Genomic DNA, 130,470 nt, shown 5'->3' on the forward strand with positions numbered 1-130,470 from the left:
TTAGGACTTGTTTTCACCCAGGCAAGCACTGAAATAACTAATGTGGCTTGAACTCACCCCGGCGTTCTTTCAGCGCAAACCTGGGCACAGATGGCTTTGTTTCATATTACAAGTGGTTTAAATGTAATTGAATGAAATCACTCTTAATCTGAAGCAAAAGTGTCCACATGCCCTAGTGGAACCCTCTGGTCATTCTGTGTGACCAATTCCCCCTCTGTGCTGATTCACAGAGAACAGGAGTTGTGATGGCCCCTACCCACAGAGCCTTGGCAGCTCATGCATTGAGTTCAGTCACTGGCGTGTCGGCCCAAATGGCCGTCATCACATTGCACCAGAATGGCTAGGGGTGGGAATTAAACCCAATTTCATTGGTTCAGTGCCAGTTTGTGGGTGGCCCTGTGGTGATGGGTGCCTAAGACATACCTAAGCATCTGTTGGATACCATGCTGTGAACAAGATGTGGTGTGTGGCTGCTCTGTTCAAGTTGGAGCCTTGCCATTCAAGGTTGGCTGCAGGTTTCAAAGATGTTCGGGGCAGGCAATGAAGTGATAGAAAGCTTGGCTTGCAAGCCCTATCTGCACAGCCGTGGGTAGTAGGAGAGAATAGAAGCATCGGTTATCCCATTAGTTAGAACAGGAAGCCCATGGAGCCAGAAGGACAAGTCAGCAGCATATCCAGCAGGGGGAGGGAGCTGAGGGCTGGTTAGAACGCAGCCTCCAGGGTACTGAACCACGGGCCAGGAGCTGTAAGTGTTCTACAGAAAGCTGATGCACGGGTCTGATGGGGAATCTTCACTCTGGCATTTCCTAAGTTGAGCACTTGACTTGCAACCTTAATGTTCTCTTAACATAGCGTGTCTGAGGGTGGGGCTTAATATGGAGGTAGATCCACAAAGCGACTTTGGTGCCTCACTGCCTCTTTAGGAGCCTACATCCAACATCTAGTTCCAATGACATTTTCAAAGCCACCTCTCAGGCATTGCCTAGCCCTCTGCTGGCAGGCATGTGCACAGCTGCCTGGCCCCCAGGGAATGAGCTGCTCAGCCCTAGTGCAAGCTGCAGGGCCAGCGGACATGAAGGGGGATTCTCAAACGAGGTGTTCCCTCGCCTGTCTCCCGGCAGGGATCGGGCCCCATAAAAGACATGCATGTGTGGCGTGTTGGAGCTATCGCACTTGGCAGAGCTAATTAAATAGTTAGTGGAGCGGTGAGCAGGGCCGTGAACCTAACTGTCCCACAGCCCCTGTGACCACTGGGCTAGCCTTGCTCTTTCTCCCGATGAACATTGAATTTGTTTAGACAAACTGGAACAGCTCCAGCAGGAGACGCCCTTACCCATGTGCCCAGGTGGTCACCATGCTCACCTGGGGGGTGGGACCTGGCTTCAAGTCCTTGCTCCCAATCCAGTAGAGCAGGGATTGGAATCTGGGTCTCTCATCCCAGATGACTTTCCCAACCACTGGCCTATTGGGTATAATGGGGTCTCATTCTCTCTCTCTCTTTTTTTTTTTTTTTGGCTGGTTAGCTCTAATCCCAGGAGAGGGTTCGTGGCCAAGAAGCCTGAGTAGAGAGAGCACGTCCCTTCTGCCCGCCAGTTAGGTGCCCAAGGCCCAGATCAGTGGGACTTAGACACCTAAACACCTTTGTGAATCTGGGTCCTAAGCCCTACCCCTTTTCTCTGCATTTCACGCCTGCCCAGCCCCAGCAGCCCCTGAGAATGCCTTTCCCTGCCTCAGTCTCTCTATGCGTAGGGGGATCCTGGGTGGCTAACTCAGGGGTGCGAATTCCACTAGGCAGCAGGGTACTTAGGCATTAGGCATTGTAATGCCCATGCCCTATGTGGATCTAGCCTGTAATGCATGTACACTTCTGCGCACACACTACACTAGTGTAAGGTGTATAATATACCTTTAATGCATAGCATGCTTGTGCGTGCAGGCGGATCTATAGTGCACATGACAGAAGGCTCAAACACAGGCAATGGCAGAGCCCTGGCAATCCGAGAGCCATGATGTGATGCCAGAGCAGCATCAAGGCTGCGCTTTATGGCTCATGCTAGAGCAGAAGAGGGGTGGGGACAGGACGGTCCCAGGAAATGCCTGTCAGGGAGATGGGGAGAGAGGGACAGACAGCAGATGCCTGCACTTATGCTAGAGAAGAAGGGAGGCGTCTTGAAGTAAGACCGGAATGAGACAGACACAAAAAGGAGTGCAGGGGCCTTCATTGGAATTCAGGCTTCTCTTTATCTTGTCACCTGCTGCCATGCTATCTCAGCCTCAGCTGAATGCCCCCCTAGAAGAAGCCCCCCCAATTAAGTGAGCACAAATTGGAGTGTGGGATTGGCCAGTCCCCTTCATTATGCCTGCCATCATTTATCTTCCGAGGCTGACACAGCCTTTGTCTCTCTCCTTCCCCTCTCTCTTTCCGTCTCCCTTTCTCTGTTTCCATTTTCCCAAGAAGCCTTTAATGAAATCTGCCCTTAATTAAATCCACATTTATTTGCATAATTACCAGGAAATTGAAATTAGCCTGTGGACGTGGCTGGAATACATTTAGGCTTTATCAATCATTCCCATTATGCAGGGCAGAGGGGTATGATGTGGGGGCTGAGTCATGGCAGACACACTCCGCTGGTTCGGGGTAGGGTAGCTGTGTATGGAGGTGCCCTGGGACCCCCGACAACTCTGCCAGTCCCCCTCAATCCTGGCCCACAGCCCCCCTGCTATCCCAGTGTTGGGCTCCCCATACTGCTCTGCCGATACCAATCAGTCCCAACCTGCAGCCCCCCTGCTCCTCCAGCCCTGGATTCCCCCCCAGCTCTGCCTGCGCCCCTCACTCCTGATTTACATCCTCCCTGTGGTCCTGGGCTTCCCACAGCGCTCTGCCGGTGCCCCTCACTCCCAATGTGCAGCCCCTTTGTGGTCTTTTATGTTGGCACTTGTCCTAGCCTTGTGGTGGTGTGTGCTCCTGCTTTCTATTAACCTCCAGTGTAGCCCAAGGCACTTGGCAGTGCTCGAGCGCTCAGCAGAACTGGTTCTTCCGAGGGCGGTGGGGGGGTTGAATGGGTTGGAGTGACTGGCGGTCTGCTGGCAGAGGCTGTTTGCGTTGGATCACTGGTTCTGGGATAGCTATTAGCTCAGACCTCTCCCACCCTCCAGCAAGGACCAATAGTCTCCACGGGGACAAATACTTTGAAAAGCCACAAGAATCCCATGAGTCCCCCCGATTCCTGAGATAATAGGGCCCAAACAGTGCTTCCAACAGTGCAAACGCCATCTGCCTGGAGGAGCACTGGAGTAATCAGGGTAGCTGTACAGGGCTTTGAGGGCTAGGCCCTGAATCCAGACCTCAAAGCCACAGCTCTACTCCCCAAATTGGGCAGAAGTAGCCAGAGAAAGGAGCTGCAAGGACCCAGGTGGGAGGTGTGTGCCCCCCAAGCCTGCTTTAGTTGGGGTTGGTCCTGCTTTGAGCAGGGGGTTGGACTAGATGACCTCCTGAGGTCCCTTCCAACCCTGATATTCTATGATTCCACAAGACCAGCCCCACGCCAGCCTGGTTCCCTGTCCCCAGCTATGGTTACTCCATTTACCTAAAGCCGGGTAGCACCCCCCACTGATAGCAGGCCTAGGGGGCTGCTCATGTTACCAGAAGGATAACTGAGCTCGTATGCTGTGTGCTTCATGCTATTGCCTCCTGAATGTGAAGTCTTTTATTGCTGCTGAAGGTTGTTGAGTACTGCCTGCTCAGACAGAGACGCCATCTCTGCAGTGAGGAATCGAGTCTTGGAGCTATTGCCAGGACTCCAGGATCCTACTCCTGCTTCTTTGCCCCTGGCTTTTCTTTGGGTGACGCACTTCCCTGCTCTCTGCCTCAGTTTCCCTCTCTGTAATGATCCTGTCCCAGAGTCCTGGCATGTGAGTAAGGGTTAATTCATCAATGGTAATAAGGATCTGAGAGACCCAGGATGAAAGGCATGCTAGGCGCTCCAAGCAGTCGTCATTCACTGTGCCCGTTATTTATTAATGAATTGCAGGATGTGCTTTCAAACCAGCCCCTCAGCTTTGCAGACAGCATCCCCTAAGCTTCAGCCACATCTGTCCCCTTCTTCCAGTGTGCTGCATGTCACAGCTTGGGAACCCACCTGCCCCAGGACGTGAGCCAGGTGCCTCTGCCGCTGTGGTTCTGGCCTGTTCTGACTTGCACAGAGAAGGAACTCGCCTCTGTCGCTATGTACTTGAATCAAACAGGAAGTGACGAATGGCAAATGAGCCTGACAAGCTGTTGGGTGACGCCTTCCCCGTGGTTTGGGTGATTCCTCCCATGGGACAATCCTGACACCAGGGTCTCGGGTGGTAATGGGAAACCACCCGGGTACCCAGCAGTCTCTGGGTTTGCTGGCATGAATGTGTGGCAGCAACTTATACTGCCATTGCTACGTTGTCCCAGATGCAATATAAACTACTGGCTGCAAGGCCTTCCTACCCCACTGCCTTCTGCCTCCACCCCTCACTGCTCCTTTCTGTCATGGGCCAGAGTTACCAGTGCCGGGGGCTGATGATGGTCTGAACCTTTCACTGCTGGGTCGCTGGTTCAGATCCCAGCTCAGGGTGGGAATGGCTGACAGCAGCTCCCTCTAGGGGCTATGTGAGATGGGCTGCTGGACTCAGTCTAGCTTGACGACGGTCCAGGTGTCCGTGCCCTTCTGAATCCCCACTGCAACTGGTTGGCCGAGTCAGCAGGGAGGCCAGGGGTTCCATGGGGCCAAAGCTAAAGCCCAGCAGGGATGCCACTGTCTGCCCTGTACCTGCTCTGGGAATACAGAGCTAGATGCGAGGGGGAGCAGCAGGAAGAGATGAGCCCAGATTCTAGAAGGTATTTAGGTGCCTAACTCCCTGACTACCTGGCAGGGTCTGGGCCACAGTCCCCTCGTGGGGGAGGAAGGATGGTCTTGTGCTGGGACGGGACTGGGAATCGGGAGATGTAGTTTCACTTCCCAGTCCCTGGATGACCTTGGGCGAGTCACAGCATCTCTCTGGGCCTCCAGAGACAATACTAATGGGGATAACCAACCTGCCTGGGTGTGTTTAGACTGTAAGGGCCATCTCTCAGCCTGTGTTCACGCAGCACCTGGAGCAGTGAGCTCAGGGGAGGCCTCTAGGCACAGCTGTAATATAAATGACGATGATTCCAGTAGAGAGGAAACATTCTCGTTCATAGAAAAACTCTTCCTTCAATTTGACCCTTTAAAATGGTCCATTCCGATATGGCAGGGAAGGGGCCATTTGCCCATGTGTCCAATACATACACATATGCACCCCCGTGCCCTCAGAATGCACCCACTCCCCACGGAACCCGCCCGACCCAGGAAAAACTCAAAACACTTATTGGGATGGATTGTTGGTGTGTTTTCCCCTTGGCTTTATTTTATAGCAATTGTCCTCAATATAGAATTAAACAACACATTTAAAAACCTCCTGCTCACAAGTCAAAGAACTCCAAAGAATTTACAGCCACGTGTTCTCTTTTGATTATTTGTTTGTTTTCCCTTTTCCAGGAGGGGGCGGGAGAAATCCAACAACAGCGCCATGTCTGCTCATTTTCATTCGGTGACTGCCCCCCTCCAGCGCACAGTGCAAGCACGGAGTCTATACACCTAACCCGTTCACAAGGCTAAGTCAAAACACAACCAACGGGATGCAGTGATGCTTCATGGGGAGATCAACAAAAACAGCTGATGGAGGAGATGCCCACGCTGCTGTACAGCTCAGATTCAGTTGGGGAAAACGGGATGTCCAGCCTGTCACATCTACTCTCACCATCTCCTGATCCATACATCTGTATCTGTCAGTCTTGCTCAGTAAGTTGTGTCCATTTAACACACGCAAGGGCCTTATCCAGCTCCCATGGAAGCCAATGGCCAAACACCAGTTGGCTTCAAAAGGAGCAAGGTCACTGTCCTACCTGCTCTGAGTTTCCTGGTGTGGTTGCTGGCATGCTGAATGTCTGGAGGGGTTTGAGGGGTTCCGTGCATGGATTTCTTTCGCAGGTTCAGATCAAATAATGTCATGAACCTTTGTCCAAAATTTCTCAACTTTCCAAGGCTTGCTGTCCAAGTGAAGGGCTGAACCACCCCCCACCAAAGAAGTATCATGGCATCCATATAGTCTAGGATGACCAGATGTCCCAATTTTATAGGGATAGTCCCAATATTCAGGGCTTTGTCTTATAGAGGCACCTATTACCCCCCATCCCCGTCCCAATTGGACACCCTAACATAGTCTCAACCAGATGGAATGGGGTTCTCACCAGGGGCAGCCTGCTTGTGGGAGATTCCCAGCCTGGTTTCTGCTCCAAAGATGGTTCAGCTCGGAGAACATCCAAGCTCTTAGGAGCACTGATGCCCAGGGACAGTGGGTGGAACTATCCCACTGACTGGGAGAAGAGTAAGAGACACCTTCTTCATCTTGGTGTTGCCTAAACAAGCAAAGGCCTCTGGATTATTGTCACCTCACCAATCAGAGCACTGCAATAAGGGCTGCAGCAGGGGTTAGGGAAGGGAGTGATTGGTCCTCTGCTTGGCCACCTTTACAGCAGGTGGGATAATGGGTGCTGACTTGGAGAAACCCATATATGGGGAGGGATGGACTGTCCTGCCGGAAGCTGCCTTCTCCCTACAAACCCTTCCCCCACACTGAAATGACGCGGGCTCTCAATCCTCATGCTCTAGGACAACAGCTTGGGTCAGGAAGAATTTCCCCCGGTGCGATAGGACTGCGCAGCTAGGTGCATTATGGAAGAGGGGACTGACACCTTGCTTCAAAGCATCTGGAACTTTAGCAGCCAGGATGCAGGGCTAGATGGGCCATTGAGCTGCTCTGGTGTGAGACCAGGCCAATTACTGGCTGCCAGCCTCATGTACTGGACTCAGTCTGCAAGGGAGCCAAAGGATAAACTCTTCTTGGGATATTTTGGGCTGGACTGGGAATCTGACCAGAAAGACTGTTCCAGGGACACCTCTAGCTGGATGGTCAGACACTGGCCAGTCTGGATAAGCGGCTGGTCATTTGCCAGTCATGGGAGACCTTCTCTAACTCAAGTGGGGTCTGTGCAGTGGAGCTGAGGAATTGGATTCTAGTCCAGGGTCTGCATGGGCAGGTGTGTAATATATGTAGTAACAGTGTCTGTTCTCTGCAGCACATGCATTCATTCCACTCTCCTCTGAGTGATGCCACAACGAGACTCAGGGAGGTTGTCAGAAGAGCTGGTTGGAAAATTCAACTTTTTTGGCTGACATTTCAACTTTCACTGAAAAAAACCCCAGGGCAAAATGTTTGCTAAATAAATTAAAATCACAGCCCTTTTTTGGACCAAGAGTCAAAAGACAAGCTCCAGCCCTTCCAGAAAGCAGCCAATACACTCGGCGCTTTTTGTGCTGGCGAAGACCCAGCCCCCTCCCTTCAAATAGGACAGCCCTGGGGGAAACATCACTGCATTGTTACAACAGAGAATCACTTTTTTTTCTTTCTTTTTTTTTAAAAAGACCTTCACATCCATTGAGTTTTTGCTTTTTTTTTTTTTTAATATATCCATTTTGTTGTGGTTTTTTTTGTCATTTTTAATTTTTGTTTTTTCTTTTTAACAGTGACAGGAACTGAGGTAACACCTGTGACACTATAACCTCTCCTACAGGAAGAATATCCACAACCCGACAGCCAAAGGAATTACCACCCCCCTCGACAACCTAATAACAACAATGCAACGGGAAAAATATCACACACACACACACCCTGAAAATCAACAAACCAACCAGAAAAATAAAAAAAGTTCTATGTGGTGTTCTTATTCCTTATCTACATTATTGCACGAAAGATCAAGGACATTGAGGGACCTAAGGCAAAAAGGAGAAATTGCGACTCTATTATCTAAATCTGTGCAATGCTACCTCTAAAAAATACTCGAGCCCTGGTCTTCTCCAGAGCACAGGGTGACACCTAAACAGGAGGGCAAACGGATTGCGTTCACCCAAAACGTGGACTGCTGAGAAGGAGGGGGCGACGCTGGGTGTTGTAATGTTGGGGATGGGGGGAGAGGCCCAATAGATGGGATTGGTAACGCCAAGGAAGGTCAGGAGATTCAGGGGTCAGCAGGCTGCTAGTCTGAAGGGTAGGAGAAGCCTCTCAGATGCTGTCCCTTCCTCACCATGGATAGGTAGTCGTTTGGGTGGATCAGTCCTGCCAAGGGATGGAGCAATGGGCTATCAGACATGGTGCCCCTTGGATACTGTACCCAGAGGTTCTAGAGAGTCACCACTGGTGCTCTGGCAATGGTGGGGAAGGAGGCCAGGGCTAGGTGTGTGCTATGGTCGGCAATGGTTATACAGAAGACACACCTTCGCTTTCTGCTGAAGTCCAGTGGCACTGGCTGTCGGGTGCCCCCTGAGTGTTGGGTGCGGGGCTCAAACTGTGCCCGCCCGCCTGGTGTCTGTTTGTAAACTGCTGTTGCTGCTTAATAGCGTGATAGCCCTTTTTGCAGTAGTGAGTGAGTTGGGCCGTGCCCAGAGGCCGGGGCTGGGGGGCAGGAGCTGCTGGCCAGTGCGACACCTCCACTCAGCCAGTCCAACTCCCCTCCCCTGAAATGGCCCCTGCTACGGCCCCTGGGGAGCGCAGCCAGCCCTGGGGAGTCTGGAACAGGGTGGGGTGGGGGTGCAGAAGGGTGGACAGCACAGCTCTGTGTCACTAAAGCACCAACAGTGCCCAGCCCTCAGCAAGCCAGGTGGCAGGACTGACCATGTCTGTGCCCACACTGCAAGCCACTGGCAAGGGGGCCGAGCCAGATGCTCGACAGGGATCTGTCTTTGCTGTAGGGCTAACCCAAGCGCCTACTCGCGTCACCCTCCCTTCCCATCCCCACACAAGCCTGATAGTGCTTTACACTTGCGCTAGCTGGCCTGGGCTATAAGCTAAAACCCGGGTGCTGATTATGCTTGGACTGGTAACCTGCCCACTTTGCAGTGAGGACGCCAGCTAAACCACTCATGTTCTGCTAGTCCTTTGATGACCTTCCCACAATCCCCTCCCCCCCATGTGCCCAGAAGGGCAGACAGGTTCCCCATAATTCACTGGGAACGCATCATAGACAGTGGCTCAGCTCGCTGCAGTGCAAAGCACCCTGGGATGGGCCACCCCAGAAGTCCTAGCAACACACACAGCGAGCGCAGCACCAGATGCAGCTGCATCTGGCTTTGCACAGTGGCTGTTCACATCGGGCTAGAATCTGGGCACTGAGAACACCCCACCTGTTGCCAGTGTTAGCTCTGCAGGGAAGATCTGCTCTGAGGTGCAGGTGGGGTAGGCGCATGGCAGATCATGGGGACAAGTGAAGCCCCCCTGTGGGATGGCAGGGATCTGTAGTCCCTGATCTCAGGAGGAAGTCCCTTTGGTGCATGCCCTTGATTGGGAAAGAGCCCATACCCCTTGCTCTTACAGTACCCTGGGTACCCTCTGCTCGGGGCCAGAGCTGGGAGGCAGCAGAAGCGAGTCTGGAGGAGGCAGCTGAGCCAACCCTGTGGGCACCTCCTGGCAGAAGCCAGAGCCCCAGACACCCCCTCAGGGCCTCGGTCCCATTTGTGCATGGCCTAGGGCTCTGCAATGAACTGCTCCCCCACCTCACCACCCCCAATGCCCACAGGACTCTCTCTGGCTCTGAAGCACCCATACATGTTAATTCGATCCCCCGCCACAGCCCTGGGCTGGGCGTTCAGCCCCCTTGCTCCAGAGCCAGCCGGGGGGGAGGGGGGGTAGGGAAGGGTTAGTTACTGATTGGACCTGCTAAGGCCCTTCCCCAACTTGCCCATGGAGAAGGCAACTCCAGCCTCCAGGTCTGATTCAACAGGAGACCAGAGAAGTGCTTATATCCAAAACACCAGCCCATCTCTCTCTCACACACACACACCCTCCCATCTCTCTCACACACACTCCCACCTCACACACACACACACGCCCATCTCTCTCTCTCTCACACACACACACACACACACACACACACACACACACACACACACACACACACACACACACACACACTCCGATCTCTTTCTTGCTCACACACACCCTCCGATCTCTTTCTCGCTCCTGTTGCTCGCTTAAACACACACTCCCACCTCTCTCTCACACACACACCCTCCCGTCTCTCGCTTACACACATACTCCCATACACCCCTCCCACCTCCCACCCCCAGATCTCTCTCTCAATCTCTCTCACACACACACATACATATCCCAGCTCACACACCCCTTCACCCTCCCATCTTTCTCACTCACACGCACACACCCTCCCGTCTATCTTACACACACACACACCTCTCCCATCACACACACACTACATGCACACACCCCACATACATATCCCAGCTCACACACACCCCCAACACACCCACACCACCTCCTATTACCAGGGCCGACTCCAGCGTTTTTGCCGCCCCAAGCGATCGGCAGCACTTCGGCGGCAGCTCTACCACCGCCGCTTCATCCTTCAGCGGCAATTCGGTAGCAGGTCCTTCCCTCCAAGAGTGACTGAGGGACCCACCGCCGAATTGCCGCCGAAGAGCCGGACGGGCCGCCCCTTTCCGTTGGCCGCCACAAGCACCTGCTTGCTGCGCTGGTGCCTGGAGCCGGCCTTGCCCATTACATGCACAAACACAAATACATCTCCCAGCTCTCACCCCCCCCCCCCGCCCCTTCCGTGCACCCTCCCGTCTCGGTGCGGCCCTGCTTGTCACGGGTCAGTCTCCCGGTACGCTCTGGCAGTGCAGTCGCCATGGGCCCGCCTGTGGCACCCTGCCACTACCACAGGGCTGGGGACTTCCCACCACCCTTTGGCCACACCGGGGTTTGCAAACCTTGCCTGCCAGTGACCGAGCTGGGACCAGCTGAGTCAGCAGATGCCAGTCAGCCTCCTGCTCCTGTCACAACACAGCCCAGTAATGCAGGTGTGTGTGGGGGGGTTGATACCACAGCTAGCGAACAGCTGAGCACAGCTGGGAGATGAAGTCCAGCTGCCATCACTGGGCTATAAACAGGCTTTGGGGGGTGGGGTGCTAGCGGGCTCCAGCATGCCAGGGAAACACAGCCGCCTGCCCCACTCAGCCCGTGGCTGTGGAAGGCTCACATTAAGAGGCGACCACGTCAGGGGGTGTGTGGGGGGGTCATTTCCACCTGCCTGTTCCCAAGCCACTGAAGCTACTGCCCTAGAGGTGTCTGTGCCTCCATCAAACAGCCTTGCCATGGGCATCTGTTGGCAGTGAGTGGGCTCCCAGCAGAGCCCTGGCTAGGGGAGAGCTAGCTGCACAGGGTGTGACAGTGGCTGAACAGGGCTCACCGTGGCACTGGTGGGTCACAGAGGGTTAGGGCTGGGAGCTGGCCGGCAGCTTGGGTTGGCCTGGGTCTAAGTGGATGCATTCTAGAGGCCAGGGCAGCTCAGCGGCAAAGCCCATCTCCCCAGGGGTCCATGGTGCAGCAGCGCCTGGCATACCAAGGACATTGCCTCCCTGCAGCCCCACCCAGCCCTTCACGCCACTCTTAGTGCAGTATGGCTGCAGTGCATGGTGAGTCATCCGGAGCACCCTGGACACAGGGCTCTCGCCTGCCCTGACAGCGCCACCGCCTTCCGTCTCTTCTCTCTAGCACCCCCTGCTGCCTCCAGCTTGTCATGGAAACTGGCCAGACTTTGGGGGCAGTTAATAGCTTTCCCTTCTGGCCACCACTTGGGGGGTTGGCTCCAACGCATTCATCTAAGGGGTGGGTGCTGTGCCAACCCCCATGCCAATGCCTACTGGTTTGCCTTGGGCAACCCCACCAGCTGGCTCTGTTTCGGGCTGGCCTCACCTGTCCCCTGCGCCTTCCACTGGTGTGCACCTCCTCCCCAGGGCAGACGCAAGCAAGAGCCATCCAGCCCAGGAAGCAGGTGCCAGGCCAAGCCCATCAGGGGTATCTGTGAGCACCCCTTCCCAGGCCCCTGCCTGCCATCCAAGCCCCAGCCCCATATGGCCTAGCACTGCATGCTGATGAGAGCCTAACCAATGCATCCACCAGAAACCCCACGGAGCAGGGGATCCGGAGCCTGACGGCGGCTCTCCTGCTGCCCATGTCCCTCCAGTTAAGACCAAATGGGTTAGGTCTCTGCTCCTCACAAGGCATCATGTGCTATGCCCCCTTGCTCCCCATATGGGTCCCAGTGCCCAGCTGGCCCACTGGAGTCAGGGACAGGGAGAGGCTGTTCCTTGGGAAGGGTGATGGTGACAACAGCCGGGCCCAGTCGGCTTGACACACACTGACACATGGAACACACTGACATTTGCTACATTTAGCGCTTGCTTCCCCCACTGGTACAGAGAGAAGTGCCCTCAGGATCCCTCAGCAAGGAGGGGAGCAGCAGGAGCTGGGGCTGCCCGAGTCCCCACCCCTGGGGGACGTGCCCTGGACATGGCTGGGCTCAGGCTGTCAGAGAACTGGCCCTGAGGAAACCCTCTTTACAGACAGGCCAGTGGCTCAACCAGGCTTACTGGCTTTCGCTTTATCTCCTGCTCCCCATCACAGACCGTCCTCCAAGCAGGATGGCAGTGGGGGATGGGGCAAAAGGGGCAAACCATAGCCTGCTTGGTATTAAACAGGCTGGTGCACGCTGCCCCCCCAATCTCTCCAAAGGCCTCCTCCATGGACTGGGCTCATGAGCCTTCCACCCAAACCCCAGGAGTCCGCGCCGCCAGCGCCCCCTCCAGGGAAATCACAGGAGAGTCACTGGGCCTGAGCACGGACACAAACAGCCAACAAAAGAGTGACAGCGGGCAATGCTGGAGGGCAATGCTGCTGCAGTGCCCGCTGGGATGGTGCTGGCCCCATGCTCTCTCACAGGGATCCTGTAGCAAGATCCTGAGCCCCAGCGCCCACCCTGCCCCAGGGAACAATGCACCAGTTTGCATATCAAGCCTTGACAGTGATAGGGGCCCCCGATGACCCTCAGAGCCCCACACCTGCTGCCCGCAAGATGGCCATCTTTGTTGCTTATTAACTACAAACCACCCATCACTGGCAGCCCCACCCCATCCTACCCCCCACCCCACCCCCACACACCCAATGGCTGTGACATTCCTGCTGAGCCCCTGCTGCCCGCAAGATGGCCACCCATCCGTGTGTCCAAGACTCGGTGCCGATTCCCTCCCTCCTGTGGCTTCCTGCTCTCATCCCTGTGAAAGTCCCTGCCCACCCCCAACAATGGGAAGAGCCTCAGTGCTCCTCCCAGGCCGCACTGACAAAGCAGGGGCACAGTGCAGAGTGCCAGGGGAAGCAGCCTCCAACCCAATCATGGAAGACGTGACGGGGAGGGGCCGCCATGACACACATGGTCCTTCCCAGCCACCAAGCCGGGGCCTTTCTGCCTGGCTGTGTCTGCACTCTGGCCTTTCCTCCAGGGTTTAGCTGTACGTCGCATCCTCAGTATCAGTGAGTACTAGCAGTGTGAGTATTTTTTGCTTCGGGAGACATGGCTCCTGGTCCCTTTTCACACAAAAAGGAATCCCCATCCCCCCTTGACCCCCATTCACCAGTGGGGCGGGGAGGCGGGGGTGCTGACATCATCGTTGCAGGCTGTAGGGAGCAGAGCGGTGTCGCGAGGACCAGCTGTCCCCTCATTCCCACTGAGCCCACATCAGACACAAATCTCTATTGCTGTGGCCAGGACCATCTGCCCTTTGCCTTTGTCCTGCCGCCCGTCCGTCCGGCTAGCTCCCCCGGGGGAGGGCAGGCCTGGCTCGGAGGCAGAGAGCCGGGGGCCACTGCCTTCCGTCAGGATGGTTCTCTTGAGCGGGGTGGGGGTGCAGGAGCTGGGCGTCTCATGGCGGTGGGGGCCGGCGGAGAGCTTATCTCCGGCATGCTTGCGGGAGCGGTAGGAGGGCCGGCGGCGCACCTCTGACATCAGGTCATACTTGATGAAGTAGAAGACCTCCTTGACAGGGCAGCGCTTCTCGGGGTCCAGGGCCAGGAGACGCTGGAACATGCGCAGGGCGTTGTCTGTGAAGCGCCGCCACTGGGATGGCAGGCCTGCCAGGCGCCCCTTCTGCCACCGCACAAACTCCTCAAAGAAGGTGTCCGAGGCAGAGGCTGCCTCCCAGGGGAAGTTGCCGGTCAGGACGCAGAAGATGAGCACCCCGAAGGCCCACACGTCGATGCTGGTGTCCACGGCGAAGCCTTCGGCCCGGCCGGCCTGGCACACCTCGGGCGCCGTGTAGGGTATGGTGCCGCTGATGCGCTTCACCCGGCAGCTCACCTTGCGGGTCATGCCGAAGTCGGCCAGCTTCACCCGGCGGCAGTCACGGTCAAAGAGCAGTACGTTCTCCGGCTTGATGTCCCGGTGCACCAAGTTCTTGCTATGCATGTAGTCCAGGGCCAGGCCCAGCTGCTGCACACAGCGCTTCACCATGTCCTCGGGGAGGCCCACCTATAAGGGTAGACACAGCATATTAGCACCGGGCATGGGGATGAGGGGCAGGGGGTCACACGTGGAGTCAGACAGGCAGGCACTGGGGGTTAAGCCACAGAACAACAGAAGCGAATGGATTAACAGCAGGTTGGCTCTCCTGGGGACTGTCCCTGACTGCCAGGCCGCTCACAAGGTGTATGGGGCCCATCACAGACATGTCCTGTTGGCACATTTCAGGTCACACAAAGACTCTCCCCTTAGGAGCTTGAATTAAGGAGGTCCTACTATAATTCCTTTATCAGTGCTTAAGCTCCTCCTTCCCCAGGCCTCCATGTGCCCTCACACAGATGGAAGTGTGTCACTCCGAAATGGCACATGCCCCATGCTCCTGGTCACTGCGGAGATCACTGCCCGCTCCGAGCTCTGTCCCAGACCTGGCCGCACTATGTATCTCTTCTCTGGTCAGTATCTGGTAACAAGCTGCCCAGACCTGGCCGCACCATGCTCCGTGACATGGAGCCGTGGCTCTCCTCTGAGGGCACATCCCCCATCCACTGTCACCCTCCAATCCCAGGTAAGGTCCCCTGCTCCCAGTGCTGGACCCATAAGTCAACTGGCAGCAGGATCTCAGTTGAGGACCTTCTCCCTGAGAGAGGCCAAGTCTGGAGATCCACCTCAGCCTCTCCTCCTCCTGGGTCTCTCTCTAGGGCCTGTTAATCCCCAACAGACCACGACACCCTGGGAGGGGGCATAGGTGCCGACTCCGTGGGTGCTCCAAGGCTGGAGCACCCATGGAAAAAAATTAGTGGGTGCTCAGCACCCACTGGCAGCCAGCTCCCCTCTGCAGCGCCTCCCACCTGCCTGCTGCCCCGCCGATCAGCACCTCCCCCACCCTCCCAGCTCCTCCTGCCTGCCTCAATCAGCTGTTTCACAGAATCGCGTGGTACAGGAGGCGCTGGGAGGGAGGGAGTGGAGTAGGGATGGGGCACGCTGGAGGGAGAGGGTGGAACTGGGTGGGAAGAGGCGGGGAAGGGGCGGGGAAGGGGCAGGGTGGCGGTGTAGGCTTGGGGGAAGGGTTGGGGTGGGAGCAGGATCTGGGGTGGAGCGGGGGGTTGAGCATCCTCCGCGCCCGGAAGAAGCTGGCTGAGAAGAGTGAGGGAGCTAAAGGGGCTGGTTAAGGAGGCGAGATGAAGGGTGCTTGGCCGAGGCGGTGTGAAAGGGAGGAGAGGAGGTCGTGGTGTCCATGTGGGAGCAGGGAGAGGAATTGCTTAAGGTGCTCTGGGGTTGGGCAGGGTAAGAGGAAGGAGACTGACAAAAGGGAAGTCTAGGCTGAGCTTCAGGAGAAATATCTAAGGCAGAGAGGTCCAGAGGGACATACAATAAGCTCCCACAGGAAGTGGTGGCAGCTCCATTTAGCACGGGCCAAGGTCCTGGAGAACAACCCAACACTGGCCCCTGGGTGGGAAGGGGATGGACTAGGTGACCTAAAAGGCCTTCTCCACCTCTAGCGTCTCTGATGGCAGCGTTGCCTCGGGTCCCTATCCATGTGCAACACAGAAACTGGGTGGAAATTTGGAAACCGTCATCATCCTGAAATGGCAGCCAACAAACTGTCTCCCTCCCTCCCACACACCAAGAGTTTGAGGGGGCAATCGGGCGGCTGGGTGAGAACTGCCAGCCACTTGGGCAGGGCTGTGGAGTTCAGCAGGGGTGGGGATACAGTTCCCCTTCTTCTCCAGGGGGCAAGGTCCTTATCCCTCACCACCACCTTGGAGACCAGAGCAGGCCTGGTGGAACCAGTCCAGAACCCATCCCACAGTGGAGATCTTAGCCAGAGCTCAGGCTAGTCTGAATCCCTGGGCCAATGGCAGACACCAACGCCAGCCTCCCAAAGATCAAACTGGTGAGGGGCACACAGGGGCTAGAATTTCCTGGGTCACAAAGGAGAGGGCATTTCAAGGACTCACCCCCCACACACACACACTTGTCTCTTGTACACCCTGTCTCTTGTCTTTGCTACAGCACCCGCTCAAGCTGTATAATCACATTTTCCTTTATTCGCTTTACATTACGATTTCATTACACTTCCAATTCAATTATGTCTAATTATATTTGGGGAGATCTCTTTCTCCTCTTTGGTCATCCTTTCTCCTTGGTTCTCTCTCAGTTCTGTCTGCTTATTCCTCCCCTCCCTCCTCGCCTTGTTCATTCAGTGCAGAGAGGGGAAATGTTTTATGATCAGAGCAAGCAGTACTATGTGTGCCGTTGGACTAGCTCGCCCCAGGAGATGGCTATGAACCCCTGGTCACTGTTGAACCCCCCCTGCTTTCGTAAGGATAATGAATCATAGTCATTAATTTCTTATTTTCATCTAGCATCTTTCAGGATCCCAAAGCACTTTGCAAATGGTGGAGACAAGAATCACTTAAATGCGGCCCCCTCTGGGGTGGGACATGCCAGCAGTTTAACAGCGCACAGCATCACTAGGCAAAGGTTTAGGACAGGAAGTGATGCATAATGCACCCAGTTGCAACTGCATGGCAAGCATAAGCAGGAAGGTTGTAGTGACCCCAGTTAGCATTTAACAGCCCTGCTCTTGTGAAAATTGCTACAGGCTCATTAACAGGACACAATTGGCCAAGGGCTCAGCTTTGTCTCATCTAAGGCATGCTGCCCCAAGGGGTGAGGTCTGATTGCAGAGTCGGGGGAAGAGCGCCACCTACTGAACACCCTGTATATGCAGGAGCCACTAACACCCGTGATGCTCCCAAGTCAGAGCTCTCCACTCACTCTCACCTTGCCCAGGTGTAAAGGAACCCACAAGGTGCTAGCAAGAGGAGAGCCAGACCCAGGCGCTCTCATACGGGAATGTCAGGGCTTTCCTGTGGAGGTATTGCACTCAGGCACCTGCCAGGCCTGAGCCTGGTATGCTGACTCCAGTCAGCACCCTTGCTTAGCACACGAGATCACAGCTGGAGGACAGAGTCTGCCTTTAGGTCTCTCAGTAGCAGAGGTGGGACGGGGGTCAATGGGGAAGAAGGTCTTCTCATGTAGGAAAGGGGTCTATTGTGCAGGGGAGCTGGGGCAGCCCCAGTTGAGGGCCATGGGTGTTAAAGCTCAGACTCTGGGGGGCAGGAGAGAGGCAGTCCAGGGAAGCTTCCTAGCCGGTACCTGTGGCGGGATGATGTCAAAGAGGTCCCCACCAGGCGCGTACTCCTGAGCGAAGACGTAGCAATCCTCAGTCTCAAAGACCACGTCAAAGACCTTGATGATGAAGGGGCTGGAGGAGAGCGTGTTGGTGATGCTGAACTCCCGCAAGAAGTTCTTCAGCTTCGTCTTGCTCTTGTTCACGAACTTCAACGCCATTTTGGTGCCTACACAGGAAAAGGCTCAGGAGAAGGCTCAGCAACATAGGACTCCTCCCAGACCAGTGGGGAGGTTGCGGCGGACACAACGCTCCCCCGAGAGCTCCCAAAGTCATGGCCCCCGGCTCAGGCACCACCCATCCTAGCAGTGCGGTCCCAGCAGGTGCTGCTCTCCGTACCAACCCAGCTCTACATGGCTCGTCAGGGCCTGGCCCACACCCACTAGACCTCTGGAGAGGCCTGTGCAGAAGACATTGGCCTTTGAGCACAAGGACTGAGATTTTCCTGTCCCTTGACCATTTTCAAGATTTAAAAAAATATTCCCATCCCAAATCAGAACAAAGACTTGAAATTTCAAAAAAATGTGCAAACTGAAAATCTGGAAAAAAAACTGATTCAGGTCAGTGGAATCGTTTCATTTCCATTTTCTCAATTTTTGTTTAACTCTCAGCTCAAATTTCTAAACAAAAAGTCATTTTGAACCAGAAAAGTGGAATTTTTCATGTCGAATTTTAAACTCTTTTTTTCAAAAACGTTTTGAGTGGAGAAGTTCATCGACGACACCCCTTTCCCAGGAAATGTATCCGTTGGGATGAAAAACATTTCATTGACAAATTCCTGACCAGCTCTGCTGGGGCCAGTAGCTAGGCAGGAACACTAACAGGAGCACCTGGCATCCTCTCCAAAGGGCTTTGCACCCCCAGAACTACAGAACAGTCTCAAAGCAGCAAGCCTGATCCATTGGGAGCTGTACAGAAGGGACCGCCACAGCCTCAGCACACCATGGAGACCTCCACGCCTATCCTGTCAGCTCACCGGGGGCAGAGGACTGTGGGCGTGCCAGAGAATAGCCCATGGAATGGCACACAGAGTGGATCCCTGTGGCCACAGGCCCTGGTAAGAGGCAAGCAACAGGCCATGCCTGCTACTCTCCCAGTAGCTGGATGCCCCCGGCTGTGGGTTGGGGAGTGCACCCGTCATGCCAGTGCAATTTCTGCTAGCAAAACCCTTTGACTTAGACTGGAGATGTGGCGATAATAAGCCGAGACCCAGCCTGCTTCAGGGGTCCCTGTCTGAGCAACTCCTGACTCCTCCATGAGCTGAACCCAAGCCAGGGTACAGGAGCCTGACACTTCCTGCAGCTGGCGTGGCTGGAAATACCCCGAGGTGAGCCACTCCCAGTGGGCATCAGTCAGCCTGCAGCAGACAGGCACCAAGCCAAACAAGAGGGACAAGAATCTTAGTGCTCCCCGACCTGCTAACAGGTCTGGGCTGAACCTCAGATGGCTGCTCAGTTCCTCCACTCCAGCTGTCTCTCCCCTCCCCACCCAGCTGCTCCCAGCCTGTGGCTCGCTGAGCTGCCAACAAGCCCTGCCTGCCCAAATGCCTAGGCCTGGCCGCTAGGAGCTGAGCTGGCCTCACCTGTGCTTTTGTGGGACACCAGGTCCACCTTGCCGTAGGTGCCCTTGCCAAGCTCGCGGATGAGGTCATAGTGCTTGTTGATGTCGGTGCCGGAGAGGGTGCGGATAGCCAGCGACTGCATGTCCTCGGTGATCAGGGGCACCCCGCAGCAGGCCAGCTTGCGCGACGGCTCCTGCTCGATCGAGCCAGCACTCATTGTCGCACTGCAAGGCAGAGATGTGGTCAGGGGCATTGCCATATGCTGCCACGCCCGGGGGCCTGCCACGCACACTGCCTGGCCCCCAGCCAAGCACTCGCTGTCATGTGTGGCGCTGGGCGGAGGGGAGCCTTGCCCACGGAGCCTCATGAACCACTAGGGGAGTCCTTTGGGGTCTGGGGAGGGCTGCCCCTGCAGGGGCAGAGACCCACTGTGCTGGATAATTCCCCACCCATGTTGTACAGAAACAGGCCCTCCTGTCATCAGTCTAAATTCCCACCCACTCCCTCCGTGGCAGTACTGGTCTTTGCCATCACTCTCACCCCTCTAATCCCTTTGCTGGCTCCCCCTTCTCCATCGCCAGCTCCAGAGCTTCAGAGCTCTGCCCTCCCTGCTCATCTGCCCAGGTGCCATCTCGTCAGCTCCGTCCATGGTGCCCCATTGCCCTCTTCGTCTGCGACCCCCGTGGCCGTGCTTCCTTCCAGGCCACCCCCTATACATGGAGCGCCCCCTGCACCAAGGCTGGCCAGTTTCTCTAAATGTCCCCAATGGCCCCCTTCCTCCCACAAGGCCTGCCGTGGCTGTAGCCAATATCCAATGCACTTGTCATGAGTCAACCGCTCACCTCCACAGAGGGAAAGGTCAAGCACTGGGAGAGGAGTCAGGATTCCAGGACTGATACAGGGCATTCCTGGTGGGTGGGGGGCACAGGAGGGGCTGAAGTGTGTAATATGATGTGTATTGTGGTAGTGCCCAGGACCCTGTTGTGCTAGGTGCTGTACATTATTTATTAGGGGTATTACAGAAGCACCGAGGAGCCCCAGTCATAGATCAGGCTCCATTGTACTAGGTGCTTTATGTTATTTATTAGGGGTGTGACGGCAGCACCGAGGAGCCCTGGTCTCATTGTGCTGGGTGCTTTACATTATTTATTAGGGGTATTACGGTAGCACCAAGGAGCCCTGGCCCCATTGTGTAGGTGCTGTACAAACACAGAACAAAACAGTGGTCTCTGCTCCCAAACAGCTCAGTGTGTTTGACTTTATAGAGCTCCCAACCCCTTGTAAGTGAGCGGCCATGTCCCAGGATCACTCGGCCTGTGTGTTACACCCCTTTCCCTCTCCTCTCAGCTTTTCAGTCTGTCAGCTCCTCCCTGGCTGTGTTTGGAAGTGTGGACTTACGTTGCAAGTGCCCTGTGACAGGGCTTTCTCCTGGGGTCTGCAAGGTGTGGTATCACTCTGCACACATGTCCCCCTCCCTGGGGCTGGCTGTGAGCCACGCCATAGACAGTGAGGAACTCAGAGGGTCAGGGAGAGCTTATTAGCAGAGGGGAGAGCAGGATCCCAACAAGTGGCAATGTCTCAGCTGGCTGGGGACTTCCATAGCATCACCCACAATGCTCTACTGTCACCCTCATTGTGCTGAGGTGGGACAGAGCAGGGAGGAAGAGGTGGCTGCTTACCAAACAGTGAATGTTGGGATACCACAATGAGGCTGTCTGGAAAGGCATTGGTGTAAGCACTAGAGGAGCATCTTTACTAAGGGTAGCCTACAGAGAGCAGCTGTCTGAGCAGGTCTGATTCCATCTAGCAGGGGGCAGAGGTGCATGCCCACACCCATGCTCTTGTCCAGCAGGATGGATGCTCTTGTGGCTAAGGTCTGGCACTGGGTCTCAGGAGATTGCAGTTCAATTCCCTGCTCTGCCATGGGCTCCCTGTGTGACCTTGGGCAGCTCCTTTGACCCCTCTGTGTCTCGGTTCTCCACCCAAACAAGGTACAGCTGTAAGGCAAGGAGCAGCCTACACCAGAGGGTTTCAGAGCCTGGGTTTTCAGGCCTGTGCAGTGGCACTAGAAAGAACTGTGTAGCTGTACGGGCTCAGGCTTTGACCCCCTGATCCAGGGGAAAGCTCGCTGGAGTGGGGCTGAAGGGGCCAGAGCTGTGTTCCTCACTGCCACGGACTGGCTGCGTGACCTCGAGCACATCTCCTCACCTCACTTCCCCAGCTGTCGAAGGGGGAATTGTACCTCCTGAGCACTAGGAGATCTGTGTGTGGAAGAAGAGCTAAGTATCTTTCTAGCATTTGCTATACAATCTCTGCTGGGGCAAAGGGGGTGGAGGGGAAGATGCCCGGCGTTGGGGAGGAGGGCAGGCTAGCGAGGTGGATTTCTAAGGGGCCCACATACCAGAGGTTCTAGGCACCAGGAGAAAGTTACAGCTCTGCTGCTTGTCATTTGGGTTAGCTGTCGTTGCCAATTCTTTAGCCTTCCCATAACACCGCATTACCCTCACCCTGGCAGAGAGGATCCAGATGCCAGCAGCACACAGCAAAAAACAAGATGCTGTTACTTATCCCCGCAAAATTGGCGGCATTTCTGTTCTGAAAGCAAGTCAGGGCACGGAGGCCCAAGCTGCCCCCCCCCCCCTCCCAGTCACAGACAATTTCTGAGGGGGGCTGGTTTAGGCAGGATTCGGGCAGATGCAGTTGGGGCTGGCCAGGATCTGAAATCCAGGAGATCCTGTGTTATAAACGGGGAGCCTTTGCGCAGCAGCAAATGCACGATGAAGGCCAGCTGGTGCGTGGAGTTTTAAAGAGCAAAACCCCCCTGCTATGCCAACGGGTTTTCATTCACAGAAAGATAGGACCTGATTATGTAGAGAGCTGCCTCCAACACAATCCTAATCCCTTCCCCTAGGATAGCTGGTACCGCCTATGATCTCATAGCACCGGACAAAGAGAGACTAATTAAGCCTCACATCACCCCTCCGAAGCAGGATGGGATCTTTTATCCCCATTCGGCACATGGTGAAACCGAGGCACAGAGCGGTGATGTTAACTGCCTGGATTCACACAGCAAGGGTGAGGCAGAGAACCAGATTGTCCAGCTTCCAGGCCTGTGCTCACACCACTAGGCCATCCTGCCTCACAGCATTAAATACTCAATCACCTACAATGATTCTCTCACCAGCTTGAGTGTAGCAAGGATTAGTGTTGATGTGCTGCAGACTTTGGATGCTATGGTGTGCTTCCTATAAAGGAAAATAGTCTGTGCCCCCTCCCCTGGACCTTCCCCCTCCACACATACTGTGCTGCTGCTGCTACAGGAGAAATCATAGAATCATAGAATATCAGGGTTGGAAGGGACCTCAGGAGGTCATCTAGTCCAACCCCCTGCTCAAAGCAGGACCAATTCCCAACTAAATCATCCCAGCCAGGGCTTTGTCAAGCCGGGCCTTAAAAATCTCCAATCAGCCACTGCAGGGCCAGCTGTGTAGCTCATGGCCCATCTGTGTACAATGTGACAAAACTGCTTTCTCAGTTTGCTGGCTGGCTTAGGGATTTGGTAATGGGCTGTAGAATTTTTCACTACTGGGTTACTGGTTCAAATCCAGCCCAGATCTGTGCTTATCCCGTGAAATGGTTGAGGAGGGGTCTCCGCCACTTCCTCCCATATCACAAAAACACCACTGATTGCCCCCTTCTTGGTGGTCTCCAAAGGTTAAATGAGGACTGAAGAGGGAGCTACTGCCTGGCCCGAGCAGCAGGTACAGGGGTGGTTTGCAGAGAGGGTTGTACAGCTGCTGAGGATAATCCAAGCATTTCATGCTCCAGGACTGTCCTGTGGCTGGGTGCCCATCGACTGCACAGAATTCACTCTGGAAATCGCTTTAGTTAACAGCATTTGGGCAGAAGAAACCAACGCTGCAGTAAAACAAGCCCAGAGACAGCTTCCTGAGCGGGGTGACATGGCTCCTGCTACGAGGTAAGAAGCAACAAGCCCAGCATACACAAACTGACCAGAGCCCATTGCTACCCTCCACCAAGGAAACCTGGGCAAGGGAAGATCGTGAAATGAAAACACAGAGATGCCCCCGCCTCAAGTCATGTTCTGACACGCTGCAGCTAATGTCCTCCCCGGCCGGTGTGCAAGAGAGGTGTGTGACTGCCAAGGAGTGCACGGGTGTGTACAAATGCAAGAGCGGGGGAGGGGAGTATGAGAGGGATGTGTTTAAGTGCATGAGAAGTGTGTGTTGCAGAATGCCCGAGCGGGGTGAGCAAGAGAGGGGTGCACCGTGTGTGAGATCTTCCTGGTATGCCTTCCCCCCCTCCCTGGGACAGAGGCAGGGTGCACCTTGGTTTGAGTTGTGTGCTATTGCTCTTCCCCTTGAGCTGCTCTCTTCTTGGGCAGGTCCAGAAGCGCTGTAGACGATTGAGTCTCTGCTCATCTTCTCCCACAACATTTGCCTCTGAAGGGCCCTGAAGGGAGTGTAAGTCCCACTGGGGCTGTACCAAGCTCCCAAATGCTGGGTACTCAGGGGTAAAGTGCCCCAGATGCTCAGCTTCTGGCTGCAGAGGCACCTGGCCTTTCCCCCATGCACTGGCCCTGCTCATTCTGCATTTCCCAAACCGGCTGTGGAGGTTCTCGTTGGGGAGTGCAAAGGGGAGCCCTTGAGAGCACTGGATAGCCAGAGCCCCCAAGGCAAGGCTGAAAGGCCATTTTCCAAAATGCCACTGATCTTGGAGACCTCCATTTTTGGGAGCGCCTGACTTGGGACACCAGGGGCTGGTTCCCGTCGGTGCTGAGCTCCTGGCAGTTCTCATCGGAGTCAAGGGGAGAGGCAGGAGGTGCTCAGCCCCTGGGAAATCAGGCCTCAAGCTACCACAAGTCAGGTGACCAAGCTCAGTGGCCACTTTGGCCTAAGTGGCTGGGCTGCCTGTGATTGCTGTAGTACCGTATGGCCCCTGCCATTCTACAGCTCTGTGGAGCGGGATGGGGCTAGGAAGTGGCCAAGTCCAATTGGCAAACATGGGGCCAGTTCACCCCCAGGGGATGACATCAGCGGGAAGTACTGGTATTCCGCAGGAAGGGAATCAAGCCTTGGGAACCACCACTGTGCTGGGGTGTTTGCCAGGCTGTTTCTTGCTCTTCCCAGGCTCTGATGCTGCTTTGAGGTGGTGGGGGGGATTGTCTGGGGCACAGAGGGGCATGGGCGGAGCAGAAATTCAGGCTGGATGCTGAGATTAGACTGTCAGCTCTTTGGGGCAGGGACCCGCTGGTTGTTCTGTGTTTGTGCAGCACCCGGCACAACGGGGTCTTGGGCCATGTTGGGGGCTCCTACGTGCCACTGTAATACACCTAATAAATGTACAGCGCCCAGCGCCAGGAGAGCCTGGTCCATGACTAGGGCTCCTAGGTGCAACTACAAAACACATACTAAATAATAAACATGGTGGGATCACTTGGGGTTGTTTATTGATGTTGGACCCCTCAGGTTGGACTCTCCTGCACTTTGCCAGCCTGGCATGAGCACCCTTCTGGGACATCAGCATTCTGGAACTGTCCCCCACAGGCCCTAGGTGCAGGTGAGGCAGACACACTGATCTCCAATGGGCAAACACAGACCATTCCACCTCGGCAGCCACTTGGCCACTGTTGCCTAGTACCAAAACCACTGCCCAGAAGCCTCAAAGGGGCAGGGGATGTTAACTGAGTTGGAATGAAGTGTCCATGCTGTCTCATTCCGTAACAACCGAGTGAGATTCCATCGCCAGGCACCGACATGCCCTGTGCAGCTCTGCGATGACTTTCAGCTCTGCCCTCACCACTGCTGAGAGCTCTGGATGCTGGAGTACATCACTGTGGCCAGGTGCCTCTCCCCTGAATGCTCTTTGTGGCAGGGGCTGTCTCTTCATTATACAGACTGGGCAGAATTCAATTGTATTTTTTTACCCTTTCCACAGATGACAGGCATGCGAATTTTTAAGCATTTAAAATGTTTTTAATCAATTTAAATTTTCACAGTCATGGGAAATTGGGGGGGGGGGGGGGTGTCAGACAATAATTATTTAATGATAGGAGATGTTGAGATTCAAAAAGTTAAAGCTTTATGATGATTAAAACACATTGTCAACATCACATATCAAAATAAATATCCTTCAATCAAACTTTAATAAGTTCTCAAGCCATGTTTTTCTTACTGTGCCTCTCTGTACATTTCAATTATTATCCATGGCAATATTTTTAGTCGGTTTGGGTGTGTATGGTGTGTACGGTGAAATGGACATTTACCGATAAAAATCCAATCCTCCCAAGCCTAATGATGTGTGTACAGTGCCAAGCCCAATGGGTGTCAATCTATAACCAAGGCCTCTAGGCATTACCAGAACACAGGTGACCACAATTATAATCCACCCCAGCACATCTGTCTCCAGCCAAACCTCCAGCTTCGGCAGCCCAGCTGAACTAGACAGCACTTTTACTGGGACAGAAGGGAAGTTTTTAGGGAAGTAAAAACTAATAAGAGCTGTGTAATCATGGGGGACTTTAACTTCCCAGATATAGATTGGGGAACAAATGCTAGTAACAATAATAGGGCTCAGATGTTCCTAGACGTGCTGGCAGATGAATTCCTTCATCAAGTAGTAACTGAACCGACGAGGGGGGATGCCATTTTAGATTTGGTGCTGGTGAGTAGTGAGGACCTCGTTGAGGAAATGGTTGTAGGGGACAACCTTGGCTCGAGTGACCATGAGCTAATTCAGTTTAAACTAAATGGAAGGATTAACAGAATTAAAACTGTGACTAAGGTTTACGATTTCAAAAAGGCCAACTTTAATAAATTAAGGCAACTACTTAGGGAAGTGGATTGGGCTAACATACTTAGGGATCTAAAGGCAGATGGCGCCTGGGATTATTTCAAGTTGAAGTTGCACGAGCTGTCCGAGGCCTGTATCCCGAGAAAGGGAAAACGGTTAGTAGGCAGGAAATTTAGACCTAGCTGGATGAGCAAGCGTCTCAAAGAGGCGATTAAGAAAAAACAGAAAGCGTACAAAGAATGGAAGAGGGGAGGGATCAGCAAGGAAACCTACCTTATTGAGGTCAGAGCATGTAGAGATGCAGTGAGAAAGGCCAAAAGCCATGTAGAGTTGGACCTTGCGAGGGGAATTAAAACCAATAGTAAGAGGTTTTATAGCCATATAAATAGGAAAAAAACAAAGAAAGAGGAAGTGGGACCGCTGAAGAATGTAGATGGAGTGGAGATTAAGGATAATCTAGGCATGGCACAATATCTAAATGAATATTTTGCATCGGTCTTTAATAAGGCTAATGAAGGGCTTAGGAATAGAGGGAGCAGGACAAAGGGGAATAAAGGAGGGGGGGTTGACATTACCATATCGGAGGTGGAAGCCAAACTTGAACAGCTAAATGGGACTAAATCGGGCTGACCGGATGATCTTCATCCGAGAATATTGAAGGAACTGGCGCCAGAAATTGCAAGCCCCTTAGCGATAATTTTTAATGAATCTGTAAACTCGGGGGTGGTACCATTGGACTGGAGGATAGCTAATGTGGTTCCTATTTTCAAGAAAGGGAAAAAAAGTGACCTGGGTAACTACAGGCCTGTTAGTTTAACATCTGTAGTATGCAAGGTCTTGGAAAAAATTTTGAAGGAGAAAGTAGTTAAGGACCTTGAGGTGAATGGCAATTGGGACAAATTACAACATGGGTTTACGAAAGGGAGATCGTGCCAAACCAACCTGATCTCCTTCTTTGAGAAAGTAACAGACTTTCTAGATAAAGGAAATGCGGTGGATCTAATATACCTCGATTTTAGTAAAGCGTTTGATACGGTACCGCATGAGGAATTATTGGTTAAATTGGAAAAGATGGGGATCGATATGAAAATCCAGAGGTGGATAAAGAACTGGTTAAAGGGGAGACTGCAGCGGGTAGTACTGAAAGGTGAACTGTCAGGTTGGAGGGAGGTCACCAGTGGGGTTCCTCAAGGTTCGGTTTTGGGTCCGATTTTATTTTATCTATTTATTACTGACCTCGGAACCGAATGTAGGAGTGGGCTGATAAAGTTTGCGGATGACACAAAGTTGGGAGGTATTGCCAATTCGGAGAAGGATCGGGATATCCTGCAGGGAGACTTGGATGACCTTGTAAATTGGAGTAATAGTAATAGGATGAAATTTAATAGTGAGAAGTGTAAGGTGATGCATTTAGGGATGACTAACAAGAATTTTAGTTATAAGCTGGGGACGCATCGGTTGGAAGTAACGGAGGAGGAGAAGGACCTCGGAGTCCTGGTTGACCGCAGGATGACTATGAGTCGGCAATGTGACGTGGCTGTGAAAAAAGCTAATGCGATCTTGGGATGCATTAGGCGAGGTATTTCTAGTAGGGACAAGGAGGTGCTGCTTCCGTTATACAAGGCGCTGGTGAGACCTCATTTGGAGTACTGTGTGCAGTTCTGGTCTCCTATGTTTAAAAAGGATGAACTCAAACTGGAACGGGTACAGAGAAGGGCCACTAGGATGATCCGAGGAATGGAAAACCTTTCCTATGAAAGGAGACTCGAGGAGCTCGGTTTGTTTAGCCTAACCAAAAGAAGGCTGAGGGGAGATATGATTGCTCTCTTTAAATATATCAGAGGGATAAATACCAGGGAGGGAGAGGAATTATTTCAGCTCAGTACCAATGTGGACACGAGAACAAATGGATATAAATTGGCCGTGGGGAAGTTTAGGCTTGAAATTAGACAAAGGTTTCTAACCGTCAGAGGGGTGAAATTTTGGAACAGCCTTCCGAGGGAAACGGTGGGGGCAAAAGACCTCTCTGGCTTCAAGATTAGGCTAGATAAGTTTATGGAGGGAATGGTTTGATGGGATAACGTGATGTTAGTCAATTAGGCAATAACGTGCCATCGCTGGTAAAATGAGGGTCCGGCTGGAGAATCTTGCCTGTATGCTCGGGGTTCTACTGATCGCCATATTTGGGGTCGGGAAGGAATTTTCCTCCAGGGTAGATTGGCAGAGGCCCTGGAGGTTTTTCGCCTTCCTCCGCAGCATGGGGCAGGGGTCGCAAGCTGGAGGATTCTCTGCGACTTGAAGTCTTTAAATCATGATCTGGAGACTTCAACAGCTGAGTTAAGGGAAAGTGGGTGGGTCAGCTTTTGTGGCCTGCATCATGCGGGAGGTCAGACTAGATGACCATAATGGTCCCTTCTGACCTTAAAGTCTAAAGTCTATGAGGGTGTGGAGAGAGGAGCTTACGCCTCTCACTACCCCCCCCCCTTTTCCCCACCCCATAGTGAGCTTCCATGTTATCTCACGGGGACTGTTATCCCGCTGTGGTTGTGCTGTCTGATGACTAGTTACCATTGCTACTCATTCACACAACAGACAGGTGAACTCCAGGACTTAATTACTGATCATGATGGGGTGTGTACCCCGCACAGACCCGGAAGGGGTTAATGAGGCCTGGGAGGCCAATGATGTTATGTGGCTGCACATGGAGGGGGAGCCAGGTTTAACTGATCTTGATGCCCAACTGGGAAGGAGCAGGCTGGTTAGTAAAAAGCCAGGAAGCTGAGAGCAGAAGGGGGCTGCAAGGAGAGAAGCTGCAGTCACTGTCTGGGAACTGACAGCTGGTGAGGAGGAAACCTGGGAGGAGAATAAGCCCTGGAAGCCTAGCCTTGAAAGAAGGGCCAACCCAGAGAAGCTATGGGGAAGAAAGCCTGTGAGAGGCTGAGTACAAAGAAGCCCAGGTAAACAGCATCTAGGAGTGGGACTGTGCAGACCTTGGCTGCCAGTTGCAGGGTGCCTGGGCTGGACACCAGTGTAAAGGTAGGGCTTGGGTTCCCCTACCACCCATTGGGAAAGTGGCATGAGCCCAGAGTCTGGGGCCAGAGCCCTGACTTAAGGTCTAGAAATTATTTGTGGGACTTTTATTTGTTGAACTTTGTTACCCCAAAAGGAGCAGACATAAATCTTGTGACCTGGCTGGAGGGCCAAGTTGGTGGAGGAGAGACCACCACAGAAATGAAGCAACAGCAGGGGGCGCCACACGGGGATACAGCCGCTATGCCATGCCTGGCCACAAGGAGTGCTAAGAGTGACCACCTTACACTTGTTCATACATAATACATGTATTTTTAGAATCCAGGTACATTGATTACATAGAGTTTACACTGGAATTACTCTGTCATGTAGCAGCCGCCTTCCAGTTACAGGAACTGGTGAGAATTCAAGGTACACAAAGCACAACAACCACAGAACTTCAGTGATTGCTGTATAACTGTTGCATAACTTCACTGTGTTGACAGTGTAGCTATAGTTTGACTGCACAGTGATTGCAGCAGAACTACAGGTAACTACATTGTCATTGCAGCATAAATACCACACCACTACATTGTGACTGTAGTGCAACTACAGCATAATTACAGTCACTATATTATATCACCGACTGTGATGGGACAGCAGGACATAGGCACCCAGCAGCCCCACATGCATACTGCAGGGCGACCTCAAGAAATGATGCCAAATACAAAAGGGAATTAAGTCCCATCCTTCCTCCTGGCCACTTGGATCTAACTGGCATGGTCCCAGCCATACAACCGGGCAATAGGAGGCCAGCCTTGGGATGTAAAAGATACGAAAGCCCGTGAGGCATCCATGCAGCAAGAGGATCTCATGCACAGCTGGGGCAGGGAAGACTTTCTAAGCACCACTTTGAAGGTCATGCAGTTGTAATTTGCCTTGAGACCAAGCTGACATCTACATGAAACCACACTGGATGGATCCATCCAACATGGCTAGCCCAAAATCTCCTACCAATGCTGACTTGCTCTTAAAGCAAACCTGAGATGGATTGCTGGGGACTGTTTCTTCATTGGTGTTTCCAAAGTCCTGCTCTGAGTCCATATCAGGGCAGTAGAGACCCCAGAAAGGCAGGACAGCCACACAGCCCTGATGGACAGCTATTAACAAATAAATGGATGGGCTTGGTCTACACACAGTTTTTGCACTGCTTTCACCATATTGGTTTAGAAACAAATACAGCTCGAGTAGTACCAATCCCATGTGTGGATGCACTTATATTGGTATCAAGGTGCTTATAGCGGATTCCCATATGGGAAGGGGAATAAGTTATATTGATAAATGGCAGCTTCATACTGGTACAACTGCAGCTATACTTGGAATTGTAACCGGTATAATTATAGCTGTAACAAAAATCACAACCCTAACACACAATTAGACTGGTGCAAAACCTGTGTGCAGGGCAGGTGAGAGAAACCAGGGCAGTGCCAGAGTACTGCAGAAAAGCAGATGCTGTAGCAATCTTCAGAACAAAAAGAAGAGCGGTCCTGACTATAACTGGCCCCTACATCTCACCTGGCTTTCAAGTAAAATAATGAAACAAAAATAGTAAAGCATCCAAGGCCTCCCTCCCTATCGACCTGCACCATGTGTAGTCCCCAAGTGGGTGTACAATGCTACCCAACTCTGAACAGTACTGCTTCACATCCACTTTGGATTCTGCATGGCTGTAAATGGTCTCACTCGTGCAATGGCCAATCAGACCCCAAAGGCAGGATAGAAACACAAAAATCAACTAGCACCGGGTGTTTGCAAAGAACAGATCTGCCCGGATAAAGCTGACGGCTTTTCTTTTGCAAAAGATTTCCAAAATCACTGGGCAAGAGGAGAGCAGTTGCTGTTATACAGTTAGATGTGAATACAGTGGCTCACGACATCTCTCAACATTAATTCCAATTAGCTGGCATATAAACAGTGTCTTGTAGATGGAAAATGGTCTGCAGGGCCCTAGGCCAAGGGTTACGTTATCACAGCAGCAAAGAGCCAAGGGTAACAAATAGCAAAACCACAGATGGCGGGGAGGTGCCTGCTGCCATGCCCCAGGGATAAACCACATGTGATGGGGTGGACAAAGCCCACACTGGGCAAGAAGGAGTTAACAAGAGCCTGTGGACAGTCAGTCCTGGGAGGGCGGGGGGGAGGGAGAAGAGCAGATACCGGTTCTCACTCAGCGAGAGAAGCCGAGCTAAAGCGGGAAGCTACGGGTGCGCGTCTACGCTGCAACAGAACACCCATAGCTGGCCCAGGAGAGCTGATTTGGGTTTGTGGGGCTATAAAATTGCAGTGTAGACACACAGGCTGGAGGGAAGGCAGCTGGCCCTGGGTTCTCTGTGCTGGTGGAGGGGCCTGCAGGAAGACTCCAGCTGGGTCAGGGACGGGCCTGCCAGGGGAGCAGAGAAAACTCTCCTGCAGCTGGGCGGTGGAAAGTGCTCTGAAGCTCTGCAGTGAGCCTGAGGAGAAAAAGAGCTGCCAATACACCCCAAGCCTGTGCAAAAGGTGGAGGCAGGAAGTGGTCCTGGGAGGCAGTGGGGGTCTGCGCAGATAGGCCTTGGCTGCTTATTAGAGGATCCCTGGACTGGATGCCAGAGGAAAGAAAAGGCCATTGAGGGGGGTGGTGAGGCACCAGGGTAAGGACCCTTGCACCCCCCTGATACCAGGGGCAAGGATGACGGAGTCTGGAGTTGGGCTGATATCCCAAGGGGAGGTCGATGGTCTATTGTTTGTTGGACTCTTGGTTTACTCCAGAAGGCATGGGGCTGTATGTGACCTGCCCAGAGGGCCGAGCCACAAGAAGAAATGACCCACCAGGCTGTGGGGACTGTCTTGCAATGCCCAGCCACAAGGGGGCACTCTGGCAGCAAGCCACATTCTGACACCACACAGTAATCTACATATCTAAGGCACTTCCATGGCACTCACTATATCTGAGCTCTTCCCAGTCCTTAATGTATTTACCCTCACAACACTTCTGTGAGGCAAGACTATTGTCCCCATTGTACAGAGGGGGGGGAAACTGAGGCATGGAGCTGCTAAGTGACTTGCCCAAGGTCACAGAGAAAGCCTTGAGCAATTCAGGGAATTGAACCTAGGTCTTCAGAGTCATTTTAGGCTTCTACCCTTACCACTGGCCTAGCCTTCCTCTCTAGGGATGAGCTGCAGCTGATACTGAACTAGGAGGTGCTGTGACCATAAGTGAGGGCTGATAAATACAGAGGGACCCAGAGAGGTTACTGACATGGGCCCGATCCTGCAATCAATCCATTCTGACACAAGGGTCTGTCCACGTGGATCCCATCCTGGGATCAGGGCCATGGGCAGGCAATCCCACTTGTAAAAATGCAGCTAATATCCTAAAATTGTGCAAAGTCCAGGATCCTGGATGGGAGGGAGGAAGCCGGGATCAGTAAAAGAGAATTAGGGGCAATACCAGAGAGCAATTTAGGTATGAGTGTTATGGCAAAAGGAGTGGCCAATCAGTGCAATTTTAGGGTTGCACTCCCAGGACGAGTAGATAGCTGTCCATCTCAATGGGACCTGGCACAACCTCACCTGAAATCCTGGGTTTGGTTCTGGGTTATCAGAAAGACATCGATAAACTGATGAACAACAATACAAACCATCCGGGTTCTAGAGGGACTGACATGAGGAAAGCTGATGAGATTGCATGGCTAAGCAGGGGGACAAACAGAGGGTGCAAACATCAAGAAGGGGAGAGTAGAGCAAAGGGGTATAGGGAGGAGTAGTGGGACATTTAGGCTGAAGATCAAGAATCTGTCCCAACTGAGATCTATGAAGCTTTGCAAGGGGACGGGTGGAGACCCCATGGCTTGGCCCAGGTCAAACTAGACTGGGTGAAACATTAGCAATTATACCATGTAGGGGAAAATCCTGCATTGGCAGGAGAGGCTCTGCTCTAATAGGATGTTTCCATCTCTGCAGGAATCACCGCCCTGGCACAGACCAATGGTCCATCTGTGCCCAGCTTGTCTTCAACAGAAGCCAATGCCAGACCGTTCAGAGGAAGACACTAAACACTCATAATGCACGTAAGTGTGCAATGCTCCACCCCGGGGGAATACTTCCGCCTGATCCCATCTGGTGATCAGCTCATGCCCGAAGACATGGTTGAGAGCCCTTGTCAGGTGCATTCTATCCAGGGTAACCACAGAGCCTGGCTCTTTTTCTGAAAGATCTGCTCTAGGAATTATTTGGAGACAGTTCTCTGGCCTGTGTTACCCAGGTCAGATTAGAAGATCACAGTGGTCCCTTCTGGCCTTGGAATCTATGAATCCAAAATGCTCTCCTTTACTACTAGAGATAGGGCTGCAGCTAGCTTCCTCAGAATGAAACTGAGCTTCGTGAAATGTCCCATGCTCCATCCCATCCCAGGGTAGGATTTTTCTGGGACATCACATTCATACAGAGCTGTTTTCACACCACTACAGAGCCTAATTTCACATTCTCTAAATCTTTGTTTTTCAAGAAAAATACAAAAGCTCAGCCAAGCACACCCTGCAACATATGAGCCCTTAGTGTTAGCCCAGCAGTGGTTCTAAGAGCTATCCTGTAGCAGGGAGTTCCAAAAGTTAGGTCTAATGCTAATAATGGGCTTATCAGAGCCAGAGCTTTAGAACTGAAGGTTGCTGGACGGTGATCCAGAAGGACTTTAGTCACTTTTTAAAATCCCAAACTAACCATCCTGCCAACAGCTAACCCAGGCCCTCTTTGAGACACTGCAGCATAAGTGGAATCCATGGCAGCGAGAGACACCAGGACTGGGTGCAATAAAGCCTCCCTTCATCCGCAGGACAACTGGCTCTTACTGCCCCAGCCACATGGTGGAAACAGCAGTGGTCGCATGGCAAAGGAGAGAGGGAGCGCCACCTAGTAGTTACAGCAGGAGACTGGGAGCCAGGAGACCTGGGTTCTGCTCCCACCTCTGCTGCTGGTCAGCTGGGTGACCTTGGGCAAGTCACTTAATTCTCTGGACTTCAGTTTACCCATTTGTGTGATGGGGATAATTGACACTGACCTATCTCCAGAGGAGAGGGCCTGGAAGCAGTCAGCTGGGGCCCATGAGAGGGATGAAAGGTCAAGGCTAAGGAGGGAGAAGGGGGTTGAATTCATAATGTCCCACTGGGATTTAGTGGGGGGATTCCAGGAGAGTTCTGGGAGTCCGGGTGAGCTGATGGAGGCTCTGGAGAGACCTACTGCCAGGCTCAGGGGGGCAGAAGCCTAGGGAGGAAGCAAGGGATGGGTCTGAATATGGGCAGACCTTTCCTGCTTGCTTTGGGGTCCCTGGGCTGGAATCCAGAGGAGAGAAAGGTCCTGGGCTCCGCCACCAGTCACTAAGGAAGGGGCTGGGAGATCCCCCGCAAAGGACAGGGATGACGATGACCGAACTTTGGGAGAAGGGTGTGAGGACCACGAGGCCCAGAGACAGGGCCAGAAAACCTGACGTAAGGACATTGGGCTTATTGTTGGGTTGGACTCTGTTACCCCAGCCAGAAGGGGCAGGGTTTAAACTCCACCTGGCTGGAGGGCCAAGCTGCAAGAAGAGGAGGAGCACAGCAGGCCCCGAGCACCCGTCAGCAGGGGGACCTAGAGAAGATGAAGCTGGTATGCCATGCCCAGCCACAAGGAGACGCTATAGTGGTGAGTCCAGTTATCTACACGAATGTTATCACCGTTATTTATAGCTTGGGCTGTGACTGAGGTCGGGGCCCCCTCGTGCAAGGTGCTGTAGAGACGCAGAGTGAGCCAGCCCCTGCCCAGAGCTGGCCATCGAAACAGACAAGACAAAGGGAGCATCCCTGTTCTACCAACAGAACACGGAGCCTGAGAGTAAATGAGGGACTGAGCCCCGCTCCCCAGCAAGTCTCCCATCGCTAAGGGCAACAAAGCCTGCCAAGGGAGAGGGGCCAGCAGGAAAGGGTTAACCTGCTAGCTGCTGGCAAGCAGTTCCCCAAGTCACTGTCTTTCAGCAAGGCAGCATAGGGCTCCTTAAGTCCCTCTGTCTCAGCTCACCCAGTGCTGAGCAGGCCTGGGGGCTGCAGTGATGGCAGAAGCCCTGCAGAGTTGTGCTATAGGCGCTGACTCCGTGGGTGCTCTGGACCTGGAGCACCCACTGGCAGCCAAGCTCCCCCCTCCTCGCTTCCTTCTCCCCCCCTCCCCGAGCACGCTGCGTCCCCACTCCCCCCCTCCCTCCTAGCGCTTCCCCCTTCCCCCCACCCCCTGCCAAACGCAGTGCTTAGGACTTTCTGGGAGGGAGGGGGAGGAGCGGGGATGCGGCGCACTCAGGGGAGGAGACCGGGAAGAGGCAGGGCAGGGGCGGGGACTTGGGGGAAGGGGTGGAATGGGGTGGGGCGAGGGCGGTGCAGGGAAGGGAAGAGGCACAGTTGGGGAGGTCAAGCACCCACCGGGCAGAGGGGAAGTCGGAGCCTATGAGTCGCTCCCTTTGGCGATTCAGTGGGAAGGGGAATCTGCCCCACAGGACAATGGAGAGCAAGATAGCTGACCTAGCTGGTGGGGGGGAACAAAGGGCTTCAGTCTCCTACCCTGTCCCCCCTCCCCTTGTGTGTGTGTGGGGGGGGGGGGGGAAGAGAATCTCACACAACAAACCCATTGTGTGTTGCTGGGGCCCCAAGCAGCCTGGCCATGCCTCATTGACTGCTTGTATGCCAGGATGCCTGCTGGGCTGCGCTCCCCTCTGAGGGCTGGTGGCTGCCGGAGCTGGCAGGGTTAATAGCTCCACTTGTCTCAGCAGCTGCCAGCGCCTTGTCACTACATATTAAAGCCTGGTGCTGGTGTGAGAGGGAAAGCGCTTCCCTTAGGAACTGGGCCTTTTCGCTGCAGCCCCAGCCTGCTCATCTGGAGCATATTTAGTTATGCAGTATGTGGGTCTTGTCCAGAATGCTCTGCCTGGCATGGCAGCCCACCTGCACCTGGGGCCATGAAACAGACAGGGCTGGGGGGCAGAGGGGGCTTGGGGAGTCACAGGCTCTCAGCAAGTCCTGTCACTCGTTTCCACCAGCCCCAGCAATGGAACCTTTCCTGGGCCTTGGGGAGCTCATGTCCCTCCTCATCTCCATAGGCAAGGGCTGCATTGTTCTGCCTCTTCATTTCTCGCCTGCACCAAGTCTAGATTCTTGTACATCATAGTAACTGGACTCTTCTCAATCTTCAATGGATTTATCCTCACACATCCCTGGGAGGCAGGGCAGTCATCCCCATTGTACAGCTGGGAAACTGAGGCACATAGCGGCTAAGTGACTTGCCCAAGGTCATATAGGAAGTCTGTGTCAGAGCAGAGAACTGAACCCAGGTCTCCTAAGGGCCCTGGACCAGTCTCTCACTCCCTCATAGCTGACCTTGTGCTATTCTGCACACCCAGTGTCAGCGACAGCACAGTGAGAACTCAGGGCCTCCTGCCGCAAAAGCGGAAGGCAAATCTCCCTTAGCTGTTAGTGCATGCGTGGCAAAGCCACATTGCTAAGCTGATTCCACCCAGGAAAGGGCAGCAGTGCACACATACACTGGGCAATCTATTGCAATAACAATATGGCATTTAGTCCATCTCCCCATCCCCCGACCCAGGACCAGTGCAACCCCCTCGCCCCAAGCCGGGACAGTCTCCCATCACTGCCAGCTCAGGCTGGGGTCTGGCTGTCAAGCTGGGCTCCCTTCTTAGCCGGCTATAGGGATGCTACAGTCTGAGAGGCTGCTGCCATGCATGGACTCCAACTAGTCACTCTGCAGGGCCCCGAGCGGGTCCCACTCAGGCTGGGCCCTAGGAATGGTCCAGATGACCGTGCCCATAACCACTTTGCCTGCAGAGACAGGGGGTCCCTTCTAGTGGTTAAATCCTGGGCAGGGCATTGAGCAGTCAGAGTTCTAATCCCAGCTCTGCCTCATTTGCCTCACCTAGCAAACCAGGCCAGGTTCTGACAGAAACCTGCCTGCTTTGCTGCTGTGGAGCCTGGGAGTCCAGCCTCCAGGGCCATGGCCCCAGGACAGCCAGTTGGGTGGGCTGAAGGGGAGCTAGGAACTGGCTCCCGGCGGAAGCACGGGGAGTACTTTGAGATCCTGAGACGCAGGTGAAGTGCTGTGTTTTATTGAGCGGGGGCATGTCAGATGAAGAAGTGGTGCTGGTGTCACCCACTGGTCAGCGTGTGTTACGGTCCCCTTCAGTGTCTGACTCGCAGAGGATCTGAGTCTCCAGCTGGAGACCTTTAGCAACTCACCCTTTTTGCTTTGGCAATCCCTGGTTCAATCCTCAGCATGCTGGCCAAGGGGCAGCCATTACGCTTGCACGTTCACTATACAGCTGTGCCCAGTCTTCACTGAGGTGGAAAGATGGCAGCTGCCATGCCAGGGCCTTGAGGCCAGGGGAAGAGGGATATACCGCTCCAAGGTGATAAACACCAATGAGCTAAACACACTGAAGTTCAGATCTGACAAGCAGGAACCTTAATGCAGAAATACTGTTGATGCTTGCTCTTTGGACTGCCCAGCACTAATATGAGCATAAATTGGCTGGCTGCTTTAAGATGTGTTTGAACTGTCTTATCTCCCACCAAAGACTCAGAGTCACGCTGGAACAGAAAACTGAGGGGAGAGCAAAGAATTCACAGGCATTCCTTTCGTTTCTTTTTCTCTCCCACCAGCCTCCTCTCTTCACACTTTTCTGTCCTTCTGAGAAGATTGGGTTGATCCATATCTGGATTCAGCTCCTGGCTCTGCCACTGACTCTCTGTGTGACCTTGGCAAAGCCCCCTAATCTCGCTCTGTGCCTCAGTTTCCCCATCCGTAAAATAGAGGTAACAATCCTTCTTTTGTCTGTCTTGTCTGTTTAGATTGTAAGCTCACTGGGGCAAGGCCTCTCTCTCGCTAGGTGTCTGTACCACACCTGGCACAATGGGGCCCTGATCTCAATTAGGGCACTACCATCAAGTGAATAATAGTGATTTTCTGTTGTAAAACACCTGTCTCCTGCCATTGCTGCGCTCTGTCAGGTCAGTGAAAAGGCAAAGAAGAAATAGTATGGACAAGAGACACATGGGGTGGCTTCTGGATTGTCTCTGCGTCCCCGATGGTATTTCGACTGTGGAGGGGTGACGAGACAAGAGCCGTAGAAAAGTTCACTAAGAATTCTGCAAAGCCTCTCTCTCAAGGTGTTTGAATCCCACGCTCCCCACAAGTGATGGATGGCTAAGTGGATGGATACAATGCAGCTCTCAGTGAAGTGACAAGGGACAAACCATGGGCTCCCTGGTGGCAGAGAGCAGGAATGCAGCAGTGCCTGCAGTGACGCAGACCAGAGGAGCCGCGGGGAGATATTTACCCCTCTCCCCCGCCCATGAAATCAGAATACCATCTCTCTCCTGTTTACAGCAATTGTGTGGACAGTTCATTGGTCTTGCAGGAACGCGGCACAAGCCTTCACCATGCATGAGTGTCACATTAGATGCATGACATTTGGCAGGTTTGGCGAGAGATTCCACCTCTTATGTGCTACTCCAAAAACACTAGGGGCTTGAAGAACCCACAAGGGGATGGGGGAGAACTCACTGGATCCAGGGTGTCTAGGCTAGTCCCCCACAAGCCCCAGTATTGGGGTCATGTTGGGGTAGGGCAAGGAGTGGGAGAAGTGGGGGCCAGAGCACATGGGCTGCCCTGGGAAGGCTGCCATAACTTAGAGCAGTCCCGGGGATGATCAAGGTCTTACCTACACACAGTCTTGCAGTGGTTTACTAAAGGTGTGTTTTCCAGTCAAGTTTGCACGTAGACAAGGGCTAGGTTGCACTGGGGACCCCACTCCTGGAGCAACCCAAAATTGGAGGCCTGCAAAGATGGCTTTGCACCATGCCTGCTGGACTGACTCGTGCAAGTGCAGCCCAGAACTGACCCCCCAACCCCACCTCCACCCCCAAAGGGAGAGAAACGCGGTTTGGCCAAAGGCTCAGGAACACACTTCCATTAGATCTTTGCCTCTGGATCCAGTGTAAACACTGTGACGCTGCTCTGCAGTGGTTCAACCAGGGCCTGCAGGCCTTTCCTCCCAGAACTGGTCCCTGAAACACTCTGGCGAACCAGGCTCTGCACAACCATCCCTCAAGTCAGAGAACGGCCACCATTGTGGGCAGCAGCAGAGCCAGGTTTTGAGCAGGGGTGCAGGCAGGAGGGTAATGGGTCACTGGTGGTGCCATTTTCAATTATACCTGTTGGACTGAAAAGGTGTCAGACATGTACCTAAAGGCCACTGGGGAGGACGGTGCTGCTGCCCCCCGCCCTCCCCTGCTATTAGCTCTGCCACTGATTGTGGGTCCTTATTTGTCACATTATCCACAAGCTGCCTTGAGTGCTGCAGCACTGCATGGAGCTTCGCTGCAGCTTGAGGCCCCAATCCTGCAATCAGAGCTGCACTGCTTAACCCGGGTGCCCAAACGTACTTGCAGGCGGGGCAGGAATCCACCCGCACGGACCCGACTGCAGGCTGGGGACCCACGAGTGGCTTTTGGAGGGCAGTTTGGAAGCTCTGCCAGTTTTGAGTTATTAATGTGCGGAAGGAATGTGCTTTCCCTGGTTTTACTCGACCCCAGCTGAAGTCTCACACTCGAATGATCTCAGGAAAAGTGGCTTAGAGGGAAAAATTACTAGAATACTGTGTACTGCCATGCTTCCTCGGGCCAACGATTAACAATCCCTCCCACACCTCCGATGGGGTGCGATCCCTGTTTTAGAGACGGGGAGACCTCCTGAGGCGCAGAAGTGAAATTATTTGCACAAGGTCACGCTGTGAGTGAGTGGCGGAGCTAGGTGCAGAGCACAGGAATCCTGAGCAGAGCTGGGCGAATAATGGACTTTGTCCTTCATTGGCAACTCTGGAAAATGGAAGAAAAATTCATTTGAGATCAAACAGAATTTTTTTTTTTTTTTTTTTTTAATTTTGGCAAATCAAAAATTCGGGGGGGAGGGAGAATTGTCTTAGATCAAAAGCATTTTTTTTTATTCTTGAGCAATTTTTTAAAAATAAAATTAAAAGGAAATCTCAAACAAAAAGTCAAACTGAAAGGTTCTATTTTGTCAGAATGTTTTTTTTTGGGGGGGGGGGGAGGTTTCGAACAAACCGCCTTGCCAAAAGCAACACGAAGCCACAAACTGTTTCAGTGTCACCAATCTGAGTTTTTCATTGAAAAACAGTTTGGGTCAAAAAATGTTGGTCCTGACTCCCAGTCCCCTGCTCTAACCACTAGGCTTCACTCCCATCTGTAGGGTGGGGAGAATGTGGATACCGAGCTATGGGGAGTAGTGGGTCCCAGCGGTCCCCATTTTGTCATGGGGGGCTTGCAGGGAGTCCTGGGTTAGCTTCCAGGCTCCCTGTCTAGCTAGGAGTTGCCCCCTCGGCAGCTGCAGCAGAGTGGGGCTAGGTGAATGATTGGGTGTAAATCCACCAGCCCCAGCCCAGCTAGGGAAGGTGGTGTTTCCAAATGGACCCAGACCTTGGGTCCGATCAGGATCCACTCACCTGGCCCTATCCAAATATCCCTTCTGAATCTCCTGCTGGGGGAGGGGAGCGAGGAGGGGGCTGTGCTGTGCTGGTGCCACGCCACAATTAATGACTTTCCAAAAAGCAAGGTGAGCAGAGCGAACGAGCCCCATCCATCTCCCTGCTCTGGATACGTCAGCCCCAGCGGCTGCCTGCAATTCTGCACCTGTCTACGGTCCCCGTGTCCTTTGCTAAAAATAGAACAAGCTCCGTCCGTTCCTACTGTTCCCTGAAACCTCACTGTTGTACCTTCTCCCTGAGATCGCAAGTGGGGCCAGCACTACCGCAGCACTAGCTGACCCTACAGCACCTCCTGCTGGGAGAGGTGGAACAGCAGGAGCTAGGAGCGTCCTCTCAGCTATACTGCTTCTGCACCATTGCCTGCAGCACCTCCTGTGGGATGTAACGGGTACTACAGTAGCTTCCAGGCAGCACTCCCACCCTCTTGCAATGCCTCCTGGTGGGAAAGCTGCATGCCACTAGTCCAGGCTCAGCTTTCCACTGTGGCTAGAGGCATCTGCAACCTTCTGCATCACCTGCCAGAGATGCACATGGGGGAAACGGAGCCAGGGCTAACTTGCCAAGAAAGCCCAAGAGCCTGGATTCTGGGACAGAATTGATACTGCACCAACCAGCCTCAAGACAACTCCAGGCACTCCCCATTGGATATTTCCACTAGAGCAGTCCTCAGATGTAATGGTAGTGCCCCAGGCTCATCATTTGTCATCAGCAGACCTCAAAGTGCTTTACCAAGAATGGAAGAATCATTGTCCCTGTTTTACAGATGAGGAAACTGAAGCCCAGGAAGGTGAAGTGACTTGCCCCAATCCACAGCTGAGTGGAGACCAGGTTCTGTTCTCAGTTCTGCCGAGTCCGAGCCCAGTGCACTAGCTGCCAGACCATACTGCCAACGAAGAGGAAAGCGATTCCTCAGCCCCCAGGAAATAAGGCCCCTCAACATCACAGACCGCATCTGAAAAGCATGGCCCTGGTGCAATGAGTTCTACACACATGGAGGGAACTGTTCACCGGCTGGAGCCAGTGGCCACGGTTCTAGCTGGCAAAACGAGCGAGCCACGGACACATTCACTGGGACGCAAAGAACACGGGAGCAGACTCAAAAAGGGGCAGGACAGAGCGCCTGTGCCTGCTGAGAGCCAGACAGCTTTTGCTCGGGAAGCTCTTGCTGGAGTCTGGCCACTCATATAGTGCTAGACGGCGCCTACCCCAAAGAGCTCTCAATGGAAATAGGAAGTGTAGCCTCGCTTTACCGAGGGGGAACCAAGAGCGGTGGAGAGTAAGCGGCTTGCAAGGGTGCACAGAGGATGTGCGGCAGAGCCAGAAATCGAACCCACCTCCAAGTGCCTGTCCAGTGCCTTAACCACAAATCGATCTCTCCTCCTGAGTTTTGCTCCACGCGCAAAGATCAACCCTCCAGTTTCAGCCTGAAGGGGTTTCTCTTAGATTCAGGGGAACCATTCACCAAAAGTGAAGTCTCTCACAGTTAGTGCAGGGTACACACACCATCATACCATCCCAGCTCAGCAGAGAATGGGCAACTGGTAATGTACACAGAACGCGAGTGACAAATGCCGTACGTCACCCTTAAAGCCCAGCTCTGAAGCCTGTGGCTAACCCCCTTCACGCTCTCCAGCGATGGCGATCCTATAACTCCCATGTGGCAGCTCCCTCTGTGGGCTCAATGGCTTGATTGGAGCTTCCTACTAGTCAGACTGAAATTGTTCTCTGTTTAAGCACAGGAATCATTTATCTCATTGACTAGGGAGGATAATCCACCCACTTCTTCCTCACTCCATGGCTGCTGTATGTATTTATAGACAGTGACTGTCTCCCATCAGCAGCCATCTCTTCTCTCCCCAAGAGTCACATTTCCCAATGCTGCTTTGGCTTTGTCCCTGTTATCCAGCTCTCTCTGGTAGTGCCCAACTTTACCCCATGGCAGCCTGGAAGCAGCCTCCCCAGTGCAGAGTAGAAAGGAAAGACCCACCCACCCCTGTTGTCCCCATAGATAGACCTGCCCACTGCTAGCTGACAGAGTGTTCTCCCTATTTTAATGTCACAGCCAGGCACGTGCATGACGGAGACAGACCACAGTGGGCCTGTGTGAGACGGAAGGGAACATAGCTGGGTAATGAGAGATGGGCACATGGTATCAGAGCAACCCCCAACTGCAGGGGCCTAGGGCAAGTTTGTGACTGCTCTGAGCACCCCCAGAGAAAGGCTACATACAGGTCAATCAAATGAGTGACACCCCTGGTCCCAACCCCCACACAGTGGCCAAGATTGATACAAGAAAATTGGTGGGACTTTGGACTTTCCCCATCCCTAGCTCCATGCTGGGCCTCCTGCACAGACAATTCCTGCATACCCACCCTGCAGCTTGGCCTGCTCAGGTCACCACCAGCCACACTTCAGGCCAAGCGGGAGCGGAAGTTGCTAATCTCAGGCTGGTGAGCCCACAGGGCTGCTGAGAACGGGCACTGAGCATAGCTAGGCAAACAGATTTTCCAGGTCATTGGCAATTCCAAAGAATAAAAAAATAAAAATAAAAAAAAAATTGTTTGGGGTCATCCCCAAAATGAAATTTAAAAAAAAATGTGGTGAATCAAACAATAACAAAAATCTTTTTCAGGTCAAACAAAACATTTTATATCCGTTTTGATCATTTTTTAATGTTTTACAAAAAAATTAAACAGCATTAAAGTAAATTTCAAAATAAAAAATCATTTTCAATTGAAAAAAATCAAAGTTTTGTTCAAAAAATGTCACAAAACGTTTTGAATTTTTTTTTCCAGATTTTGTTTTGTTGTTTTTTCCCCCTCAACTGAAACCATTTGACAAAGCTGCCACAAATTTGCAAACCATGTCAGTGGGGCCAAATCTGCATTTTTCACCAAAGCAAAAAGTTTCAGTTGAAAAACTTTTGCCAGAAGCTGGGAATGGGCAACAGGGGATGGATCACTTGATGATTACCTGTTCTGTTCGCTCCCTCTGGGGCACCTGGCATCGGCCACTATTGGAAGACAGGATACTGGGCTAGATGGACCTGATCCAGTATGGCCGTTCTTATGTTCTTTTACCCAGCTAAAGCCCTAATTAGCAGTCATAGGTGCCCAGTCCTGCTACCTGGCTGGCATGTCCTGCTGGTAGAAGACATCGCAGCCTGTGTTTCTGTTTGCCTGGAGTGGAAGCCAAATTCATCCCCAAAGAAATGGAGTTTTATTTGCTCCATAGCCAGATTTCTCCTTACAAATTCTCCAGAGGATCTGCAAAAGGTACATTTTATGGGGTTATCCTATAGCCCTGCTGGTTACTGAGCTAGGGCTGCCAACATGGGCATAGCCTGGAGAGCCGGGGGACATTGCTCCCCGCCCCAACTGCAGGGTGGCAAGTGAGGCAGCAGCCCAGGGCACAAAGCTATGGGAGCAGCTACACACACACTCTATCTCCATCTCTCCTAGTCTCTGTGCCCCGCGCAGGCCGGGGCTGATCACCTGGGATCCTAGTTTTCCATGATAAAAAAATCCAAAATTCTCCAATTAAAAAACCAACAACATTCTGCGTTTTTCCACGATTAAAATGAAATGCTGAACTTTGGATCCCCTGGTCACAATATCTAGAGGTGTCAGTTGAACACAATGTTTTACTGATATACAGCAGAACCCCATTTATCTGAGCCTCCATTATCTGACTCTCCGCATTAACCAAACCCCCTATAAAAAAAGCTAATTCCACGTTTTTCTGTGGCAAGCAGATTTCTAGGATCCCTGCTGATCACTCTTTAAAGCTTTGTCTGAAACTCTGCCTCAGTTACCCCATCTGCAATAGGGGAATAACACGTGAAATTTGTCAAGACCTGGGATATTTCTCGATGAAAAGTCCTATTTAAGTGCAAGTAATAGCATTAGAACTGGGATCCAGACACAAAGTGGTTCTTTTTTGAACTGTCTTCCAAGGGCCCAAGGGAAAAAATAATTTGCAAACTACAGGTGGCCTTTAAATGGTTTTCGAACATGTCCATATTGTAGACTGCTTAAGAGAGGGCCTCTCACAAACACTTCCCTTCCCAGATCGCTCGCCACTCATTCCCTGCAGCAACTGTGCGTTGTTTGGTTACATGAAGAAGTCATGGAAAGGCATTATTAAAGATACAGGATCCAAATCAGCTTGCTTTAATTCAGTAACTGGGGCCGCATGGTTTCCGCCTGTCTGCTGTTTAATTTTACAATGTTTCTAGCCTTTACAGTTGCGAGGAGTGTTCTAAATATAAACGTGAGGCAGTGGTGTCATGCCGGGTTTGCAGAGAGCATCACAGCCCCAGCTGCTGCTCAGAGTTTTCCCAAGCAGCAGCAAATGAAACTTGGGAGACTGGCTGCTTTCACTGCTGCGGTACAGAGCTCTGTGGTAGCAGTGGAAATGAACAGCATGGGAAAGCTAGAAGCCCTGGTTTGCATTTGTTAGTACCAAATCTTTCCCCACAAGCCCCTTTCATCTCTCCCTTCCATTCTGTGGTCTTGAATCAGTCTTCTTTTGTGTTAGAAAACACAAACTCTCCTTTGAAAATTGTCCATAGGGCTCCTCGCTCTGAAAAAAAGTCCACTCCCCGCAACCTCTAGTCAGCAGCAGCTACAGAGGGTCACTAGTGCTTGCTAATCTGCTAAAGGGGATTCACATGAGGAATGGTGGGAAGAACAACAATAACTCACCCATGTGGCTCCACACACACCCCCACTCCCCACATTTTGTAAGTCTCCAGTTAAGTATTCATAAACAAAGACACAAATGAGGCCTTTTGTTCTCCAAACCCAGAGTGAGGGAGGATGAGAAAGCACAAGGCCATAACCAGGGCAGTGCGAGCAGGGCAGCCACCCAGGGCGCAAAGCCACAGGGGTGGAAAAATGACAACAAAAAACAGATCTCTGTGCAAGATCCAAACAAACACCGGGGCAGGTGCCCGGCCCAACGGGCCAGCAGAGACCCCACAGCGGGCCCAGCCCTGCAAGCCTTGGGGAGGCACAGAACTTCCCCCCCCCCCCCGCCCCCGTCCCATTGGCCTGGCTGTAGCTGCCCCCACAAACATAGAAGTAAAAAGCAACAGAGGGTCCTGTGGCACCTTTGAGACCCTCTGTTGCTTTTTACAGATTTAGACTAACACGGCTACCCCTCTGATAGAAGTAAAACTACACCTATGGCTGCCAAAGGACAAATCAAGACTCCTGCCACCTCCTACACAGGCCACTCTCTGCCTTGTCTTGCCCTGTTTGTGCTCATCTGTTCCTTGAGACTTGATACCTGTCTGGGGCTGACCATTTCTGTCCAGCACCAGGTGCACCTCTGTCACCTGTTGCATTATCATCAGTGCACTGTATTCATCTCACCCCCCTCCTGATGCCCTGGGAAAGAAGGCTGCGAGGAAGGCTGTTGGGATAGTTAACAGGATTTAGGAGCCTGCTCCTGGGCAACAAGGCCACCTACCCCACACAGGCTCAAATCCCCAATAGCTCAGAGGCACAGACTGAGAGTTATCCCTTCCACAGAGATGGCCTGGACTCCCTAATAGGCTTTTCCATTTCAGGGGACAGCAGCTTGGTTCCCACAGAAGGTGCTGGTGTGAAGGATGAGGCAGTGGGTTAGAGACAGACATTAAACCCCAAGGATCAATTCCCCAGCGTTCAGAGGTGACAGGTTTTTACCTCTAGGTGCAACAGGATTTCAGCTCTGCCAATAAATAATTGGCAACTCGTTAACAGCTCGTTGAGAGCCCTGGAGACCCTGTGACAAAAGCTCCCCCCAGGACACCAGCAGGGAGGGGCGGAGCGTCTGCTTGTCAATTACAGGGGGGAACCTCAGTACCAATCAAAAAATTACAGGCCAGGAAACAACCTGATTGTTAAATGGAGTCGAAGTCAATGGGTTCAAAGCTGGATCTACATGAGCAGAGCAGGCAGATGCTAATGGAAACATCTCAGTGAGGCTTGGCTGTATGAGGGTGGCACTGCCCAGAGCCTCGCCAGGTGACCTTGGGCCAGGGGAAATAAATCAAACACCACATTGCCTGAGCTCTTTGGCCCTCAGTCAATCCAGTCAAAAAATTGGGTTAAAGGCAGCAACCTGGCTGCTTAAACCAGACGTTGCGTCTGGGGTGAGAGCTCCCTGGGGAAGGGAATGAAAGGAAAAAAACACCTACCTTGGAAACCTGCTACAGACGGTGTGAATTACAGCTTGTGCCGTGGGAGAGGGCAGAAACTGGGCCAGAGCCCTAGCTGGTGTGAACTGCTGCAGCTCCATTGGGTCAACAGAGGATGGGTTACACTAGGATCGGGCCCGTTCTGTTTAACATCTGTGGAGTTTTGGTTTCATCTCTGAACTCACCTTATGGTCTCTCTCTGTTACACCCACTTATTAGGTGCCCATCCCCAAAGCAATAACAATAATGAAATACTCTGTGATTCTCACGCACCTTCCGTCTGAGGATCTCAAAGCACTTTAGCAAAGCACACAGTGAGGCAGTGAATAGAACAGTGAGCCAGGAATATAACCCAGAGGTCTCAGTTCCTTGTCCCATGCTTTGGCCTCCTGCCTATTCTATCTCTCTGGTGAAATTATTTTATAGGTAGGCTATTGCTCCCCGCTGATCACACGATGAAGAGATCTAGCATGTCCACTGTCTATCTAGGCCTAGCTAGGAGACTCCAGACCATGCAGCACAATCCCTTGTTACCCCACCCAAAGCCAGGGAAACATCAGAGACCATTGGCCCAAGGGATAGCAGCAGCTATATCAGGGGCCAGCCTGACCAAAGATGGACTCTCTTGTGCCTCACCCTTGTGCCGGCTCCAGGGGGCCCACAGCCCCAGGCAAAGCTCTGCTCCCACAGCCTCCCACCAGCATCTTCTGAGCCTTCTGCTATCAGCAGCCCCTGCCTCCATGCTAGAACTACTGCTGAAGACTTGGGCTCTGATGGGCCATCAGCAGGTGCAAGTTCTAGAGCGCCGCACGTGTCCGCCAGGGAAGCTGATGGCAGAAGTGCCATCGCTAACTGCAGCGGCTGGGGGGAGGGGAGGGGAATGAGGCTCCATCTGCACCAGCACCCCTTTGCTCCCACCTCCCTCTGTTGCCATCACTGGTGGAGCTGCAGTGGTGGAAGTCCGACTGGACAGAGCTCTGGACGGCGGCTGGTGTTTAGGCACTGTGTTGTGTAGCCTTGCCTTGAGCAGGGCTGCTGCCTTGAGCCCTGTTTAGACAACGCTCCCGCCCCTGGAGCTGAATGGCAAACGGACCCTAGTTTGGACACAGCCATGGGAGAGTGAGGGGTCCCTGAGATCAATGGACCCTGGAGCACCTACTGCTCTATGAAGAACCACCAGCATCTCTGGCTAGTCCATAGTCCTGGACGCTGGTGTAATGAGCTGTGTCTCTGGTTACACTGCCTGTAGGTGGAGCCTTATCAACCAGACCCCACAGCAGAACCCCAGAGTTCCTCAGCATCATTAAACTGGTTTGCTGGCTCTTGTGATGTTTGCAGATGACCCTGTGGGCTAGGGTCACTAACCCCTTGTAAAAGGCAGCAGGAACCAGTGCACCTGTGATTCATCATCTGCCCCCTAACTGGGCTTAAGAGATCTCATCTGGGCATCCAGAAGTGAGACAGACAGGCAGAGAGAGCATCAGGAGAGAGCTGCCTGAGAACAGAGGAGGGAGTACAGAAAGTTGCCTACAGGAAAGCTCTGAAGGTGAGCAGTAAGTGACAGCTGTCGGGGATGAGTTCTGTGGAAAACTAGAGCCAGGTGCCTAACTCCCCTTGGCTTTCAATGGGTCAGTGCCCCACCTCTCCAGGGCACTTTTGAAATTGTCCCCCATAGGTTTGTATTTAAATGCAAGTGGAGATGATGGCACCGTTCTGGGGCCTGGGCAGTGGAATAGTGGCAGAGGTGGGCAGCTCCATTCTGTACTCACTGAAGTGTCTGGGTAGCTTCCAAGTGGCCCCTCTGCACAGGATGAATTTCACTCCCTGTGGGGGATCTAAACAAAGCACCTGCCTGTTGTTTAAGACCAGCTGTGCATCAGGCTACTCCATGACCATGGCTTGGATAGCAGCTTTCCTCCATCAGCCTGACCCCCAGAGGTGCCGGTTTGCAGCCCCACCTGGTGGATCTGAAAGGCAGGGGATTATGTAAAGCGATCCACTCCCCTTAGCAAACCTGAGATAGGAGCATACAAGCCTCACGCACCCTCCTAGAGCTGCCCCACCTCTGAGGTGCTAATTACTCACGGGCAGGGCATCTGCTTGTATTGACTGACCTGAACCCAGTCCAGCAAAAGCTGGGAACCTACAAGGTATTTACTGCACAACTTCAGACCCCACTGGGACAGGGAAGGGAGTGCATAGCCTAGCCTAGGGGGTTGGACACTAGATTCGGACTCTGCAGATGTGAGTTCTAGTTCCAGTTTGATCCCTGACCCGCTGCGTGATCTGAAGCAAGTTGCTTTGCTCCTCTGTTTTGTCTATTTAGGGCTGTCTCTTATGCTGGGTTTGGACAGCTCCTAGTGCTCAGAGCCCAGCAGTAACAGAAATAACAGGCAAAGCAGGCAGCCCTTCCAGCTTCCCAGCTGTGCTCCCCCACCCGGAGCTGTCTGCACATTTCCCTTCGCTTCCTGCTGAAACGAGAAAGACCGAGGGCAGTTTATCACACAGCTCATCTCCTGGAGCACGAGTCCTTGTTCTGTAGGGTAACAGGGCTGTGTAAATCAGTATTTAATTTGGGTGTCTGTGTGAACTGAGTGTTCAGGAAAGCTGCCAGAGCACCACCCTGGAGTGTCTGGAGGAGTCTCTCTCAACACATGCAGGGAACACTTCACACAACACCAGCCTCTGCCAGTGCCTCAATCCTGACCTAGAGGGACCAGCCGTTGGGATGAGGAGGAGTCATTCTCCATTAGTCACAGCATTCTTGGGCTCCTTTAAAGCTGCTCAACAGTACCAATGCCTGCATGTTGGTTTTAGTTATGGGGCTGCTTGTCTATATGGAACAGGACTGGAACCAGTGAAGTCAGACCATAGAGAGATTAGACAAAGGGACCAGATTAGATTAGATTCCAGATTTTGGTCTTGGCTGGAACCAAGAACTGCACAAATGAAACAAGGAAAAAATATAACCCATGTCAAACCTCCAAACAGATTCAGTTATCTAGGCAGGGACTGTCTGTCTGTTCTGTGTTTGTACAGCACCTAGCACAATGGGGTCGCAGGCCATGCCTAGAACTCCTGGGTGCCATCACAACACACATAATCAATATATGTTTGTATTACAGAAACTCCTAGAGGTCTGAGATGAGATCAGGGATCCATGGCACTAGACACCAGACAAACAAACAACAAGGGATGGTTCCTGAGCCAAAGATCTTTCAGTTTAAACCGACAAGAGAAACAAATGATGGAAGTAGGACCAGGCAAAGTGACCTACCCAAAGCTACACTGTAGATCTGAGGCACAAATGGGATTAGAACTCAAGTCTCCTGAATCCAATTCCAATCCCCCTGCCTCGATTTAGCTTTGTTTGATCCAAATCAGTCGATCCACCATTAGTTTTTAAAGCTGTGTGAAAACTGGATATTCCACTTTATGGGAAATACCATTACAGTTGACGCTTGTTTGCAGCAACACTTTGTAAGTGCAACCAACACTTACAAGTAACATTTCCCCCAGGAACACTTTCCCCTAGTTGAATTGTCGACACTCCCCATAACAGCAACAGTCGCATATGGGAAATATAAAAAGAACAGGGAGTACTTGTTGCACCTTAGAGACTAACAAATTTATTTGGGCATAAGCTTTCGTGGGCTAAAGCCCACTTCATCAGATGCATGCAGTGGAAAATACAGTAGGAAGATTATATATATATATATAATAATGTGTGTGTGTGTGTGTGTGTGTGTGTGTGTGTGTGTATATATAATAATGTGTGTGTGTGTGTGTGTGTGTGTGTGTGTGTGTGTGTGTATACACACACACACACACACACACACACACACACAGAGAATATGAAAAAAATGGCTGTTGCCATACCAACTCTAAGGAGACTAATCAATTAAGGTGGGCTATTATCAGCAGGAGAAAAAAAAACTTTTGTAGTGATAATCAGGATGACCCATTTCAAACAGTTGACAAGAAGGTGTGAGTAACAGTAGGGGGAAATTAGCATGGGGAAATAGTTTTTACTTTGTGTAATGACCCATCCACTCCCAGTCCTTATTCAGTCCTAATTTAATGGTGTCCAGTTTGCAAATTAATTCCAATTCTGCAGTTTCTCGTTGGAGTCTGTTTTTGAATTTTTTTTGTTGAAGAATTGAGCCTCTGATGGTGTGGCAGAGGCTCGTTCACCTGCACATCTACCATTGTGATATATGCCATCATGTGCCAGCAATGCCCCTTTGCCATGTACATTGGCCAAACCGGACAGTCTCTACATAAAAGAATAAATGGACACAAATCAGACGTCAAGAATCAGAACATTCAAAAACCAGTCGGAGAACACTTCAACCTCCCTGGTCACTCAATTACAGACCTAAAAGTCACAATTCTTCAACAACAAAAACTTCAAAAACAGACTCCAACGAGACACCGCAGAACTGGAATTAATTTGCAAACTGGACACCATTAAATTAGGCTTGAATAAGGACTGGGAGTGGATGGGTCATTACACAAAGTAAAAACTATTTCCCCATGCTAATTTCCCCCTACTGTTACTCACACCTTCTTGTCAACTGTTTGAAATGGGTCATCCTGATTATCACTACAAAAGTTTTTTTTTCTCCTGCTGATAATAGCCCACCTTAATTGATTAGTCTCCTAAGAGTTGGTATGGCAACAGCCATTTTTTCATGGTGTGTGTGTGTGTGTGTATATTATATATATATATATATATATATATATATATATATATATATATATAAAATCTTCATCAGATGCATGCAGTGGAAAATACAGTAGGAAGTGGGCTTTCGCCCACAAAAGCTTATGCCCAAATAAATTTGTTAGTCTCTAAGGTGCCACAAGTACTCCTCGTTCTTTTTGCTGATACAGACACGGCTACCACTCTGAAATATGGGAAATACAGTAGATGCTCATTAGTAGCAACATATCTGTGCCATTTTGCTATGTTGATCCTAAGCGACTGTTGCTATTATGGGGAATGTCAACAATTCATTTAGGGAAAGTGTTCCTGGGGGAAATGTTTCTTGTATATATATATTTAAGTTCCAAAACAACATACCCCAAAAATTTCAAAATTTCCTGCAAAACAAAATTCTGGAAAAAAAATTTATTTCAGGTTGATCAACACATTTCAACTTTTTAAAATCTTTGTATATATATAAAAAAAAAACCCTGATTTTGTTTTGTAACCAAAAAAAAAAAATATCAAAATGTCATGTTCCAAAAAAGGATGGAACAGGAGTTTTGATATTATCAAAATGCTTTGTTTTGTTTTCTAAACAATATTTCACTGAAATGAATACAGTTTTCTAAATGCTTTGATTTCAAACCAAAAAACGCATTTTTTGGTCAAAAAACTATTTTGATCAAAAAACTATTTTGATGAAAAATTTCCCAACCAGCTCTATTAATTTTTCCATGTAAATACTAGTTATATTCATATTCTTACTGATGGATATTCTTGGGCTCTTTTCTGTCTTAAGGGGCAGTCAGTAGCTAGGTAGGTTTGTACATGGATAATTGACTTAGCCCTCCACAAAGATGGGTTTCCCTTCCCGCCCCCCACAAATAAATAATTATACTTTTCACTTCCCTAGCAACTTCCATCTGACAGCTCATTACACACATTAATTAACTCAATCTCACAATAGCTAGGTTAAATTTTGCAGATGGGGAAACTGAGACCCAGAGTGGCAAAGTCATTCACAAAAGTCACAAGCTGAAACAGAAGCAGAGCCCAGGAGTCCTGCTGGGCCACTCCATTTGTTAAACCACATCCCCTCCATCCTTTTCAGCAGCAACCTTCACTCTAGTTCACCTCAGCATATCTGTTCTTTGTATAATGCTTTGTGTTTTTCTTTCATCCTCTTTTTTCCACGGCTGCAGCTATAACCTTTAGTGTTGATTACTTTGTTAAAAAACAACAACACAAATTACAATGTGGGGAAGAAAGGGACTATATGCATATATCAGGGGGACAGTGTGGTCTGTGACTAGAGTACTGGGACTGCTGACCTGCTGTCTGACCTTGGGCAAGTCACATCACTTCTCTGCCTCTATATCCCCCTCCTATCCTTTGTCTTGTCTATTTAGATTGCAAGCTCATTGGGGCAAGAACTGTCCCTCCGTAAGGCCTTGCCTACACATGGTGACATGTAGCTATGCTCTGCAGTGAAAGGCAGGCTGAGTCCACACTCACTGTTATGGGTACACATGGCAGTGAAAGGCTCCAGCAGCGGGGACCTGCCGGAGCCTTTCCCCACTGCTGGAGTCTTTCACTATGGCAGGGAGAGGCTGAGACAGTGGGGCGCTACGTAGCTAAAAATAGTAGTGTAGACATGGGAAGCATTGCTTGGGCATGCAGAGAGCCATGGGGGGTATATATCCTTGGCTTCAGGCAAGCAGGGCCTCTGCTTAACTGGCCTAAGCCATGCCTCACCCTCCACACTGCTCTTTACACCTGTGCTAGCTGAGTTTGCAGAGTATGTACTCTACATGCCGCTGAAAGCATAGCCGTAGCCTAAATGTTTGTACATTAGTTGACATGACAGGGCCCCGATCTCAGTGCAGACCTCGAGGCAATATTGTAATACAGACAATAATAATCTAGTAATCTGCAAAAATTACATGACAGCAATTCCTGGAGGGAATTAAGACACAGATTCAGCACACTATGTCCTGCCACCAAACCCCCGAGACTGTCCCTCTCTGTCCCTAAATCCTTATCCAACAGACACGTTGATCTCAATCTTCCAGCCCCATCTCCATGCTGACAGATTCCTGGGGACAAAATCTCAGCTGCTGTAATCTGTCACAATTTGGTGGGAGTTAATGGAGCTCCACCAATTTAAACCAGCAGGATATTTGGCCCTTGGTTTCTCACTGACTCCCTACCATGATGGTCTCTCTGAGGCCACCAGCAAGCCTGATTTCAAAGATCCCGCTCTAACCCACCCCTGGGTAGGCCATGCCAGCTGTCTCTTGTACAGATCTGGCCCCTTACCATACTACCTGAGCACCTCATGATTTTTAAATGTATTTATGCTCACAGCACCCCTGTGAGGAGGGAAGTGCCATCATTTTATAGATAGCAGATGAGTCACAGAGAGATTAAGTGTCCTCCCCAAGGTCACACAGGAAGTCTGTGGCAGAGCAGGGTATTTAACCCACATGCCTTGAGTTCTAGGCTAGCTCCCTGGCCACTGGATCTGGGTTCAATTCCTGCTCATGGATTATGGGATCTCTACCTGTCATTTGCCAATACCATTTTCTATACTGCTTCCTCTGGTAACTCAGAATCAGCATAAGCAATTTTCGAGAAGGCTTTTGTACCATAGGATTTATCCCAAAAGCAAAAATTAACAGCTACATAATAGACCCTCAAAGATCAGAATGTGTGCAGTGTAAACAGCCATAAGCATAAATATTGAAGTATAGCCCCTGAAAAACATAGGCATTCAGTGGATATTGTACTTAAGTAACTGATTAGGAGCATAGGAGAAAAAACCTCTTCAGTTCATAATTATGGTGTCATGAAAGCCCGGTCAGTAAGATGTCATGGATACTAATTGCCAGCTTGGCTGGCCATGAGCAGTACAGTGGGCAGCAAAGTAACTCACCAGGACAGGTCATGTTATATAGATAACATGACTAGACTGCATCTCAGCAGAGATTCAATATTTGTACAGGGCCCGATTCATAGTAATTGCCACACTGGGGCAGCCAAATGGTCCATATCACTAATATCAGGTAACTCAGAGGAAGGTATAACCATCACTACCCAAAGAGAGCATCTACAGACGCAATATCCCATAGGGCAATATTTCTTCCTAACCCAAGCTGATGTCATGAGGCATTTGGATTGAGAGTCCTCATAACCAGTGTCACAACCTTTGTTATTCTTATTCTATCTGCCTTGGTGCATATATGGCTCCTGTCACTCATATCTGAGCAGCTCAAAAGATTTATCCTCAAAAACCCCTGGGAGGTAGGGAAGTATTATGCCCATTTTACAAATGGGAAATTGAGCCACCAAAATATTAAGTGACTTGACTAAGGTCACACAGGAAGCATGTGGCAGAGCCAGAAACGGAAATCAGATTGCTATCCAGTGACTGAGTCTCATTCCAAGACCATCTTTCTCACCCTGTGTAAAGGTCTAATCATTCCTTAATCTTGTTAGCCTGTTTACCTCTGTGATATCCTGCAGCAGGGAGTTCCACAACTTCCCCTCAAAAAGCAGCTCTCTTCATCCATTTTAAGTATGCTGCCTTTTAATTTCCAGTGGCCTTTTGTTCTCGTGTGATGAAAAACTAGGAGCATGCACGTGGCTCACTAGATAAAACTAAATCTGAATGTGATGCTGTTCAAGGTAATGATGTTATAACATTTTCTGCATCATTCTCCATCCCCTTCCTATGTCATGCTAACACCTAATCCACTCCATTTTCATGGCTGCTGCACATTGAGGAGGCAGCTTCATTGTGTTGTCCACAATGATGCCTAAATAATTCTCTGTAGAAGTTACAACCAATTCAGAGTGGACAAGTAGTTTCAATGATCCCTTGACAGGAATCACAGGTTGCCTGTGATAGCAGGGCACTTTCCTATGTTCCTTCCAATGGGCACAACTTTGGCATTTTTCTACGCTGAATTTCATGTCACCTGATTTTTCCAGATTCTTCTGGAGCGCCTGCCTCGTAATGCTGCTGAACTAAGTTAAACCATATAGGGCCTGATTCAGTTCATACACCGCTGTAAATCTGGTGTGACTTCTTTGTAGTTAATGCAATTACACAGGTGTATGTGAGCTCTCAGTCGTGCTCTCTGTGTTGGGAGCAAATTTTTCCACTTCGGTACCCAGCCCCCCTTTCTAGGTTAATAAATATATTGAACACGGGTCCTGGTACAGACCCTTAGGGCAGCCATATGTAATGTTTCCCCCCAATGAGATCCCTTCATGTCTCATGTCAGCTTTTAATCAGCGACAGGGCTTCACCATTCTCCGTATGGTTATCAGGTATCTTGAATAGCATCTTATGAGGCTCTTCCCCAGAAGCTTTTGGAAAGAGCAAATAACTGATCTCCACCATTTCTGCTCTACCCACTAGTTTGATCATTCAGTACTAACAGGTGAGACAAACAGCTTTCTTCTTATGGAAGCCATCCCTAAACTATTACACTCGTTTCAATGCTTTGCAATTCTCTCTTCCATAGCTTTTCTCTACTGTTTTCCCTGGCCTATTATTTCCAAGCACACCCTAAGCGTGGCACCTTTTTACAGAGATGACACAGCGTTGGCTGCCTTCCAGTCCTCCGGCTTCTCAGCACTTTTTAATGATAAATTACGAATCTTTGTTACTAGCTCAGTTCTCCATTCTTTAGCACGCTCTGAAGAGTGACTTCCAGTGCTGGTGATTTATGGGAACTTAATTATTTGAGTTGTTCCATCTTTTAGTCTCCTTTCAACCCCACCGCCCCCAATTCTTCCATCTTCTCTGGCAATGTCTCACTTTCACCACCCGTAAAGAGTATCCCCATGATAGGTATTCGCCTTGCTCCCCATGTATAGTTCGTCAGAGCATCTCGCTAATCGTTCCCTTCCCACCACGGAAATGCCATTGGTGTCGAGATCTTCCCCAAATCCCAGCCTTTCCAGCTCACCCAGGTATGTCTCAAACATCCCACGCTGATCTGCAGCTGATAGTAGCTGTGATTTGTAATAGGACAGCCCATTTTGCCTGAAACTCTTGTTATACCTTATTGGATTATTCCTCCTTGTCCCCACCCTACCCTTCCCGCAGGGCAATCCTAGCCCATTCTACTGGATACATACTGCAGTGGAACTTGTACCTCTGATGTCCCCAGCAGATGATGTCCATTGTCTGACTAGAGAGCATCTCTATACCTGCCAGCTTTCCCCCTCCCCCCACCCTCTTAAACAGCCTCCAAACTCTTCTTTGCTGTCATTGCCAGCAGTGATTAAGAGCCCTCCTTTCCCCACAGCCTAATAAACTCGGTCCCTCCCCTCATCCACAAACTTCGGCTCTTCTATCCCCCTGCATGTGGGACTAGAAGAATCTCAGAGCACAAAGTCCCTAACCTCAGCCTTGTTTCTAAGCATCTACAGGCAGATCCCAGGTGCCATCTCCTGCTAGTGCGTGCCACTAGTGCTGCCATTTACTGTGCCCACCAATGCCCCAAGTCTCTGTAAGAGACTCTACACAGCTCATGAGATCCAACATCCCCCCTCTGATCACCCCACACCCAGCTCTCTCTACGCCTGGTAAAAACAACATCCATCCGATGCACAGACTGTTTCTCTTCCCCCCAGAGGGATTTGCTCAGTCTAGGAGGAATTATTATCCTCCTCAGCCTATGCCAGATGGTGGCTCCCTGGACCCATCTCTTCATGCTTCTTTGATCTCCTTCTATCCCAACACTGGCTTCAACTGAAGGTAATTGGCAGGCCCATTCCAGCAGGTCTCTAGATGCCATGAATCAGATTCTCAGCTAGTATAGCAATCAGAACAAAAGCCTTATGCCAACTTATAGCAGCTGAGGAGCCAGCCCCATATAGGCACATCATGCACCCTGCTGTCCATCTGGTAGGTCAGCAGCCCTGGCCTCTGAGCACCTTGAGTTGCTTCTACCATCTGCAGACACAATTTGGCCACATGGTAAGTAGGTGGTCAATGGGTATTTAACTGGGTCACGCTCACCCTTCCTAAAGCATAGCTGATTCTTGAGCTAGGCTGTGGCTACACCCGAAACTCCAAAGCGCTGCCGCGGGAGCGCTCCCGCAGCAGCGCTTTGAAGTGCGAGTGTGGTCGCGCGCCAGCGCTAGGAGAGAGCTCTCCCAGTGCTGCAGGTACTCCACCTCCACGAGGGAATTAGCTTACAGCGCTGTGGCACTGTTTACACTGGCGCTTTACAGCGCTGTAACTTGCTGCACTCAGGGGGGTGTTTTTTCACACCCGAGCGAGAAAGTTGCAGCGCTATAAAGCGCCAGTGTAGCCATAGCCCTAGACTCTAGCTCAATGACAGGTTCTTTCCACTGCATCCCACTAAGAATGAAGATAAAAAACAAAACCCAATCAGCTCTCACCTTTCCTGCCACGCCCCTCTATTTGTCCAGTTCAGGTGGGCAGCTCACCCCTCCACTGCCTGCCACTTGGCCCACCACTACCTAGCTTCCGATCTCACTGCTGGAGATGGCCTCTTGCTTCCCTTTCTCTTTTTATTTTTCCTGCCTTTTCTAGCCCAATCCATCAGCTCCATCCCAGCAATCAATTTCGTCAAGTCAACAGAGTCACCTCTATTCACAGCCCTCAATCAATCACTCCAGAGCAAAATCACTCTCCTGTCCTCAGGAGCCATTACAGCCACGCTCTCCCTCGCGGCTCCACTGCACAGTGACTATTCAAAAGGCACATTTGGAAAACTAAAGCCCACTAAACTCTTCACCAGTCCTTACCCCTGGATTTCCATTGCCACTCAGGCTCCAACTCCTTTCAAGCATGACTCACTCTGTTTCCATCTCTGGTTCAGAGTTTCTATAAGCTACCAGCAGGAACTGATCCCTGCTGAGATCATTTGGTTCCTTGACAATACAGCACAATCAAGCAACTGGGCTCTAGTCCCCTCCCAACCTGGGATGCCATCCCTAGGGTACAGGCAAAGCTGAATGACAAGCAGCACACCCAGGCCAGAAGAGAAGACTCCAGCAACAGCAGGCCCATCAGGCAGAAATGAAAATAAATGGCCATGCACACAGCCACACCAGCTGCGCTCCCTGTCTCACCAGCTACCCCAAGCAACAGAATAGCTGGGCCACCTGGAAAGGCTGAGCCCAAGAACCGAGTCAGAGGAGACCAAGAACTGTCTAGCTCTACGACACATGTCCCAGGAAGTGATCATCCTACCATGCTTATAGAAGGTGCTGGGAGGCCAAAGGGCAGGTGAATCGCGCCCCCCCGCCCTTAAGGCCAATGATATCAGGAGATGTCAGCAGGACAAGATATTATCTCCTCAGCTCACAAGGACAGCTACTGTTAAATGGCTCCATTAACTAGTATTTACAGCATGTTGTTTGCCAGGAGAAAATAGCCCTGGCCAGTTCTCAAGGTGTGTAATGATGGAGATATTGCTCTGCGCCTATGGAGGGAGGGGATACACCACCTTCCGAAAATCGGCACTCCTCCCCCAAGAGAGATTGCTACCTCGGCACTTACCTACCTGGGGGTAGAGAACAGGCCATCTTTGGGACAGTGTTTCCAGCAGGGTTGCCTATAGCAAAGGATTCTTCCAGGAGGGTTTCACAGCACAAACACCATGACATTGGAGCACTTCTGAAAGCATTAGAAAGCCTCAGGGGAGGCAGTGCACGATATATGGGGACTTGAAAATATAATCCCTCCTCCTGCTCTTCACATTCCCCCCCCCCCCATACTGCCTAAAGCCAAGCCCTGAAATCCATGCAGCAATCTGACAGAAAGTTTCAGCGATTCACAGAAGGGAGGTAAACAAGGGATCAAATAAGTAGCCCTAGGCAGCGCTGAAGATTCCCTCCTAGAACAGCAGTGAGGATTTAAGGCAAGGGGGGGGGGGAGAAAGAGTACCTAAGAACTGGCTAGAAGGACCCTAAACTGATAGGGGAAGTACAGGTGGCAAAGAGGAAGGCTGCTGTGAGAGACAGATGTGCATAATATGTAGGATCTTGACACTGCAGGGAACTTGTCACCTCAAGCACTGGCCCCTGGATACAGGTACTATGGAATGAGATCAATTCAAACGCTGAGGTTGTGCCAGCTCTGGGAGAGCTCTGGGGTGGAGGGGCAATAGAATTTGCTCCTGGTGCTGCTACCAGCTCACTTACATCCCTCTGTCTTCACAGAGAAAAGGCCTGACAGAACCACAGCCAGAACCAAGCCATACCTGATGCTGCTGTGCATTTACTCCAGTACCCATTACAGGGCAGGGGGAGGGACACCTGGGGTGAAGGGGGGAAATCAGGATTAGGCGGGATTGACATCCATTGATAAAAAAAGAGGTTGGATCCCTGTTTCACCGCCACTCCCTACCATGTCAATTTCCATGCCAGTAGCAAGGGGGGGGGGGGGGTTCCAGAGCAGGACAATCAGGGGGGGAGGCTTCGCCCCCCATCTCCCCTATGCAAAGCCCCGATCTAGCGCATTTAGGGCGTGCATGCAGACCCTTGTGGATGGCTGTGCTGGGGCTGGTGCCGCCGAGCGCAGGCAGCCCCCCCGGGAGCGATTGAGAGGGGGAGGGGGGACTAGGCTTTGCACACAGGAGAGACACAAAGGAAAGGGCCTTCAGACGAACAACAGGGGAGTGGAGTGAGCTGCGGAAGGGGAGCCCAGCCCTCCCTGCACCTGCCTCCGCCCGGAGCATCCGCCTGCAGCTGCACAATGTGGGACAGACAGATCGGCCGGAAGCGGGGGTCTCCAGCCTCACAGCGACCTCCTTATCCTAGCAGGGCCCTGCCCGGGCTGGGGGCTCCCGGCGGCCCTGAGGGAGGGGCTGCCGCTGCATTGTCCGGCTGGGCTCCACCTGGACCCGCACCCACGCCGCGAAGGGGAGATCTGCGGGCCCCCAGGGCGGCTCGGAGCCCGGCCTTACCTGGGTGGGGGCTGGGGCGAGCCCCCGGCTCCCTCACACACGTTCGCCTTCCCTTCTTCTCGCCCGCCGACGATCGCCCCTGCGTGCCCGGGCGGGGCTCGCTCCCTGTGCCCCTGGGGGGCCCCCGGACGGGGCTCGGTCTCCGCCTCGCCTGACTTCGCTGGGGGGCTGGGGCTGGGACATCCCCCCTCCGCCGCTCGCCTGGCTTCCGCTAGGGGGGTCTGGTCCTCATGGCCCCGGGCAGGGGCTGCCGCCGGGTCGGGTCCGGAGCGCGGGGCGGGCCGGGGATGGATGGGGCGGCTCAGGCGCGGCGAGCGCCCCGGGCTGCTACAGCTGCCGGCGCCGGGCGGGGTCCTCGCTTGTCCCCGGACAGCAGCCGCCGCACAGCCCGGCCGCCGCCGCCACCTCTCCGCTCCATCGCGGCACCCCCCGGCCCCTGTAGGGACGGTCCCAGAGCAGCCAGAGCCGCCTCGCCTCTGGGCCAGCAGCCCCGCGGGGATCCGTGCGCCCCAGCCGCACAGCCAGCTCCCCGCTTTGTCCTGGTTCGGTGCGTGTGTATGTCTGGGTACGTCCCCCCCGTGTCTCTGCCTGGAGAGCTCAGCCACTGGCCTCCTTCCTCGCCGCGCCCCGGCTCCTCCTCCGGCGGGCCGAGCCAGCCGGGTCCTAGCGCTCCTGCTCCGCCGCCTTCGTCTCACCTCGCACGTCCGAGTATGTAGGTCACACACGCCTGGATAGGCTGCCAAAGGCCCGGGCTCGCCTCGGCTCACGGGGCGGGGTTAATCTGGGGGCGGCTGGGTTTGTTTTGGCTGGAGCGGTGTCACTCTCTTGTAGGACTCAAGAGCATGGGTGAGATGAGCTTGGCTGTCTCTGCAGGAGACACCCATTGGTGTGGGCAGAGTCGCTCTGCTCCCCTGTCCCTGGACAGATGCAGTGAGCCACAACCCCAGCTGCGAATGGCCAACAGGAGGAGCAGCTCAGGCAGTGCAGTCTCCCGCTCAAAGGAGATGGGGGGCAGAACTCAAGTTATTTGGGGGTGCCAGTTATTCAGAAAGGAACCCTACAAAAAGTGGAAACAAGGAGGAATTGCTATGGAGAAGTACAAAGAACAGCACAAGCACCTGGGGACAAAATCAGAAAGACTAAGGCCCCAAATGAGTTACAGCTGGCAAGGGACAAAAACGGCAATAAGAAGAGGTTCTTTAAATACAGTAGGAGCCAGAAAAAGACTGAGGACAGTGTAGACAGTAGTACTGCTGGAAAGGATCTGGGTGTTATAGTGTATCACAAATTGGATATGAGACAACTATGTGATGCAGTTGCAAAAACGGCTAATATTCTGCAGTGTATTAACAGAAGTGTTGTATGTAAGACCCGGGAGGTAATTGTCCTGCTCTGCTCAGCTCTGGTGAGGTCTCAGCTGCAGCACTGTGTCCAGTTCTGGGCGCCACACTTGAAGAAACTCGATACTCGATTGGAGAGAGTCCAGAAGAGAGCAACAAAAATGATAACAAGGTTTATTAAACCTGACCTATAAGGGAAGGTTGAATACCTGGACATGTTTAGTCTTCATAAAAGACAACGGAGGCTGGGACCTAATAATAATCTTCATATCTGCTAAGGGCTATTATGAAGAGGCCAGTGATCAATTGTTCTCCATGTCCACTGAAGGCAGGACAAGAAGCAATGGGCTTAAGCTGCAGCCAGAGAGATGTAGGTTAGCTATTAGGAAAAACTTTCTAGCCATAAGGGGAGTTAAGCTCTGGAATAGGCTTCCAAGGGAGGTTGTGGAATCCCCATCATTGGCGTTTTTTAAGAACAGGCTCGACAAACACCTGTCAGGGATGGTCTAGGGTTACTTGGTCCTGCCTCAGTGCAGGGGGTTGGACTTGATGACCTGTTGAGGTCCCTTCCAACCCTACATTTCTTTGATTCAAGTTCCTTAACCACGAGGCCCTCCTTTCTCTTCCTACAGTCTCCTGCCTCAGTCACCAAACATCTTCCAACTTCTGCAACAAAGGAAAAGGAGTCCTACAGATTGCAGCCTCCTACACTACCTAGTTCTGATCCATTCACAGTCCATCCTGTGCTCTGAATGAGGCAGGGGGCCCGTGGAAAAAATAGTATCTGATCACGTCATTAAAGACTTTAGCATAATGCATACACACAAGGGGGCAGTATTAAGGTTGCACAGGCTACCTTAATTCTGGCATTTCCTAATTTTTGAGTGTTTGATTTTGCCACCTTACTTGTGGCTTTTCAATATAGTTTTATGTGTGTAATTTCCTAGGTTTTTAAAAAAGCAAACTGAACAAATTCCATCATGTAGAATGATGCTGACGGTTCATCACATGATCACTTTTAGATCCACCAAACAGACCTCTGCCAGTTCAGCTACAGGCGTAATCTGCAGCAGTAATAGACTGTCAACCCCTCTATGGATCAGCACTAAAAGGGGGAAGAGAGACACACTTTGCATGGGGAGCATTGAGAGCATAGGAAAGACAGTTTCCCAGTTCTGGTGCCACAGCATACCCCAGCACCTGGGAGCAGCAACTGCAGGGAGAGACCTACTCAATAGCTGTATCCCTGGGCTGGAGCATGCTCAATGCAGACAGACTCTTCAGAGAGTCTGACAAGTCTCTACATAGCATGTGCAAAGAGAGTTTTTTCAAAAAAGGTTCATAATTTGCCCAAATTTGGGCAGATTTTTGCAGGGATGGCAAAAAGGTGACCCACCCTCTCAAGCTTCTCAACCAAACAGCTGAAAGACTTTTTTTAACATGGCAAAACAACACCTCTTCCCCTAATTTTGTTCTTAGAAATGACTGGAACATCTTAGCTGAACCTTGAAAAGAAAATTCATCTTGAGGCAGATACCCAGCATGGAAAATTTCAGTCCAAACAGCTGAAGTTTGGTAACATTTTCAAACAGCCAACAAGAAGGTTTTTTATAAGGGCAATCTTAACTAGAGGTGGTAGTACAAGCTCTGCCTATAACTGTAGATAACAGATTAGATGAAAGGCAGTTAGGTATTCCTTCCTGAGCCAGCCCTAGACAAGTCCTCTCTTTCCTTTTATGTCTCCTTCCCACCCTACCATTCTTGGAATGACTGACCGATCTGGTCAAACTATTCATTACAAATAATGGGCCAGATCCTCAACTAGTTTAAACTGGCATTGCTCTGATGTCAGTTAAGCTGCATGGATTTCCCCCAGCTGAGAACATGGCACTGGATCTGTTACAAATGCAGACCTGTGTTTGGTTTGTTACTCATTTGAAAGCTCACTCTTTGTAAGTATTAGCTGAAAAATTTGGACCAATCATTTTCATGCCATGTGTTGTCCACAAATGCTTCATTCCAACTATTTTCTATTAATTATTCACATTCTGTGGTTGGTCTCTCTTAGGGGGGTATATAAACCCCACATCACCTGAGAAGGCCTGAGAGCTCTATTAGCTGCACCTTGTTACACCTGGAGGGTGTGTCAGGCTCAGGGAGGAGTTAAAAGGAAGGAGCTGAGAGTGGTTGGGTGGTGGAGACTCAGGTGGTCTGGAGTTCCTTCTCTATGGGAAGGACCTGACTGAAGTCAGCTGGAGGAAGAACTGTGGGGAAATGTACAGGAGTAGTGTTAGCTGCTGTGATGGGCCTTGAAAAAGGAGTGAGGTTCCAGGGAAGGTGCCTTGTGGGTTAGTGTTCGGTAGAAGAGTCAAGAACTGGGGGGAATGTGAGATGGATGAAAGGCTCAAGTCTGAGATGGGTCAAAGTTGCTTAATTTGTATTTTGTCTGATCTGGGGGTTTTGCAAGGGACCTACTAGCCAGTGTCCTGGAAGAAGCCTGGGACTGATGAGTAGTGCTGGAGGAGTTGAAGATAGAATCATAGAATATCAGGGTTGGAAGGGACCTCAGGAGGTCATCTAGTTCAACCCCCTGCTCAAAGCAGGACCAATCTTCAGACAGATTTTTGCCCCAGATCCCTAAATGGGCCCCCCCTCAAGGATTGAACTCACAGCCCTGGGTTTAGCAGGCCAATGCTCAAACCACTGAGCTATCCCTCCCGAAAGATAATCCGGATGTTGTGTTGATTGCCATTATTTTGGAACACAGATAATGGGATGGAATCACAGTGTGACCTGCTGGAGGACAAGCTCACCACTGAAGTCCTGGGGATGAGAGCAAGGCAGAATTGCTGAAACAGCATGTCGCGGGGGGATGCTGCAGGACGGTGAGTTGATGACCGACCCTAATGCGCATGGTGGTGTTTCCCTCCCCAATTGGATGATTGAAATAGTTTAAGCAAGAGGATGGCCGATAACTAATAACGCACTTTGCCACAGGAGTGTTGGGAACATCACTGGTGTTAAAATCTGCTGACATGTTCAGGCTTTGGGAACATTTTTTGTGACCTCTGTCTGTCATCCAAATTCTAGTGAATAATGAAACAGATGGCTCCCAGCGCATGTATTGTGCAAATCCGGGTTTCTTTATCATTCTCATTGCCTGGCCCTTCAGCCATTTCTTAGCCAAAACGTTCACTGTTCCACACACTATGGACATCGCAGGCCTTGCAGTAGACATTCCTGAATTAAGGGAAGCAGCCTGAATAGGGGAGGAGGAGGACCCTGCTGGAGAAGGGGAGGAGGGAGTTTCTCTTTACCTCCCCCTAACTCCACCCTGGGCGCATGTGCTTTCCTATGCTGGGACCTCCTCCTGCACTCGAAGCTTGCAGGAGATCTCTCCCTCAGCTCTAATCTGCGTCTGGTTTAGTGCACAGAGCAGTTAGGTTTTTTATGAGTGACTTTAAACCAAGAGGCTGAATCAAGATCTGACACTCCTCTTTAATTTACTGCCAAGTGCTGCTATATGACACCAAGGGCCTGTCTGCACTAGGCAAAAGAGGCACTGCCAACCAACCATTTCTTGGATGACTCGGTGCTTTCAGCACTTGGGCATCCCCATGCAGCGCTTGTGCTGGGGTGAGGCTTGTAGCCCAGGCCCATGTGAACTAAGAGCTACAATTGTTTGGCCCCCGTGTAGCTGAGAAGTCAGGAACCTCATGATTTCTCTGGTTCAGTCAGTCCCCTTCACTCCATCCCACTGTGCAGTCCCCTGCTCCAAGCAACACTGACGGGCATCTGTTATTATTATTTCTATGGCAGTTGCATCTGTAAGAACCAAACAAGATCAGGGCCCTGTTGTGCTAGGCGCTATATAGACACTTAGCCAGAGATCACCCCGGCCCTGAGGAGCTTACAATCGACATGGACAATGGAAATGTCACAGATGGCAGAGAAATTCTACAGCTTGCCCACGGTCACACAGGGAGTGTATGGCAGAGCCAGGGACTGAACCCACATCTCATGCCCATGCCTCTTCCTCAGCCTCAGGACCATCTTGGTCAAAGTAAGGGTGAGCAATGCCACAACCCGCGCCCCGCCCCGGGAGCACACACAGACAGGCTGCCATACCTGGGCTAAGAGCAGCTGGTTGTTTTGACTGAGTGACTCTAGGCTTAGCCCTTGTAGCGTTGGTATCTTAGGGACATCGGGATTGGGACTCGGACCCAAATTTCTGCCCACACCACTGGAAACTGGTTCCAACCAAACCAAGATTACCCCCTCATTGCTGCAGAGCCTGTGCTTAGCTCGGATACCAATGTGATTTATACATAGGATAAAACCCATCTAATTTGTGTCTTGATGCCAAATCCCGGTACCACTGATTTCCATGGCCTGACTCCATGGGCGAAGGGTATTGCAGGCCAGGGGAGGCTGAGCCTCCCCAAACTGCCACCCATGGCCCCACCCATGCTCCGAGGTCCCCTCCTGCTTCCAGCTGCTTCCTCCGTGGCCCCAGCCCAGGCAGGCTGCTCCTCTTCCCCAAGTGGGCTGGGGCTAGGACGGGCTGGCCTGCGGCCCAGGACTTGGGGGGTGGGGGCCAGTGCTGGGGTCAGCTGGGGCAGGGGAGCCGGCGGCCACGGTGGGGGGCTCAGGGCTCTGGCGGGAGAGGGGAGTGGAAGGGGAGGGGCCTCGGGCAGAAGGGGCAGGGCTAGGAACTAGCCTCCTCGAACAGGCGGTTCATGTGCCGCCCATGCTTGACTCACATCAACTCAAACAGCAGAAGGATCCGATCCTGCGCTGTTCCTATTTAGGAAATGAGAGAAGAGCAGCATCATACAGCAAGCAAATGACTAGGCACCTTAAACAGAAGCAGAGACAAACGCATACACTTGCTTCACCCTGCAGATCAAATGCTTGTTTCTGTTCCTCTGTATAGACAGGCAAAATTGCAAGGCAGCTTGGCACTGAAGACCTTCTCTGCACTTAAATATACACAAGATAAGGGCTTGTAAAACCACACTAGCCTTCCTTATGCTCTCCATGCTCAGATCCTGCCTGAGGGAGCTACTAAAGCAATTTGAAGCACAAAGACACCCCCCCACACAGAGACACACAAAACCACCTTTCATAGAATCATTCAATCATAGAATATTAGGGTTGGAAGAGACCTCAGGAGGTCATCTAGTCCAATCCTCTGTTCAAAGCAGGACCAACACCAACTAAATCATCCCAGTCAGGGCTTTGTCAAGCCGGGCCTTAAAAACCCGCTAAGGATGGAGATTCCACCACCTCCCTAGGTAACCCATTCCAGTGCTTCACCACCCTCCTAGTGAAATAATGTTTCCTAATATCCAACCTAGACCTCCCCCACTGCAACTTGAGACCATTGCTCCTTGTTCTGTCATTTGCCACCACTGAGAACAGCCAAGCTCCATCCTCTTTGGAACCCCCCCTTCAGGTAGTTGAAGGCTGCTATCAAATCCCCCTTCACTCTTCTCTTCTGCAGACTAAACAAGCTCAGTTCCCTCAGCCTCTCCTCATAAGTCATGTGCCACAGCCCCCTGATCATTTTCATTGCCCTCTGCTGGACTCTCTCCAATTTGTCCACATCCGTTCTGTAGGGGAGGGCCCAAAACTGGATGCAATACTCCAGATGTGGCCTCACCAGTGCCAAATAGAGGGGAATAATCACTTCCCTCGATCTGCTAGCAAGGCTCCTACTAATGCAGCCCAATATGCCATTAGCCTTCTTGGCAACAAGGGCACACTGCTGACTCATATCCAGCTTCTCAGCCACTGTAACTCCCAGGTCCTTTTCTGTAGAACTGCTGCTTAGCCAGTCAGTCTCCAGCCTGTAGCGGTGCATGGGATTCTTCCATCCTAAGTCCAGGACTCTGCACTTGTCCTTGTTGAACCTCATCGTATTTCTTTTGGCCAAATCCTCCAATTTGTCTAGGTCACTCTGGACCCTATCCCTACCCTCCAGCGTATCTACCTCTCCCCCGAGCTTAGTTTCATCCACGAACTTGCTGAGGGTGCAATTAATCCCATCATCCATTCCAGATCATTAATAAAGATGTTGAACAAAACCGGCCCCAGGACCGACCCCTGGGGCACTCTCCTTGATACTGGCTGGCAACTAGACATCGAGCCATTGATCACTACCTGTTGAGCCGAACAATCTAGCTAGCTTTCTATCCACCTTACAGTTCATTTATCCAATCCATACTTTTTTAACTTGCTGGCAAGAATACTGTGGGAGACCGTATCAAAAGCTTTGCTAAAGTCAAGATATGTCACGTGCACTGCTTTCCCCATAACCAGTTATCTCATCACAGAAGGCAATCAGGTTGGTCAAGCATGACTTGCCCTTGGTGAATCCATGTTGACTGTTCCTGATCACCTTCCTCTCCTCCAAGTGCTTTAAAATGGTTTCCTTGAGGACCTGCTCTTAATCACAAGACAATAAACGTTCTGCTGATAACCAACCTCTCAGCTCCCCTCCCAGCCACTGATTTGAATCAAGATCATCCTGTCTGCTACTTGGAAGGAAAACAATAAAGTTCTGGAGAGCAAATGGAAAAAGCAAATCATTTTAGACCCAGCACCGAGACATGCCAGACACCCCTAGCTAGAAGGGAAGAGGCCCACTTTTTTATTTTTTTAGCCACATCTGTATAATTGTTCCCCCCTTCTGTGCTGCCATAAGCCGCCTTCTCTGATGTGTTTCAAGGGGTGGCTATGATTGGTTCACCAGATGTCCCACTTAAAGTGTTTAGTTGTTTCTAGATCAGGTCTGAGTAGCTGCGTATACAAGCATGCTGGAAAAGGAGCTAGCCTTGAGGGCCATTCTAGTACCTTTACCTCAAGGAAATCCAGATTTCATTTCCTGCTCTGTCCAGACTTCTTGTGTGACCTCGGGCTAGTTGTGATTCTCTGTGCCTTATCTCTACTCAGCCTGTGAGCTCCCCAGGGCCTGCAGTGATCTTTACTAGGCATGTACAGCATGGAGTATTAAAAGGCTTTGATCTTGGTTCATGTGATATTGGTCACAACAACGATAAGATCAGAGTAATTATAGCCATAAACTCCTCTCCACAAAGGTCAGGAAAGCATCTTTCCCCTGCACACAGGACGGTGAACAAAGCCAAGTATGCGCCTAGCCAGCTGCCCAGTGATCCTGCATCTACCAGACTAATGGTTTGATCTAAGATAGTGAATCCTCTGCACCTGCATCTCCAGCCCTCCGGGTGTCACTCCGGCTGGCTAACCCTCATGCTGAGTGACATGTTCCCCTCCTCACTCTTCACAGACAAAGGCCTTGCAGGCTGCCTCTCCCCGGAACCAGAATCTTTCCAGGAAGTGGCTAATTCTTGGTTGCAGAGCCAAGCAGTTCATTTAGAGTAATTAAACCGGAGCTTAGCCCCCATCAGTTTAGCAATTTCTCCCCTGAGCAGCTCTCATGCAGCAGCTGGGGCTGTCATCCTGCACAACGTACTTTGCTATGGAGCAGGCATGTGGGTCATGCATAGATTGAATAATAATAATAATAATAATAACAGCACTTAACATTCGCATAGAGCGCTCCATCTTCAAAGCACTTTACAAACATTAACTAATTAAGATCAAAGAGATGAAAGGGGCCTGATCATGAAGCCTGTGTTCTCACCAGTGCTGTTTCAAACACATTTTCCACCTAACACAGTTTGAGGCTGCACCTAAACCATTTTATAAAACCCAGACTCTAGTACAGTCTCTCAGCAGTTTCAGCCAGGAGAGTTATTAAAGAAACTTCCTGCCCACAGCGTGTTAGCAATAGTGGTCCTAGCCGTTGATAGTTAGGGCGTGCACTAGCAAACAGGTGCTTGAAGCTTTGATCAGGGTTCAAGACATGGTATGGACAGAACCTAAAGGCATCTTGCTGGTCAGTCGGCACCTGTTGTAGTGACCTCAGCCTTGCTAATAACACAAGCAGTATCCCAGGGACATGGAATGAAATAGACAGATGACTTCGGAGTGAATCTGTACCAAGGAATATAGAAGGCATGTTACTCTTGGAATAAATCTATCCATCGTTCCAGTAATGAATTTTAAAACTGCCAGGTATATTACAGTACCCCAGGCTGAGGAATAGCTACCCCTTAAATGGATGGGGATGGGCACAGACCAGGAGTGGGGCTAGGAAGGGAGCTGTACAAACTAAAACTGATTAGAGGGGAAACACATGGGAGAAAGAAGACCCCAAGGGAAAGTCCAGTAGGTGCCATTAAAGTCCTTTGGTGGGTCTCTGTTAGAGGAACCAGGAACCCCAGTAGCCCCATAGATCCATTGCTCTATCCCAAAACTTAGCTGGCCAACTGGAACCTGTTGGAAATTTTCAGTGGGAATTTCCCCTAAAGGTAACTGAGCCCAGACATCAGAACTATGTGTAATGCCGACCCACACACGGGCATCAGAACTATGTGTAACGCCAACCCACACATGGGCGTCAGCAGCAGGGATCAAACCTGGGACCCCTGGAGCTAAATGCATGAGCTATAAAAAAACATGTCTGTTAGCCAAGACATGGCTCATCATTCTCTAGGGCAGGGATGGGAAAACTTTTTGGCCCAAGGGCCACATCTGGGAATAGAAATTCTATGGTGGACCATGAATGCTCACAAAATTGGGGTTGGGGTGCAGGCCAGGAAGGGGTGAAGGCTATGATTGGGGGTACGGGCTCTGGGGTGGGGCCAGAAATGGGAGTTCAGGATGAGGGAGGGGGCTCTGGGATGGGGTGGGAGGGTTGGGTGCAGAGGGGGTGAGGGCTCCGGCTGGGGATGAGGAGTTTGGGGTGTAGGAGGGCTCTCCGGGCTGGGACTGAGGGGTTTGGAGAAAGGGGGGTGGCTCAGGAGCGCAGGCTCCAGGCGGTGCTTACCTCAAGCAGCTCCTGGAAGCAGCAACATGTCCCTTCTCCAGCTCCTATGCGGAGGCGCAGCCAAGTGGCTCTGCGCGCTGCCCCATCCGCAGGCGCTGCCCCTGCAACTCCCATTGGCCGTAGTTCCTGGCCAATGGGAGCTTCGGGGGCGGCACTTGGGGCGGGGGCAGCGTGCAGAGCTACACGTAGGAGCTGAAGTGGGGCCATGCCACTGCTTCCGGGAGCCATGTGGAGCGGCCCCTTACCCTTTTCCCCGGCTGGAGCTCGAGGGCGGGATTAAAATGGCTGGTGGGCTGTAGTTTGCCCACAAGGCTGTAGTTTGCCCACCCCTGCTCTAGGGGGCCTAGCCGTCACTATCGGGGGTCAGAGCACCACTCTGAGCAAGCATGGGATTACACATGTTACGCATAGAACCCACTGGCCAGTGTTTGTCATGCATCCCACTCTCTGCTGGATCCGTAGAGGTTGTGAGTATATCACAGGTCCCAGCGCTTCAGGACAAGCAGTAGAGACAAGTGCGTTCAGCTCTGGAGGTGCCTGGTGCCAGCAGAGGTGGCAGCCATCACACCCAGCCTTTTGTAACAGTCCCAACCGCTCACCGGCCTTTCCTTCTTTGGTACCTCCTCTCTGAGGATCTCAAACCTGCAGTAACTTCCCAGCCTCCCTGGGATGCGAGTGTCTTTCCCCCATTTTGCTGACGTGGGAATCGAGAGGGGAAAGGGGCCTGGTTTTCATGGGTGCTGAGCACTCTAAATCTGTCAGAGTTCACGGGAGCTGCAGGGGCTCACCCCACTGCAAAGCAGGCTCCGGGTGACTTGCCCTCACCCAGGGAGTCCTCGGCAGCCCAGGAATGGAAGTTAGGAGGCAGGCCCCTGCTCTGAGCACCAGGCACTCCCCCTGCCAGGGTGCTGCTGGGATGGGGTCTGGGCTCGGGTGTGGTCGTTCCCTTTTCCGCCAGTGGTGGCCCCTGATTTGCTGCACTGAGCGGGGGGTGCTCGCCAGGAGCTGCAGGCTGCCCAGCTCCAGTTGAACAATCCCCCTGCACTAGGGCAGCCAACAACCCCTTACAAGGGACGTCTCTTATGTCTTCATCTCTATACAGGAAGATCAGGAGTGGCTGAGCGCTGCAGAAAGCTGCAAGAAATAGCCCTGGCGAGCATAGGTGAGTCCTGCTTATTGGTATTAATACTAATAACAATGATAATAATAACAATATCAGGGGAGGGGTGGAGCAGGGATGCTAAGAAAACAGTTTCTGAAATACAGTGTTGGCAACCCCCCCCCTGCCCAGCCCGCACAGCCTAACGGAGCAGAAGAGTGACTGGACGCCAGCCCAATGTGCTCCACCCACTCAGATGATGGGGGCTTTCGCTTGCTCCACATCCTGTGTCCTGGGGCATCAGAGCCAGCTGCCCCCTTCTGGCCCTGCTCACGTCAGATCTAGCTACCTCCTCTCCTCAGCACTTCCAAGGCACGTGTTGCAGATGTTCTCTGGCCTGTGTTCTCCAGGGCTCAGACTAGACTGACCCTTCCGGCCTTGGAATCTATGAATCACCATGTCTCCTGGCATGCCCCCGCTAAGGCTGACTCATTATCACCTGCCTCCCTGCCCTCCTTATCCCTGGCCTCAGCACTGAGTCACTCACTCGCCCTCCAGAGCAGGGCGGTGTCCCATGGACAGTGTCACTGACCTCCAGCAGGAGGCTACGTTCCCTGGGGGATCAGTGGAGTCTTGTATGCGAGGGCCTAACTCCAAATCCCATCTGGCAGCTGTTTATGCCCCTTCAATAGAAACCAGTCTGACCTGTCTCGGTGCTGGAGCCGCAAACCATCCACCACAGCATCTCTTGGGATGTGACTGCGTGTGGGCTGAGGGCAGCCCCCTGACCAGGACAGCACTGAGCTGGTTTGCTTTGCTATTCCGGCCATTACTCACCCTGGTTCTCTGCCTCCCGCTCACAGAAAGCAGCAGCAGGTGATGAGTCCGCAGCACAGGAGTGGCTTACAGATGACAGCTCAGCCCCACTGGTAGATGGCCACGGAGCGGAATTTGTAGGAACTGTGGGGGACAGCAGACTGGAGCACAGCCTGGTCATGCTGCAGCCCGGATCCACACCTGAGATCACGGGGGGGTGGAACTGAGAAAGGCCTCTGAAATACTTCAGTGATCCAACCCCAAACAGACAATGGGCCCTTTGCAGAATTCCACCAACTCCCCCCATCTCTACCAGGGTGCCCCTCCCCCTCGCCTCAGTCCTACCCTCCCCATCACACAAAAAGGCAGCCCATCTCCAAGGGCTAAAGGCAGGGCCGGTGCAACCTATAGGCGACCTAAGCGGTCACTTAGCGCACTAGCATTTGGGGGGCGGCATTTTCTTCGGCAGTGACCGTGGCAGCCGGATCTTCGGCCGCCCCGGTCGTCGTTGGCATTTAGGCGGAGGGAGCTGGGGCAGGGGGGCACGGAGAGGGCCGCCTGCAGCAAGTGGGGGGGGGGCACGCAGGGGAACTCCCCGCCCCAGCTCACCTCTGCTCCGCCTCCTCCCCTGAGCACGCCGCTCCGCTCTGCTTCTCTCCCTCCCAGGCTTGCGGCGCCAAACAGCTGATTGGCACCGCAAGCCTGGGAGGTGGGAGAAGTGGAGCAGCGCCGGCATGCTCGGGGAGGGGGCGGAGCAGAGGTGAGCTGGGGCGGGGGGGGGAGCTGCCACGGGGGAGGCGCCTCAGGGCGGAGGGGGGGGGGTGTGGGGAGCTGCCGCAGGGCTCGGGGAGGGGGAGGAGCAGAGGTGAGCTGGGGGGTCAGGAGCTGCCGCACGGATCCCTGGGCCAGGGGGTATGGGGAGCTGACGCGGGGGGGGCGCCTCAGGGCGGGGGGCGTGGGGAGCTGACGCGGGGGGGGCGCCTCAGGGCGGGGGGCGTGGGGAGCTGACGCAGGGAGGGACGCCTCAGGGCGGGGTGGGGGCGGGGAGCTGCCGCAGGGCTCGGGGAGCGCACAAGGTGGAAGTTTCGCCTAGGGCGCGAAACATCCTTGCACCGGCCCTGGCTAAAGGGAAATGGTTGGTTGGTTTTTTTAGTGCAACGACGCACTAACCTGCATGTTTCAAGGGAGAACAGGCTGAGCGGGCTTGATGGGTAGTAATGATGTAAGGCAGGGTGGCTCAATGCATGGGACATGGGGCTAGGCAGCTGGAGAGTCACAGATCTGAGTTCTCTGCCTCACTTTGTGACCTTGGGAAAGTCACGTAGCCGCTCTGTGCCTCAGTTTCCCCTTCAATACAATGGGGATTCTCACCTTTGCAAAGTGCTGTGATGGTTACAGATGAATGGTGCCATGCTGGGAATTTAAGGGGTTAAACTAGCCCCTTTGCCCTGTGTTTGTGCCTGCTGCTTACCATTGCTAGAGCCCCCTCTAGTTTCCAAATGCCCTTCTGTTAACTCTTCAGATGCCAGGTCACTTTACAACTGAATAGAATCTCGTGACAGGCTAGTTCCAGAACAGGATTAGAGAGTGAATGAAGGGCCAGATCCCGACATGCTTACAGCTCTCGAGTGGCATCTTACTCCACAGCGAGCCCCATTGATTTCTATTACACTACCCCTGGAGTCAAATGCTCTGCATCTTGTTGGCAGAATCTGGTCCAAAGGAAGAGAACCCCCAGCAGCCAAAGGATAAAACGGGTTAGATGTGTTACAATTCCGCAGGCCACAACACTGACCGTTACAGCCCCCAGCTCGTCTGGGAGAGAACACGGTGCCTGGAGAGCTTGCCAGGTGGGGGATTGCTGGGCCTCCAGGGAGACATTTGTCTGTATGCGCCATGCACCGCCAGCCTAGAGGTCATTGCTCTGTGAAGAGCTTGGAGAGAGCTGGAGGGGCCAATCACCATTTAGAGAGCCCCCACCAGGACAGCTCCTAACACCAGAGGCAAGAAGCACCGGATGCCAGCACGGAGGGTTGTTCTGGGAATGGAGAACACCCTGGTCTGGCAGGAGGAGCTTTTGCCTTCATCACCCTCTGCCAGGACATGGTATGAGCTGGTCCTTCCTGGTGAGCTGGGGCACCCACTGACCCTTCCCCAATGAGTGGGCAGAGGAGATGCCTTCAGTAAAGCAACGTGTGCTCAGCTCCTCCACACTTCTCCTACTGTGGGAATTTGAGGTTGAAGCGCCCTCTAGTGCGCATCCTGCATCCTGCCGTGCAGCAATGTGGCCTTGTGCTCTCAGCCAGCGCTCCTGGTGCCTACAGCCAAAAGCCAGCGTGTTCTTTGCTGTACATTCGGCAGTTATGGAAAGTTTGGCTCTTGGGTCACTGAGCGACAGCTCAGAAAAGCCCGGCCTAGCGCAGACAGGTGACAGGAAAGCTTCATCCTCCCTGAATACCACACACACAGCTCTGCTCGTGCTCTGGGCAGCTCCAGCCCTGCCTCTCTCCAGCTCTGCAATGCCCCTGGGTCGGGGCCTGCAGCACCTCCCATAGCAGGCTTTGCTGCATGCAGGGGAGAGCACTAGCCAGAAACTATCCAGGCCCTGCTCTCCTGGGCTGGGGAGGATCTCAGCATTCTTGCCTCCCAGCTCAGGTGAAAGGCTCTGGCGATCCCCACAGGCATATGCATGAGTCCTAGTTCATCCCAGTCCTAGAGGAGTCATGGAGGGGTTCCCAGGGCAAAGGGTGGGGCCTTACCCCTGATCAGATGCCCATGGGCTCCCTAGAGCTCTGAAGGAGGGGTGAGATCTGCGTGCCCACAACCCTCCATCTGCCAGTTCAGCCTTGGACCAAGGGGCTTAACCCTCTATGACACAAAAATAACAGGAGTACTTGTGGCACCTTAGAGACTAACAAATTTATTAGAGCATAAGCTTTCGTGGGCTACAACCCACTTCTTCGGATGCACCGAAGAAGTGGGTTGTAGCCCACGAAAGCTTATGCTCTAATAAATTTGTTAGTCTCTAAGGTGCCACAAGTACTCCTGTTATTTTTGCGGATACAGACTAACACGGCTGCTACTCTGAAACCTCTATGACAGGGGCTGTCCTACAGGAGGTGGGCAGGCGGGGAAGGAAGGGGGTTCATGGGCATATGGGGTTGCAGTTTGTGGCACCGGAATGACCCACTGTGACCCTGTCCTGCGGTCAGAGCTGCACACGGAAGGCTCCCCCGCCTCATGTGACAGAGGCTCTTGGGTCAGACTGCGCCAGGACGGGCTGGTTCCAAATGTAACGCTGCCGTGGGGTGGCGAGAGAGAACAAGCCCATCTTGGCCTACCTGTAGTAATTGACTGCCTAGGTGTCTGCTTGGCAGCTAATTGACTAATGAGCACCTGGTCTTGATAAAAAGCTGCCATAGCTCAACTAAGGGAGGGTGCTCCTTGAGAGACAGACTACCCCAGCCACTGGGACGTGCCTGTTTGGTGTATAGCATGCTGCCTCGAGGAGGCTGCTGAATGTGGGAGAGGAAGCTGAACCGAACCCTGACATGGACACTTGAGGGTCTGAAGAAGAGATACTTAGACTCTGTCTGGGAGTTCATAAATCAGAGCCCCACAAAAGGGGGTCTCTGCTTGAAGTACTTGGGTTTGAATAAGTCACTGAGGGAGGTTGGGGAAATGCAACTTCAGGGTCACCGGGGGGTGGGTGTGAGGGTGTTGTCCCATTGCTGGCCTCCTGCAGCTCTGCCTGTCTGAGGCTGTGGGTACACTAGGGAGGCTCTTCCTGCATAGCACTGGAGTGTAGATAGAGCCTGCACAGACAGAAGGGCTATCCTGTGGGGTAGGAACCTCCCTCAGCAACAACAGCTAATTCAACAGAAGCATTCTTCCATTGCCATAGCTGTGCCTAAGCTGGGGGTCACAGGCTGACATGGGGTGGGGGTTTCACACCCCTGGCTGATAGGGGGAGGGATAGCTCAGTGGTTTGAGCATTGGCCTACTAAACCCAACATTGTGAGTTCAGTCCTTGAGGTGGCCACTTAGGGATCTGGGGCAAAATCAGTACTTGGTCCTGCTAATGAAGGCAGGGGCTGGACTCAGTGACCTTTTGGGGTCCCTTCCAGTTCTATGAGATAGGTATATCTCCATATATGTAGCTATGCTGTCATAACTTGTCATTGTAGACTAGACCTGAGTCTGCAGGCAGCCTGAAACAATAGCTCTGAGAGAGTACTGAGCTGTTCCTGTTCAGCTCAATGGGGTGTTCACCCTGAGGCCTCATGCTGTTAGCCCTGTTAACTGTTTTAGTGCTTCTCCTTTTAACAGGAATCCCCAGCTATTCTTGGAGTGTGAGTGGAGCTGTGAGCAGGCATTGCAGATGGTGAGTCACCTGGAGGCTCTGTTACAGGATCTGAGAAAACAGCTGCTTAACTTAGTTTCAAGCCCCATTAACAAGTGGTGTTTTATTTCAACAGAGGTGGCAAGCATCACTTCACAGCCCAGAAATAGCCAGGCACTTGCACCTTCCCAGCTGCAGGGCCCAGAGTGGAGGGAGTGCCTCTGCTCTCTGCCAGATCCAGCTGCTGCTGCTTGGGCTGCATCCCTGTACTAGCGTCTTCCCCTCCCTTCAAGCCTCTCACTCCAGGACTCTGCCACAGCCTATGTCCCCAATCCCCTTTGTTCCCACTCCCCAGCTCATTTCCTTAGCTCCACCAGTGCCCCCTGGTGGGGGAGAAGAGACAGGACTTCTCTGGGGTGATTAATGAGGATTTGAGTATCAGGGGGTAGCCGTGTTAGTCTGTATCTACAAAAACAACAAGGAGTCTATGCATCCGAAGAAGTGAGGTTTTTACCCACGAAAGCTTATGCCCAAATAAATCTGTTACTCTTTAAGGTGCCACCAGACTCCTTGTTGTTAATGAGGATTTGTTACTGGTGCTGCAGGACACAGACAGACCTTGTGGTTCTCACAGTAATTACCCCAACCAGCTGGGGTCTGGCCTGGAATGGGTTGCTTACTACACTGCATGGCTCACCAGCCCCCATCCTGTCCCATTCCTGGCTGTGGGCTGTTGTGCTGTGGATCTCCCTAACTCAGCATGCCTAGTGCCACCTTTCACCCTGCTTCTGCAACATCTATTCTAGTCAAAACAAAATCCACTGCTCTCTAACCGCTCTGTGCCCAGGGCTTGGTGTGTTCAGCTGTCCAGGGCAGAGAGCTTGTGTCTCTGTGTCCTGGACAGCACTGAGCAAACAACTGGCCATCTAAAAATTCTAATCATGTGTAATAATGTCTTGGGCTTCTATTCCCCTTAAATAAATAAATAAATGCCCCTTGCTGCATATGGGGCTCTATCAGAGCCTGGCTTGGCCTTGGCTACTTAAAGGGACAGACACACTAACGAACAACACCCATGTAACACTTATTGGCAGAGGAGCATAATCAATCCCCCTTCCACCAGTGAGCAAACTGAAGCACAGAGCATGAAGTGATAGGCCCAAGGCCACTCAGTGGCAGAGTGGGGCCTAGAACCTGCTCTTCCTGACTTATAGCCTATTGTGTCAGCTGCTGGATCACCCCTGGTCAGGCTGTAGGGATAGCCCCACTGCATTAGAGAGGGTTGGTCACTCAGTGACTTGCACCCTTAGCTGCAAGGCCATCCATCCCCATTCCCTGAGGGCTTCCTTGCAGCTGGCCTTGGAAACACGATCACCATCCCTTTACAGCAGGGGTTCTCAAACTGGGGGTTGGGACCCCTTGGGGGTCATGAGGTTATTATGTGGGGGGTCATGAGCGGTCAGCTTCCACCCCAAACCCCACTTTGCCTCCAGCATTTATAATGGTGTTAAATATATAAAAAAGTGTTTTTAATTCATAAGGGGGGTCGCACTCCGAGGCCTGCTATGTGAAAGGGGTCACCAGTACAAAAGTTTGAGAATCACTGCTTTACAGGGAGGAGCCAGGACTAAACAGAGGGGGATGCCCTCTCCTAAACCTTCTGCTAGGACTGGAAATGCAACCTCCCATGCCTGCTGGGTAGACAGCCACGCCCACCTGCCATGGTGGCAGGACAAGGCATGTGCGCTTGCGTCTCATTGAACATCCATGCATGACAGGCGGCAGTGGCCTGTGTGGAGCTAATCTCCGCCTTGGGCCTGCCTAGACACCTGTAATCCCCAGATAGGGGATTATCTTGCATGAGAGCGACACTGCGAAGAGCAAGGAGAGGAGAGAAATATCTTCAGTGCCTGGGCCGTTCCTGTGGGGATCTTGGCCTGATCCCAACAGGGATTCTATGGATCCGACTGCAGCAGAACCTTCATCTGCCAGTGAGATCTGTTAAACCGCAGAACCACCAGCACGTAAGACACTTATCCTGGGCAGGACAAAGCCCTGGGGAATATGCTGTCGGGAGCAACTCAACGCACCAGATAATCCCTGGACCGGAGCCTTGTTGCCCTCCATTTCACCAGGCATCACAGTGGCAACCTGGGTCCTCTTCAAACTTAATCTCTCCGGCCACCCTGTGGAAAGGACTTAACTAAAAGCCGCAGCACGGCTGCAGAGCTGGGATGGCAGCATAGATGGTGCTGGGGGACGAGCACAGGGAAGGAGCCAAAAGCAGATCCACTTCAGCTCCATTAAACACGGTCAAGTCCCCAGTGATGGGGCCAGAATGGTAATGGGCTAAAGGGGGTTAAATAAGAGGGAGTGTAAGGACAACTAGTACAACTCCAGCCCAGGCCAGTAGCAGCTGAAACCCATTTACATCCAACAGCTGATCCTGGCCTCGGTGGTGGCTTTACTCCAGGTCGCGGGGGACCCATGTCCAAGTCAGAGGTCGCACCATTAGCCCCCATGCTAGCAGTCTCCACAAAGAAGGGCCACAACAGCGACTGGCCTTGGAAATGGAAGGCCCAAGGCATGGCAGAGTGGAAGCTCGTGTTGAGGTGGCCTGTGCTATGAATAATTTGAGGCCACGAGACTGAAGAGCTGCCCGTTGCCTGAGTTTTACTGGAATTAAACACACAGGGGAAATGAACCGCATGAGGCCTCTAGAAAAGCACCAGGAGTGAGAGCATAGGTGCTGACTTACTCAGATCCTGCGGGGTGCTTGACCTTTCTCCCCGCTCTGCCGCAGGCCCAGCCCCCACTCCACCTCTTCCTGCTCCCTCCCCCCACCTCTTCCTTTCCCTGCTCCTCCCTCTCCCCACCACTGAACAGCTGATGACGGTGGGTGGGAGGTGCTGGGAGGGAGGGAGAGGAGCTGATTGGCGGCGCTGCCAGCGGAAGGGAGGCATTGAGGGGGAGGAATTGATGGGCGGGGCTGCCAGTGGAAGGGAGGCACTGTGGGGGAGCTGGCTGCTGGTGGGTGCTTTTTTTATTTTTTTCCATGGGTGCTCCAGCCCCGGAGCACCCATGGAGTTGGTGCCTCTGAGTGAGAGAGCGTGGGAAAAGAGAAATGAGAGATAGGAGGAAACAGGCAACATTCGCTGAGCACAATAATCCAGGCCACCCCCTCCCCATAGGGAAGATCCTGGGCTCCTAAGCCCTTCAGAGCTTAGCCATCACAGCTCCATGGAAGTGGGCTGTCCTCTCCTCCCCAGGCTCAGAACACCAAACCCATGTTCCTTGCGGCCAGGGCCAGGCTCAGAGCATCCAAGCTGGTCAGTTAACCGTGTAATCTGAGTCCAAGGGAAAGCAGCCATCCAGGTAAGAGTGTCTGGCCCAGGATGCAGCTAGGGTTGCCAACTCTGACTGAAGCTATTCCGAGAGACTTTTTTCCAACATGATGTAATGTCATTTTCTTAAAATATCCTATTAAAATCTCCTGGATTGCATTCAATAGTCACCGGGAGATCGCTGCCAATTCCAGGAGACTCCAGGCCAATCCTGGAGGATTGGCAACCCTAGGTGCAGCAAGGATCAGAGGCAGGCCTGAACCACAATGCTCAGCCCCAGATCACACAAGGGTGCTGGGATCCACATGTCTCTATAATCAGCCCTCGCTTAAGAAGCACCTGCCTCCTTCTAGAGTGACGCTGCCCCCTGTCCTACGCAAACAGCCACCTGGGTGTTTATTCCTGGGCAGGACTGTCATCACAAACGGTGACTCATGGCGATCAAGGCGCCAAAAAATGGGATTTACACTAAAGGAACGAATCCCACAGCTTCCTGAGCTGGGCTGAGTCCTGCAGTGGGGTCTTGGCAGGTTAGCGGAAGGGGGGACCGGCTGCAGCAGATTGAAGCCTGGGGCTGGCGAAGGACACATGGGTGGAACACGAGGCCGGCTGTAAATAAGGTACAGTCGAAGCGCCAAGGTTCTGTTGTTGTTTTTATAAATAAGGCACAAATCTCCTGGGAGATGATGCGATGCTGGGCGAGCGCAAGCACCCAGCCCAACGGCACCGAGACAGCTGTAAATAATGCAGCGGGGAAGGGGGCGAGGAAGAGACTCATAATTACCACGCTGTCAAAAGCAAACACAGCTAATGGGGCCAACCGCAGAGCTGGGTTGCTCCGAGATGCCTATTGATAACAGGGGCTCTGAGCATCCTTAATAGCACTGGGGACAGAGCGAGCTGGGGAGTAAACAACACCCAATCAATAACGCTGCTTCCCAGGGAGTCTGGACTGCAGGTGGGGACTAGGAGAGAAGGGTGTGGATACAGACCCCCACAAGAGCTCTGTTCACAGGGTCCTCCCATTCCTGTTAATGCTTAGGAGGAAGACACACAAAGGAGCAAGCCCAACAGCAAACGATAACCAGGAAGAGCAGGGGTGGGGCTGGCACGCAGAGCGGGGCATCGCTCAACACACAGATGGCGCTGTCTGTAATGACTAGGGTGACCAGATTGCAATAATAAAATATCGGGACACAGGGGGGTAGCCACAGGCTCACAGCCCCCACTGAAGTTGGGGGGGGGGGTGCACAGCCCTAGGAAGCTGTGGGTTGGGGGTGCACAGCCCAGGCTCTGGCCCCCTGTGATGAAGTGGGGGATTTTCTTGTTTGTTTTCTTGTTTTCGGTGGGGTTTCAATGGTTTGCATGCGGAGGGCATGGGACTCAGTTTCCCTGGGTGTTACTGGTTTAACGAGGTGAGGGGAGGGGGAGTTTGTTGTTACAGAGGACCGGAGAGGGAACGTGGGACCCCAGCCAATGGCCTGGAGGATGGATACCCCAGTCAGAGGCGCACGGCCCCAGCTCTGGCCCCTTCTGCAAGGGGGGTGTCTCAGGGCTGGGATAGGGGGTTGGGGTGCGGAAGGGAGTTTGGGTGTGGGAGGAGGCTCAGGGCTGGGGTTTGGGGAGTGGGAGAGGGGGCGGGCTCCGGGTGAGGCTTAACTCAGGTGGCTCCCCAGAAGTGGTGACAGCTCCCTTTGGGTCCTAGGGGGAGGTGCAGCCAGGTGGGCGCCGCCCCTGCAGCTCCCATTGGCCACAGTTCCTTGCCAATGGGAGCTGCGGAGCAGGTGCTCATGGCGGGGGAAGCACGCAGAGCCCCCGGCTGTCCCTGTGCCTAGGACCCAGAAGGAGCTGTCACCACTTCTGGGGAGCTGCGCCGAGCCGGGTAGGGAGCCTGCCAGCCCTGCACCAACCGGACGCCTGGCAAGCAACCCTACAATATCGGGACAAATGGTGTCCTGATCGTACATCGGTCGGGACATGGGACAAAGAGTTAAATATCGGGACAGTCCCAATTTTATCAGGACATCTGGTCACCCTAGTGCAAAGATGCCTGAAACCCAGCTTAACCAGCCGCTGGGGAATCTCCAGGTGGCCTAGAGCTGGGGTAGCAGCAAGGGGTGTGATCCTGAGGTTGCTCTGACTAATGCCAGGAACCGGACTGGTCTCCATGTAGCCCCAGAATTCAGAGTCACAAAGAAAGGACCCTACGGTCCCTGAGCCACACTGAGTGCAGCTGTACTGCAGTTCAGAATTGGGCCCTTCTCTGGATGTGGTTTACTGGGTAGAGCAGGGAACTCTGAATGCTTGGCTCTGCTGGACGACCTTTGCCAGGTCACGCCTCTGCTCAGTGCCTCAGTTTCCCCATCTGTACTCTGGGGATAACGATACCAACTCTCCTTGCAGAAGGCTAAAGGAGTGAGTGCCTAAAGCGCGTGGAGACCCTTAGAGGAAAGTCAGCTCCTGTCTGGATGTGACCTGGGGGAGGCTGGTCCCCCAACCTAGGACTGGGTGCCCTGCTTTCCCATTCAGCCTGCACTGTTCGAACACTGCCTGGCTTGGCTGCTCCCTGCTTCCCTTCCATCTGCCTGTTGAAATTTAAAGCATTGCCAGGTATGGGAGGTGGTCCCAGTGCCAACCTGGAATAATCAGTCATTATATTCTGGGAAGGCAGCCAGCCCAGGCTTGCTGACTCCATGCTCAGCTGCTCTGTTCTCCCTGCCTCTTCCATCTTCACCTGCTTCAAAGAAGCTGTAACTTCCCTGAGAGGACTTGCCACCCTCCCAGGGGCCTAGGGAGGATGCTAGGTGCAAGGAGTGTGCAGTGAGCCACTTACAGCTCAGCCAATCTTGGGAAAGTACCCGGGGCTGCAGGTTCAAAGGATCATATGGGATGGGCACAAGGCCCTCCTTGCAGTGAAACCAGGGGGTGCACAGAGGAAGATGGGGGCTGTTTGGGAAGGCAGCTGTTGGCTGAGCAGGGAGGGCTGGTATAGTGGATCACTTGGCAAGTTGACTGAGCGGGCCGCTGGGATACAGAGAACAGGATAGGGGCTTCCTGCTTAAGGTATGATGGGCCCACCACTATTGGGCGAGCTGGCACTTGTGCCCTTTACCGCAAAGAAGCCACTAAGCTCTCAGTGTCTGGGCAGGATTATTGTGTGCTGACAGTGTGTGGAGCGCTAAAGGATAGTGGGCATGCAAGGGCAAGATGCCCTGGGCACCCCTAGCCCTAACAGCGTGGTCTGGTGGATACTGCAGTCATCACCGTAGTATCTGGGAGACAGGATGCCTGGCTCAACCACTGACCTGCTATGTGAGCTCAGGCGGGTGCCATTCCCCTGTCCGTGCCTCTAGGGTGCAAGGGCCAGATTCTGTGTTGTATGTCACAGCAGGCATTGGCGCCAACTTTCTCAGTGCCAGTGGGTGCCTGCGCCCCCTGACTCCACCCCATCCCTGCCCCCATTCCAACCCCATCCCCAAAGTCCCCGCCATAACTCCTCCCCCTCCCTGCCCCTATTGGATCCCTTCCCCAAATCCCTGCCCCGGCCCCACCTCTTCCCCCAGCGCGCCGTGTTCCCCCTCCTTCCCTGCCCCACAAATCAGCTGTGTCGCAGCGCAAGCGCTGGGAGGGAGGAGAAGCAGGAAGCAGCGGAGGTGAGCTGGAGCAGGGGGGCGGAGTCACAGGGAGCTGCCGGTGGGTGCTGAGCACCCACCAATCTTTTTCCGTGGGTGCTCCAGCCCCAGAGCATCTACGGAGTCCGCGCCTATGCCAGCAGGTGTGGAACAGGGGAGGGCTGTGCGTCACCTTTATGTCTCCCTAATTCTGAACTGCTCTGTTGGCTGATAGAGCCCCAGATGTAAGTGAGGCTGCTCTAGAGAATGGCAGCTGCCTTCTCCAACCAGTCCCCAACACGCCCTGGCTCTGTCCTTCCACCTACCCCATGGGATGAGCAGTGGGGATGGATGGATTGATAGATGACATAGGTTTGCCTATATTGTCCCTGTCCTGTAGGAATTCCCTGGGGGGCATTGTAGATCTTTTCATACAGGAGCCTTAGTGGGGGGCCAGGATATTGCCCAGCTACACTGAACACATGCATGGGAGGAGGATTGATGAAAGGCTGAGAGATGCTCAGGGCTCCTTGGTGGAAGGGGCAGCCATGGGGATTTTCAAAAGCCCCCTGATTGTGATTAATTTCACACATACCTCCCCAAGAATGAAAGCCTCCTCCACAGCTTGGCTCCACCACCCAACCCCAGGGAGCCTCACGGTCTGCTGGCCCTGGCACACACGGAGCAGGCATGGTATGCAGATATGCCTCCTTCCCATGCCACCAGAGCCCTGGCAGGCATGGGGGCCTGCACATTCCCCCCCAAAAGCACACACCCAGCTCGCATGATCAGAGCAGAGGGGATGGGGCTGCAGGCAGGCAGGCTCGTGTACCAATGAGCAGCTGGCAGGTCTAATTTTAGGCCTCGTGACCTTGAGGGAAGCGGCGCCTGTTCTGCTGAGTGTGGCGTTGTGGCAGCTGAGGTGGTGAAAAGCGCTGGCTGCTGAGACTCTGAGATAGGCCTGAAAATAGCTAAGCCCAGCTTAGCTCAGCCGGCGGTTCCTCGCTGCCTGCTAGGGACCAATGCCTCGCCAGGTCCCTCCCATGGCCCGATTCCTCTGTGCATGTATAGCGGGATGGTTACCCGCTCCTGTCCTGAGGGGTTTGAAACAGCTCTGGGAGAAGGCTGTGGCAGGGAGAAGCAGCTACTGGGCTGATTGGGGAAGTAGCTGCACCCGGGCCATGCCCCAATCTGAGCCCAGCTGGCCTGTATAAAGAGGCTGGGAGCCAAGCACTCAGAAGTTTTTCCCTGTCTTCAGAGAGAGAAGGGACTGGCTGTAGGGAGCTAGACACAGAATACCTGGGTGGAGTAGGGTTGGGGAGCCCCAGCCTGGAAAGCCCCAGGCTATGGCCTAGGAGAAGGCTAAGGGGTACTGGGGGTTGCAGAGGGCAGCCCAGGGCTAGGCCAAGGCAACAGGTCCAAACCCAACCTTGCTGATGATGAGTGGCCTATACTGCAGTCTGCCCCAGAGAGTGGGGGCTAGTTGGTGACTGGCAGTGGCCTTATCCTGAGGCAAGGTGGGGATAGTGGGTGGGGGTTCCCCAGGGAGGGGAGACCCAGATCTGTGGGGTACTGCCAGGGGGCAGCATCCCAGTAATAGGGGCACTGGGTCCTGGGAGGGACATGGGGGCCAGAAGAGGACAGGCAGATCACTGGCCTGCAGAGGGTGCTCCAGATGCTGGATGAGCTGATTCCCCCGAAGCAACCAGTAGGGGGTGCCGCAGGGGTGAGTCTGCTCCTCTACAGCATGCCTCATGGGCTGCAACGCTGGGCGCCAAGCCTGGAGCCTTGGGGTTGTTCTGAGTAGCCAGGCCAGGGGAGGGGAAGAATCTATCCTAAGCCAGAGGCAGAGCCACTCCACAGGCCCCTGTGTGCCCCATACATCCTCCCTGTGCTGGTAGGGGGGATGGGAAGATTTCCCAGCCCTGCCATGTCTGTTTTTGCACAGCTCTGCCCCCCACACACCTCTGTGTAGCTGAACCACACCAGTGCCCCCTGCCAAGGGACCCTGCTGGACTGCCTAGATCTGCCCCTGAGCACACTGCCTGCAGTGATGCCCCATCACCATTAGGGGGCAGCGGGACCAAGCACCATTATTCTGCCTAGCTGACCCTTTTCCAATGTTGCAGCCGGCTGGTTGTAGCCTGCGCCAAGTGTGAATCTCCCGGCAGGGCTGGGCATCTCAGCATCGAGCCGCTGGAGAAGGGCAGACGTTTCTTTACATCCCCTGCTGTCTAAAGAGCCCAACAAATACCTTGACAGTGGTGCCCTTGGGGAGCTTTCAGAAACTCTCAGTCAGCTCATGGCGCCCAGCGGACGGGCCAGGGCGAGCAGCGCGAAGGTGGCTGCAGTCGCCTGCTGGAGCAAGGACTCTGGACCCAAGGCTGCAGCGGAGGGCGTCTGACCCTTCCACTCGCCTGCATCGCAGAGCTCAACATTTCTCCTGGCGCCTCATCAGAAACAAGCAAACAGTCCAGACTCAGCCCTGCCACTGCTGTGCCCTTTCCTGCATGGGCTGGCAGGGAGCTGGCCGCCCTCAGCTTAGCCCCATTGAGCCCCAGCACCGGAGCCAAGTGACCTTCCCCGCAGACGACCTCAGAGCATGAGATGTGTTACTGGTATGCAGCGATGCTCTCCCAGACTCAGATCTCCCAGGCCCAGGGCTTGTCATGGTGGTGAAAGGTGCTGGGTTGATAGGCAGGGGGCTGCAGCTCAGGAGTGAGGAGCATTGGAAGAAGGGAGGGTGGGGAAGGCAGGCCTGGAGTAGCCAGAGGCTGTGGGTCAGGATTGAGAGGCAGGGCAGAGCGGGGTGTGGGTGGGGGAAAGTGCTGATTCCTGCCAGTGCCAATAGCTCCCCAACATTATGGGCACAAAGTCTCCTTCTTAGTCGGGGGGAGGGAGGGGTGTTGGGGGGGAATGACAGCCAAGAGCCTGAGGAAATGGAGCAGCAAAGTGATGAAAATAAAGGGATGCAGCCCCCAATCCAATGCAGACTGGAGAGGGGCCAATGTCACTTGAAGGACGCAGAAAGACTGGAGCTGCCCCCCTGCCCCCAGGTAGAAGTGAGCCTTGGTTCAGTGACTGTCCCCTCCGCAGACTGTTGTGGGAGGAGCAGGCATGCTGGGGCGGGGGAGTTAAAGGGAAATGGCAGGCTGTAGGCCAGCTCCCATGGTGGGGGGAGGGAAGGATGCCCCCACCCCACATATACCTGGTCCTGCTTAGCTCCTGGCAGCCAGTGAGTCTTGCTGCCTGGGAGGAGCAGCTTGGAGAAGGCATATGCCTGCATTCGCACCTTGCATCCCCGTCATCTGGTTCGCTAATTTGGGGACTGGGGAGCTGGGGCACGTGGCTTGGCTGCCAGTCGGGGGGGGGAAGAACAATTCCCAAAGCAGCAGAGTGGAAAGTACAAGGGAGGGGAGCGCCAGAGCCTCCAGGAAAGGGATACCCCCAAGCCCAGCGCTTGCTCACAGGGAGCCCCCCCAGCCTGTGACTAGCTCTCTGCAAGGCCAGGAAGCCACACACCTACCCTGGGTCTGTCTGGAGCAGCCTCACTCTTTCTGGGTTAACAGCAGTGTCACAGAGAGCAGAACCGGGTTCTGGCCAGAAAGCCAGCTGTGTGCTTTCCTTCTGCCCCTCCACTCCCTATTTATCACCACCTTAACGTGAACGGGTCCCGATTCTGATCTCATTGCCACGGGAATTGACCCAGAGTAACTCCTCTGATTGCAATGTGGGCAGGGGATCAGACTATGCCCCATGGGGTGGCAAAGCAACTGGAGATGGAAAGGGAAAGCCGTGGGCGGTGACCCTGGGCAAGGGAGGGGAAGGAGCCGGGGTAGTGCTTTGGAGAGGATGGGAGTGGGGAATGGGACTGCTGGGGCTGGTGGGGAAGCCAGGACTCAGGAGACCAGGGGCCAGACTTCCTGCCTGACCTTGGCCATGTCACTTAGGACTCAGTCATGCTGGCGTAGATTGGGAGAAGCTCTGGGGAGGTTAATGGCGTTCCGTTGGCTGGAGAGAAACACCGCCCCAGTCTCTCAGGGCTGCAGGTCCCCAGCATGAAATGGGAATAACAACCCCTCCTTTCTGCCCCCTCCATTTGGCTTGTCTGTTGAGATTGTAAGGGCAGGGCAGGGCCTCTGTCGCAGCCCCAAACACAGTGCGGCACTGATCTCAGCTGGAGCCCTGGGCACTGCTGGAATCTGACAATGACAATGAACAGCAGTCATCATCCAGCAGTGCAGTCTCTGTGCCGGGGGGAGCAGCGGGTGAGGGGGAGGAGCAGAGGGGATACAATCTACAGCTAATTCACTCTAGAACCCCCAAAGCTGTGGCCAGCCCACTCCAGATCCCAAGCGGTGGGCCCAGCATGCATCCTGGGGAGAAGCTGGGTGGGGCCCGGAGCTGCCCGGGGAGAGGGGCTACTCCATTTGCTGTAGCTTTGCTGTGTACCTGTGCAGGGGGGTGCTGACTCTATCAGGGGCTGTGCGGTCTTTGTGATGGCTCAGCCTGTTGCGTGCTGGGTGCCCAGGGCCTGAGGGGCTGGGGCCAGGGCCTGAGCTTCCAGGTCCCACACTGAAGTCAATGTGCCCTGTGGGCACTCAGTGCCTCTGAAAACCAGGGGTCTCGCATAGGCACTGAAAATTGGTGCCTCAATAATTAGGCCACCTGTGAACATGCAGCGGCACCCGCAGGATAACACCTCTGTGCCCAACATCTCTGTCTCCGCTGATTGAGCCCCACAGCACAAGGCCTGATGGGCAGGTCACCTGTAAGCCCTAACAACCCGAGTAGGCAATGGACCTGGCAGGACCTTATTCCTCCTCCCAGCCACAGAGCAGTACAGTGCTGGCTAGCCCTGCTTCCCTCCGTCCCTTGAGCACTGTCTGGCCAGGAGCAGCCCTCTCCCTGGGCTGCCCAGCCCTCTCCCTGGGCTGTCCTGCCCCCTCCTCCAGGCTGGCATGAATCCCGGGGCCCTGCCTGTAGGGGGTGCTGTTTCCTGGGATGGGCCAGGTTATACTCTCGGGTCCAGCTGTGTGCGCTGAAGGATCCCCACCCCCTAGTGCTGCAGCCTGGGGACCCCTTGCACACAGAGTGGGGCCTGGTGGAGCACAGTGCATGCAGGCATGGAACAGAGGTCCTGACACCAAGCCCTGCAGAGGCAGGATGCTAATTGCTACCCATAATCCAGGTTTGTTTCCATTCTGCTGCTTGGTGCTTTATCTTCGCCACCTCGAGCAAGGCTCTCCTCCCCTCTCCCCTGCTATGGAAGGCAGGGCCTGCCCAGCCCTTAGATGGGAGACCTCGGAGGAAAGTCTAGGGGCATCAGAAGGGTTGCGGATTCCTGCCCCTGAATCAGTACTGGTCCAATACCTATGGGGCACTGTGGGTAAGATGGGAAACTCCAGCCTCAGTCACATGCAGTGGTTAAGGGTCCTGCGGCGCTTTTCACAAGGGAAGAGAGGGTTAACCTGGCCCAGATCTAATTGGGACTGATTACACTCCACCTTCCTAAAAGCCTGGTGCAAATGATTATGGTCTCTTCACTTCCTGTCCTAGCTGGCTGTGCTCTGTGAAACAGCGGCTGCTGCATCCCAGCCTGGAGGAGGCTGCATTTCACCCATCTCCTACCAAGCTGCACCTGCCACCAGGTAAATCCACAGTGAGCAATCACCACACCTGGAGAAGCTAAGGCTGGAGCTGTCTGGAATACACTTAGCCTGTCAGATAACATGCATCCACAGTACCCTGGGAAACACATCCTGACTTCTGCTATGTCAGCAAGCCGGCACCACAGACCTAGTCATTCCCTCAGTAACCCACCTGACCCCATCTGAGGCCAGGACCTTCCAGGACAGCCAGGGCAGGCTGGAGAGTGGCATAGGGGGCTGAGCAGACAATGCCATCTGCATCACTGGCAGAGGGGGCAGTGCTGAAGCCAGGCTGCAGCGTAGAGGAGCAGAGCCGCGTGGCACAGCCCAGTGGGCACTGCTTTGCAGGAGTTGCCCCCAGGGAAAAGGCACATCCCAAAGAGGGGAGCAAGTGACTATAGGCTTCAGTGTGGAGGAAGGGTGAGGCCGGGGGAACACTGGGTTGGGTCTAATCAACAAGCGGGCACAGTCACCCCTGCAAAGGTTCCATGCGAGACTGCTGGGACCTGCATGGAGGAGAAGGGGCTGGCCAGAGCCCTTCCCCTGGTTTCAGGTCTGTCTGCCTGGGCACTGCGAATGGCAGGAGGAGAAGCTGATACAGTCCTGGGTTGAGGAAGGGGTTGGCTCAGGACCTCTGAATACCCAGGTGCCACTTTGCCAGGGATGCCCCAGGATCAGGCCCTGAACAGGGATCACTGTCCCAGCCTCCGGGAAGGCGTTGACACACACAGGAAAGGCGACACTCACTGATACTTGTTGCATTAGATAAATTCCACGTAGGACCGGCATAGTTTGCCACACCCAGAGCTGGGCTCCTGTTCCAACATCTGACCCCATGGCAAGGAGATGCGTAGATAGACACATGGGCACCGAGACAGAGATGTACCTGTCCACAAACACACTCCCGCATGCCTGAACGTGAGTGCTCCCCAGATGTACACTTGTGTACCCCCAGACAGCCTGGGAAGGGCACACCCAGAGACAGACACACCCACCCAGGCAGCTCTGTACAAACAGCCTGGATGTACACACACACACAGATGTTCACACACACGCACTCTGACATGCCCTCGCACAGACGTGTGTACACATACACACCTCTCCCTTCTCTCCCCTATGCTACAGGTTCCCCCATTCCAGCTGGAAAGGTACCCAGGTCCCAGCTGCTCGAAGCCACATCCTGAGGGAAGACGGGGCACTTGCTTGAGAGAAACTTTTGACAACGTGAGGTTTATGGGCCCGTTCCTGGGCAACGCCCTGTGAGCTGGCCTTGCTGCCCCCGGGACACTCACGCATCCCCTCCCTAGATCAGCTGGGCAGTCCCATTGGCTTTCCCCACATGTAGGCCCACACCCTTCCTTCAGAGAATGCCCAGAAGCCCTTCCCTGCCCAAACTCTGAGTGACTCAAGGCCCCAGCCCCTCACTGGCCCTGGGTGCTGGGGAGGGAGGGAGGGAGAGCAGGCAGTATTGAACTGACCTGTTCATTTGCAAGGGCTGTAGCTCCTCTTTCTGGAAGCAGACGAAGCAGAAGGTATCCATTTCCTTGCTCCCACAGCCAGTGCACCACAGTGGGGGCAGTTCCAGGCTCGGGCACGTTGCATAGGTGTTGGCATCCTCTTGCCCCTCACCAGTCTGCCCGGAGGCCAGTGAAGCCAGAGTCAGCAGGTCCTCAGTCTCCTGGACCAGTTGCCGGGAAGCGTCATCGTGTGTTTTGTCTCCTAAATTACCCGTTGCTCCTTCTGACAGGGAGAGGTCGCGGCTCCCCCTGCCCCGCGCCCTCTGAGGTGATCCTGTGCCCTCGGCCCGTCTGACTGGGCGTGCGCTGGGACAGCACGATCCCACCCAGCTGTTGTGATTCCTGTCCCACGCCGTCCTCACTCAGCAGCCAGACGGGACCCTGCACTCTCGCTCCCATTGATGGCCATCTTTGGGGCCACTGCTGTCGCGCTCTCTTTGTGAGACAAGATGGGGCTGTCCCCTTAGAAGAACTCCCTCGTTGGGCAGCTGGGGACGGACAAGGAGGGCTCAGTCTGTAGCCTGAGGTGGAAGAACCTGAGCTGAGGAGTTTGGGGAGGACGCACTAGCACAGAGACCCCAAAGCATCCCGCTGCTCCTCAAAGGCAGAAGTGTGGGAACTTGGCCACCCATCTTCAGGGGCTGGTGCTGGATCTCACCCTGTGGCTGGATCAGTGGAGCTGCTGTCGCTGTTCCAGCATGGAGGGCGCCGGTGCCCAAAGGCAGATCCTCAGTGCCCTGCGCTCAGCCTCAGCTGGACTTTGCAGCACGATCTGCCCTTGGGAAAGTTTCCCCTTCCCTCCGATCTCCTCATCAGCCAGCATCAGCCATGGCTCTCGGCGGCTCCATGGGGCGGGAGGGGAGCAGTGTGCGTGGGGGAGTGGAACTCCGTGACAGCGTTTGGAGCCGGGGCTGGGGGAGCAGCCCGGGCTGGCGGGTACACGCGAGCTCGCACAAAGAAAAGTTCTGGCCCTGCCAAGACACAGCTCTGCGGGGCTTGTCTGGATGACAGAGCAGCCAGCTCGCTCTGACAGATAAACCAGTGTGCGGGTATTAATAGCTCTAGATTCATGCGGAAAGGTTAACTCTTTAGCTGCCAGTCCCAGCCCTTACTCACACAGGAGATGCTGCGCTGAGCAGCTACAGCCCCAGGCTATTCCCCTTTGGCTTGACTTTGGGTGGTCAGGGCTGTCCCGCATCACAGGCCCACTGCATTGAGACAACTTCCTTCCCAACGCAGCCCACCTACGACACACTACCACCCACCTGGCCCACCCCCTGTTCATTCAGCCAGCTGGATGGCTCTAGTTCCTCCCTCCCCATGGTGTCCAGATCCCATACAGAGTTGAGCATCACAGACCCTCTGCTTGCCTTTGCCCTGGCTTCCCCCTGCTCTTAGTCCAGCTGCTCTCCCTTTGCTAGAGTGTGGATAATCTCTCTCCTTTCTCCCTCTGTGCTAGCAAGCCAGCCCCTGTCATTGGGGACGGTTGGGGCAAATCGGTTGAGTTCAGACTCAAACTGTTTCCTTCTAGCATGGAGTCCCACCACCCAGGGCTCCTCTCCCTTGCACAGTGTCGCTTCGGGCTCTGTCCTCTGCAGCACTGCTGCAGAGGGTGTCAGAACTGAAGAGCTGGTCTCTTAGGTACATGGACCCCAGTTCATCAGGGGTTCTAAGGATCAGGGCCAGGACCTTGGATTTCATTCAATATTAAATGGGGGACTCAGCTGGGGTGGACATTAATCTCATCTTCCTGCTCTAGACATGCTCCCCCTCCTTTCTCTGCAATGCGGGTATGGCAGTGAGCTTATCTGACCTTGGGACACCTCATGTGTGGGGCTAGCAGGGAGATTCACAGGATCAACCACACAGCTTGCCACAAACTCCTGTGGAGGAAACGCAGCCTAGTCCCTGGCACAGAACAATCCCAGATCTCCCTGTTGGCCTCACCCTGTTGTAGAGGGCTGGCCCTGGGCTAGCGTGCAGCTTCCTCCTACCCCAAGAGGCCACTAGAGTTAGCTGATGAAGGCAGGAGGATCCACATTCCTGGAGGCCCAACAGGGAAGATGCGCATGTCAGAGCTCCTTAGATCATTCCTTGTGACACATGTGCCTTGATCTTACTGGGGTCCAAGACTCCAGTTCCAGTTCTACTTCTCCCAAGGATTGGGCATTTCAGGTGAGCAGAGGAACCCAGTTAGAACACAGAACATAAGAACGGCCAGACTGGGTCAGACCAATGGTCCATCTAGCCCAGTAGCCTGTCTTCTGACAGTGTCCAATGCCAGATGCTTCAGAGGGAATGAGCAGAACATGATAAATATAAAGTGATCATCCCCTGTTATCCAGTCCCAGCTTCTGGCAGTTGGAGGCATAGGGACACCTGTAGCATGGGGTTGCATCCCTGACCATTTTGGCTAACAATCATCGATGGACCTATCCTCCAGGAACTTATCTAATTCTTTTTTTAACCCAGTTATATTTTTGGCCTCCACAATATCCCCTGGCAATGAGTTCCATGAGTGGATCGTGTGTTTTATGAAGCACTTCCTCTTATTTATTTTAAACCTGCTGCCTATTAATTTCATTGGATGACCCCTAGTTCTTGTGTTATGCGAAGGGGAAAATAACACTTCCCCTTCACTACTCATGATTTTATAGATCTCTATCATAACCCCCTTTAGTCATCTCTTTTCTAAATTGAACCAGTTCCAGTCTTTTTAATCTCTCCTCATATGGAAGCTGTTCCATACCCCTAATCATTTTTGTTGCCCTTCTCTCTTCTTTTTCCAATTCTAATTTTTTATTTTTTTTTTGAGCTGGAATGACCAGAACTGCATGCAGTATTCAGGCTGTGGGCATACCATGGATTTATATAGAGGTGTTATGTAATTGTCAGTTTTATTATCTATCCCTTTCCTAATGGTTGCTAACATTCAATTACCTTTTTTGACTGCTGCTGCACACTGAGTGGATGTTTTCAGAGAACTTTCCACAATGATTCCAAGATCTCTTAATTTAGAGCCCATCATTTTATATGTATAGTTGGGATTATTTTTTCCAATGTGCACTACTTTGTACTTATCAACACTGAATTTCATCTGCCATTTTGTATCCCAGTCACCCAGTTTTGTGAGTTCCCTTTATAACTCTTCATAGTCAGCTTTGGACTTAACTATCCTGAGTAACTTTGTGTCATCTGCAAATTTGGCCACCTCATTGTTCACCCCCTTTTCCAAATCATTTATGAATATGTTGCACAGCACTGGTCCCAGTACAGATGCTTGGGATGCCCACTATTTACCTCTCTCCTTTGTGAAAACTAACCATTTATTCCTACCCTTTGTTTCCTATCTTTTAACCAGTTACTGATCCATGAGAGGACCTTCCCTCTTATCCGAGGACAGCTTACTTTGCTTAAGAGCCTTTGGTGAGGGACCTTGTCAAAGGTTTTCTGAAAGTCCAAGTACACTATATTCACTGGATCCCCCTGGTCCACATGCTTGCTGACCCCTCAAAGAATTCTAATAGACTGGTGAGGCATGATTTCCCTTTACAAAAGCAATGTTGACTCTTCCCCAGTATATTGTGTTTATCTGTGTGTCTGATAATTCTGTTCTTTGCTATAGTTTGAACCAATTTGCCTGGTACTGAAGTTAGGCTAACCAGCCTGTAATTGCCGGAATTGCCTCTGGAGCCTTTTAAAAAAAATCAGCATTACGCTAACTATCTATCCATCAATCTGTGATGATTCCTGCTACATACTGCACCCATTACCCTAGTGTCTGAGCACCAGTTCACATTTTTTTCCATTCCAGAGGTTGAACCTACCATCAACATTCATTGCTGCAGTGTTCTAAAGCAAACCCCATGTATAATTGTCACTTTCTATATGTTTGTACAGCGCCTAGCACAGTGGAGCCTTGACCTGGCTGGTGTCTAGGCACCACTACAATATAAATTCAGCATCAGCATCATCGTAACATGACATAGCCATTGTTTCTGATGAAATCGGAAGAGAGCAGGGGTGAGAGTGTTCAGTACCCACTTGAGAACACTAGAGGGGTCCTTAGAGTGAAATCAGTATAGAAGCTGGAAAATTCCTGCTTGGCCTTCCGAGCCACTTGCTTACTTCAGTCCAAACACTCTGTGCCAGCCACTCCACAGTCTTGTAATTTAAACATCTATATCTGAGGTAGGCCCTACAATAACAATAGATTAATTAAATGCAGGCTTGGAGTTTGCTGCGCAAATATGGCAGTGAATTAGCAATTCTTTGTGAGGTTAAGCAGAGGCAGGCTATAAATAGCAGCAGCCATGTGCCTCCGCACTGCCAGCCTCTGGGATGGGGCTGGCTGAGCATGCCATGCCATTCAAAATGTACGCTGCCACTGGTAACCATTGGGGATCAGCCTCAGAGTACTTGATCTCTATAGGTGCTCTCACAATCTGGGTGTCTCCTGCAGTCCCAGGTACAGAGATTACAGCTGATGTGGGGAGCATGGGGTTGAGCCCTGCGCTATGCTGAGTGTGGATGCCCAAGGGGGTGTTTGGCAGTATGGGTGGCGTGGATCCTGGCTTCAGCATGGGGGAACCCCTTCCTGCTTTGGGGCTCATCGGCTTTACCTGAACATGCCAGTCACTGGGAGTGTTCCCTCCCAGCCAGTCCCACGCAGACCTGGCTGTCAGCCTAACCCTCCACACGGCCTGGCTGTGGACAGGGCAGCTCTGTGGCGCTACTCTGAGGTTGCCAGGGTGTAATGTCAAAAGCCACTACCAACAGATTTTGCTGCCAGTAGCAGTTACTGACATCTAGGGAGGTTCTTTTTGCTGCCCTGTCCCAGTTTGCTACCTCTCACTTTTATCATCCTCTGATCCAGCGGTAGCAAAGACTCAGCTAAGGGATTCTTTTAAATACTCCAGATGTGTGACACGTAGTTTTTTGGGGGTGTATGTAAAATATTTTCTCCTGTAGCACCTCAGTACGTTGTACCAGATAGGGAAGAGCTGGCATAGCTAGGCATGGGGATGCCCTGTGCCTTTAATGACACAGCCCTGGGAAGCGGGTGCTAAGATGTACTGTCCTGTGAGAGGGGAAATAAAAAAGCCCCTGCCCCCAACCCCCGATTTTTGCAAACAGGGCAGGTGACTCATCCCACTGGGGTATCTGTTACCCCCTCTGCCCCCCCCCCCCCCGTGCCAGGGTTTTGCCCTTTTTCACCATCTGGCAGCGGCTCACCCCTAGGCTTAACCCTGGCTCCTACCCCCTCTCCCTGATTTTGCCCCTCGGCCCCTCTCCTTCCCCTGCTGCCTATGGCTGTTTGTCCCCCCCGTCCCCGGCGCAATCAGTTTCCACCCCCTGCTAGACTCTGCCCATCCCACCTCTTGACTTGACCTCTTTGCCCCCTTTTAGCCCCTGTGAACAGCAGGCAGCAGTTTTTAATCCCAAGTAAGGGCATAGCAAGGGCAGCAGTTTCAGCAGATATTACTGAGCATGCTCTGTCCATATGCACATGCTCAGTATAAGCCAAGCAGCAAATTCTGTATTCTGCTCCCTGCTCCACCTGCCTGATCCCGGGATAGCCCCTGGAAGGCACGTCCGGGCGTGGGGCCTCTCTCCTATAACTGAGCCAGCTGGCCTGTTGTGCATGGGGAGCAGCTGCTGAGGGTGTTTCCCTAGAGATCCAGCTGTGGGGAGCACAGGGACTTCTCGCTAGGGTTGCCAACCCTCCTGGTTTGGACAGGATTCTCCTGGAATCGGGCTCGATCTCCCAGAGGCTACTGAAGTCAATCCGAGAGATTTTAGGCCGCTAAAAGTCCAGCGGCGCAATAGGGCTAAGGCAGGCTCCCTACCTGCCCTGGCTCCAAGCCGCTCCTGGAAGCGGCTGGCAAGTCCCTGCGGCCCCTAGGCACAGGGGGGTCCAGGAGGTCTCTTCACGCTGCCCCCGCCCCCATCACTGACTCCACAGCTCCCATTGGCCAGGAATGGAGAAGCACAGCCAATGGGAGCTCCAGGGCTGAGTCATCATGCTGTGCATGGGGAGTGCTGCTGAGGGAGACATGGGGTCTGTAACTGAGAGCAGAGCCGGGCCGTCAGACTGTAGCTGGCGAGGGAGGCCCCATGCCCCGCTATGTGATCCATTTAGTGCGCACGATGCCTGCAATTAGGGAGAGAGCGGTAGCCCTGTCCTTGTAGTGGCTGCTGGGTGGGGCATGCCAGCAGGCTCCTGGCCCATCCCCAACGTGGGTGTTGTCATTTCTCCCTGTGAATTATTTAGCATGACTCTGTTTGAAATGCTCTGCCCAGGCAAAGGGAAAAAATCAATAGCTTTTTAATTTACAGTGGCTGGAAGGCTCCCAGCGCCGGCTTGCTGAGAACACTTGCCAGGCTGTAGAGTCGGCTGTTCCCCAGAAGGGGAGACGGCATACAGGGGACAGCTCATGCAAAGTGGGAGGAGGCGCACTGCCCAGCTAGGGACTTTGGTTTGGATACAGTCCAGGATGTTTTACCTTCCTCCTCCACCCTTGCCCTCTCTGATTCATAATGAGTTGGCCACTCACATCAACTTGCCACTGTCCAACCCGGGGATGCAGCGGTGGGCTATGTATGCAGAAACAGTATGTCTAGGGGACCAAGAATCCAAACTCCTGGATCCTGTCTTCAGGGTATAAACCAGCCTCTAGATATTGGGGATTAGGAGGGAATTTCCCAAGGGCAGGGGGCAGTTATCCTGTAATTGCCTCCTGCAGGGTTTCCTGTACCTTCATAGAATCATAGAATCATAGAATATTAGGGTTGGAAGAGACCTCAGGAGGTCATCTAGTCCAGTCCCCTGCTCAAAGCAGGACCAACCCCAACTAAATCATCCCAGCCAGGGCTTTGGCAAGCCGGGCCTTAAAAATCTCTAAGGATGGAGATTCCACCACCTCCCTAGGTAACCCATTCCAGTGCTTCACCACCCTCCTAGTGAAATAGTGTTTCCTAATATCCATCCTAGACCTCCCCCACTGCAACTTGAGACCATTGCTCCTTGTTCTGTCATCTCCCACCACTGAGAACAGCCTAGCTCCATCCTCTTTGGAACCCCCCTTCAGGGAGTTGAAGACTGCTATCAAATCTCCCCTCACTCTTCTCTTCTGCAGACTAAATAAACCCAGTTCCCTCAGCCTCTCCTTGTAAGTCGTGTGCTCCAGCCCCCTAATCATTTTAATTGCCATCCGCTGGACTCTCTCCAATTTGTCCACATCCCTTCTGTAGTGGGGGCCCCAAAACTGGACACAATACTCCAGATGTGGCCTTACCAGTGCCAAATAGAGGGGAATAATCACTTCTGTCATTCTGCTGGCAGTGCTCCTAGTAATACAGCCCAATATGCCGTTGGCCTGCTTGGCAACAAGGGCACACTGCTGACTCATATCCAGCTTCTCGTCCACTGTAACTCCCCAGGTCCTTTTCTGCAGAACTGCTGCTTAGCCAGTCGGTCCCCAGCCTGTAGCGGTGCATGGGATTCTTCCATCCAAAGTGCAGGACTCTGCACTTGTCCTTGTTGAACCTCAGCAGATTTCTTTTGGCCCAACCCTCCCAATTTGTTTAGGTCACTCTGGACCCTATCCCCACCCTCCAGCGTATCTACCTCTCCCCCTAGCTTACTGTCATCTGCAAACTTGCTGAGGATACAATCCATCCCATCGTCCAGATCATTAATAAAGATGAACAAAATCAGCCGCAGGACTGACCCCTGGGGCACTCTCCTTGATACTGGCTGCCAACTAGACACTGAGCCATTGATCACTACCCATTGAGCCCGATGATCTAGCCAACTTTCTATCCACCTTATAGTCCATTCATCCAATCCATACTTATTTAACTTGCTGGCAAGAATACTGTGGGAGACCGTATCAAAAGCTTTGCTAAAGTCAAGCCCTGGCCCCTGTTGTCAGTGACAGGACACTGGACAAGATGGAGCATTGGTCTGATCCAGCGTGGCCTTTCCTATGGGCCTGTGATTCTCCTGTGCCTTGCATCTTGGGGGTTGGGTGCCTAGTGTGTGTCTGTGGTAATATGGGTGCAATGTAGTGCAGAATCAGGCCCCAGAACTTTCCTCATTGTATTGTCCCCAAGAATTGGACTGAGAGACCTGCGCTTTGTTTTTATCAGCAAAGCACCGAGCGTACATCGGGCAAGCTGTCAGGCAGAGCCCATGAGCATGAGTGCCAATGTCAGGGCAAACTGCTAAGAGGCAGGGCACAAGCTGTGAGTTCTATATTGTGAGGGCTGTGAGTTCTACAGTGAGCTTTCACCAGCCAAGTATCAAGCATAAACTCCTCTGGCGCTACAACAGCCTTAACAGGGAGTCACAGATAGTCCCCTTGGGTACTCCGCTCTACCTTGTCACCTAGGCAAGCCTTCCTCTGTGATAGATGGGCCCTTACACCAAAAATCACAACAATATCCAGGTTACTCCCTGTCACTTATTCCAAGTCAGTTGCACCTTAGATCTCACACCATAGACACTTGTAGCCAATCCTATAATAAACTAGCTAAAGGTTTATTAAGTAGGAAAAGGAAATTAGAGCGTTATTTACCAGGTTAAAGCAGGTAAACATATACACACAAATGAGTTATAGTCTTAACTTTCAAAAGATAATAGAGGTTTCTATAATAAGCAAGCTCTGTATGTCCCTTAGGGCTGACCCAGGCTAAACACCGGGGATCTCTTCCCAGAATGTGACAATGTCTGCCACCCATAGGCGCCAACTTTTCCTGGCGCTGGTGGGTGCTCACGCCCCCCCCGCCCCCAGCCCCGCCCTGACTCCACCCATGCCCAGCCCCTGCCCAGCCCCCATTCCAACCCCTTCCCCAAAGTCCCCGCCCCAACTCCGCCCCCTCCCTGCCCCTATTGGACTCCTTCCCCAAATCCCCCACCCCGGCCCCACCTCTTCCCCAGCTAGGGGAGAAGCAGGGCGCTCAGGGGAGGAAGCGGAGGCGGAGGCAGAGGTGAGCTGGGGCGGGGCAGAGAGCTGCCGGTGAGTGCAGAGCACCCACCAATTTTTCCCTGTGGGTGCTTCAGCCCCGGAGCACCCACGGAGTCGGCACCTATGCTGCCACCATGCTCTCTGACTACGGGGGAATGTCCTGTCTGCTCTGCACCCAGCCCCTAATTGTGCAGTGCCCTGGCCTCACTCAAACGCAGCCCTTCAAAGCTGGGGCTAGGACAGGCTGGGCACTGTCACTGCATGTTAGATTGTTGTGTGAACAGCCCATCAGGCATCATGCTGCTCTCCCAGAAGGTAGAAAAAGCCATTCCAAAAGACCAGTTAGCTCTTAGCAATGTGGGTAGACATTACGGGATGCACCACAGGGGACTGGTGGAATGAGAAAGCTCTTAAAGAAGCATTGGGCCATTGAATTGCCTGCTCCAAATTCACCCTCCTACCCACTGTAACTACACGGGGTTGGGGGGTGTACATTCAATGGTTCAATTCTCTAACTCCACCAAGGACTCCAGAGCTGCACTGCAGAGTCGTGAGAGAGATTGCAGTTCAAAGATTACATCACCCAGGGCCTCTCCAGGCGTTTAGGCCATTTACTCTGCAGGCGTATACTGTAAAGCCATCTGCATTATCACTGGGCCGTTCAATGATCTCCTGTTCTCATCTCACATTTTTAACTCTCTAGCATCAATAAGGGAAATGTGAAGCCAGGTGGTAGAATGCTGCAGCTCATAGGAGATTCCCATTCGTTGTCCGGTGCAATTGGACCAATGGGGGACGCTGATGGAGGGTGTCTGGAACTGGCTGTGCTGGGCATGCAGTGCAGATATGCACCACTTCCCACTTCTGTCCTTAGGGAGCAGTGTCTCCTCCCCACCCCTTTTGGGGCAGTTTGTGCCCTCGGCAGAGCATGGGGACTGCGATTGCTCCCCCTCCCAGGGCAGGGACAAGACACAATTGGGTCCACAGACACTATGGAGAAGGGCAGGCATCCAGGGCCGGCACTTCCATTTAGGCGACCTAGGCGATTGCCTAGGGCACCAGGATTTGGGGGGGCGGCATTTTGCCACCCTCGGCAGCAATTCGGCGGCGGGGGGGTCCTTCCGCGCTCCGGGTCTTCAGCGGCAATTCTGCGGAGGGTCCTTCACTCGCTCCGGGACCCGCCGCCGAAGTGCCCCGAAGACCGGGAGCACGGAAGGACCCCCCCGCTGCAGAATTGCCGACGACGACCGGGAGCGCGGAAGGACCCCCGCCTAGGGCGCCAAAAACCCTGGCGCCACTCCTGCAGGCATCTCCCCATGAGCTCGATTTCCACTGGTGTCGGCAGAGGAACCCTGGGTCCCCCCTCTCTCCCTGCAAGGCAGTTGAGTAGCCCTGGCTTTCTCTGGAAGGGGGAGTTGATTGATGCCGGGGAGAGAGAGCTGTGGAGCGTGGTATACAGGAGATGGGAATCCCCGTTTCTCCATGTCACAGAAAGCTCCCTAGCAATTAAACTAGGTTGTACATCTGTGATGGGTGCTGCCCTTACAGACCCAGGAGTGAGGAAAGAGAGCTGAAAGGCTAGATGAACAGTGGCAGCAGAGTCTGGGGCACCGTCATTCCCTCAGAAGTCACTGATGGGTGCAAGTGTCACACTCAGAGCCAGCTCTTGGCACTTGCTTTCCTGCAATAACAGGCTAGCCAGGTAACCTGGAGAAAAGCATGTCCTTGAGATAAATTCCCAGAAATGTTTGCCCCAAACCAGAACCAACTGCAGGGGCTACAGGTCAGGACTGACGGGCATCTGCAGAGCTGAGCAGGGACCCTGGGTTAGAAGCATGGGGGCTGTGGGTTGTAGCAGAGGCTGCCGGCTGGGGATAAGGGGCATTCAGACTTGTATGAAGACTTGCCCAGCACCTGTGTGCTCTAGTGTTGTTGTGAGTATTGTTATTAGTCCGCCCATCGCTTCAAAGCTGTGTTCAGTCATGAATCTTAGCTGCAATGTGGGAGCTCAGAGGCCTCCAAGCTTTCTGGGTACCTGGGCCAACCATCTCAAGGACAGCATGGGCCACTTGGGAGCTGGCTGCTCCATTAGCTGCCGTGCTGAGGCCTTGATGGCTATTCCATTAGCTGGCTCAGGGCGGGGCGGAAGGGCTGTCATGGTCTTGGCCCCGTTCCATCACTCGCCTGCCTCTGCATCTGTCCCTTCCCCCCGCCCACATGGGCTCCTCACTGGGAGCCCTTCTCCTGGCTTCCTCTCCTAAGAACAGTTCCTAGCAGGAACAGTGCAGGAGCTGCCAAGGCAGGTGAAAGAGGAGCAGGCTGCAAAGTAGCCACCCACACAACGACACCACTGGCCACATGGAAGGATCCCATGAGACCGATCTAGCCCGTTGGCCACTGGGCAGAGGCCCCCGCAGTGACATGTGGGAAGGCTGTTGCCATGACAGCACCACGTCCCTTATTTTAATGGGCAGCACAATCCCAGAAGGGTGCTCCAAAGCAGCCGTGCCCAGGAGCACAGGTGGCCTGCGTGGGGCTGGCTGGTCATGGGACCAGAGCTACTCCTCCTCCTCGTTCCTGGGTGCTCCAGGTGAGAAGCTCTTTGCCGCAAAGCACGGCCTGTGTGTCTGTGAAAGCACTGGGAGCAGTAGAAGGAAGGACCTGGCCTCTGCCAGGAACGGCTACTCCCCAAGAGCAAAGGAAACAGCAACTGGAGCCTCCAGTGACCGGGGGAAAGGGACGTCCTGGGGAGCAGGGATGGAGAGGCAGCCATGCAGTATGACAAGAGGAAAAGAGCCATGAACCAGGTGCCAGGGGAGCATGTGCAGGGGAGAGAGGAACAGAGCAGGTGGGAGGCAGAGAGGAAATGAAAGATTTGTCCAAGCTAGCCCCAAGGATGCATATCTGGGGGGCTCATCTCAGATGGTCCTGGGGTCCTCACTGCCCCATATTTGGGGGGCTTATGCCAGCTGGCCCCAGGCAGCCCCCATTGCCCTGTATTGAGGGGGGGGACTTATCCTAAACGGCCCTGGGGGGCCCCACTTCCCTGTATGTGGGGGGCCTGTCCCAAGGAACCCAGCACCCTGTTACTCTGTTGCCCTTCACTTGGGGTGTAAATAAGGTTCAGATTTTGTACAGTGCATGTAATGAACCATTGGAACAAGTAGATGACCCCAGTGGTCCTTTCTGGACTTCTGCTCTATGAATCCTGCATCGCCGCCAACGCTAGAGCAGCGAGTGCCCTGTGGGTGTGAAGTCCCACCAGATCACATGGCAGGGCCTGACGCTTACTTTGCACTGGTGCAAAAAGCACTACAGGGGGCAGAGCGATGGCGAATCGGAGCCTCCAGCTGAGCCAGGTGAGGAGTGTGCAGCTAGGGCTGGACCAATCAGAGTCAGAGACATGGAAATCTGTCCAGATCAAGAGCTCAGTGTCCATCCAGAAAGCAGGAAGCCATTCATAGGACGTGCATCATGTGGGCTAATACTCACTCTACAGCCATCTGGGGGAGCCAGTTGGGGCACATGGTGCTAGGTGAGCCATGTCTCAGCTACTCTCTTCCTTCTCTTGTTCTGTACCCCGTCCTGCATCTTGGCCATGCCGGCTGGATCCAGCCCTTGGCACCAATTCAGAGAGACACTCACCCAGGCACATGCCGCAGGCAGTCAAGGGAGCACCAAAATGTTAAAAATTCATGTGTCAGCTAATGGGCCAATGGGAGGCAGTGCGATGGAGAGAAATCTGGGCGGCAATTGGGGGAAAAGCGTCTACCAACAAAGAGAACAAAACAATGTAGCGTGAGCCCCTGGGAGACAACTAATGAGTTCTGGGAAGGGCTAACGGCGTTGTTGGCTGAGGGAGGGCTCAGAGGCAGCGTCCCCTTCCCTACAGATCTAAGGGGATAGAAATCCAGCAAGCTTGATGTCAACTGATGTGATTTTTTTTCAGATTAGCGAGTGTAAAATGGAGACTCTTCCAAGAAGCACACTGTGCAGCACAGGGGCCCTGCCATCTGACGCCAGGCGCCGGAGCAGCTGAACCCAGCCCCACCCTTGGCATGAATACCATGCCGAATTCAATAAAAACCCATTGGTTCTAGCACAGCCTCCAAGGAGACATGGGATGTTATAGCTGGTTGCATGGTTCCTTGCTCTGCGCCAGCACATTTCATGCACTGTCACTTTACTAGTGAAGGGTTTGGGTGCAGAGCAGTGTAAGTGACATGGTGTTCCTTTAACGCTGCTGCATTCGTGGCTACTCGGGATTATATGGTGAGAATTTCAGCTGAGATGTCTCAAATGACACCATCGAGTCAGGGTGTTGTGTAAATTGGGGACAGGCAAAGCAGGCTGGTAAAATAGTCATGGAGAGGCTGGGCCACGCTGTTGCATCATGACCCACTGGTGAAAAGGCCTGTGGTTTTGCCTGGCTGGGCACAACTTCTACTCATGCCCAGTCAGGCAAAATTACGGGTAACTTAGCTGCTGGGGTAGAGGCTGGGGGGAGGGGGTTGCACTGAGGAGGAGGCTGGGGGAGACAACCCTAGAGCCCACAGGGTTGGGGCAAGGTGCTGAGATGCTTCCAAACATTGGATTGAGGTTCAGCTGGCACTAGGTGCTTCCCCACGGGGATGGACCCGGGGGGAGGGTTTGTGTGGGAGAGACAGGCTCAGGCAGGGCTGTGTAGGATGGACACTCTGAAGGGGCTGCCCCTGTCCCCGTTCAGACAAACTCCTGACGAACAGGAGACGCCACCCTCATGGCAGTGCTGCTCTTGGGGGACTCTGCAGAGCCCTGGGGTTACCTGCTGGACCCCTGCAGATGGGAAAAGGCACTCTGTCCAGGGAGAGGCGCTGAGGCTGGTGGCAATGCAATGCTGGAAGCTACCATGGAAGACGCAAAGCAGCATCCAGGAGCAGGCAGCGGTGATGCAGTTCAGACCCTGCCAGCCCAGAGGCTGCTGGGGAAGGAGCAGCCAGACACGTCCGCAGGAAGCCACAGTCATTGCTATCTCGCCTCACCAGGCTTTGGCTGGTCCCCTGGGGATACCCTGATGAAGTGCATCTGCACTGTGTGGGGTGGACTCTTCCAGCTCCTAGGAGCCCCCCTCCGGATAGGCTGTAGCTGGTGGCTCAGGATCAGCGTCCCCCTCCTGTCTCCTTCCTTCGCCCTGCATCAAACCCAGCATGACGGATGGTCGTTAGCACTTGGCACCCCCTTGAGCCCATCGACCCCAAGGGAGCCTTTCTCATGCAGTGAGGATGAGGCACTGAGTGCAAAGGGGATTCAGGGCACAGACAGTGCTAGATGTCTCTGGGCCCCAGAGTAGCTACCCACATAGGGGCAGATCCCTCCTTGTGCAGGTGCATTGGCAGAGTGGAGGCAGCTTGCACCACCCTTATTCAGGTAGCTTCATGTTGCACCCCTGCTTCACTTGTCCTGATGGGGCTTTGCACCGGTGCAGAATCACTAGGGTGCAGACCCCCTAAGTGCCCGCCTGTCCCAGATCCACCCTAGAACGTGCCCAGGTCCAGGGCTGGGGTATTCCACAGGCAGGGGGCTTACACTGCCTCCAGCCCCCTCCCTGGTTTGAAAAGGAAAAGAGAAGCTCTGGGTGGCTTGAAGGAGAGAGTGTACCAGGGAGCAACCTGGTTGATTTCAGCTAACAAAGGCTAACATCATGACCCATGGGTCTCAAAGCTGGGGCTGCAGGGTTTCTAGGAGCAGCTCCAGCCCTTCATCTAGCAGCCTACTGATGCTGGCATACCCGGGAACCATGAACCCCAACCCATTTGAGGCTCCGCCCCCTACAGTCCTATTGGCAGAGTCCTGGAGCAGCTGATTGGCTGGCTGACCCTACTTAAGCCAGCAGCAGGCCCAAGAAGCTGTCTGAACAGCATCAGAGTGGTAGCCGTATTAGTCTGTATCCTCAAAAACAATGAGGAGTCCGGTGGCACCTTTAATACTAACAGATTTATTTGGGCATAAGCTTTTGTGAGTAAAAAGCCCACTTCTTCAGATGCATGGAGTGAAAATTACAGATGCAGCCATAAATATACTGTCTGAGCAGCTGGGCTCTACCCTGCTCTGGAGTGCATGCTTTCTGCTGCTTGCTTTCTTGGCATCTGATTTGTGGTTCTGACCCAGCCTGACTCTGGTTCCTGGCTCATGGTTCTGATCCCCAGTTTGTCTCCTGATCTCCTGGTTTCCTGACCCAGTTGACTCCCAAACTCCTGTCTTATGACCATGGACTCTGGCTACTAGGTCTAACTGCCTCTGACCTAGCCGTGACAGCTGGGAAGTGGCATAGCTGTGGACAAATATGACATGGCATGGGAGTGCTAAGCCTCTGAGACAGTAGAGAGACACTGATTGAAAGCTGGCTCCAAAGTCAGAACTCAATAAGATAAGTAGTTTAGGCAACTCCTCACTGAGAAATGTAGGGTGATGAGGCTGGGGGATAAACAAAAGGGGAAAAGACTATGGTCACATGATGCACTTTCAAAGGGAAAGAGGGAATTTGAGGGAATCTGTTCCCTGAGGGGACTCCCTCAGGGAACAGATGGGCAGGATCCCCTGGGAGAATAACATGAAGGGCAAAGGGGTCCAGGAGAGCTGGCTGTATTTTAAAGAATCCTTATTGCGGTTGCAGGAACAAACCATCCCGATGTGTAGAAAGAATAGTAAATATGGCAGGCGACCAGCTTGGCTAAACAGTGAAATCCTTGCTGATCTTAAACGCAAAAAAGAAGCTTACAAGAAGTGGAAGATTGGACAAATGACCAGGGAGGAGTATAAAAATATTGCTCAGGCATGCAGGAGTGAAATCAGGAAGGCCAAATCACACTTGGAGTTGCAGCTAGCAAGAGATGTTAAGAGTAACAAGAAGGGTTTCTTCAGGTATGTTAGCAACAAGAAGAAAGTCAAGGAAAGTGTGGGCCCCTTACTGAATGAGGGAGGCAACCTAGTGACCGAGGATGTGGAAAAAGCTAATGTACTCAATGATTTTTTTGCCTCTGTCTTCACAAACAAGGTCAGCTCCCAGACTGCTGCACTGGGCAGCACAATATGGGGAGAAGGTGACCAGCCCTCTGTGGAGAAAGAAGTGGTTCGGGACTATTTAGAAAAACTGGACGTGCACAAGTCCATGGGGCCGGATGCGCTGCATCCAAGGGTGCTAAAGGAGTTGGCGGATGAGATTGCAGAGCCATTAGCCATTATTTTTGAAAACTCATGGCGATCGGGGGAGGTCCCGGATGACTGGAAAAAGGCTAATGTAGTGCCCATCTTTAAAAAAGGGAAGAAGGAGGATCCGGGGAACTACAGGCCAGTCAGCCTCACCTCAGTCCCTGGAAAAATCATGGAGCAGGTCCTCAAGGAATCAATTATGAAACACTTAGAGGAGAGGAAAGTGATCAGGAACAGTCAGCATGGATTCACCAAGGGGAAGTCGTGCCTGACTAACCTAATTGCCTTCTATGATGAGATAACTGACTCTGTGGATGAGGGGAAAGCAGTGGATGTGTTATTCCTTGACTTTAGCAAAGCTTTTGATACGGTCTCCCACAGTATTCTTGCTGCCAAGTTAAAGAAGTATGGGCTGGATGAATGGACTGTAAGGTGGATAGAAAGCTGGCTAGATCGTCGGGCTCAACGGGTAGTGATCAATGGCTCCATGTCTAGTTGGCAGCCAGTTTCAAGCGGAGTGCCCCAAGGGTCGGTCCTGGGGCCGGTTTTGTTTAATATCTTTATTAATGATCTGGAGGATGGTGTGGACTGCACTCTCAGCAAGTTTGCCGATGACACTAAACTAGGAGGCGTGGTAGATACACTAGAGGGTAGGGATCGGATACAGAGGGACCTAGACAAATTAGAGGACTGGGCCAAAAGAAACCTGATGAGGTTCAACAAGGACAAGTGCAGAGTCCTGCACTTAGGACGGAAGAATCCCATGCACAGCTACAGACTAGGGACCGAATGGCTAGGTAGCAGTTCTGCAGAAAAGGACCTACGGGTCACAGTGGACGAGAAGCTGGATATGAGTCAACAGTGTGCTCTTGTTGCCAAGAAGGCTAACGGCATTTTGGGCTGTATAAGTAGGGGCATTGCCAGCAGATCGAGGGACGTGATCATTCCCCTTTATTCGACATTGGTGAGGCCTCATCTGGAGTACTGTGTCCAGTTTTGGGCCCCACACTACAAGAAGGATGTGGAAAAATTGGAAAGAGTCCAGCGGAGGGCAACAAAAATGATTAGGGGTCTGGAGCGCATGACTTATGAGGAGAGGCTGAGGGAACTGGGATTGTTTAGTCTCCAGAAGAGAAGAATGAGGGAGGATTTGATAGCAGCCTTCAACTACCTGAAGGGGGGTTCCAAAGAGGATGGAACTCGGCTGTTCTCAATGGTGGCAGATGACAGAACAAGGAGCAATGGTCTCAAGTTGCAGTGGGGGAGGTCTAGGTTGGATATTAGGAAACACTATTTCACTAGGAGGGTGGTGAAGCACTGGAATGCGTTACCTAGGGAGGTGGTGGAGTCTCCTTCCTTGGAGGTTTTTAAGGCCCGGCTTGACAAAGCCCTGGCTGGGATGATTTAGTTGGGAATTGGTCCTGCTTTGAGCAGGGGGTTGGACTAGATGACCTCCTGAGGTCCCTTCCAACCCTGATATTCTATGATTCTATGATTCTATGGTCCTGGCCCTTTGGCCCCATTCCTGTGAGTGCTGTGTGATCTTGGTAAATATACGCCATTGTGCTCTGTGCACCATGAGATCAGAGGCAGGTACAACTCCCTTGCTGATGTGTTCTGTTCCACTGAGTGGTGGCTGGGCTACGTGCCCACATTGATGAGGCTGCTATGGCCTTGGCTAAGAGAGCGGGGTCTCCTAGTTCAGGCAACGTGTTTAGACCCAGATGTGCCAGGTTCAATCCCCAAGGCCGACAACCCACTCAGGGGGGCAGTGTAACACAGGTGCTGTAGGCTTGACAGATGGGACCTCAGGGTGGGTTCCCATTACATGCCCGGTAAGTAAAGAAGGATAATTCACATGGGCTGGCAGAGAGAAGGCGCAAATACCTTGGGCATAAGGGCTTGGTTACAGTAAGAGAGAAGCAGAGAAGTTCCTGATCTGGCCTAAGAGTAGCCTTCTTCCATGGAGCTCCTCAAGCCTAGTGTCTTAGCTGCCCCTTATAGTCCACCGTGAAGTGGAAGGCAATTAGGGATTGGCCTGCAGGTCCCACTAGCCAGGTGGTGTTACTGGAGCTGCTACAGACTGCTTCCTCTGGCCTTCTCTGTCACCTCACACCTGCTGCTCACACACCCCAGCCCTGTGTCTCCAAGAGTCAGAGAGTCTAAGACTGGAAGTGAACAGAGTGACCCCCTGTGTAACACAGGCCAGAGACCTTCCCCAGAGCAGAAAACGATCAGACCTTGATTTCAAATTGCCAGTGATGGAGAATCCACCATGACCCTTGGGAAATTGTTCCATTGGTCAATTACTCTCAACGTTAAAAATGTATCCCATATTTCCAGTCTGAATTTGTCTGGCTTCAACTTCCAGCCACTGGATCTTTGTCTGCTCGATAAAAGAGCCCATTATCAAATATTTTGTCGTGGTCAAAGACCCCCACGCAGTCATTTTAGTTCAAAGACTCATAGCCTGAGGCCAGTTTATTGACATACAAACCAGTGCGCACTGGGGTGTGGTCCGGAGACCAACACACCCAGCGACAGCTCACAAGCTGTTTTTATTCCATTAAACCACAAGCAGGGTACAAACAATACGTCATGAGTTAAGAAATTGGGGACCAATTATAAGCTGGGCATGGGGTGAACACGAGCTCGGGGGCAAATCACAGGCTGGGTTTGGGGTGATCACGAGCTAGGGTGTTGGGGTTGGGGTCAGTCCTCTCACCCCCCTCCCTACCCTCTGACCTAATTTCCGAGGAGTGGGTGTTTGTTTGGGTAGAAGGGCGCTTGGTGGTTTCCGCAGGGGTGGTATTCGGCCCCAGCTTAAGTACATTTCTCAAGACTCGGACTATGTCATTTTCCGGGGGATTTCAGTAAAGGCTTAAGGGGGGGGGGCTAGTTTGCAGATAGCTGGAATCACGGAATAGGTCATAGATCATGCAAAGGAGAAATTGCATGAGTCAGTTTGCATTTAGCTAAAGTTACCTATTGCTTCACACAAGCGGTTATTATATTTCATTAGCCATGAACATATTTCACCAGTACTGCTGGGGGGGGGGGGATTTATTCTTTCATTCCCTCCTCTGTTGCTACTTTTGACTGGGCATAGCCTCACAAACTGATTTTTGGTTCAGGCTTTTAGGCCTACCCCATTACCCACGAAAGTCCTCAGTATGGCAGATTTCTAGGGGAGATGTTTCAGGGTCTTCAGGCCCAGGATCTTGGTTATCGGAAAGAAGGCCACCCTGCTCTATTTCCCCACAATTTGTTCCCCACGTAGCGGTACCTGTAGACTGTGATCAAGTCACTCCTTCAACTTCTCTTTGTAAAGCTTTTTGATCGAGCTCCTGGAGTCCATCACTCTAAGGCAGGTTTTCTAATCCTTTAATCATTCTTGTGGCTCTTCTATGAACACTCTCCAGTTTATCAACATCCTTCTTGCATTGTGGGGGACTGAGCTGGACACAGGGTTCCAGCACTGATCTCACCGGTGCCAGACACCAAGGTACAATAATGTCTCTGCTCCTACTCGAGAGTCCCCTGTTTACACATCCCAGGATCGCATTAGCTCTGTTGGCCACAGTGTCGCACCGGGAGCTCATATTCAGCTGATTATCCACCATGACCCCCAAATCTTTTTCAGAGTCACTGCCTCCCAGGATAGAGCCCCCCATCCTGTAAGTATGTCCCTCCCCTGACCACTCTTCCCCTTTCTCACCTGCACCCTGTCCCAACTTGGTGCCATTTTTCACATCAGACTTTATATTTGCTCACCAAACCCAGACCTGCCTTCTTCAATCCCCTTGTCACAACTAATTGGTTCAGTGAAGCACACCAGTAGAAATCTCTTTGGGACCCAGCCCCTATAGGCACCTACAATGGCATATAAGGCCAGAACTGTGCCCCAAGGGAGTGGGGAAAGATTCCCCAGGCACAGGCATGGCTGCCAGATATGACCGTATAGTGGAAGCTTGGCAAGCCCAAAAGCAGAGGGCAGGTGGATGAGTCTCTAAATGCATGGTGCTATGGAGATTTTGGGCTGCTACGGGCTATGGTGCAGCCCTTTGGTTGGTTTTATTTATGCCTGGGGGTTGTAGTGTCTCCAGGAGCTGCTCAGAACCCCAAGGGCACCCTCCCAACTCCCCTGGGCTGCTTCATCCTGCATTGCAGCTCCTCGAGGCACAGCACAGAATTTCAGCCTTTGCTAATTGCACGGTACCACTCCTGCATCCTTGGATAGAATGTGAGATCCTTGGAGGAGGAACTCCCCTGTTGATATTTATAGGGTATTTCAGCAAGGAAGAAACCAATCAAAGGCTTCGTTCTCAGAAACCTGCTTCACTTTATTTATGTGGTTAGTCCCTTTGAAGTCTATAGGAATACCCACATAAAGCAAAGCATGTGTTTAAGTGTTTGCAGGATCAGGGCCTCCCTATACAAGGTATGCAGTGAAACTGTCAAGAGACAAAGTACTGGCAAATGCACAAAGTAAACAAAATAGAAAAAACAGCTATACGTATATGAGAGAGAGAGAGGAGTTGATTGATTGGTTTGCAAACTGTTTTCAGTGAATCTTTGAGGTTCCTGGATGCTAGAGTGGCTGCAACGTTTTCAGGCAGAAATGTGATATTTTTTCCAAGTTGGCAATGTATGTCACTGTGTCAGCGTCCTTTGGGATGAAAGGTGGATTCCAAATGGGACTAACAAAACCAGCAGAGGGCACAGCAAGAGGGAATGCTTTGAGAAAGCAACTGGTAGAGCTGATCTGCTGGTACCTAGGAGTCCAGGTTTGGGTACTGAGCTCACTCCCAAGCAGACAGGGGCCGAGAAGATGCTTAACCCCTGCGGACAAGCAGCATCTCATACTTAACTGCTGCCTGGAAGAAACAGCACTAAAAGGACTCCAGGCAACCTCTTGCAGGAGGAAGGCCTTCAAAGGAAGGGGCCTGAGTTGGTTATAATAGGGAGATTGGGCCGCTCCCAACCAGGGGGCAAAGTGCTGGTGTGAGCTAATGCACCAGCCTTTCTCCTTGCGAGACCTTGGCTGAAGGTGGGTGAAATTGTCTAGTCTTCATTTAGCTGGGGGGTGGGGCCGAGGGATTTGGAATGTGGGAGGGGGCTGCGGGTTGAGGCAGGTGATTGGGGTGCAGGAGGGGGGTCTGGGTTTGGGGGGGCTCAGGGCTGGAGCAGGGGGTTCGGGCACAGGCTTACCTCGGGTGGCTCCCAGTCAGCGGTGCTGCAGGGCTAAGGCAGGCTTGTCTCTACCTGTCCTGGAACCACGCTGCGCCCCCGAAGCAGTCAGCAGGTCCAGTTCCTAGGTGGGGGGGCCAGGAGGCTCCATGCGCTGCTCTCGCCCGCAGGCACAACATCCCTCCCAGCTCCCATTGGCCGCAGTTCCCAGTCAAGGGGAGTGTGGAGCCGGTGCTTGGTGTGGGGGCAGCGCGTGGAGCCCCATGGCCCCCCCGCCTAGGAGCCGGACCTGCTGGCTGCTTCTGGGGCGCAGTGCAGTACCAGGACAGGTAGGGACTAGCCCTGCACAGATGATGTGGAAAAAGCTGAAGTACTCAATGCTTTTTTTGCCTCGGTCTTCACGGACAAGGTCAGCTCTCAGACTGCTGCACTGGGCAGCACAGTATGGGGAGGAGGTGAGCAGACCTCAGTGGTGAAAGAACAGGTTAAGGACTATTTAGAAAAGCTGGACATGCACAAGTCCATAAGTCCAGATCTAATGCATCCAAGGGTGCTGAGGGAGTTGGCTGATGTGATTGCAGAGCCATTGGCCATTATCTTTGAAAACTCGTGGCTACTGGGGGAGGTCCCAGACAATTGGAAAAAGGCAAATGTAGTGCCCATCTTTAAAAAAGGAAAGAGGGAAAATCTGGGGAACTACAGACTACAGAACTACAGAACTACAGCCTCACCTCAGTCCCTGGAAAAATCATGGAGCAGGTCCTCAAGGAATCCATTTTGAAGCACTTGGAGGAGAGGAAGGTGATCAGGAACAGTCAACATGGATTCACCAAGGGCAAGTCATGCCTGACCAACCTGATTGCCTTCTATGATGAGATAACTGGCTCTGTGGATATGGGGAAAGCAATGGACGTGATATATCTTGACTTTAGCAAAGCTTTTGATATGGTCTCCCCTCCCACAGTATTCTTGCCAGCAAGTTAAAAAGTATGGATTGGATGAATGAACTATAAGGTGGATAGAAAGCTGGCTAGATCGTCGGGCTCAATGGGTAGTGATCAACGGCTCGATGTCTAGCTGGCAGCTGGTATCAAGCGGAGTGCCCCAGGGGTTGGTCCTGGGGCCGGTTTTGTTCAACATAGAATCATAGAATATTACGGTTGGAAGAGACCTCAGGAGATCATCTAGTCCAATCCCCTGCTCAAAGCAGGACCAACACCAACTAAATCATCCCAGCCAGGGCTTTGTCAAGCCAGGCCTTAAAAACCTCTAAGGACGGAGAGTCCACCACCTCCCTAGGTAACCCATTCCAGTGCTTCACCACCCTCCAACTAAAATAGTTTTTCCTAATATCCAACCTAGACCTCCCTCATTGCAACTTCAGACCATTGCTCCTTGTTCTGTCATCTGCCACCCCTTTGAACAGCCAAGCTCCATCCTCTTTGGAACCCCCCCTTCAGGTAGTTGAAGACTGCTATCAAATCCCCCCTCACTCTTCTCTTCTGCAGACTAAATAAACCCAGTTCCCTCAGCCTCTCCTCATAAGTCATGTGCCTCAGCCCCCTAATCATTTTCGTTGCCCTCCGCTGGACTCTTTCCAATTTGTCCACATCCCTTCTGTAGTGGGGGCCCCAAAACTGGACACAATACTCCAGATGTGGCCTTACCAGTGCCAAATAGAAGGGAATAATCACTTCCCTCAATCTGCTGGCAATGCTCCTACTAATGCAGCCCAATGTGCCATTAGCCTTCTTGGCACCAAAGACACACAGTTGACTCATATGCAGCTTCTTGTCCACTGTAATCCCCAGGTCCTTTTCTGCAGAACTGCCACTTAGCCAGTCAGTCCCCAGCCTGTAGTGGTGCATGGGATTCTTCTGTCCTAAGTGCAGGACTCTGCACTTGTCCTTGTTGAACCTCATCAGATTTCTTTTGGCCCAATCCTCCAATTTGTCTAGGTCACTCTGGACCCTATCCCTACCCTCCAACGTATCTACCTCTTCCCTCAGCTTAGTGTCATCTGCAAACTTGCTGAGGGTGCAATCCATCCCATCATCCAGATCATTAATGAAGATACCTAGAGAGGTGGTGGAATCTCCATCCTTAGAGGTTTTTAAGGCCCGGCTTGACAAAGCCCTGGCTGGGATGATTTAATTGGTGTTGGTCCTGCTTTGAGCAGGGGATTGGACTAGATGATCTCCTGAGGTCTCTTCCAACCGTAATATTCTATGATTCTATGTTGAACAAAACCAGCCCCAGGACAGACCCCTGGGGCACTCCGCTTGATACCGGCTGCCAACTAGACATCGAGCCGTTGATCACTACCCATTGAGCCCGACGATCTAGCCAGCTTTCTATCCACCTTATAGTTCATTCATCCAATCCATACTTTTTAACTTGCTGGCAAGAATACTGTGGAAGACCATATCAAAAGCTTTGCTAAAGTCAAGATATATCAAGATAGATCTCTTCCAACCCCAACCTTCTATGATTCTATGATTCTATGACTACCCTGCCTTAGTCCTGCAGCACCGCCGACCCGACTTTTAACGGCCCGATCAGCAGTGCTGACCGAAGCCGGCTGGGTCCCTTTTCGACTGGGCATTCTGGTCAAAAACTGGACACATGACAACCTTAATGTGACCCAGTGTTTTTAAACATCGTTGCACTCGCGTATGTTTCTATTCAAGTTGAGTAAATGGTTTGTGACCCAACGCCAGCCTGGCCCACAAAGAGGCATTTGCCTCTATGGAGAAAAGCCAAAGCCCTCCCGACGGGACCAGGCATGGAGTCTCACTCCTAAGCCCCTGCTCGCTCCTTCCATTTCAGCTCCTAGACTGTTCCATGACCTAACACATAGATTTGTCTGCACACAGAGAAGTCACAGTCCTAAACTAGTCCTTCCCAGCAAGCCCATCCCCTTGGCCCATCTAATAGGGGAGAATCTCGCCTTTCTCCTTGGGAGGAAGGTTGGTTAGTTCCTTGCTAGAAGGTTGGGAAGGTAGGGTGACCAGGTGTCCAGTTTTCGACTGGAACACATGGCCGAAAAGAGAACCTGGCAGCTCTGGTCAGCACCACTGACCAGGCCATTGACTGTCCGGTTGGCAGCACCACACAGGGGGACTAAGGAAGGCTGCTAGCCTCTGTGCCACCCAGCTCCCAGGAAGCAGCCAGCATGTCCCCCCTCCGGCTACTACACACAGGGGCAGCCAGGGGGCTCTGCATGCTGCCCCTGCAGCCAATGGGAGCTGCGGGGGCGGCACCTGAGGCCAGGGCAGCACACAGAGCCACCTGGCTGCACCTCCATGTAGGAGCCGGAGGGGGGACATGCCGCTGCTTCCAGGAGCTGCTTGAGGTAAGCGCTTGCACCCCTCATCCCCTCCTGGGCCCCAACCCCCTGCCCCAGCCTGATCCCCCACCTGCCCTCCTCGGTCCCAGCCCGGAGCATCCTCCTACACCCCAAACCCCTCATCGCCAGCCCCACCCCAGAATCTGCAACCCCAGTCAGAGCTCTCACACATCCCCACACCCCAACCCCCTGCCCTATCCTGGAGCCCCCTTCTGCACCCTGAACCCCTCATTTCTGGCCCCACCCTAGAACCCGCACCCCCAGCCCAGAGCCCGTACCTTCTCCCACACCCCAACCCCTGCTCAGCCCAGAGCCCCCTCCCATATTCTGAACCCCTTGGCTCCACCCCCCAGCCCAGAGCCCCCTCCTACACCTCAAATCCCTCATCCTCAGCCTCACATCATAGCCTGCACCCCCAGTCAGAGCCCTCACCCCCCCACTCACCCCAACCCCCATCCCCAGCCCAGAGCCCCCTCCCACATTCCGAACCCCTCAGCCCCAACCCGGAGCCCCCTCCTGCACCCCAAATCCCTCATCCCTGGCCCCAACCCAGAGCCCGCACCCCAAGCCAGAGCCCTCACCCCCTCTCACATCCCAACCCACTGCCTCAGCCTGGAACCCCCTCCCACACTCTGAACTTCTCATTTCTGGCCCCACCCCAGAGCCCGCACCCCCAGCCAAAGCCCTCACCCCCTCCCACACGCCAGGCCCCTGAGCCAGCCCAGTGAAAATGAGTGAGTGAGTGAGGGTGGGGAGAGCGAGCGACAGAGGGAGGAGGGATGGCGTGAGTGGGGAGCGAGGCCTCAGAGAAGGGGTGAGGCATGAACGGGGCCTTGGAGGAGGGATGGGGCAAGGGTGTTTGGTTTTGTGTGAGTAGAAAGTTGGCAACTCTAGCTCCAACCCTCACCTGCGATTCCTCACTCTGGCTCTGGCATTTGGCTTTTGCCTCTGACCCTGGGCTTCTATTTCTGGCTCCTGACTCCTGCTTCAATCACAAGGCTGGACCACCCACGCACGCCCTGTTCCCTGACAGCCCAGCACTTTGCAGACGAACTGAGAAGACAAGGTGGAGTTTCTCTTCTAAATTAGACACCATGCATGTGGGACGACAGTCAACAAAACAAGAGGACAAAGGTGAAACCAGTTACAATTTCTATGATTGCCGCCCCACACACAGTTAAAATATGGTTCAGGGTCAGCCTTTGGCCTTCTCTGCAGCGGAGAAATGTGACTGTGCACCCCTAAGGCCCCTGGCATGCCTATAAATCACTCTGTGTCCACACACACGTCTCCCAGGGGTGCACAGGCATTCATGTCACCATTTGGAGTAGACTTGCTCTGGGCAAAGCCAACCACCATGCGGCCCTCGCCATGCCAGTCCTCGTTCAGGGCTAGTATGGGCAGAAAGTGCCAGTATAATAGCAGTGCAAAGAGTCCCTCCTGGACTGTCTGGTCTATGCTCTGCATTGTAGTGGCCAGTGGCTAAGTTTGCTAGAAGCCACTAACCTGTAGAAATAGCATGCACACCCCATATAGCTCATTGGTACCTTATTGTCATCAACTTTCTCTACAATCAAGTTAGTCAATGCTGGTGCCAGGGAATCAGGGACTGAGACTGGAAGCAATTGGGTCAGACGTGTGTCTGACACTGAGTGAGGATCCTCTTGTGAGTTAAGATTCTGACAACCATTGTATTCCCCTGTTGTGTTGTGATGCTGTGACATGTACAGTACAAGTGTTTGCTGTAACCTTCCTCCCGGAAGCCACAATACTATGTTGGGCCACTAGACAACAGGAGCTTCAGGGCAATCCAGAGGATAGGATATCTAACTGGGAGTCAGGAGACCTGGGCTCTATTCCTACCTCCATCGCTAATTTGCTCTGTGACCTTGGGCAAATCAGTCCCCCTGTCTCTGCCTCAGTTTCCCATCCCACCCTTTGTCTGTATAGATTGTAAGAACTTCAGGGGAAGGACTGTCTGTGCAAAACCTAACACAATGGGGTCTTCTCTAAGTGCTGCTGTAGTACCCATAAATAGTATGTCTAGGAGCCACAGTCAGGGACAAGCGTCCCACTGTGCTAGGTACTGTACAAACGCAAATCAAAAAGATAATTACAATACATGTAGGAAATACCTCTGCCTCGGGGTTGATCTGTAATTGTCCCTTGTAATTCACATGCAATGTCACCACTGCTCTCCAGGTAATTCAGCAAAGTGTTTGATCCCACCCATCCTGGTGGGCTGTTGTTACTGGGTAATGTGCTGCCTCACCCCAGGGCATAGATGGGAACTGAGTAGCTGAAGCAGATTCTAGAGAGGGGTTCGCTACGGAATGAGGATGAAAAACAGCAAGATCCCAACGCACTGGGCAAATGTGATCCTATTGATTAGGCGGGCAAAGTGGTGGAGCCATAATCGGGGGCTGCCATTTAAAGAAAGAAAGGGGGTATCACGTGCAGACCCCCTAGCCCAGCTGGATCTGCAGCACATCCTCAGCCTGCATGGGGCTGAACGTTAGCTCTGTATTGTACTCTCCTAAACGAGAGGATCTGAAGGCTTCAGGTTGACTGCAAATGAAAGGAAACCCCTGAGGCTGGACTTCAAGCAGGGATAGAAAAATCGGTCTGTGCTAGTCCCCTTAAATCTGCCTCCCTCCCTCCTTGTCCTGTTCCTTGTCTCCTTGGCAACAGTCTGGTAGGTGGGGGGGCAGATTTATTGGAGTTAATCCCAGGTTCATGTTGAAGCTCTGACGAGAGGCTGGAGAAGAGGAAAGAGGGCTACAGTAAAGGATGCAGCCTGTTCCCAAAGACAGAGGGAGACTTCTCCTTCCCCTCCCAGATGTTAAACTATGAGACTAACACAGAGATCTAATACTGGACTGGTCATTTCATTCCCCGCTGCCCCACACCTGAGAGCAGGCGCAGCCTCTGTTCCATGTCCCTTCCCACCTTCAGGAACAGAGCACACAGACCGGAAAGAGCTCTCCTGAAAAGCGGAGCAATAGCCACTTACAAACGGGACTCTTCCAGCTAAAGGGAGAGCAGCTCTCACCTGGACTGTAGTGAACATACACATATGTGCATGCAGGCTGGATCTATTACTGCTGACAGGCATGGGAGAGACCCATGTTTTCTGGCCTGAGGGATCAGGACTCCAGTCACGTGTGTGTGTGGTCTAAAGCACATGGATTGGTTACACACACACTGCCACTGATGTGTTGACCTTTGCCTGCAGTACCTCTATCACTCCTAAGGCAGATGTGCCATTACATGGTACCCGGTTGCAGATGAAGTAGGTGCTGGTAGACCAAGATCTAGAAGACTGGCTGTAGAACAAAAATCCTACCAGTGCCCATAGGAAATTAACAGATATCCACCGCAGTGTAACTGACGTGTTCCTGCTCACACCCATGGATCCTGCCTGTGAGTCATTAGGCAAACCAATGCCTGAACTTCTCTGGCTCTTCCCACCTTGATCAGCTGCATGAGTGACTGAGTGTGAAACGCAGTGTGAAAGTTTGGCTGGGGGAAGCTGGTGCAGCTCTTCTGCATGTGGCAGCTGCCATAAGTCATGACCCTTGCCCCTGAGCAGGTCCCTTGGTTCTGTTGCAAGGGTGAGCAGACATGGTTGACTAGCTTCTGTTGCTACAGTCCTAGTTATCACTAACATATTTACAGTGTAGACAATGTATGGGCCTGGGCAAAACATGCCCAGGTATGTAACTATCACCTGGGAAGGCACCTGGAAAGCAGAGTTCACAGTCTCCCAAGTTGCTGCCAAAATGGTCAGTCTAATCCCTTCTTTTCAATGTATCTCAGCAGCCTGTATTTCACATGACAATCTCCCTTGCCTTATTGGGGTTCCTGTCAGGCTGTTGTACATGAGGCACCGGAAGGACATTAAATAGTACCAAACCGTTAGTAGAGAGACATTTGCAGACAATCCGTGGAGACCCACAGCCCAACATTGCAGGTTTAACTTGGTGTCATCGGGTCACCCACTGTGCTGCAGGATCCTGGCAGTGGCCAGAAGAGAAAAGGATATGGCTGGACATTCTCCCCCAGCTGGCTTAGAAGAGTAACACATTGGTTCTTCTGGGCTGCAGCTGTTCACACTGCAGCGTTGAGTTTGGGGCTTGCTAAACTGGTGCCTGTAAACTGAACACCAAATCCTTCAGATCCTCCCAGTACTCGCTTCTCTCTGCTGGTTGTGGCCAATGAAATGCCATCATGATAGTGGGAAACTAACTGAAAGGGTTGGAAGGCTGCAGTGATCGGGTGAGTGTGAAGGGAGGAGGAAGGGTGGCTGAGCCTTTTCACTAACCTCTGGAGAGAGAAACCTGAGTTGCCCAGTACGTTATTTGGTGGGAAATGGTTGCACTGCTGCCTAGGTGTACGGATGTGGATTAGACGAGGTGACCCACCTGTGAACCCTTCCAACCCAAAGGATTCTATGATCCCAGGGCAGGGCCTGTTTATCTTTTCCTGGAATGCTGCAGATCTGTCCCAGCCTGTAGATCCCAAAGGAGCAGAACCAGACCTAGTTACCATTTGAATGGGAGTCTTCTAGGGACAAGCCTGGTCTTATGATAGGAAGTGGCACTGATGACTCAGTAGATAACACTCTTCCCCATGAGTCAGTGCAGCCTGGACCCAAACTCCAGCCCAGTGCTAAGGAGGCGCTGGGCTGTGGAAGATGCTGTCTTTCCGAGCAGATATAAAACCCAGGTTCTGGCGGGTGATCCGGGGCATTGCTATATGAAAGCAATGGCGTTAATCCTGGCGCCCTAGGGATATACCATGCCTACCACTTTTTCAAAAGGAAGCAAGAGGCAATCTAGCACTGCAATGTGTATGGGGGAGGGGAGAGAAGGGTACAAAAATTTGTCTGAAATTTGTTGTTGTTGCTAGAAATAGGCAAAATCACTCCTGACTATAAGTCCAAATGTTGTGTAAAGAGAACTTTCGGTCAGATACAGAACACTACTGTGACCTCAATGTTTGTGTCACTCCCCTTTTCTCTTCCTGCAGCATTCTCCACTTTTCCCTTGAGTTTGGAACATCTTCTCTTCAGTCTTTTCCAGTGCCCATCCTTGCCCTCAAGCAAACTTTTCTATATTGTCTTACTGGTTTTAAAACACCTTTTATTAACGTAATTCTTTGCTATTCAAGATCTCCTTTGTTTGGGATTTCTTCCTCCTCTACTTTCTTCATCTTGCATTTTCTCTCTCCGCATTATTATCCCTCTTCCCTCACTTTCTCTCTTCTTGCTCCTCTCTCTCCCTCCCCCTTCCCCCAGAATTAACTAGTCAGTCCTCTTGGGACCAGGACAGAGTGTAACTCCTATATCACTCTCCAGATGCAGGTGTTGAGGCTGTTTGAGACAGTGATTAGGTGACAGGATGAATGTACAGGCATCACCCTTCAAATACTGGTGAGACAACAGATGTGAAGAATTACCATTATCCTACCTAAATTCTCCTTGCTTTGTCAACTGGCTACTCTATATTCTTATTTGGTTCCAGTGTGTATACAGTTGCTATGTTCTACACTAGAAGTGGCTACCTTTCAGGGGTGGGTGGGTGTAAAGGAATTCCTGTAATTAAACACTTTGTAAGTGGCTTTGGGATCTTTCTGGAGAAGAGACACTAGTATTACTATTACCTACTGGAGGCTGTTATGGTCCCCTTGAGCCTCATTATTCCATAGATTCCACCTCAGCTTTTCTCTGCCTGTGCTGTTTTCCTTTGTCTTCTTTGTGTCAGTGTAAGGAGCTACACAGAAGCACCTTCTCTCCCTCTCTGATAACAAGCAATGTCAACAAGCATCTTCCTTTTTCCTCTGCCTTGGCATTTGATGGACTCTCTTTGTGTAATGAGCGACATGATGAAATGTACTAAGGAGGTTGTTGGGGAAAAGAAAAGACCATCGAAACCTCAGTAGTAACCAATGAATCCAAGCCAGCATCCCTCTGATCCAGCTATTAAAGTGAGACGAGAGCAAAAGCCAAGGGAAGAGAAACCCCCTCACTGTCAGACACGCTACCCAGAACCAGATCGTACCTGATCAACAGGAATAAGAAAGTAGGTCAGCAAGGAATTCATTATAGAAGCAAGCAGGGCTGGTTTAGGCACCTGTGCTAGCCACAACAGGCTCTTGTTAACTAGGTCTTGAAGAGTGGGGCTGTTCCTAGCCGGGCATGCAGTGACAGCAGTACCTGGTGTCACCGTCTATGCCTCCAAATGTCCCCCACACACACACCTCCGGCCCCTTAATTCACACTCTGGCATGGCTTATTGCTTGGATTGCAACTAACCCCTAGGGAAAGACTAGATGGTTCAGGGTTTTGGTAATGGGCCATTGGGAGGGATCCACAAATGGACTTAGCATTGCAACACTAAGCAGCACGAAGCCGTAACTTTTAGGTGCCTAGAAAATCCCAACACCCTCCAGCGTAACGATATCCCACATTTCAGCTGTCCCACTACAGGTTAAAAATGTTGACACCCAGAAAGAGAAAGTGAAGGAGAATAAGAAAGGTAGGGGGGAGGCATGGAGACATACACAGAGCCCCTGGCACAGGGGGCACACAGAGACCCTAGCATGCTGGGAAAGGGGAATGTCAGACACACCACCCCTGACATAAGGAAGGGGGCATGGATGGGTTGCAGGAAATCCCTGAACTAGAGGGAGATGGGAGGGTGGCACAGGAAACATGTGTGGGAGAACGAGGGATGCAAGCAGTCCCTGCAGTGCACAACAAGAAGCATTGCCCACAAAAGCAATGAAATGTGCGATTCCCCCCTAGTTCATAACCTGCAGAAACTTCATGTACCCTAGTCCTGGGATCCCCTTAGGGTGACCAGATGTTCCAATTTTATAGGGACAGTCTCGCTATTCGGGGCTTTGTCTTATATAGGTGCTTATAACCCCCGCCCGCTGGCCCAATTGTTCATATTTGCTAGCTGGTCACCCTGGTCTCCACCCAGTCCTGTTGAGGCCCCTGAAGCCTGCTCAGCAGCTACCTCTGCTATTCCAGTGCTAGAGTTTTTCCCTTGCCAAAACTCACAAGTTTCTAACCTACCCAGAAGCACCAGCTAGATCGAGAGAAAGCAATAGGAAGAAAGAATGGAAATCACAGGCACCAACTTTCTTCTTTCTGGGTGGGTGCTCCACCCCCACTCTGTCCCGAGGCCCCAGCCCCACTCTATCCCTTCCCCCAAGGCCCCACCCTCATGTTGCCTTTTCCTGCCCCCTCTCTGTCCCCTCCTCCCAGTGCCTTCTGCCTGCCACAGAACAGCTAATCGGTGGGTGGTTGGTGAGTGCTCAGCACCCACTATTTTTTTTCCATGGGTGCTCCAGCCCCAGAGCACCCATGGAGTCAGCACCTATGCTGGAAATGATTAACCCGTGCTGCATCAGCACACAAAGCAATGCAACATAACAGGCTTGTGTGGTTTGAGTCTTGCCTGTAGTTAGGGTTACCATATTTTGAGTGTCCAAAAGGAGGACACTCCATGGGGCCCCGGCCCCGCCCCCAGCCCCGCCCACGCCCCCACGCCCCAACTCCGCCCCCTCCCCCAAAGTCCCCGCCCCAACTCCGCCGGGAAGCAGGAAGGAAGCAGGCAGCAGGTAAGGGGGGGAGGAGGCGCGGCCCAGTCTGGCCCCCTCCGGCGGCCGGCCCCGGCGTCTCCAGCCTGGCTCGGCTCGGGCCCTGGGGTGCCGGCCCCCGGCCGAGCAGCCCCGGGCCAGCCCCGCCGGACCCCGGCCCGGCACCAGCCCGCGGCCCCGGCCCAGCACCGCCGGCCCCGGCCCCCGGCCCAGCGCGCCCCCCCGGCCGCCCAGCACCGCCGGCCCGGCGCACCCCCCGGCCCGGCACACCCCTCCAGCCGCCCAGCACCGCCGGCCCCCGGCGGCCCGGCGCACCCCCCCCGGCCGCCCAGCACCGCCGGCCCCCGGCGGCCCGGCGCACCCCCCCCGGCCGCCCAGCACCGCCGGCCCCCGGCGGCCCGGCGCACCCCCCCCCCTGCCGCCCAGCACCGCCGGCCCCCGGCAGCCCGGCGCACCCTCCCCCCGCCGCCCAGCACCGCCGGCCCCCGGCGGCCCGGTGCACCCCCCCCAGCCGCCCAGCACCGCCGGCCCCCGGCGCACCCCCCCCCCCGGCCACCCGGCACTGCCGGCCCGGCGCACGCACCCCCCCCCCCGGCCACCCGGCACCAGCGGCCCGGCGCACCCCCCCCCCCGGCGGCCCGACGCACCCCCCCCCCCGGCCGCCCAGCATCGCCGGCCCCCGGTGGCCCGGCACACCCCCCCCCCCGCCGCCCAGCACCGCCGGCCCGGTGCACGCACCCCCCCCCGGCCACCCGGCACCAGCGGCCCGGCGCACCCCCCCCCCCCGGCCGCCCAGCACCGCCGGCCCCCGGCGGCCCGGAGCACCCCCCCCCGGCCGCCCAGCATCGCCGGCCCCCGGTGGCCCGGCGCACCCCCCCCCCCCGCCGCCCAGCACCGCCGGCCCCCGGCGCACCCCCCCCCGGCCGCCCAGCATCGCCGGCCCCCGGTGGCCCGGCACACCCCCCCCCCCGCCGCCCAGCACCGCCGGCCCGGCGCACGCACACCCCCCCGGCCACCCGGCACCAGCGGCCCGGCGCACCCCCCCCCCCCGGCCGCCCAGCATCGCCGGCCCCCGGCGGCCCGGCGCACCCCCCCCCGGCCGCCCAGCACCGCCGGCCCCCGGCGGCCCGGCGCACCCCCCCCGGCCGCCCAGCACCGCCGGCCCCCGGCGGCCCGGCGCACCCCCCCCCCCTGCCGCCCAGCACCGCCGGCCCCCGGCGGCCCGGCGCACCCTCCCCCCGCCGCCCAGCACCGCCGGCCCCCGGCGGCCCGGTGCACCCCCCCCCGGCCGCCCAGCACCGCCGGCCCCCGGCGCACCCCCCCCCCCGGCCACCCGGCACTGCCGGCCCGGCGCACGCACCCCCCCCCCCGGCCACCCGGCACCAGCGGCCCGGCGCACCCCCCCCCCCCGGCGGCCCGACGCACCCCCCCCCCCGGCCGCCCAGCATCGCCGGCCCCCGGTGGCCCGGCACACCCCCCCCCCCGCCGCCCAGCACCGCCGGCCCGGTGCACGCACCCCCCCCCGGCCACCCGGCACCAGCGGCCCGGCGCACCCCCCCCCCCCGGCCGCCCAGCACCGCCGGCCCCCGGCGGCCCGGAGCACCCCCCCCGGCCGCCCAGCATCGCCGGCCCCCGGTGGCCCAGCGCACACCCCCCCCCCCGCCGCCCAGCACCGCCGGCCCCCGGCGCACCCCCCCCCCCGGCCGCCCAGCATCGCCGGCCCCCGGTGGCCCGGCACACACCCCCCCCCGCCGCCCAGCACCGCCGGCCCGGCGCACGCACCCCCCCCCGGCCACCCGGCACCAGCGGCCCGGCGCACCCCCCCCCCCCGGCCGCCCAGCATCGCCGGCCCCCGGCGGCCCGGCGCACCCCCCCCCCCGCCGCCCAGCACCGCGGGGGGTGTGTGTGCGCCGGGGGGGGTTTATGGTGCTTTGTGCTATGGACTGGAGCAAAGTGGCTGGTGAATAACCAAGAATCTGGTTAATAATTGTTCTCTAAATTCAGCTTTTTTCTTTCTCTCTCTCTCTCTCTGAATTATCACTAATTCAAAATAGTAGTGTGCAAGTTGACTGGATAATGGTAATAGCATAATCTCTTGTTAAAGCATTGTAAACCTTACTACCTGATTTTTATATTAAACACTTACTATACATAATACAATAAATCCGACAGAAACAAAACCTAGGAAAGTTTGTTTTCTGTTTCTTATTTAAAGTTTTCCAGTAATCTCCTCTTGCTTCAGAATGCCTCGTGTCTCACCCGTACTGTTTGCAATAGGATTCAACCTGTGGCTTGGCTGATGACTCTTTACTGCTTCCTGAAGAGCTGGGACCTCAATATTCATCTCAGATACTATATGCAGAAGCACAACTCTGTATATATGGGGGGAATTATTGACCTTGTGCATATGTAATGGTGTTTGGTGTTTGTAAGACAAGGTATAATAATCACACTTCCCAAATTGCAATGAACTGTGGAAAAGTTCCTGTTTGGTGTGAGAGATGTTACTTATACCTAGATGCACTACCCTTCCCCACCCCCAGCCCTACGCATGCTGGCTTGGGAATATCACTGCTGTAGTGTCAGCTTTTAAGAGAGCTTCACATGCACCACTTCTAGTATTACGGTAAGTTAAAACAAGCTACAGTACATTGGGACATTAATACTCTATTACAGTGTTTGCATTAGCATATTAAAAGCAATAACACTTAACAGACCAGTATATCCAGGACATTACTAGCACACTTTTCCCCCACCGATACCTAGTAGTTGCACTGTTATCTCCCATAGCTACTTACATTGCAGCTTTTTTTGTTAAAACTAAATTGGGAAGAAAGACTACTGAAGGTATTAAAAACTATTACAGAGAGGTGGCATTAGTGAGCTAGCAGCGTGTTGGGACTGATGCTGAAAGATGGGTCCTGTGACATCAGGAGGACTGCAGGAAAAATCCAGAGGTTCAGGCATGTTCTTGTTGACCTCCCCTGCCTCCTCCCCCACAGCTGCCTTGTTGCTACTTCAGTTTTCCAGTGGACCTGGGGGCTTGGCTGGGGGAAGCTGGTGCAGCTCTTCTGCATGTAGCAGCTGCCATAAGTCATGACCCTTGCCCCTGAGCAGGTCCCTTGGTTCTGTTGCAAGGGTGAGCAGACATGGTTGACTAGCCTCTGTTGCTACAGTCCTAGTTATCACTAACATATTTACAGTGTAGACAATGTTTGGGCCTGGATAAAACTAACAAAAGTCAGTTATTTTCAGTAGGTCATTTATCTGGCACTTAATAATGCATATGGCAATGGGGGCAGACACTTTGTGACAGTAAAACCTATTCCTACCATCCCTGCCCTTTGCCTCAGAGAAGAATGCTGCTGTCCCAAGTGTTTCGACTTCAAAGGTAAAAGGCAAAGCAAAAAAAGGGGGTTCTGCACTTGTTCTTTTAACTTCATGATGTATGAAGGACTGAAAAGATTTTTTTTTCTCAATTTGTATTTTACAGGTGAAACTGGAGTGTAATTTAACCTACAAGACTCTGTGGATGACTGTTGAACTGACATCACAGATCCCAATGAAGAAGAATGAAGGGGAAGTGATTTTTATTCAGACTTTCAAAATTGTTTTTGTTCATGCCCATTTAGCACCAATGACTAAAGAACACTTAGGAGAAAATCTCTCTCTAAAGAGTCGTTACCTCACTCCTTCGATTGAGGGCTGAGAGAGCTCTTGATCCACTTCTCTGAGGCTTTCCAGCAAAATTAGGGAAGATCTGGCTTGAAATTGGTGATGTTGAAGGGAAAAAAAGGAGAAACTCCACAAATCTTTCAGGCTTTCTTCATGCACCATAAAAACGGATACATTCTTTTTTTCTCCTTTGCAGGTCATTTTTAATGACCAGCTGGTGTTGGTCTCTTCTGCTGGGTCTCCCTGACCTTCTTTCTGCTTTTGACACACTGAATCATTTACATTCTGTGCAAGTGGGCTGAGTTTTATCTTGTTTCATGGCACTAAAATCAAAACCCTCGACAAACCCAATGCCAAAACAACAGGGTTTCCATGGCTCCCCAGACTAACATGCAATTGGAAGCTGAGTGCTGAGTGAAACAGATTTGTACTGGGAAGAAGTGTTTTCTGTGGACTGAAATATACAACCTGAAGCGCTTGTAAACAAACAACTAATTGGAATAACAAACTGTGATAATAAGATTAGTCCTTTAATGGTCACCATGGTAACCTGTCTTCTGAAAATGCTGCTATAATATCCTGATTTAATGATCATTGAAATAAATGGAAGCTTGAGGTGATTCAGACCATTAAATACTCTTGTAAACACGGTTCACAGCTCAGTTCAGCCTCACCTTTAATGGATCCTAATATTCTGCCATGCAATACACAGATTAATTCTTTGGCAAATGAGGAATACTGCTAAAGGATTTATTTTACATGCAGCTCAGCCATGCCTTCATAAGAGCATGGCTGCAGTTGGGGCAAGTCTCTTTGCTGTGCCACGGTTGATTATGGTAACAAAATCTGGTTTCTGTGTTTTTTCTGCTGCCACTTAAAGGCCCAAAGACTCCTTCCACACCAGGGACTCAATCATGTTTTTGAACCAGTTTGAGATGCACTTCCTGGTTACATGGCTTAAACACACTTACTCTGCGCCATGTGGTGGCCCAGGCATAAGTTTCAAAAACTGGCCAAATTCTGCAAACTGAACTCATATTAGTAGCCACAGGAAATGCCATACTGCATCAAGACAGTGATCTAGGTAATCCAGTACTCTGGCTGACCAGTGGCCAAAACCAGGTGATTCAGAGGAAGGTGCAAGAAAACCCAGAGTAGACAATTGTGGAATAACCAGCCATAAGGGGTGTGACAGCGGTAGCAATTTCCTGCAATATCTTTGAAAAATCTTATTATTTTTGGAGTCCATTATAGTAAATGCAAAAGTTATGGTATTATTTTATGGGCAGGGATGGTCAAAGCGCTATATTGAACAATGTGGCAGACAAGAATAATCTTTTAGACAAATATGTGCAAGTTGGATTTCCTGGGAACTAGCTAGGAGGAGGTGAATGGAAATTCCACACTCCTCCTTACCCCAGTTATGCAAAAACCCAGCCATTTGAAGCTATGCACTAAAGAAGGGACCATTGTCTACTGATTACCTGATCCTAGAACCTGAAGATCAAAGGCTCAGGTCTGTAAGATGGAAAAACTAACCTATGCATGGATGTGCTTCTCCTGAACTGAAGGTGTTATGAGCTTAGAATCAAAGAATCATAGAATATCAGGATTGGAAGGGACCTCAGGAGGTCATCTAGTCCAACCCCCTACTCAAAGCAGGACCAATCCCCAATTAAATCATCCCAGCCAGGGCTTTGGCAAGCCTGACCTTAAAAACCTCTAAGGAAGGAGATTCCACCATCTCCCTAGGTAACCCATTCCAGTGCTTCACCACACTCCCAGTGAAAAAGTTTTTCCTAATATCCAACCTAAACCTCCCCCACTGCAACTTGAGACCACTACTCCTTGTTCTGTCATCTGCTACCACCAGTCTAGATCCATCCTCTTTGGAACCCCCTTTCAGGTAGTTGAAAGCAGCTATCAAATCCCTCCTCATTCTTCTCTTCTGCAGACTAAACAATCCCAGTTCCCTCAGCCTCTCCTCATAAGTCATGTGCTCCAGCCCCCTAATCATTTTTGTTGCCCTCCGCTGGACTCTTTCCAATTTTTCCACATCCTTCTTGTAGTGTGGGACCCAAAACTGGACACAGTACTCCAGATGAGGCCTCACCAATGTCAAATAGAGGGGAATGATCACGTCCCTCAATCTGCTGGCAATGCCCCTACTTATACAGCCCAAAATGCCGTTAGCCTTCTTGGCAACAAGGGCACACTGTCGACTCATATCCAGCTTCTTGTCCACTGTAACCCCTAGGTCCTTCTCTGCACAACTGCTGCCTAGCCATTCGGTCCCTAGTCTGTAGTAGTGCATGGGATTCTTCCGTCCTAAGTGCAGGACTCTGCATTTGTCCTTGTTGAACCCAATACTCTAATTTGTCTAGGTCCCTCTGTATCCCATCCCTACCCTCCGGCATATCTACCACTCCTCCCAGTTTAGTGTCATCTGCAAACTTGCTGAGGGTGCAGACCACACCATCCTCCAGATCATTAATGAAGATATTGAACAAAACCGGCCCCAGGACCAACCCCTGGGGCACTCCGCTTGATACCGGCTGCCAACTAGACATGGAACCATTGATCACTACGCGTTGAGCCCGACGATCTAGCCAGCTTTCTATCCACCTTATAGTCCTTATAGCGCAAGTAGAGTAGGGATGTTAGGGGACGAGAGCTAAGGAAGCGTTGTTCTAAGTCAGCCATAAAAATGTTGGCATACTGTGGGGCCATGCGGGTACCCATAGCAGTGCCGCTGACTTGAAGGTATATATTATCCCCAAATGTGAAATAGTTGTGGGTGAGGACAAAGTCACAGAGTTCAGCCACCAGGTTAGCTGTGACATTATCGGGGATGCTGTTCCTGATAGCTTGTAGTCCATCTTTGTGTGGAATATTGGTGTAGAGGGCTTCTACGTCCATAGTGGCCAGGATGGTGTTTTCTGGAAGATCACCGATGGATTGTAGTTTCCTCAGGAAGTCAGTGGTGTCTCGAAGATAGCTAGGAGTGCTGGTAGCGTAGGGTCTGAAGAGAGAGTCCACATAACCAGACAAGCCTGATGTTAGGGTGCCAATGCCTGAGATGATGGGGCGTCCAGGATTTCCAGGTTTATGGATCTTGGGTAGCAAATAGAATGTCCCTGGTCGGGGTTCTAGGCATGTGTCTGTACAGATTTGTTCCTGTGCTTTGTCAGGGAGTTTTTTTAGCAGATGGTGTAGTTTCTTTAGGTAATCCTCAGTGGGATCAGAGGATAATGGCCTGTAGAATGTGGTGTTAGAGAGCTGTCTAGCAGCCTCTTGGTCATATTC

The 130,470-nt window shown here is 52.8% G+C and overlaps 1 protein-coding gene across 1 annotated transcript; it reads right to left on the minus strand.

Moving 5' to 3' along the window:
• Window positions 1-13,699: 13,699 nt before the first annotated feature.
• Window positions 13,700-91,202, minus strand: SBK1 (SH3 domain binding kinase 1). The gene is made up of 4 exons (XM_065412759.1): window positions 91,141-91,202; window positions 19,258-19,460; window positions 17,642-17,844; window positions 13,700-14,488 (listed from the first exon to the last, which is right to left on the minus strand). The coding sequence occupies exons 1-4, from the start codon at window positions 91,200-91,202 to the stop codon at window positions 13,700-13,702; spliced, it is 1,257 nt and encodes a 418-aa protein (XP_065268831.1).
• Window positions 91,203-130,470: the final 39,268 nt, after the last annotated feature.

This window comes from Emys orbicularis, chromosome 10, assembly GCF_028017835.1.
Source record: "Emys orbicularis isolate rEmyOrb1 chromosome 10, rEmyOrb1.hap1, whole genome shotgun sequence".
NCBI lineage: Eukaryota > Metazoa > Chordata > Testudines > Emydidae > Emys > Emys orbicularis.

Excerpts from the sequence above, each read along its gene's own strand:
- SBK1 (XM_065412759.1), bottom strand. The coding sequence starts at position 91,202 with ATGGATACCTTCTGCTTCGTCTGCTTCCAGAAAGAGGAGCTACAGCCC. Across the intron at positions 19,461-91,140 it reads CAGCCCTTGCAAATGAACAG|TGCGACAATGAGTGCTGGCT; the intron begins GTCAGTTCAATA and ends TCTGCCTTGCAG. Across the intron at positions 14,489-17,641 it reads TTGACATCATCCCGCCACAG|GTGGGCCTCCCCGAGGACAT; the intron begins GTACCGGCTAGG and ends CTACCCTTATAG.